Source organism: Trachurus trachurus (assembly GCF_905171665.1).
Source record: "Trachurus trachurus genome assembly, chromosome: 3".
Classification (NCBI taxonomy): Eukaryota; Metazoa; Chordata; class Actinopteri; order Carangiformes; family Carangidae; genus Trachurus; species Trachurus trachurus.
This window is the reverse complement of record NC_139893.1, coordinates 35775293-35899180: the sequence shown is the minus strand read 5'-3', so window position 1 is coordinate 35899180 and position 123888 is coordinate 35775293. Positions and strand designations below refer to the sequence as shown.

At 41.9% G+C, this 123888-nt stretch overlaps 5 protein-coding genes across 8 annotated transcripts; 2 read left to right on the top strand and 3 right to left on the bottom strand.

Annotated features, from left to right (window-relative positions):
* Nucleotides 1–16560: 16560 nt before the first annotated feature.
* ttc17 (tetratricopeptide repeat domain 17) lies at nt 16561–40678 on the bottom strand. 3 transcript variants are annotated; one of them, XM_083999148.1, is made up of 25 exons: nt 40493–40678; nt 39792–39881; nt 39478–39647; nt 39252–39363; nt 37694–37825; nt 36037–36146; nt 35746–35893; nt 35087–35226; nt 33469–33629; nt 32994–33106; nt 32322–32474; nt 31788–31903; nt 31424–31580; nt 31248–31319; nt 29868–30092; nt 29049–29268; nt 24605–24724; nt 23727–24022; nt 22872–23025; nt 22634–22754; nt 21521–21680; nt 20482–20565; nt 19313–19432; nt 19043–19186; nt 16561–18264 (listed from the first exon to the last, which is right to left on the bottom strand). In XM_083999148.1, the coding sequence occupies exons 1-25, from the start codon at nt 40661–40663 to the stop codon at nt 18133–18135; spliced, it is 3621 nt and encodes a 1206-aa protein (XP_083855274.1). In that variant the 5' UTR covers nt 40664–40678; the 3' UTR covers nt 16561–18132. The 3 variants fall into 3 exon arrangements, with proteins under 3 accessions (XP_083855274.1, XP_083855275.1, XP_083855276.1); XM_083999149.1 differs by lacking the exon at nt 40493–40678 and adding an exon at nt 39957–40131; XM_083999150.1 differs by lacking the exons at nt 39252–39363; nt 39478–39647; nt 39792–39881; nt 40493–40678 and adding an exon at nt 38565–38596.
* Nucleotides 40679–41867: 1189 nt separating this feature from the next.
* Nucleotides 41868–48721, top strand: traf6 (TNF receptor-associated factor 6). 2 transcript variants are annotated; one of them, XM_083999196.1, is made up of 8 exons: nt 41868–42014; nt 42737–43062; nt 43327–43477; nt 43925–44083; nt 44192–44263; nt 44552–44629; nt 45287–45610; nt 46383–48721. In XM_083999196.1, the coding sequence occupies exons 2-8, from the start codon at nt 42737–42739 to the stop codon at nt 46986–46988; spliced, it is 1716 nt and encodes a 571-aa protein (XP_083855322.1). In that variant the 5' UTR covers nt 41868–42014; the 3' UTR covers nt 46989–48721. The 2 variants fall into 2 exon arrangements, with proteins under 2 accessions (XP_083855322.1, XP_083855321.1); XM_083999195.1 differs by having other exon boundaries at nt 41890–42314.
* A 744-nt stretch (nt 48722–49465) lies between these two features.
* trpm5 (transient receptor potential cation channel, subfamily M, member 5) lies at nt 49466–73404 on the bottom strand (the record flags this gene model as incomplete). Its single annotated transcript, XM_083999173.1, has 26 exons — nt 49466–49637; nt 49749–49839; nt 49984–50056; nt 50260–50392; nt 50669–50847; nt 50969–51137; nt 51338–51512; nt 51599–51731; nt 51843–51961; nt 53838–54096; nt 55000–55101; nt 55209–55321; nt 56068–56213; nt 56409–56532; nt 59506–59649; nt 62962–63303; nt 64033–64151; nt 64386–64485; nt 64824–65009; nt 65431–65495; nt 67750–67927; nt 68578–68744; nt 69215–69395; nt 69516–69672; nt 71379–71446; nt 73378–73404. 26 exons carry the CDS (start codon nt 73402–73404, stop codon nt 49495–49497), a joined length of 3693 nt encoding a protein of 1230 aa, XP_083855299.1. The 3' UTR covers nt 49466–49494.
* Nucleotides 73405–75063: 1659 nt separating this feature from the next.
* cdkn1ca (cyclin dependent kinase inhibitor 1Ca) lies at nt 75064–75721 on the top strand (the record flags this gene model as incomplete). The annotated part of the gene is made up of 2 exons (XM_083992882.1): nt 75064–75487; nt 75621–75721. The coding sequence occupies 2 exons, from the start codon at nt 75064–75066 to the stop codon at nt 75719–75721; spliced, it is 525 nt and encodes a 174-aa protein (XP_083849008.1).
* Nucleotides 75722–79718: 3997 nt separating this feature from the next.
* On the bottom strand, nt 79719–123351 carry kcnq1.1 (potassium voltage-gated channel, KQT-like subfamily, member 1.1; the record flags this gene model as incomplete). The annotated part of the gene is made up of 18 exons (XM_083999184.1): nt 79719–80235; nt 81712–81773; nt 81888–81934; nt 82091–82185; nt 83644–83719; nt 87237–87360; nt 90235–90291; nt 91117–91143; nt 92136–92277; nt 94295–94411; nt 94574–94669; nt 95323–95433; nt 99390–99530; nt 105753–105849; nt 106969–107047; nt 107478–107604; nt 115343–115433; nt 122993–123351. The coding sequence occupies 18 exons, from the start codon at nt 123349–123351 to the stop codon at nt 79954–79956; spliced, it is 2130 nt and encodes a 709-aa protein (XP_083855310.1). The 3' UTR covers nt 79719–79953.
* Nucleotides 123352–123888: the final 537 nt, after the last annotated feature.

Here is a 123888-nt window from a genome sequence, read left to right as displayed (position 1 = left end):
AATTATAACGGTCTTTATTTCTAATAATTTCAAATATACTGAATACATATTTTGACAGATGTATAGAGCAACATTGTTGTATCATCACTGAGAAGAATAATTTTCCATTCTTAACTGCATTTGTGTGATTGTTGCCCAGTGTTACTTGGATTTTAATCTGTTCTTTCACCCAGGATTTGTGGCTGCATATATTTTTTGTGAATTGTTGTTTCACATTTCTTGCTGGCAGCCTGTGAGCACTCATCCCAACCATGAAACTGTAAAACTGCACCTATGAGCTGTACCTCTCTAACAGTAGGTTTGTTTGAGTGTCTTTAATTAAAAATAATTGTAGCCTATAGGCTACATAAAAAATAAAAATAAAAACTTCACAACAAAGAGCAAAATTGAAGCTGTGATATTTGGACCTGATGGTCCCTTATCTGGACCTGTTTGTAGAACATAAGATCTCCTTTACATGCTTACAATTTGTTCAGGTGCTGATGTTTGTCTTCTAATAGAAACACAATTTTTAGGATTAATTTGAAGATTTTATTGTTAACTCACAAACCATGAGATTATTTTTGCTACACCCGAACCTTCTCTGATCTGTGTGTAACCACACACTGACCAGGAGTCAGTCCCAGGATCAAGGCTGAGATGTAGCTGCTAGTTGAAGCTGGTGAACTCTGGATTAAGTTGCCTCTGCATGTTCAGCCAGCCCCTTTCACTACTACACTACATTTAAATCCCATTTTAAAAGACAAATCTTTTTTTTCCCTTGGCTTTAAAATTAGTATGAGAATTTATTCTATTTTTAATATTGTTTATACCCTATTGTTCTCATTGTTTTCTAGTCTTTTTAATTGCTCTTTGAGTTTTCATTGTGTTGTTTTATAGTTTTTGTCATTATGACTGTGTAGATCTTTGGTCAGCTGTTGTTTGCAAATCAGCTTAGGGAATTTACCTTGACTTTATATTATGTCAAACCTACACAGCACTACAATATAGAATATTGTTCATGTTTAATGCATGTGTAAAGTGAAGATTGTCTAAATAAATTAATATTATTTCACTAAATGTGTTGGTGTTTCCAAACTGTTGATTGATGGTTTATTATTTGGTGTGTATTATTGCATAGACTGCCTTATTGATAATAGTGATCTGATCAGATTCCAGACATCTTAAAAAATTATGAAAAAGCACCCTTGTTTGAAATACAGCAACAAATAATAAAGTAAAAAATAACTCATCACAGTTTTCTATATTTAAAATGTTTTCTTGGTGGCAAAAAGTCAGTTTTACATCCCTGGTGTATCCAGTGGACTCTGTATTTTATTTGTTTCAGCCTGTGTGATTGGCTTTCATGGATATACTGTTCAAACAGTGGATAGGACTTTCATATGGGAATGTTGTTATGTTTGAAGTTTCAAAATCTTAAAAAGATATTCATAAAATATATTTCTGATAGTGTTACAAATCCTTAAGCACACGTAACTCTTGATATTTACTCACATACCACCCCTGGGACATTATAAAGATTATTTAGGTCTCAATTGATGGTCTGAAGTAGTGTAACTGTCCGAAATACTGGATTTTTCTTGTATCACATTATTATCATCCGATATTTTGCTTTCTGTTGTAAAACATTTGTCTGATCTCAGAGTTTCCTTACCTTCATGTATGACAGGTGCTTGGACTATATATATGTATATATATATATATGTGTGTGTATATTATGTTTCCTTATAATTTAGTTGCAAGACATAATTGAATCCAAATTATTCTACACACACACACCAAGTACAAAATTCAGCCAAGTGGAGCAGACAGCAGTGGTCCATAATGTGAGAGTGAGCGTTACATAAGAGCATTGCATCTAAAAATAGAAATGCAGCAATGGTAAACACGAGTCTAAACTGTTGGCTGGAAGCTTTCAAAGGAACCTGAATGAAATTTAGATTAAAGTGCCATCTCGGACATAAAGGGTCCTGAGCCCGCAGGCAGCTACAGTAGGCCTGAAGTCCACGTGTGAGTGAGTGTGAATGAGAGTTAACACTGTTGCATTGATAAATACCTAAGGAATAAATAGACAAGACACTGAGAAAAAAAAAGGTTAATAAATAGTTAAAGTTAAAAATATATGAACAGACAACATGCGAGTGGAGACGGAGACGCTGCAACACAAACAGCTTCATATCACTCGTATTATTTCTGTCTCTTTCGGTTGTGTTTCAGAGGGAATCTTGTTGATCAAGAGAAAAAAGTTGGAGATATTTAAAACACAAAGAAATCTGTCATTCATTGGACAAAACGCACACAGAAAAATACCACATTCATTGAACAGCTGTTACAACTATTGTTGTTTACAGTACACAATAAGTTTTATTCTGTCAGATCCCACTCTCACACATGAAAAGACTGCACCATTGTGTTTTTAATGTTTATTTCCAAAAAAAAGAGAGAACATTAAATTCAAATTCAGCTTTATTCTTATTTCCACACATCTACAGGAGAAGAACATACGTAACTTTCCTCATTGACCTCTGGCCAAGACGGTAAAGACCTGTGTGAAGCAGTAATATGTTTAAAATAGCAAAATAACTAATGAGTGTACATAAGAAGCAGACAACCTGAGTTGGAAGAGTGAAAACAAAGATCTTCGAAGAACGGAGCTCCACAAAACTACACACACAGAGTCAATAAGGACACAAGACAGAAGATTTCACACTGCTTTTTATTATGAATCAGAGCTGCTGCTGTATACACAGTTAAAAACATCAGTAATACTGACATATACACACATATGCCCACACATACTAAACACACACAGTTAACATATACAGAATGTATATCCACTCTTACGTAATATGATTTTATAATTCACAGCAAATGAGAATTTTCTAATAATAGTCATTCTTGGGATTTTACATTTTATGATATTTTTGAATATACTTTATTTACATCACATCATTCATCATTTTGTCCACAGACATTATGACACGTTTGAACAGAAAAAAAGACAAAATAAACAGTGTGAAATACAATTTTAAACGAAGTTAAATAAATGTTACCAAATAAAGACAAGGAAACACGCAGAAAGAGGAGAGAAATGTGTAAAGTAAAAGCTAACACAAAGTAACACACTCACACACACGTAACAAAGACCATGACAAGAATCTAAAATGACTCTGTGCACACAACCTGCTCTCTGTGTCTCGTCTCTTTGTCATCTGTTGTTAAATTAAGAAAAACATCACAGATCAATTATTCAGTTTGGAACGGGGAGTTGAGCTTCATGGTTCAGTCCAGGTGCTTCACACTGTGAGAAATGAACATGTGGAGCCTGGAACAGTAAACACGTATCTGACTGCTTTTCTTTCTCTGGTTCAACATAGTTTACTATAACTATACGTTAATAGATAGAAGTGTGAGAGGAAATATTGCAGATTTAGGTTCAATCACAGTGTTTGGCTGTTGAGTTAACGCCTTCTACCTGTGAACTGTGAGACCAGCCGCTACATGTAATAAAAGACTAAAAGGTATACATAGTGTTTTAATATTTTTACATTTAACATTGTTTTTTTACAGATAAATATAAAGATTTTCTCCCCTTCTATTGCTTCTTTTCTCTCTCACTCTCTCTCTCTCTCTAACACGCACACACACACAAACTAAATGCCATAATGCACTTTATCTGCATACATAGAACTGCTGTGTCTTTGCCTTTCATAAAGAAAGAAAGAAAGAAAGAAAGACAGAAAGAAGAAAGAAAGAGAGAAAGAAAGAAGGAAGAAAGAAAGAAAAAAAGAAAAAAAGAAGAAAATGTGTCTCCTGTCAAAACTAAACAGTGACAGACAAATTGAAATAAAAGAAGATGATACGTTCAGATACATTTACAAACATTGTCTCATGTCACTGCGGTGAGCTCTATGTAAAGTGTGTGTCCACTTACAGAAAACAACAGCCTGCAGGGTTTTTTCTTAAAAGCTGCGAATGAAAAATGCAAAAACTGATTGTATTATCCTCTGATTTACAATATGAGGCCAAATATGTTCACAGTGACTCATGAAACGTGACCCAGAAGAAAGAAGAGCAGACGCATGACGTCTTCACTCCCAGTGAATAATCTTTAATATATTTATAATGGGAATTATTCTATGTTTTAGACCTGGCTGCCCCTCACTGTAGACATCACATAATTGTGGCGTTTGTTTATATTCCTGTTTTTTTCACCCTGTCGTGTTGCCGTCCTCCTCACACCCCACAGAACAAAGAGACCTACACAAACAGATAGACAGTCCTCTGACCAGTATGTGTGTGTGTGTGTGTGTGTGTGTTTTCTGACTTTTGTGTAATTACTATTAGCTCTCCTTTAAGCAGGTGAGCTGATTAAAAAGAAAGATGGCCTGGAGGGGAAACCACAGTGAGGAGGGCACTTACACACACTCTCACTCTCCCAGACCAGGAGCTGCCTATACTCTCCGAGGAAGGGAACTGAGCGAGAGGAGTAGGGGGGTGGGTGGGGTTTCACTTGCTCCTGGGCATGAGTGAGACCTCACGTCCCAGCAGCCTGGGATCCCTACACCACTGCCTCTGTAATATCACGATGCAGATTTAAGATTTAATGCAGGGGTCAGTCACAGATTTTTAAAAAGCATATTTGTAAAACTCAAAGAATGTGGTAACTGATCACTGTGATGAAGACGTCATGAGGAAGAGGCCACCTCAGATTCTCTGCAGGACGCTCAGGTCTATTAGAGTATAGGCAATAAGCTGAAGGCCCTGCAGCTCTGTGGAGGTTTGATCAAACAGCTGGTTTTCACAGGGCAGCGTGGGAGGATTAAAGTTACCGTGTGTGCTGCCAGTTCAAGTGTTTGCACACCAAAAAAGTTTGAGAGTCAACATGTTGTCGCGTTGTGTGACACTTGTGATTTAGGCTGAGCAACATAAGTGAAAGGGCATTTCCATTACAGGTAATATTGCAAAAAAAAAAAGCTCACAATCAGTCAAGAAAAGAAACGGAAGAAAATGACATGTAAAGTAAATGCAGCGTCAGGTTAAAAACAATTGTTTACTTCCCTTTTCCAGTTTCCTCTGTGCACAGTGTGGACTCCACCTGCTGATCCCGCTGTGGCAGGACTGGTCACTGCTGTGGTTCTCTGTCCCTCTGTGCGTGTGTGTGTTGTGGTGAGCCTGCAAGTTCAGAAAGGCATAAACAACAACAGGAAAAAGAGCAAATTTACCATTAGAAACCAAGAAAAATACACAAACAAATGCATTTGCGGTTTTTTTTCAGAGTAGGAAAAACTGCTTTAAAACAGGTGAGCATTGATATATAATGAATGTAATGGGGAAATTGTAGCAAATGTATATTGAATAAATGCAGAATGTTAAACTTCTACATGATGTAATGCCAACAGAATTGGAATTGCTTTTCATTGGCTGACTAAAAAAAAGTGACATTAAGTCCATGATTTCAATTTTCTTTTCTAAAAATCAAGTCATTTCAGATTTATAGAATCTGAGCATGTTATGTGTACATTAGTAAACCCCCACAGCTGATTCATCTCCATCTCCCTGACATCTGTCTGTAAACTATTCAGATTACATCCTGGATGTTCAGTCAGCAGAAAGAAAGGAATCAACACAACACCCAGAAAGAAAAAAAAAACTTCCTCTGAAGAACATGTCTGTGTTTTCATCTGCTCACTTAACCAATGGAAAAAACTGCTGCATTTTGAAGACCCTGTGAGAAATGCACGTCAGATAAGAGGGCGTCACATGTGGTGCAGAGAAGATGGGATGGTGATGTGATGTGGTTATGATGCACAATAATTCATCAATAAAATATATTGCTAGCCAATAACAATACACAAAAAATTATTTAAAATAATCTTTACATCTGTTCCTCTTTCAAATATCTTTATTTATAGCACAATGGAAAACAAATGCTGTGCGTAAGTGTGCACCTCATAAGTGTGACACCAAATAACCCAAAGACTGCTGGGTATATGTGCAGATGGTGAAGTGTGTTCAGACACAACACAACACTCCTCATTGAAGTGTATTTTTCCTTTGTGACCTGTGGCCTCACCCACTCCACAGTCAGTGTGTAACATCACGCTGTTACACCTGACTTGACTGAGCCCCCTGTCTGTCTGTCTGTTTGTCTGTCTGTCAGCTGTGATTGTGTGTTTGTATTGGAGGCGTGGGTCACACACTTGTGCACTTTCTCGTGAGTCCAGACCTCGTTTGTTCCAACAAACCCACTTAACCCGTCTTGACAGCAGCAGCAGCAGCAGCAGCAGCAGTGGGACTTTTCTCAGCCACAACAACGCGGGCGACGTTCAGGATCCTCCACGAATGCTTTTTGGGGTAAGGGCTTCCCAGAGTCATGTATGCACAGCAAGCCCAGACCGCAAAAAGATTCGTGACGGACAACTGCTGCTACACAGCTCCCAGCATCCAGCATCCACTCCAGTCCACGGCTCCTCCACGGCGGGCTCTTCATCCTGCTGAGTGTTTTTTTTTTTTTTTTTTTTTTACGCGAAAACACACCGCGCGCGAGGCTGTTTGCTTTGTCAACTATAAAGCACCGAGCAGACTCTGTGCTTTATAGTTGACCGTCTGTAATGTATAAGATGAGACCCACTATATAGGGTTGGCATTGCTTTTTGCAGCAACCCGCAGCCGTGTCATTAAAAAGAGCGGCGATGAGGAGGAGAGGCGGCATCTCATCGCCGTGATAGACTTTAACACGCAGCGGAGGGGATGGCCGCGATTTGATTGGACGGGGACGGCTCGTCGTCGACCAATAGCAGCGCGAAGGGAAAGAGCACCTAAGCAGGAGGCCAGAGCACCTGACAGTCTCATTCCTCCCCCCTTTTTCCATCCACTGTGGACACCACGACCACCAGTGCCACTTCAGACCAAACAACAGCCAACAGCTGAGTCCCACCGGTGGAGATAGCCTATTACCGGAGACAGCGGCGCACGCGTGGCCGTGGGTGGTGGATCTAAAGTCTAGTTTGAAAACGATCAGCAGCACCTCCGGTTTCATTATTGCAAAGTTTTCCCCCTCTCTCATTTGCAAAGGGTTAATTTGGCTCCAAAAACCTCCAGCTGCCAAAACCAGGGGGGCCCCACCCTCGCTGCGTTTTCATTGGGCCGTCCAGCCTTTCATTCGCGGACGCGTCTCCCAGCCGGTCACGATTCCCCCCATCTGTCTCGAGCGCACCGGAGCCAGACGCCACTGACGCAGCACGCGCCTTACTCACTTTTTTTTTTTTTTTTTTTTTTTAGCAGTCACGACTCGAGACTCGTCGTGCACAAAAGGAGAAGGGGAGAAAAAAAAAGAGAAGAAGCTGCAAACAAGCATCAAATGAAGTGAAGGTAGAGCTGTGGAGCTGCTCGGCTCCTGCAGGACAAAGGCGGAGGAGAAGGTGTGAGGAGCAGGCAGAGCTCCGCGCGCTTCACACGAGGAGAGGGAGGTTTTTTTTTTTTTTTTTTTTTTAGGTTGACATTTTTGGTGCATCAAACTTATCAGACATGCCCACGGTGGTGGAACAAAAGCAAGAAAAAAAAACAGTGTTAAAAGACTTCAGCACCACAACAGGAGGACAGCTCCCCACATCAGCACCCAACTCCACAGATCAGCCCCAGAACCTATTGATCTAATGACACAAGAAGCAGCAGCGATCATATCTGAGGAGACACATCCACCCATCTCTATAGTCACAAGTGAGGGGTGATCCCCGCATACTCCGCTTTGATTTCTCCTCTAACACGCTGCAAAAAAAGGCACAAATCCATTCTAAACACTCATGACACCGCGTTTCTCTCCGTCTCCATCAAACAATCACATTTGCACTAAATCAGAAAAAAAAGAAACATTACATTCATATCAAGTGAAGCCCTGAGAGCAGAGAGAGGAGAGAGAGAGGAGCAGCAGGAGAAAAGCTTGACACAACTCACCGTATAGGAGCAGCGGAGCCTCCGTTAAAAACACGGACCGTGGACACAGAATAAGGACAAAAAAAAAGACAAAAAGAAAAAAGCTGGTTTCTCCATAAAATAAGCCCTGGCTCTGCGCTTCTTCTAACTGTGCACACACTGTACTCTTGAATGGTGTGCCTTTTATAGGAGTGATGCCCCCTATCTATTTCTGGATCACGATCCAACCCCGTTTCTATTTTTAGCTCGCGCGTGATGAAAAAAGAAAAGCTCGCAGAGGTTCCTTGGAGGAATTTCGAGCGTGCAGCGTTTGAGAACTGGCGCGAGCTCCCGCCCTCCCCGCGCGCTAAACGCTCGCTCGCTCGCTCGCGGGCGCGCGCACGGTAGCATCTCCCTGATAATGATGCTCTGGAAATTTTTCAAACAAACGGAATCACGAGAGTGTGCAGAACTTCGCTCCCACACCCCCCCAATTAATTCATGATTTCACGATTCATAAAGGTGCCCCCCCCCCCACTTACCAACACCTATCCAACCTCCACCCACCCTGTGCACGCGCACAGACGTCCCCACCCTGTCAATTTATAGAAAATGTGTCTAAAATGGCACAAATTTACGAGCCAATAATCGCGCTACTCTCTGGCACAGGATGTTATTTTTACGTGGCCTGTTTTTTTTTTGTTTTTTTTAATATAATATTATGTTTAAGACCTTTAAAAAAAATGCAAATGAAATGAAACTGACTTCCTTCTCCTGGGGGCTGCGTCAGTCACTCGGCATTGACGTCAGGTGGAGAATCTCCCACTTTGAAGGTGGAAGCAGAAGCCTCCGTTAGCCATAGTGTGGCTTTAAAAAAAAAGAAAGAAAAAGCAGCCAGTGTCCACTAAATGATCGGGCTGAAGATGTAGAAGAGCTGGAGACAGGCTACTGGAGGAGCAGCCTCCTCCTCCTCCTCCTCCTCCTTCATCTAACCGGAGAGGCCATTGTTTGCTGGCTGTAGTGAAGCCTCTCTTTCATGTCATTGGGAGCAGATGAGCGGTCTACTACTACTACAGCTCCTCTGGTCATGTGACAAACCACCAGCACCAAACCACAGGGGGGGGAAAAAGCCACAAAAAAAAGAAAAGAAAGAAAAAAAGACAGACATTTATTTTCATAAACCTGCTCCTGTTTCAGAGCACAAACCGGCTGGGTGTCACCCTCCAGCAGACCTGGGAGAGAGAGGCCTTCAGCGGTGCATGCTGCGGAGCTCCACAACCACAGGAAGGTGGAGGGCTGATTACAGGCTGCCGCTCTCAGTCCTGCAGACCACCCCCCCCTCTTCTTCCTCCTCCTCCTCCTCCTCCTCCTCCTCCTCCTCCCCCCCTCCTGCACAGGGCAGAATGCTGAAACGCGTAGTAACGGAGCGGCGCTTGGCCGACCGATGATGCTATTTTTAACTCTCGTAGTCAACATGCCTGGCGCTGCGGGTTTCTCTGCTCAAGGTGGCCTACTACTGTACGAGAGGCAAAACAAAAACACAGCTCAGCTTCCAGGCTCGATCCGGCTTCTCGGGAATAACGGCAGAAAAAAATAATCCTCCTCAGATTAAGAGATGGTTTCATTTTTTTTTCTTTTATGAATGTGTCTCTTTAAGAATGAGACCCTGCCTCATTCATTAAAGCTGCAACCTGTAGGATTTACACGGCACTGCATTTACATGAGATGAAACCGAGTCCATTTTTTACTGAATGTTTTATTTTCTTGTAAGAACAATTGATGCATAATGATATGAATTATTACATATTTTGACTTATATTCATAACTCCCCATTCATATTTCATTTTTTATAAATGCAACTCACCTTAAAGATGAATAATCAGATCTGTGTATAACACATGGTCCACACAAGTGTTGTAATAAAAGGTATTAAATTGAGTGAGATTCTCCTATGGGACTAAAATAAAGGTCACAGCAGACAGAGTCAAGAACTCTACGGTTGCTTGTTTAGTAGAAAGTATAGCTGTGTCCTGGTTTTTGCTCTCTGGCACTCATGGATTGTCAGAGATGGATGTGGTCCAGTCTGAAGCTTGATTAAAGAAGCTGACTTTAAACTCAGTGTGGTCTTATTCCATTAGACAGAGGTGGAAATTGTTCACATTGTGTGTGCAGTTAAGGGACAGTTTTCTGCAGCTCCCACCTGTCCACCCGCCTGACTTCTGAGGACATTGCAGACAAGACACACCTTCTGACTTCTGTTTGCAAGCATGGACCTTCAACCTGCAGCTTTGGTGAGCTGATGTTTAGTTGGAATTGGTCATCTTGCAGCTCTAGCACACAACTGACGAGGGATTGTTTTCTTGAGATAGTTGCAAAACAAGGTTGGCTGGATAAGGAGACGATCTTTGGAACAGCGAATATTTTCACTACAAATCAAAGGTGTGGTCTGAAACTGGCCTGAAAGCTGCTCTGAGAGTGAAAGGATAGTTGAGGTGTGCACTTGATTCACAAGAATTAAAAGAGAAAAAGAAAAGAGACATTACTTTGACTTGATGCCCTCCCTTTTTAAATGATGAATCAGGTCTGTTCCTTTCACTTGACATACAACTTCAAAAACATCTTATTATACCATTATGGGTTAAAGGGATAGTTCAACAGTTTGGCTAATTGGCCCATAATCCCTAGCTAGGTTCGTTACCTTTAATTGTCGATGTAAGCTATTTTTAGAACAGCAGAGCAGAGCCGCGAGCTGCTCAGAGATATGCTACGGAGGCAAATTTCTTGGTTTCCCTCATCAAATACACAATCCAACATCTCCAAAACGCTCTCGTTCCATTATTATCTCATAGCGTGGTGAATGTGCAGGTCACAACTTGTCCACCAGAGCGTTTTAGAGTTGTTGGATTGTGTATTTGATGAGTTTGATGAGGGAAACCTAGAAATCCCATTCGATTCCATAGCGTAGCTCTGCAGCTCGCGGCTCTGCTCTGCTGTTCTAAAAATAGCTTGCACCGACAATTAAAGGTAACAAACCTACTGCTATGACTATAGGATTATGGCAATGGGCCAATTTGCCAAAATGTTGAACTATCCCTTTAAGGATGCAAGCATGCCTTTTTTTTAGAAAGCATTTGCATCACCTATATCAGGCTTTTTATTTTGTGAATGTAATACACTTTGTTTACAGACTGGTTTTGTTTGTATCATGTATTCACTTTCTGTGTCATGCGACTTTGTAGCAAATGTTCTGTGACAACGTTTTCCCCTGGTACAGTAACTGTAACCAGAGCCATGTTCATCCTGATTGGTCATATTACTGACAAAACTTGGGTTGAGTTTTGACCAAGTCCGATTTCCAAAAGGAAAAATTGACAAAAAGGTTAATATCACAATTTTAAAGCAGCTGAGACATCTGGTGTAAGGTATGTCAACCTGATGAGAGTGGTCTGTTCCAGGATACAGGACAACTCCCCACTCCCCAGGTTGCACAGTGGCTTTGAAGAGTATGAAAAAGTATTGTACTGGCTTCCCAAACCCCAGGTCAGCACAAAGGTTGATGGTCAAGGTAACAGTGACCTATTGAAACATGATTTTGGCCATAACGATTGCAATATCTCCTGAGTTTTCTCAGAAGCTGTATGTAGTACATGGGTTTCCTCAGAGCTGTCCATGGTGCTGAAGTGAAGCCATGCGAGAGGGGTTCACATCTCTAAAGTTCAGTTAGAGTTAAAATACAGACTACCATTACACAATCTGTGATGCATTTGCTCTAGTGCTGTAATGATTATTTAATCAAAAGGAAATGGATTGGCATCTTTATATGATAAGTGATTGTTGTGATTTATTTAAGCAAAATTGCCAGATGTGAGGATTGGCTGGTTTTGTGTTTGTCACTTGTGTCAGTATTGAACATCTTTGGGTTTGGACCACTGGCTGGAAAAAAAAAAAAACTAGTCGACTAGTTTCACAAGCAAGGTTTAAAGGGATAGTTCAACATTTTGGCAAATTGGCCCATTGCCATAATCCATAGTCTTAGGAGTTATGTTTGTCTTGTTGGTGCAAGCTGTTTTTAGAACGGCGGAGCAGAGCTGTGAACTGCTCAGAGCTATGCTAAGGAGGCTAATGGGATTTCTTGGTTTCCCTCATCAAACACATCAAATAACACAATCCAACAACTCCAAAACGCTCCCGTGGACAAGTTGTGACCTGCACATTCACCATGCTATGACAGAACTTTATGAGACAGAGGCAGATGCAGAGACTGCTTGCTGGAAAACTGCCCCGCACATCAGCGATTTTGCATGAATTTACCACTAAAACAACTCTGTCTTGTTACCTTTTGTACCACTAGGTTATATGGTTATTGGGATAATCTACTCTTTTAATATTCAAAGTTATTAAAATGTATGGATCAAATAAAATATCAAATAGCACATAATGTTTAAAGCAAAAGATAATCAACTACCAGGAAATATTCAGAGCACATTCAGACAAATAGAGGGGAAATATAACTTAAGGGGATTGTTTTATTTCAAGAATGCAAATATGAGAACTACCAGGAAAATGTTTTTGTGTCTGTATGTGTGTAGACTATGGAACATCTTGAAATTAAATGTTTTATTATAATGATTTATTTATTTATCTATGTTTATCTTTTTTTTTTTAATTTTATTTGACCCTCTTCTTTATATTTTTATTTTCTTCTATTGTAAACAATACAACGCAAGATGGAAGCTGGATAAACGGATACATGATTTAAACTTAAGCTTAAGATTTGCTTCTTCTCACTCCTTTTTGATTATGTATGTAAGAATACAATAATTATGCTCTTGTTTTCAATGCTTTTATTTTCATTTTTTGTTCAATAACTTGCTTATGCTATTACAAACAAACTTGTGCCTTATTTTTGCTTACATGTTCGAAATTAATAAAATTCAATTCAATTCAATGAAAATATGAATACAAGAAATATGAGATACTGATAATAATGAGGAAATCTCACCTAAAGTTGTTGTATCGTCCTAATGGTGACATGTTCACATGCATCATAATCACAGCAAATTGCAGTCCAACCATTTTTTGTGGTACAAATTTTAGAAGCTTTAGGTTTTTCATAGTCAATGAAGTTTTTCTACCAAAATCGTTTTGCCACTGCAATTCAACATTCACATAATTAATTGCATTTTCTATTTCATTCTGGGTTTTTATGACGACTAGGAGATAGACAGCAACCCAAGTGTTCTCATAGTCGTACTTCAGGACTGCATAGTCACATTCAAGCCACATTCATGAAAGCCACTTATATGTTGTATCTTAACTAGTCTGAATTAAGGACTACTCCAGTCTGCAACCAGACAGAAATGAGCTATTTTAAGATGTCACTCTGGGCTGAGGGAAAGTAAGCACAATCTTTAGACTAGACTAGATAATTGATTAATGGATAAAACCATAAAGTGGATAATGACATCATCACTGGTTGCAGCCCTACATTAGCTTGCCTGAGTAAAAAAAACTTGACTTGATCAACTACAGAACCAAATAAACAGACTAGATGTGTGCATGTGTGCTCTGTGAATGCTGACGTCAGTGTTCAGAATTCCAGCCAACACAGACAGAAAAAAGGGAGAAAATCTGTTTTCTCCTGCCACACCACTACTCCCATGAAATACACGGTTTTATTTTATCATCTTCTAAAATCTTGAATATTAATTGTATCTTTCATATCCTGTCCCAGATCAGATTCAGTGTTATGATAAAACATGACAAAACAACAGTACAATGCAAATGTTCATAAGTCTGCGCCGTAAACAAGCGACAGCCTCATCGTGCGTTGTGTTGTGCTGTGTGTGTGTTTTGATCCACTTGTACGTCACAGTGTCTTTAAAATAGCCGCCTCATGTCCATGTAGGAAATTCACTATCATTATATAATATCTTGCAACAGCATCTACTCAGTGTTGCTATATTCAGCAGTGCAGAGGCAAAGTTTGACTGACTGCTATGTAAACACATAGTTGCAGAAGGAATTGTCTCGAGCATATCGACAAAACTACATCAGAAATAAATTGCTGTTGAGAAAAAAAACTATCAGTGTTTAACAAACATACATGATTTAACAATTTACACATTGCATATTGCCAACAAACAACCGATTAATATCAACATTTACCCAAGAAGTGCCATGTAGTTCAAGTATCACAGTGAAGAACATAATAAAACTGTTCCTTTTATGGAATTCACATGTGTGTGTGTGAATCCTAATACAGTGCATTATTGAATGTATAAAAGCTGCATGCAACTTCATGTTTAGCTGGTGCAGTGACAAAATTAGCTGCCTCAGCTGCAGCAGACTTAACAAAGGACTCCCAGCGAGTATACTATCACTCTGAAAACACTCAATGGGTACAGAGCGTCACACACACCCATTCAATGCAGTGTCTCTGTGGTGTGCCAACTCACATGCCTATTACATAACAGGGCTCCTACTCCCAGGCCTCACGCCCCTGGCAAATCTATGCACGCTTTGCTACACATGAGCTATTTATACACTGCACCCAAGACAGGGTTGGTTCAAAAATACCTCTCCAGTCAATTATTCATTGAGAAACATTCCAAAACAGATCTGGGGAGTGGGTTCGGCTGCACAGGAATAGACCAAGGGGCTCACAATAAATAATGTCCATTAGCAATGCAGCAGCAGCAGCAGCAGCAGTGGCAGCGGCCCGTTTGTCCTCAGTGGTACCGAATCTGAGGGAGGGAGAGGGCGGCAGCGGCAAATTTGCCCTCTCATGTGTTGTGCTTGTATTTATAGGAGTCTGTGCATACACTTCAGCTCCTCTGCAACCATCTTGTTCCTTTACAGGATTCTAAAAATAGCAGGCTGCACTGTGCTTGTGCCATTTTTAGTTCCTGCAAACTTAAAGTGAGGGGGGGGGGTGAAAAAAAAAGGCAGCAGGAAAGAAAAAAAAGTGCTGCTTCACATACTATGTGGATGTTCTTCTTGTGTGTGTTAAGGGACATACTGTTCCAGCTCTGGATGGATGCTCAGTGCTGCATCGGCAGCGTCGTGTTCAAATAAACAGCGTTGCGCAGCCAGGTTTTAATCTTTGTTTCCCATGTTTTTGTTTAACACATTGATGACACTGGAAGCAAGGCATGTTATTTCAAGTTTAAGTACAAAACCTAATGAGTTTTCAGGCTTAGGGATGCCAAACTACAAAGCTTCTATAGTGTCTAATTATTATTAATTTGCTCCTGAAGACAACTAACAGATGAAGAGCTGTAGCCATAAACATGACTTCTCCACAGAAAGCGCAGCCACTACATACATGTCTTTATAGTATTTCCTGTCAGCGAAAAATGGGAGGTTAATTAAAACTGAAAGGTAGAAATAAAGTTTTATCTCGAGTGAGAAAACAAAAGCATAGAAAAAGTTGACAGTGTATCGCTGACTGGTTGCCACTTTAAAATCTCGTCACTGCAGCACAGCTAATTAAGCTGAAGAATTTCACAACAAGAAATTTATTTTTGAGCCTGTAAATGTTTAATTCAGACGCGATGCTTGGCAGAGCTACTAGAAAGCACATCTGCTCATCTGGTTAAGTTTCAAAGCGATCACACCTTCAAGTCAAACTCTTCAGGTTTCCTCGGTGCAGTTTAGATCAGGCCGGGCAGCAGCTGAGAAAAAAAAGTTATGCAGCACAGTTGTTGGATTGCTTCAGTAAATGTGTGCTCACAGCCAACCAGCAATCAGTTTTTAATCATTATTTATTGTACACTAATTGTTGTTGAACATCCATCACTTCCTGTGCAGTGTATAGGATCCAAAGTTTTTATGAACTGCTTTAAATTTGATTCACAGTCTAGTAGAAAATGGATTCACTTGAGAAACTAATTGACTTTGATGTCTCTATGTGTAGAGTATAAAATGCAAAACACTGATACCAGAAAAAAAAATGACAGTAAATTCCTCACTCAATGTTGAATATTATTCTGATGCCATGTGATCTGGAACAGAGATATCACATTGGGATATTGTGCAGCTTTTATGATGCTGAGTCATAATAGTGTCGTTTCATTACGCAGTTAGTAGAGGCTGCGATCATAGAGCCTTGTAATTAAGTTTTATGGTTGTCTTTGAAATGATCTGACTTGTAGATGTGAAATAATTATAACACCACAACTAAAAATATAAATCTGTGCCTTGGAATGATTATTTACCCTCTTCCTAAATATCAACTGGATACTCTCCCTTCTATTATGATCATATTTAAATGTTTGAGTGTGATCGTTAAGCTACAGCTGCAGTGTCTGAATTATGGCTCAGTCCTGACAGAGCAGCCTGTGAGGACTGATTTTTACTTTTGATCACAAATCTGACTTTTAGATGGATATGATACATTTTGGATCAGGGCACAGACATAGAAGAAGTGAAGAAGAAGTGCACCTTAAAGAGGTTGGACAGTGCCACCATTAGGTTGGTTTTAAAATCTTGGTTGTGTATGTATGTTCAGTTTTCAGTCAGGGATTCTTATAGGGCTGATGGAAGTGAAACAATGGACAATGGTCCAGTGTTGATTTAAGCTTCAAGGAGTCAAAACACAGAGACAAAGAACCGACGCAGAGAAATGAGCTGATGAAATCCACACATTGCCTTTAATACTGTACATTTAATACAGATCCCACTTTTAGAGTTTTTTTTTAATAGATGTTCAATGGCAAATCTTTTTTTTTTTCTGCCTGATGATTTCCATAAGTTAAGAAGCAAATGTTATAGCATATTTCATTTTCTCTCTTTTGTACTTAAATTAGCTTGGAGCAAAATCAAAGTCTGTAGGTCCCATATAAATAGGAATGATATAGAAAAAAGTGCAAAAACTGAGAATTCCCATCCGGTTTATGAGGCAGAAACAGTGAGGGCAGAATATTGTTCAAATTTACTCATTTAACCTCCGAGTTGAGAAGCATATTCTCTACCATCTCTGCAAAAGATTGAAGCGAATACTGCATGGCATCCTTTTCCAAAAAAAAATTAAAATTCCAATTAAAACATTAAATTAAAACATGGCACCATCTCTAGGCTGAAATATGTTTGTTCCTTGTGAACAATGAAACAATATACTTGTATTTCCTTTATTTTAGATGCCATCTCCTCAAACCAAAATGCTAAATGGTCTCCATAAATAACAGTGTGAGCTATCCCTCCAATTAGCACAGATAGAGATCGATACATTGCAGAGGAATTAAGTGGAACTTTAGTGCCTTATCCCCCTTTCATTTTTGCAAAACAAGCAAACCTAGAAAAAAAACAGAGCTTAACAGTCTTAACTTCTTGATTGTTAGATAACAAGAGGTCCTGCACTTAACAGATAAGTTGTGGGGCAAAGTATCTACAGTTGTGATGTTTCCTAATTCTTTGGGAATTTAGTTCTCAAAGAGAAGAAGCCGCATATTTCTGGATATGAATCTTGATACCTAACCTTTAACCACACTCAAGCTTCTTACACTTTTATTTTATGTAAGTTATCTGTGGTCTTTCAGATGAGGATGAGTGTGTGTATGTGTATGTGTGTGTATTAGGGCTGGGCAATTAATCAAAAAATCACAACATTTAGAGCCTCTAACGGCTGTAATCCTGCCCGTGTGGAGGGTTAGGGTTTCCCCTTTTAATTCTCTCCCTACTGATGCACCATCCTCTGAATACACACTGTTGTATAGTCATGTGACACGGCCCCATCCCGTCCGCTACATGGAAGTGACCTGGAGGAAAACTCAAACACATAAAGTAGTGGTGGCCCGCTGCTACCTGATTATTGCTGCAGCCGCCGCTGCTTCAGAATCGGGGCAGACGTAAACGAGCTAACGTTTCCTTTTTTGTTTAAAGAATGTCCTCTCCTCCATTGCTCATGATGGGCTGTTTCAATGAGCCAGGCAGGCATGATTGGCTGTTCACGTGTCACTCTCAGCACGCTCCATTGTCAAAGGATGTGACAGGTTATGTGCTTTCATGTCCTGCATTAAGTGCACAGATTTCAGATTTTTTTTTTTTAGGGGTGGGGGATACCGTAATCGTAATCAAGATAAAAAAGTTCCATTCATCATGATTTAGATTTGTGCCATAATGGCCCAGCTCTAGTGTGTATGTTGTTGTGTTGTGTATCTGCTGTGTGCATGGCTGCATGGCTGCATGGTGCGTGTGGGATCAAACTAGCAGAGTGGTTCAGGGCTGACGGCGTTCCCTCTTGGTGAGCAGGTAACACTGGATGGTTCTCAGTCGATCTTTGGCGGGGGCGAACTCCGGCTGCAGCTTCAGAGTGGACTCGTACCAGCGCATGGCTTTCTCAAACTCCTCCTGTTGTCACCAAACAAGAACAAACTGGTCACAATGAGGACACGAGACCTGGCAGCACTGGGTGGAATGTTAAAGGGATAGTTGGCAAATTGGCCCATTGACATAATCCCTATAGTTTTAGGAGTAGGTTCGTTACCTTTAATTGTCGGTGCAAGCTGTTTTTAGAACGGCGGAGCAGAGCCACGAGCTGCTCAGAGCTACGCTACAGAGGCTTCTTGGTTTCCCTCATCAAACTCATCAAATACACAATCCAACAACTCCAAAACGCTCTGGTGGACAAGTTGTGACCTGCACACCTGAACTTTACGAGACAGAGTTGTTTTCGAGGCAAATTCATGCGAAACCACTGGTGCACATTCCTGTCAGGGGCAGTTTTTCAGCAAGCAGTCTCTGCATTTGCCTCAAAAACAACTCTGTCTCGTAACGTTCCGTTATTATCTCATAGCGTGGTGAATGTGCAGGTCACAACTTGTCCACCAGAGCGTTCTGGAGTTGTTGGATTGTGTGTTTGATGAGTTTGATGAGGGAAACCAAGAAGCCTCTGTAGCGTAGCTCTGAGCAGCTCGTGGCTCTGCTCCGCCGTTCTAAAAATAGCTTGCACTAACAATTAAAGGTAACGAACCTACTGCTATGACTATAGGGATTATGGCAATGGGCCAATTTGCCAAAATGTTGAACTATCCCTTTAAGAGTGAGGAGAGACTGAGCGGTGGCTCTCGTCGCTACGGGCAAACACAACGACCAAAACAGCAACGGAGAGTTTAAGTGTAGACGTTACCATTGCTATGTAGACGTTGGCGAGGGTGAAGTGGTTCACGACAAAGTGCGGGGCAATTTCTACGGCCATACGGGCGACTGTGAGGGCGTCCTCCCACAGCCGAGCGTTCTGGAAGATGTTGGCCAGACTGATGAGGGGCACGTCCTGGTTCATGATTCAGGAAGAGACAGAAAGAAAAAAAAAGTTGATTATATTTATTTATTCACATTTGATACAGTCCTTTATTCAGAATAAGTACTGGGTAGGTTTATTCATTTTGATTCAACTTGCCTTCATGTGATGGGGAGCGTAGTTGAGTGCCTGTCGTAGGCAGTCGATGGCTCTCTTGCCTTGACCTTTGACCCTCCAGTACAGTGCAGCCATGCTGGATAAAACCCAGGATGTCTGATTCTGCAGGTGGAGAAGGGAAGACATGTGTAACTGAAACTTCATTGGTTGAGTTGTCATTAATGTTGCAGTTAGGGATGTCCCGATCACATTTTTTTGCCCCCGAGTCCGAGTCCGAGTCATTTGATTTTGAGTATCTGCCGATACCGAGTCCCGATCCGATACTTTGGCAATGCAGTAAAGTTTTTAATGTAGATCAACTGTATCATCCCACTATTTTTCTGTTCTTTGTGCTCTACTAGGGATGTAACAATATCAAAATCTCACAATAATACGCCCCCCCTTGCGGCCCGTCTTCGCTTTAGACAGATAGGAAAACCCTGACATGTAGATATGTAATATATCCGATTCCTGATCGGGATGTAACGTCCGATTCCGATCGAGTCTGAAACCACGTGATCGACCCCGATTTCCGATCACGTGATCGGATCGGGACATCCCTAGTTGCAGTTCAGTATTAAAACAGCTGGGTGTTACTAATAAATGAAACAGTGATGACACCTTCCTCAAATAATTATTTATTTCCCACAGACCTGTCAGATTTGTATCATTCCTTCCATTTACAACAAAGTAGCATAAAAGCTCCTATCTTGAGATGGCTCATGTTGTACACAGCCATGACACTGAGATTTTAGACTGTTATTGTGTGGTTTCCTGATGTGTGCATTTTACACATACATGCACCGTGCAATAATATCTAGTAGAGAATGATGCAATTACTAGGAGCAAAATATAACAATCTGTGCTGTGAACTAGTAGCGCTGTTTGTCTGTACGTGTTCCCTGTTTATTGTGTATGTGTGCGTGTATGCATTGAATATCGTTGACTGCAGCTGGGTGCAGCTCTGATTGTCCAAAACAAATTTCCCGCTTGGGACAATAAAGTGCATTTTGATTTTGATTTTGATATTTAAAGTGATGGAGAATTCCTTATGTAGCTCAGACGAGACAAATTGAACCTACCAAACCGAACAGGTTTAAGAATACAGTGCGGTTCTAACTGCAGATAATTACAATCTAATAGCCGTGACCTGGGAGCAGCGGAGGCCTCACCTTCTCCAGCACTTTAGCGATGCGTGTGCCGACCTGCTCGAAGGACTGAGGGGAGAACTTATCTTTGCCCAGATTCTGCAGGACCTGTGGGTGAGGACAAGAGGAGACACAAGAGACTATTAGCTGACAAGTGGAGCTGCTCGGATTATTTAACAATCGTCTGACTCTCTTTTGTGTCATTTCCTTTATTGTGTCTAACAAGGATTTTTAATACATAAGGACTGATCCTGATTTTTTTTATCCACACCTGTTGCATGGTCCAGAAATCATCCTGTGATTGTTTTGGCTGTTAAAGCTTAGCTGTGCAAGTTCTGACATCAGCTACAGGCTCTGTGCTACAATTTCCTCCTTTGGAGCTTAATTGTTCACATTAAGTTTGCACATTCACTAGGGCTGTATAAGTTAACACATTAACACATTAACTACGTGATTTATCTAGAAACACTAACGCACGATTAATTTCGTCACGCGACTCGTTGCCATTGGTGGTTTGATCAAGGACAAAATCTCTTGGTTTGACAATGATCAATCAGACTGTGTTGTAACCTGTGTCACGAGTGTTTCCTATGATGGACGGTGTCCTGTCAGACGTACCACAGCTTCAGGAGGACAAAGTTCTCCATTCACATCCAAGCCTGTGATGCGTTTTGTGTATTACAGTTGCAGTGTGCAAATCAAAATATAGTGATAATGTCACAGATGTGTTATTGTATTTTCACATCTGTAAAATGGCATCTTTAAATTCTAATGGATTAAATGTAGGTAAATAAATTGCACCAGCCAATATACAAGTAAATACAAGTAATATTAGTGTGTATAATATTCAGTATTTTAATCGTGATTAATCACAGAATGGTAATGTGATTAACTGAGTTAATTTTCTAATTGTTTGACAGCACTAATATTCACATGATACATGGTTATACAAGTACACATGAGAAGCTGAGGCTTAGTTGGATAGGAATGCATATTGACAAAGCTCATCCATATTGCCGTGTTCTAAAGACATGATAAAACAATGGCTGCTGCCTCTGCCTACCTCACGCAGTTGACTCTCTCCAGTGTAGTGGATGGCGGCGCGGTTGGCCACGCCCGCCAGGTGGTCCAGGGTGTGCATACTGGCAGCTAGGTTGGCGTTACATAAAGGTTCAGCAGCCGGCTCTTGGAGTGGAGTGGCAAAGTCTATGTGCTCAGTGATGCTGGAAAGAGACAGACAAGGACAAAATATATAATTAAAAACATGAAAGGCTAAATACTATATGTACTGAATTTTGGTCGGTGATATGCCTGTGATGTAAGAACGTCAACGAGGCAGCCGTCTTTTCTCCTTTGTTTTCTTGTTTTCTTGTCCTCAACGCTCAACTGTTGTTTAATAAAAACACTCGAGATATTTCTCTGGCATCTTCAAAGCTTTTCTGGATATTATTTTTCTAACTATATAACCAAAAGTCACTCACACAACTGACAGAGTGTACATGGTCAATGTTTCAGCACCAACTCAATTCATAGTAAATTAAAGGGATAGTTCAACATTTTGGCAAATTGGCCCATTGCCATAATCCCAATAGTCATAGCAGTAGGTTCGTTACCTTTAATTGTCGGTGCAAGCTATTTTTAGAATGGCGGAGCAGAGCCACGAGCTGCTCAGAGCTACACTACGGAGGCTAATGGGATTTCTTGGTTTCGGAACGTTACGAGACAGAGTTGTTTTCGAGGCAAATGCAGAGACTGCTCGCCGAAAAACTGCCCCCGACGGAAACGCACATCAGCGGTTTTGCATGAATTTACCCTGAAAACAACTCCGTCTCGTAACATCCCGTTATTATCTCATAACGTGGTGAATGTGCAGGTCACAACTTGTCCACCAGAGCGTTTTGGAGTTGTTGGATTGTGTATTTGATGAATTTGATGAGGGAAACCAAGAAATTCCATCAGCCTCCGTAGCGTAGCTCTGAGCAGCTGCTCTGCCGTTCTAAAAATAGCTTGCACCAACAATTAAAGGTAACAAACCTACTGCTATGACTAGAGGGATTATGGCAATGGGCCAATTTTCCAAAATGTTGAACTATCCCTTTAAGATGCATGAATCTTTTTTTGGGACAGACTTGAGGATGAAAATTAGATTATCATCAAGGGGCACCCATTGTCTTACTCGATGTTCTTGGCAGAGACAGCCAGCCAGGTGCTAGCGACAGTGGTGAGGTCTACTCTTCGTGTCCGCTGGCACTCCTCCGGCCCGGGCCAGCCAAGACTTGTGTAGTCCCTCCAGCGACCTGTCCAGACACACACACACACACACACACCACGAGGACATGCGTCTCAGTGAGGTGACAATCCAGCTTCTCACAGCCTGCTCTGTGTACAGTAAAACGTTGGGGCGCGTGTGGTACCTGAGGGTCCAGGTGATGGGATGGTCGGTCCACTGATCTCCAGGACAGAGTGAGCTCCAGGCAGTGACTCCCCGTTCTGGCCGTCGTCAGAGTTGGCAACACTTTCTACCCCGTCCACCTTGGCCTTCCTGACCCGCTTCACCTGGAAGGTGATCTGATGAGCACACAAACAAAAGGAACTCGCATTCAGATCGATTGGGGTTCCCACTCTGCTTGAAATCATTTCCCAGGACTTTTTCAGCTGCTACAGTCTGACAGACATGTTATTATTAGTAAATTGTTCTTTTCACAGTTGTATCTCACTTTGTACATGATCGTTTCTGTGTTTATTCCTCTCCGCTGATTTCAAGATGTGCAGTCTATGGCTCTGACTTATCTATGAAATAATCTCTTACATGCTTAGAAATTATAACAAATTTATCATAGAACAAATCAAAGTGTTGTTTTTAATTTTTATACCATGTCCACTGCAGCTTTCTGCTGCCCCTCTATCTGTCACTCAGCAGAGAAAACCCTCATGCTCATAGTCAAATACTGGAAACACTCATCAACTCAAAGTCGCTAAGTTTTCTCACTAGGAACTTGTTTGAAAAAGAAATCCTCGGTGAGGTCTGAAAATGTCAAATAGGTAGCTGATGTCAAGATGTGATAAATAGTTTTCCATGACCATAACTTGAGCTTTTCCAGGATATTCGAGTTATTTTTTTCTCATTTTCCATGTGTTTTCCATGACTGGAATTAGTCAACCGTATTCCAGGTTTTCCAGGACGCGTGGGAACCCTGCACTTCAGTCACCTCTCCCCCTTCGACCCGTACGTGCAGCAGTCTGGTGACGGCCGGTCAAACCTGACTCACCCACTCTGCTCCCTCGTCGTCCTCGCAGTTTCCGAAGCATGGCCCGCCGCCGGCACGGGCGCCCATGACGCGGTCGTTCTTCAGCACGCGGATACCTCGCAGGTCCCCTCGCTTGCCTCCGACGTCCAGCGCCCCCTCGAAAGCCCCCATCAGGTCCTCCTTCAGCTGCCACTCCTCCTCCCCCTCCGCTGCTCCACTCCCGAACGGGGTGGCCATTTTAGCAGTTCCTGAGGGAGAGGGAGAATCCCGGTGCTGTCCAGCTGCCTCACCTGACCCATTGCTGTCCAGGACAACCTCTGAGAGAGAGAGGGGAGGGGGGCAAAGAATCTAATTAGAGTGACCTGGAGAAACAGGAACACTCAACTCTTTGTCTCTCTCACATATGCAGGGCAGCAAATTAAGTTGTATGAGATCATGTGGTCTAATTCTCAGTGACATATTGTCAGGAAAATAAGGAAAATTCTATTTCATAAATCGTACTAAACCAGCAATACCCATACAACGTTAAATAGTGGTCGTGCTTGCAATCATTATAGAAATTGGTCTGGCATTACTGTAACTTGATTGTATTGTATTTGCTGCTGATTTTATTGTACTCTTTTAATTGTTATTGTTCTATTTGTTTATTATTGTTATAAATGTGAAGCACTTTGTAATTTTAATTTTAATTTTTTAATACAAATAACGTTATCATTACTATTATTATTATTATTAGTGGAGAATCTTTTTTGTTCAAATTGTATGGGGTGGAAACTTATGACACATGTAAAACTGTACTGAACGGGTATTTCCCAACAACTTCACTGGACCAAACACACTTTGCAACAAAGTTATGGGCAGATTTTCCTGAATGTTTCAAGTTCTCATCATATTCTTACTCTCAAAGAGCAAGGAGTCCTCCATAGCGGCGATGGCTGGAGCATCCTGCTTCTCTTCACTGGCCTCCCATTCCTCCAGCTGGATGCCCAGGTCCTCCTCAGCCATGCAAGCAGCTCCCTCTGGATCAACACAGATGGAGGAGGAATTATTACTCCATAGTCCATACCCTACCGCGATAATAGAGCTTGGGCACACAGTTACTGGGTGTGTTCATAGTGAATTAATTAATGATTGCTGGTCCAAAAAAAAAAAAAGATGTATAAGTTAACATTATGTTGAATGTATTCCCCAACACTGTTCCGTGAATTCATCGATCGTTGGTGATGTACATTAGTGTGTCGGTAAATCTGGAATAAATTGAATGGTTACCACCCCACCTGCCTCTTGTTACTCTGAATAAGTTACAAAGGCAGTTTGGATATTTAGTTTACCAAACAAAGCAGCTCTCCTCTCTGCTTCTCTGTTGAAATCACTCACCGTTTCTATTCACTCTGGAGAAGGGGGTTTCTAAGTGTTTCAATCTGCACTCTATTACTTGATGTCACAGTCTTACAGGAGCCATGGAGGATCTGTGTAAGGAGTTGTGTATGTGATGGGGAATACCATGGATTACTAAGTACGCAACTTTTTTTTTTCTTGTACTGCTCAAGGCTGAACACATATTTTGAGAGAGCAAGACAATGAGGCTGTTAAGACTAAAATGATAGTAACATGCTTTACCATTGATTATACCTCCTAACACTGCAGCACTACAACAATGCTATTATTGTGGCCCTTTGTTGCACTGGTAGGTATTTGCAGTTATTAGCTGCTTTACACTGATACCCATTATGCTGGGCTGTGGGGTTCTGATGTATTTACTACCTTCTATATGGCCTTCCCCAGAATGCACACCCCTCATGTTAAAGAGGGACTAAGCTATGCTACATTTTTACCTTAATTAAAAAGCTCTGGAATAATTGTGATGATGATTAACTACATGACTTGTGACTTGTTAGGAGTGAGAACGGAGGCTCTCTTTCTTCCACCTGGCATCTCACGGCTGAAAACCAACCTTGCAACATCAGTGTAGTACCTGGCTGCTGCCCTGGTGTCCCAGCTCTCATCTCTGCAGCACCGTGACACAAATGCGGTCCATAACCCATCATTGTTTGTTTGACAGTTAAGACTACACATATATGCACGTCATAACTGTAACTGTAAGTGTTATTTAACATTATCCTCCGCTCCATGTATTGTTTTTTTGTCGGCTTTGTTGTGAACAAATGCACAAGGCCAGGAGGAGGGTTAGCAAAACGGCGGAAAAGCGACTGAACTTGCATAGTTCCTCTTTAAGGTGTTAATCTGGGCATGAGGATCATATAGAAATTTTTCTGTTTGTTTTAATTGTCCTTGCTTCATCAAAAGAACTCACTGTTTTCAGGCCTTAAAGCAGAAGTAAGTGATATATTTGTGTTAATATAAGTCTTAAATAGTTATATCTTCCGACAGCAATCACTTACATAGAGTGTTTGGACCGAAACACGGGTCTGTCAGTCACTCTGCTCCGCTCTGAGCCGAGGAGAAAACATTTATCGTATCCTACAATTTTTATCCAATGAGGAGAGAGAACGGCATGCAGGGCTGTGTGTGCAGCCAAGGGACGCCGTGAATGTGGTGACGTAGGGACGAGGACTGTTATGGTGCGTTCAAGGAAACTCGTAACTCGTGTTTTTCCGACCTGTGAAGTCATACCAGTTCGATCTGGTGCGAGTTCACGGGTCGGAAGTTACGAGTGGCCGTTATAGTGACTTTCACCGGTAAAACAGGTCGGAAAAACACGAGTGGGTTGCCTGAAACGCTACAAAGTCGTAAGTTGTGACTTAAAGCTGTAATTTACGGTTTCAAAAGCCTACCTGGAACGCAGCATTAGCCAAAACGACCGGATCGCTTACTTCTGCTTTAACATGCTCGCATGCTTGCATGTAATATGGGCCTTATGTATGAGCACAGCAAAATCACTTAGCGCCACCTAGGGATATTCAGTGAGGTTTTTGTTGTCACCGTATCAAAGTTTGGAGCAAAGAGAAAGACGATCAACACCATTTCTCAGGTGTGTTTTCCTGCAACTTAGCAAGAAAGTGAACCTACGTATTCCATGTGTGGTGTTTTGATAATCCATGAGCATGAATAAAAAGGTGGGCAGCCCACATCATTTCCATCTGTTTGACTTTAGCAGCACTGCTAAAAGGATCAAACATGTAGGAGGAACTGCAGCCACCATAGATTTTAATAGGAGAAATGTTTGTATTTTTTTTTGTGTGGTGTATATTTAAACTTTTGCCCCAACTTAAGGTGGGTGTGTGTTTTATAAGTGCTTGTGTGCCCTCATGTACTCGGCGTGCTTTATGGGAGCAATACTTAGCTTTGGAGAATAAAATATAGACCCTTCTAAATTTGGCAACAGCTATTTTCTGCTGCTTAAATTATTGAGTGGCAAAATTTCTCCACTTCAAAGCACTTTTCTCTTCACTCCCACTGATATGAATAAAAAAGCAGGCCTCTGTTCACATCAGAAGCACAACATACTACTTGTTTTTCACAGCCACTCTTGCAGCTTCAAGGGACGACATGGGGGGTTTCTAGGTGCAAGGCCCGCAGAGTGTACATTATGTACATTATGAGCCCATGGCTAATTCTCAGGTCAATATAGCCAACGGGCAAAGATGGTCAACACAAAAAGGTATTAATCTGTAAACTTAAAAACTTAACAAAATCACCTTTTCAAAATCTGACACCTTATTTAGACTCATTACTTTAATAAAAGGTATAAGTGGTAGAAACACTGATGCTCATTTTGTAAACATGGTAAGATTGGCCAACACCGATGCTTAGTTTTAAGAAACACACATCTTTTTTTCTTTTTCTTTGGGAAATATGGGGAGGGCTTAGGGCTGGGCGATAAAACGATAACGATATACAGTATATCGCGATATAACTTTACTCAATAGCAATATGAAACGTGGTCGATAGAAAGTCGATAGGTTTCATTCATTCATGATTTGAAACAGCCAATGAAAACGAGAGTTGCGCCGCGCTGAACCAATGGCTGAGCCAGCCAGGTTAGATTGACACAGCACAGGAAGACAGTTACACAGCACAACAACACCATCGCCAGTAAAAAAGAGAGAGAGAATGAGTGTTGCCTGGAAAGAAAAAATGGAGGAGAACTAGGACGAGTGACCGCGAAAAGACGCGTGGTAGCCTACGTCATGTTTACATTAACCCCGAGATACAGTACTGTAACAACGCTAAACTTTAACAGCGGAGACAGCAGGCAGTCGGAGCGGGTCGAGCTCCGGCCGCCGTCACACATCAAAGGGAACGCAGTCACGGCGTGGCCGCTCTGCTGCTGCTGCTGCTGCTGCTCCTCACACTGGAGCGACACACAGACGCACCGCAACTGTTGTGCCGACCTAAACACTGGCCACTGGCGAAGCAAGCGCTAACCGCGGCGATTTCTCTTCCTTTTTCTTTTTCAGTCGGGTTTAGGCTGAGAATGACGGACGGACCACGTCGGGTCCGGGTTTTAATTTGCAGGTCCGTCTATAACTGTAACAGCAGCAGAGAGATGGAGCAGCTCCTGTATGGGGAGCGTGGCTCTGATTTAACTCCTGTCTGATGTAATGTTAAAGAACGCCTGAACAGTGGAGTGATAATGTCTGTAAAAGTCCCAGTGCTGTTGTAGCTACTGTATATCAGCACTCATGTATGTCTCTTGTCCAATCAAATTATTTGGTTGGAACTAACTGTATAAATATAATACCAGTTTTATTTATCTGAAACTGTTATTACTCATTGCTTTTATATGTTCATCATCATTACATCTGAAATGTTCAATTTTTGACGGAAAATAAATATTTAAATCAGAAATAACTTTCTGATATCTTCAAATCTCACTTGTGAGTATGATGGAACATTTAAGCTTGACAAAAACAGTGACTTGAGTCCTATCGTGATATATATCGATATCGACTGATATGAAAAAAATTATCGTGATAGGATTTTTTCTCATATCGCCCAGCCCTAGGAGGGCTTAAAAAAATCTTTACAGTGTACCTGCCACTGATACTGTATCAGGATCGATATTCTTTGTCTTTTGTGCTGAATTAGTGTGAAATAAAAAATATATAGAATATATATATATTTTTTATATAGAATATATATAAACATTTTTGATGAGACAAAAAAATACAAAATTAAGCTTTTTTTCATTCAGGAAAGAACAAAACAAATCTCTCTAATGCTTCTGTAGCTGTAAACTTTCTCTGGGGTCATTGCTACTGCACTGCAACTCTGAGCTTTGTTGAACTCTAACAAAAATCAGGGAATATGTAAATCCTAGGACACGTTTTACATTACAGACACATCATTAAGAGAAGTTGGTGTGTAAGAGTTACTCACGTGAGCAGGGCTGTCGGTGTGAAAGGTTGTAAAGGAAGGGGTAGAACTGCAGACAGCGCAGCAGAGGTAGGCTGGTACGACACTGTTCACAGCCAGCAAAGGATGAGAAGGAAGAGGAGGAGGAAAGGGCCATGACCAGAATGTGGCGGAACAAGGCCAGAGCACCTGTCACATTGCCCTGGGCCAACTGCACGCTCACCAGGCTGAGCAGAGTGTGTGGCTGACCAAAACAAACAAACAAAAAAACAATACAAAACAAAGGTACATCAGATGATGGGTAACATAAAAACTGACACTCAGCTTTAGCAGATCTTTAAATCCTACAGAGAAAGAGGGGTCAAACAACCTTTTTTTTAATTCAACAACACTTTGTAGCAATTTATGGCATCTGGTTCTGGGACTGGATCATCAACATGCACTGTATGCATTATGTTGGGTACACTCCTTTTACCCCTTCAAGTCCCTTAACAAGACTCTGGCAGCATTCCCTATTGATTTGAGTCCATGCTGACTCGATAGCATCTTGCAAATAGTGCACAGTTTTCAGACACACACTTGTGCTTTAACATTCAAGTCTCTTTTAATCCCTTCCACAGGGAACCACTTTAATATGGTGCAATGGTGTGTGTGGTCGAATGGTAGAGTTGGTAGTGTTTTTTGGTGAATAACAATCTTTTTTTAATACAAACACATAGAACAAGAGCAGTGTGATGACTGCTATGATTGTGTTAGGCATTTATTGACACTGTTACACAGCATAATGCAAACCAACTCCTGGATGGTTAAAACCCAGCTGGTTATTTACCGATCTGCCTTTACCTCTGATGCATTGAGTGCCAATGCTTGCTCCAGCAGTGTGTGTGCGTGGGTGGTCAAGCCGTGGTGCAGCAGCAGGTTAGCAGCGTTTGTGAGGGGCACATGGCGGTGGGAAGGCGGAGCTGAGCTCAACACTTGGCGCAGGCACTGTAGGGCACGGCTGCCATTGCCTTTGGCCCGCCAGAAGAGCGCTGCCTCATTGTAGACCTGCCAGCGGGGTATTGTGGCCTATATATACAGACAAACTTCTGTTAGCCCTGCAAGTGACTGAAGATGGGTTGAAATGAGAGCACAAGCTAGAGTGATTCATGATCAACTTTCTAAATGAGAGGTATGAGACTTTTTAATCTGATCAGTTTTAATGAATGTGACCTTTGCTGCTATGAAACAAATTCCCACTCAGCGATTAAAGACACAAAACATGTAGGGTCTAGTGCAACTGTGTAAGGCTTTAAACTGTTTTTTTCTCTCTTTTTCTCTCTCTTTTCTTTTCTTGTTATGATCACTACTTTTGTTTTTGTTCTGTTTTACTGTACTTGCGTATGTATGTTCTTCATTAAGTCAGTATTCTGTCCCTCTTAGTGTAATTCCTGGTATTGGTCTGCTATGGTTCTTCTATGTATTTCTCTTGTGTCTTTTTTACTATTACAACAACCTGCCTGGGGACTACAGACGGAAATTAGCCATGGCTATAATCTGGCATATTTACATGCGTACATTAAAAGGGATACTTCATCCAAAATTGATAATTCACCAATTTTCTACTCACCGTCATGCCAAGGAAGGGTTTGGAGAACTTTCTGAATCAAAACGCTTTTGGAGTTCCAGGGGGGGTCCGTCTGGCAACGGATTTTCATATAATGGCGGCGGATAGAGCTCACTTTCGAATTGTCCAAAATACACTATGAAACATCCAAATACCTTCCAAATCCAATCCCAATCAAAATACCTGGGAGCTACTACTATGACAAGGCTAAAAGCAGGGATCAAATATTTTTTTTCCTAACAACTTCATGTGGCTTCAGGACACTTGGGTCAGTACGGACAAGCGGTATGGAGACATTTGGATGTTTCATAGCGTGTATTTTGGACGATTCAAAAGTGAACTCTATCCATTGCCATTATATGAAAAACCGTTGCCAGCCGGACCCCCCCTGGAACTCCAAAAGCGTTTTGATAACTCCAAAAGTTCTCTGAACCCTTCCTTGGCATGACGGTGAGTAGAAAATTGGTGAATTTTTGATTTTGGGTGAAGTATCCCTTTATTATGTGCTGTCCCCAATCTTAATAAATAAATAAAATTAAAAATGTCTTCAAGCACGTTGCAGCAGGTAGTGACATACTGTATATAACTGTGGTACGAGGAGTGAGGAACTCTTTTACCTGTTGCATAGCTTGAGCCACTCTGGAGCCAATCTGCTCCAGGGTCCATCCTCCACTGCGCACCTGCAGTATCTGTAATCACATAGTTCAAACAACAAACTGTAAATGTCTTAATCCACTCTCTGTTCAAAACGCACACACAGAAATATGTACAGAAAGAAAAGACAGATAGATACCTGGGAGGCAAAGGGATCTGGCTGCTCCTTTTCTTCCAGCGGCCAGTCGAGTGACGCTGGCAGGAGGGCCGGGTACGGTTGGGGAGCAGGGCCGCAGTCTGGTAAAGATACTGTCTGAGGAGGACTGCTCTTCCCGTAGAGGAGAGTGGCCACTGGACTGAATATACACAATAACACAATATTAGATTATTGCTAATTATTTTCCTGTGAATCGTGTGCAGCCGACTCCTTCCTAACCTTACATAAAAACGCTACGCTTGTTTTAACTGTGTGGTGAAGTTATGAACATCATTCTGAGGAACTTTACTAGCAGCTATGGAATGAAATACCAACAAAATACCCTCATTCAATACTTTGTACTGACCTGAGGGCCTGTGTTTCAGGTGGAAGGTAGTAGGTAGGGAGCAGGTGAGCAGGGGGAACACTGGGGTACTCATGGGCACAGTCGGCCTTCTGAGGCCACAAGATCCTCTGTATGTCCTAAAGGAAAACATACTTTCAGCAACTCTTGCTCTCCACTGTCTAGTCACACGTAAACAGGTGCACAGGTACATTTCACATGTATTTGTCTCTAGGAATCCAAAATCACAATTTCAAGCAATCTAATGCTTTTATGGCTCCTGAAATGTGACCTTCAGAGATGGATTTGACTCTCTTTATGTTTATATCTGAGACCAATTGCGATCCAGCAAGTTCTCTCTCTTTTTTTTTCTTCTTTTTGTGTGTTTTTATTGTTCTATGGACCGCCTCTGTGTCTGAAATAAAATGTTGAATTGAACTGAATTGAATCTACATTGGTGGACAGGTTTGATATGGTCTGTGGCATGGGTCGAGTGTGGGATAGGACTGCGGAGGTTTGACTGGTCCTTTTGTTTTGCATGCAGTTCTTTTATCTTGCCTGTGTGTAATCCTGACGACTTCCCCAGAGGGCAGCAGCAGGGTCTTGGTCTCCAGACACAGATGGATGGAGCTGGGGGCTGGCTGCGGTCTGGTTGGAGTTGCGCTCCGACACAAGCGCCACGCTGGATGCTACTGACACCTCCTCCCCAAACTAAGGACAAAGAGAAACCAAAAGAAGAGTGAAACAGAAACTGTTGGAATATTTTCCCCCAGTGATGATTAGAAATTAATGATGAAGGGTAGGCAAAATAAGCTGATGCTTCAGCCTACACCTTTTCGGTCAAAGTAAATTGATTTGCTTGTTGTGTTTTTGTTCTGATTTGTTTTGTATTTATACCTTTATATTTGTCTATTGTATTTGTTTTTATGAGACCGAAATAAACATACTAAACTAAAAACTAAAACAAAAAAAAAGGTTTTCTTTTCTTTTTATTTGAATCAAATAATAAAATATCCACTAAATCTTTACCACACAACATCTCCTTAACGTTACACTGTTACACTGCATTTTTCAAATGTTTTTGTTATTGTCTGATGTTTGTTTGGTGTTGTGTTATATTTTGTAATGCTTTTTGTTATGAGAAACAAGTGTCTGGGATGCAAGAAACATTTCAGAAGAGATTCTGACAAATAAAGTTCTCAACTCAACTGTTATATCTAAAGAACTCACTTGGACATAGTGGACGTGTTCAAACAGATCGCCGCGGTGATAACGCACAGGCAGGTCAAAGGGGCAGAGGAGGCTGCGCTGCTGCTGACCCAGCAGACACATCTGATGGTTCCCTGCAGCACAAAAATAGTCAGGTGATGATGATTCAGGAGCAACGGATGTGCGTGTTCCAATATGCGTGAAGATTGAAGCTGAAATGACGACACATCTAAAGCAACTCTCATTGTTGACTTGCTAACTCATGCCTCTCAGGACTTCCATACAGTCACAGAAGTGATACTGTTTCTCTAGAACACAAAAAAACTTCACTTTTTTCTCAGTCAGCCATAGCTATTAGCTTTTCCTCAATTAAAAAGAGGAGACACTGAATTCACGCTCCAAAAAACTGAACTGTGAGATAACTCTACATTACAAACTCTCACTTCTATTATGCCCTCCTGGTCTAGTTGTCTAGTTGCCATGCGCGGCGTCCTACCGAGTTGTGCTTCCTTAGCCATCTGGGTCTCATGGATGATGTTGCGTAGAATCTGCTCTTCCTGCAGCAGCTTGTGTTTGTCCAGTGCCTCCTGCTGGCGAAGGTAGTGATCATGCTGCTTCTGGTACTCCTTCAGCTCGTTCAGCGTGCGCTGCAGGGATCTACAAAACACAGGGAAAAGAGGATGGGAAGCAAAGGACAGTTGGTAGAGAAGTACAGCGTGATATCTACAAAAAGATCCACTGCATTCATGGACAAAACAATGACTCTCTGCCATTTCTGGGTATAGTTCTTTTAGTTACACACACACACAAACACTGACTGTTCGGGCTGGTGTTGAGGTCAGATAAGTTTTGGGGAATAAGCTATTGTGGAATTATCACTAATGCAATACAGAATAACGATGTAGCCTTAAACAACTGCATAATAAGGTTACAGTAAAGTATTATAAATTATACGGTGCACCGTGGTGTGTCTCCTCCGTGTCTCTCATTTGGATCTCATCTGAACAGATAAATACAGTAAATGGGTCGGGCTCTGATAGAATGTGCACGGGCACGGGTCCAGCTGGATTTTTTTTGGGCCGGGTTTTCCCTTGGAACTGGCAGCAGCTAATCAGCTGGACATTAAAGCTTCTGCAGTAGCTCCTCCTCTCTCCCTCCTGATGCCCTGAGACTGTCAGAGAAACACTGATTTTTAACGTGAAATACAGTCATTGTGTTTTTATCATTTTAATCCGACCTGAGGATCTCTACTGGGCACTTAGGGATACTTCACCCAAAATCGATAATTCACCACTTTTCTACTCACCATCATGCCAAGAACAGTTCAGAGAACTTTCGGAGTCATCAAAACACTTTTAGAGTTCCAGGGGGGGTAAGGCCAGCAACGGATTTTCATATAATGGCGGCGGATAGAGTTCACTTTTTAATCGTCCAAAACACACACTATGAAACATCCAAATCCAATCCCAATCAAAATACCTGGGAGCTACTACTACAACAAGGCTAAAAACAGAGATCAAATAATTTTTTTCCAAACAACTTCATGTGGCGGCTTCAGGACACTTGGGTCAGTCCAGATGAGCAGTATGGAGGTATTTAGATGTTTCATAGTGTGTGTTTTGGACGATTGTACCGCCATTATATGAAAATCTGTTGCCAGCCAGACCCCCCCCCCGGAACTCCAAAAGCGTTTTGACAACTCCGAAAGTTCTCCAAACCCTTCCTTGGCATGACAGTGAGTAGAAAATTGGTGAATTAAAGATTTTGGGTGAAGTATCCCTTTAACACACAGACACACGCTTAGGGCATCAAGGCAGAGCAGTAAAGTCAAACAAAGTTCATAAACTACGGGGGGTGTTTTTTTTTTTTTATGTTTCTGTTCTGTAATCATTATGTTTGTAATGTAAAAATACAATATGTGGGATAAAATCCTCACAAGTAAAAAGCCAAAAATACACCTGTTCAACCTGCAGAACCATAAGTTGTAGTATGAGGTATTTTAATCTTTTATTGTCAGCATTTGTCCTCTAATTGTTATCATGGTACTACAGCCAAGTTTATTTGTAAAGAACAAATAACATTTCCTTTGTGTATGTGTATCAGTGTTTGACTACCTGTGCTGGGCTTCCAGACGCTGCTCCAGCTTCTGCTGACAGAGCACAGCATGCTTCCTCCTCAGGGCCTGCTCAAAGCCTGGCTGGGCCTGCAGCGCCTGCTCGTAACACAGCACTGAGTGGTTGTATTCCCCAAGCATCTGGTCAGAGAGTGATAGAAGAGATGTACACAACATGTATGTGACAGGGGTCAAACACTGATTTGTTTTATGCAGAAATAGTACCAGGACAAAAATAAAACCACTAAACCAAGTTACTGAGCGGTGCTTTATGGATAATATAAAGCTTACATATGATTTTATATCCCGACCAGTAGGAAAAGACATTTCTGACAGCTGAATTACATCTGTTTGTGTTTTGCGGAACCCTGAAAGCAGATGGTGAGATAGCAAAATCCATAATCAATAAATCTGCCACCACGTAGTATGGGGAAATAGAAAATAAATCCTACTTTTATATAACTGGCTAAAAGACATTTAATTCTCCTTTCAACACCTTCAAAACAGAAACCACTTCTAACTTTGCATAATGCAAATTGCTCCACCAACGCAATCGTAAATCATTCAACTCATTGGATAATTTTGCTTTCGATTTGTTTTCCATAGAAGACCACAACACATAAGAAACTTCTGCAGTTGAATGGTTCCTTTGTGACTTACAGCATAAATGTTGCCTAAGGTGTAGTGGCTGGTGAACAGATCTGAGGTCAGGTCCAGGGCGGCGTGGGCGAGAATAGCAGCATCTGCTGAGAAATGGGCACGGTGCAGGATGTTGGCCATGTTGACCAGGGCTACGTCCTTGTGCTGCCTGCAAGTACAACAAACACACACACACACACACACACACACACACACACACACACAGAGCATGACAAAGTGGACACTTCTGAGTAGTGATGTAATGCAGTACAGTACAGTAGTGCAGCCGATTTCTGACCAGCCTGACAGTACCTTGGGGAGAAATGCAGAGCACGCACCACACAGTCCACTGCTTTCTGAGGCTCGTTCTTCATGCGCCAGTAAAATGATGCCATGTTGTACAGCACCCAGGAAGATGAATTCTAGAAAACACAACCATAGAGGCACATACAGAGACACACTTAAAAAATGTATTTTTAAAACCCCAGTATGTAATTTATTTGGCTTTTTATTAGCAAAAATCAAATATTGCTTTCATAAATACGTATTTCACTGAAGTCGAATCACACCCGCATACAAATGAAAGCTTTCTCGTAGCTTAGAATGAGTTGTTACAAGTCGTCATATTGTCACGCCTATATTGTTTTGCCTCGTGCTGGCGGACCACTTGTTTACATAGACGCTTGTTTATCCTGTTACATGCAGCGTCTGTTGTCTGTCTGACGTCTGCCCGATCAAGAATACGTTCCGATATGCAACCGCATCACTAGATGGGGGTAATTCCTACATATTATACCTTTAAAAAAAAGGACAGAGTGCTGACTGTCAGGCCTCTGTGGAATCTCTGTGGGTCTAATTGACCCTTCGCGTAAGCCCCGTCCTCTTGGTTACTGTTGCTACGCCGGGCAAGCTTTCACTCCCAGCCATGCTCCTGGCAATATTTGGTATCGATTTCAAAGGAAATATCAGCAAATTTCTGGATAAACTGTTCTGAGATAATAGAGAGAGGAAGTCACAAAGATCATTCAGAGTTTTCAGTGACGTGACTCGCGCAGGAGGATAAAACATCTGTTCAACGACACGACTGGACAATGTACAGAGCAGCAGTAAGGACTGGTAATTTTACCGTCCATCAACCCACGAAGACTTAGGTCATCTCACTGGTCATGAAACGTTGTCAAACTGCAAGTTTTTGGGCGATTGTGAACCACATAGAGCTTTCGCTGCTGTTTTTTTTCTCCCACCGCTGTATCAGTCAGTGAAAGCAGTCCCTGCCTGGAGGATCCCTCGCCTAAAAGCCCAGGTAAAAGCCCTAAAAGTACAGCTGTCATTTCGGAGGTGAACATATGGTTATCCCCATATTTACACTTGCTCAAGTCGAAAAAAAGTCAGCTCGTATCTGAACATCTCTATATTGCTGCTGCCGCCGCCGCCGTAGTAGCAGCGGCAGCAGCAGCAGCAGCAACATCCTTCTCTACAAACAAATGTTTTTCGTCCTAGTCTCAAAATGTGTCCACAAAAGCAAACGTAATGACTCAACTGCCGAAAGCTTGCCAGGCCTATAGTTACGGTTGCTAACGTAGGATTGGACAATAGCCGTTTGTGGGAGGAGTTGGCGAAGGGTCAATTCCCACTAACTTAATTTTTCTGTGGACAATGGATCTTAGTCTCATCTGGAATTGTACTGACAGTGATTTTTGGTTTTCTTTTTGGTGTTATCAACCCATCTTCAAAGCCACATTGATTTTCTGATAGTGACTAGAGGGAAGATAGATGTCCACACACAATCAAACACACAGATAGTTTGTACTTCCCCTGCCTTGTCATTTGTTTAAAAAAAAAAAAAAAAAAGTACCTTCTGAAACTAATATGTTATGTCCCCTTTTTTCTACACACAACCTCTGCTTTTGTCCGGTAGCTACAAAGGGGAGGTCACCTAATGAGGTGGAGTTGTACCGGCAGACCTTACCCTCAGTAAACCTTGATGGATGCGGTGGCCCACCTCATCAACACTGCGGCCCAGTTTATGAGACAGTGAGCTAAAAATGGGATCCTCCTTAGAAAGGAGCGGGGAGGTCAAGTTTGCCCTCTCCTGCACACCCTGGAACAGACAGAACGGGAAGAGTCAGGTGGAATTTGGTTGGGGAGTAATCAAACACAACGACTGCACACTGCAGTGTAAATAATGAGCAGTGCAAATATAATCTCACCTGGCAGCAAGATTAACTGCAACAGTCATTTACAACCTGATAAACAATGACAACTTCCAAAGCACGCCAGTTTGAAATATTCATTCATACGTCATATACAAATATGATGTGCTGGTAGAATAGTAGAATAGCTTATAGACAATAAATATTTTACTTACTCAAATGTGGTCAAGTTATCAAAAAATAGCAAAATATCAACTTCATTCAGTCATACTCCACATAATAACACTGTTGTATCAATCCTAACCCAAGGGCCTCACTTCTAAAATCGCAGTTGGACTTGTGTACAACCTTAAGATAAAATCACATTGTCAGATTTACAGTGACTTGCAAATATCTCCAGAGAGGCGTTTCATTCTACAATGGTCAGAGAATATAAGTGTGTTGACATTTGGCACAAGGGGCATTTCGGTTTCTACACATCATACAAACACTGTCGTTGATATTCTACACCCAATGCATGTACAGTCTCTTTGTACAGAAACAAAAAAAAAAAAACAGAGAGTTTCTCCCCTTATTTATGGATTACTGAGACGCAATTTATTGACATGCAGCTCCCTTTACTATTGGCATTTAGATTACATTTCACATTCTAAGGGGTCAATACTGAGGATAATTACAAACACTCACCGGAGCATTTTATATGATAAGCTTGGCTGGACTTTCCCTGACTGAGAAACTTAACAACCTTTGGCATTCAGATACAGTGGAGTCCAAAAGTCTGCTCTTGGACTTCAGCATTTAAAAGCACAATGACCTCCATAATTTATGTGAAACAACCATTTCTCATCATGAGAGGAGTTCAGGTCCATGCCTGCTAGCTGATGCTTCGGTAAACCTGTGCCAGAACTGACTGTATTTACGACTGCTGTTGTTGTCAGTGCAGAGATACATAAGAAAACAATGAATACTATAAATGATCCCATATCTGCTTTAACTGTGAGCCCAAATTCTGGTTGTACTTTGTTATATTCTGTATGCGTCTGCTTTTACATCGCTTGAAACATTCCCATAATTGCCATGCCATAAAACTGCACATCAGCACTGGCAAACTGAATGAATTCCCCACAGGGTGAGTACATTTGATTGATTAAAATGTTGAGATGATATTAAAACAATAATTGCCATGTGAAGCATCTGTGACTGTAACGACTAAAATTAACATATTTGAGAGGACTGTATTTTTACAAATAGTGTTACATCACTATTGCACGGCCCTTTCTTTCTTTTTATTTTACCTTTGTATTTAACCCCCTGCCAGCAGTGAACACACATGTATCGAATTTTGAACAGTATTGAAGTATTGGCTTTACTCACCCTGAGATGTTGGAAAGCATGGATACTATAAGGTAGTTCAAACACTTTAGCACAGTCAGGCTTTTCTAGATCTGGGGGCAGAGCTGACCGGGAATCCACATAGTCTTCAGGACTACAGGGAGGAGAGGTGGGGGGAAAAAAGGTTCACTTTATGATTGTAGACACAAACATTGTAGAGATAAGATTAAGAGTGTGGCATTGGTGCGTTCTCTTTAGGGGAGCTTACGTGATCTCTTTGCCTTCCAGTGAGATATAAGTGCCGTCATACAGGTCCAGGTCCCCAAGGGGGACCTTAGCCATGATGCAGTCTGCATCCTCTTTGTAGTGCCTCTGCTCTAGCCCTGTGTCCCTGTCCTCATTCTCCTCGATGTGAATTTTCTGTGCCACCAGCTGCTTCTGCTCAACAGCAGCCAAGGACAATCAATCACCGAGGACGAGAATGTAAGACATGGACAGTTAGCATAATGTGTAATACTCAAGCTTTATGGCTGATTGAAACATAATTACACATGACAGCTATAAAATGAAACACATACACACCTCCAGCTTTTTGAGGTAGTTAACACGAGTTTCTTGTCTCATGAAAATCACAACGTCATGTGGATGCTTCAGATTCAAAGGTGAGTCAACCTGAAATAAACACAATGATGTAAGGACTGGCATAGTACACTATGTTCAATTGCCTTGAGTAGAAACAGCTCTAACCTTCGGGCTTAACAGAATGACATGACACTTTATAGAAATAAATACTGACGAGGCATGTGAGAAATAGCATATCCAACTTAAAATTGTAGATGTGCAAACTCGTGTCCGCCTGTCACCTAGATGTCAACATAACGTAGTCTTTCTCTCAAAATCTAGGTGGCACCAACTGACGTGATTGTAAACCGCGGCATGCTGTGTGCGATATCAGTCGCAAACATTCTCATTGGACAGAAATATTTTGGTCATCTTGACCTCAAACACCAAACACCGATAACGTCAGTTTTAGGGTAGCTGGTTTGGGCTAGCTGACTCAGCCCAACAAAACTACTTTTACTGCTTCTGTACCGTAGCAGACAATGTTACCGAGGGCGGCACTAGCATTTCTGTCTGAGTCCAAATAAACTGTTATGGCAGAAAAATAAAACCACCGTGGAATAAAGCGGTGTTATTAATGCTAACCAAAATAGTTAGCTACACAAGCTAGCAACCGAGCGTAAGCGTTAGCAGGGCATCGAGCCTGCTGCTCAGTGACATACTTGTTGTTGAATCTTTCCATCCTCCGTGACGACCCAGTGAGTCGTGGCTCCCGCGGAGTCCACGATAAGTAAGCAGAGAAGGATGAAAAGCTTCCCCTGTAGCGACGTTTTCCGCAAACAGCTGACACGACAGGGCAAAGACTCAGGACAGATTTTCCTGAGGTCCGCCATTTTTCTTGTCTTCTTTTGCTCTGTGGCAGGGACGACAGCGCAGCCGGCCTCCGGTCGGCAGGGGGCGCTGCCCACCGCTGCACCGGGCAAACGAGAGAAAAAAAAACCGTCATCAAGAACGCTGCTGCCCGCCGCCATCTTGCGTCGGTCCTCTCCCACCTGTGGCGTTGTACTATAATAAACAGAACTTGCTCAGTTTTTGACCGATGCATTTATGGTGTTCATAACAAACCAGTTATGAATGCCACAAATACAGTTATGATAATAGGCTACTTAAAATCCCGAATATTTTTTATCATGCACTTTTATACGAAAGTAGCTACACTAAAGCAGAGATGTGAATTGTGGAGTCATCAAGTCATCCCATGACATTGATTTGGTCTTCTCTGTCACTAAACCAGGTGCATTCACTAATTAGCTTACCTTCCTGGCTGAAGAGTGCTGATTGGACTCAGCTGGTTTAGTGCATGAGCAGAACAAATACATGGCATGGAGATGACTTGATAACTCCACAATTACCATCTCTGCACACTGTTACCAGAGAAGGACTTTGCTGTTACTTAACATTATGCAAATCTACCAGGTATGGGCAAACTACAGCCCTAGGGCTTTTTAATCTGGCCCATCAAATATTGGTACAAAATTGTCTAAATGAAAGCAAAGACTGCAAACTTTGATGTAGGCTACTGGCAACAACTCTGCTCCCACTGAAACTAAATGCAAGTTTACTTTTATTTTTAGGTAGGCTAGGCTTTGACATGTAATTTCAGTTCACACAAACATCTCCATCCATCCGAGAGGCTACTGGCCCGGCCTGTCCGTCAAATTTTAAATCTCATTGTGGCCCATGAGCCAAAAAAGTTTGCTCACCCAGTCAAAATTTCATTTTTTTTTTTGTTTGTTTGTTTTGTCATTAATCAGACTCTTTTTATTTTATTTTTTTTAACTTTTGTAATTTGTTTATTGTTGAGCATAAATAACGTTTTAAAACAAACAAACAAACAAACAAACAAACAAACAAACAAAAAGATTTTAAAAAATCACACAAACACAGTTTCGAGTGTTTCTTTATTAAGATGACTGGATCCATCTACCAGCAGCCAGTCAGAGCGAGCGGCCCGACGCAAGATGGCCGCCTGCGAGTTACGTCTACGCGTAGTCCGATCCACCTCCTTGGTTTATGACGTATCGAAAAAAAAAACAGGAAATTCTGTAGAAACGAAAAGTCATTTTCACGTCAAACGATTAGTTTATTAGGAGAGTATATTGCTTTCACGAGCAAAGTCGTTGCCTTAATGCTGTCTTTGCTGCGTTGCTGAGGAAGACGCCTGTTTTCCTGTCTGCTTTTTTGGTCAGTATCTCACTTTTTAATCTCTTCTCAACACAGTCTGACTCGAAGTTGCAGTTCCGCATCCAGGGGCATGACTGGTCCATCAAGTGACAACATTGTCAGCGCTGTTTTAGGTGGAGTTGTCAATAGGCTACTTATGCGCTACAGTTTCGACACCTCCACTATGGATGTTACAGTATTAGGCCACTGGCTGTAATTACGTGCAGTAGGCTATGTGGTTCACAGCCACAGCTGATTAGTCACCAGCTCTGTAGCTGTGGTGAAACTCGAGGCTCAAGAAAGTCTGCCAATCAAGAAAAGGTAGCACAACGTATTATTTGTATTCACAAAGGTCTGTTTTACCTAGCCTATATATTGTTTTCATTTTCATTAAGTCTAATGCTATTTGTAGGTAATAGTTTTGTTTGTGACATTCAAAGCAGGCTGGTAAATCTTCAGTTATTTTTTGTCCATGTGTAAAATCATTACAAGGATCTGAATGATGTTGTGTAAGATTGCCTTTTCCCTTTGACCGATTCAGTTGCACTGCCTAATTTTAACCAGTTTTTAATCATGTGGTTTATATTGTTTATTTTGCACTTCCTTTTATTCATAAGGTGTCCTTGAGTGACAGAAAGGCACCTATGAAAAAAAATGTGATAGGTATTATAGCCTATCCATTTGCTGTCATTCAGTTGTTGTTGTTGCGTTAACTGACCTATTTTTTGTCTCCTTCTCCACAGATGTCTTGTTTTGAGAGCAATAAGGGGAGTTTGGAGGAAGACAGCTATGAAGGAGCTGTTGGTGGAGAGCTGTCCAGCTGTGGCTTGGCAATGCTGGAGAAGGAGCGGGAGTCCCTTCTCAGCCCGTCGGAGAGCCACGGCACCTTCATCAGCAGCACCTCCAGTAGCCTTCAAGCCGCTACGCCCATGCAGGGCTACGACGTGGAGTTTGTCCCTCCCCTAGAGAGTAAATACGAGTGCCCCATCTGCCTCATGGCGTTGAGGAATGCTGTTCAAACCCCATGCGGCCACCGCTTCTGCAAGAACTGCATTGAGAAGTCCATTCGGTATGCTATTGTGCAACACCGTAAACTGCCTTAGGTTTATTGCACATTTGTTAACACCAGCTTCATGGCACATTCTTGACGAGCTGTTACTTTCTTTATTAGCAACAGAACAGCAGGTCTGTCAAAATGCCCTGTAGTTGTATGTTGAAATGATATAGTATTTTCCCTGCCACTAGGCTTTTCAGCTCAAATTGAAAGCACTGTGCAGAAACTGACAGTCTCAGTGCCTGGCCTAAATGATCACTGTTCTTTCTTGCAAAACAGTGATACAGGACAGAGATGCCCCGTGGACAATGAAATGCTGTCAGAAGATCAGCTGTTTCCTGATAACTTTGCCAAACGAGAGATTCTGTCACTCACAGTTCGCTGCCCAAACTCTGGCTGTGATGAGAAAATGGAGCTACGACATCTAGAGGTAAGAATCTTTTTTTAAAACAGTGGCAGTTCAAACAACTAATATGGAAACAGAAAACTTAAAATAAAAGGTCATAATTGTAAAATCCCCTCACAACAAGATTTGTAAATGTTATCTAGACCGATGTGATTTGTTTATAGACCATAAATAGTCACAATAATTAGAATCATTTCTGCCATTGGCATTTTGAAATTAGGAAGGAATTAGGAAGTCCTCATCTGCTTGTATACACATTGAAATTCCCGATCACTGATATCTCCAGGAGACCTAAAGTCTTACTGCTGTACGCTAAGGAGTAATGAGTGATTTGGGATGTCTTCTTGTTTTAGCTTGTAATAAACGGATTACATAAATTGATGTCAAGTAAAGAGAAGTTGTGATATACAGGCCACTGTCCTAGAGTCCTACAATAAACATCATTGTTTCAACTTATTGTTTTTCTTCCAGAATCACCTGACCCGGTGTCAGTTTGCCACCGTGCCTTGCTCCCAGTGCCAGCAATCTGTGAGAAAGAGCCACCTAGAGGAGCATACAACTGTTGAGTGCCAAAGGAGACCCATGTCATGTCCGGATTGCGTGGCATCCTTTGTTTACGAGGAGAAAGAGGTACCGTCGACACACATACCCAGAACAGTTCTCACAGCACAATGACTTGGCTGCATTGAGGATCGGTGGGAAGGTGTATGTCCTCCTTACGATATGGTTTTCCCTCAGCTTCACGAGCAGCAGTGTCCCCTTGCCAACGTGAGGTGCCAGTACTGTGAGTTGGATCTCATCAGGGACCAGGTGAGTGACACAGTGCCTGCCATGACAAAGGCTTTCAGGCAGTCCGAAATGTTTTTTGTGAAAAGTAGGGTCCTGTTTTAAGTTAACATCTGTTTACAAGAACTTCTCTTTTACTCTAACAACAGGGAACCAGTTCACACCCAGTCACAGTTCATTTCGTAGTTGATACTTCTGCAATACCAAGTGCAAACAGAGGTGTTTAAATGCTTTCTGGATGTAGGTTATTAGTTATTTACGAGATGTTACTTCATCACAGCTAAACAGTGATAACTGAAATGTTTGTTTCAGATGGAATCTCACTGTGACACAGATTGCCCAAAAGCACCCATTGCCTGTAACTTCAGCATCTTTGGATGTAAAGAGAGGGTAAGTGATCCTATTCGAGGCCTTTAAAGCAGATATCAGTGGAATGTTTTTGTTAATATAAGTCCTAAATAGTCCTATTTTCCGTCAGCAATCACTTACATGAAGTATTTCAGCCTAAACACGAGTCTCTCCGTCACTCTGCTCTGCTGTAACCCGAGGAGAAAATTTTCCTTGTGGGATACAAGTGTTATCCAATGAGGAGAGAGAACGGCATGAAGGGCTGTGTGTGCAGCCAAGGGATGCGCGTGAATGTGGTGACGTAGCACGAGGACCAATTGATGCCTGACAAGGGCGGGGGCTGCTAACTCATGGTGCGTTCAAAGAAACTCGTACTTTGTGTTTTTCCTTCCTGTGAAGTCATACCAGTTCGATCTGGTACGAGTTCACGGGTCGGAAGTTACGAGTGGCCGTTATAGGGAACTTTCACAGACAACAGGATGGTAAAAACACGAGCTACGGGTTACCTGGAACGCTACCAAGTCGTAGTTGTGACTTGAAGCTGTAACTTACGGTTTCAAAAGCCTGCCTTGAACGCAGCATTAGCCGAAACGGCCGTGAAGCTGATATCTGCTTTAATGTTACAAATCTTTTACACACACATAGAACAGTCCTTGAGGACAGTTTTGTCACCAAGAAAAAATTGTTTTGCTTCTGCAGATGCCACGTCACAACCTGGCCCAGCACATGCAGGAGTTCACACAGATGCACATGCGCTTCATGGCCGAGTTCCTGCGTGGCCTCAGCCTCAATGGCACCACACCCAAATCTCTGTGGCCACTAGGACCTTCTGTTTCTTCTGAGGATCATGGAGCTGCAGCATCAGTACCGGTCTCTAGTGGGCCCAGAGGACCTGTAAGCTGCAGCAGCACCTGCGCTCCATCTCAACCTAATGAAGTGATGCAGAGGATCAGAGACATGGATGGACGGCTGGTGAAGCAGGATCACCAGATAATTGAGCTCATCATAACTAAAGAAACACAGGTATGGGATGTTAGAGTGCATCTGAGTTTAAACAAAGGTAAAAGGATAGTTCAACATATAACACGGCAAATTCACCTATTGCCATAATCCCTATAGTGATAGGAATAGGTTCATTACCTTTAATTATCGGTGCATGTTGTTATGAGATCTGCGGGGCAGAGACGTGAGCTGCTCAGCGAATACAATGGAGGTGAACGGTACAGGTCCCCTGTCCCTCATCAAATTCATCAAATACACAATCCAACAACTCCAAAACACTCTGGTGGACAAGTTGTGACCTGCACATTCACCACGCTATGAAATAATCATGTAACATTACGAGACAGGGTTGTTTTCGAGGCAGATGCATAGCTGGAACTATATTCCAGACATGGCTGCTGGGCGGAGTGATTTCAAAAGAGCAAAAGGTTGTTGGATTGTGTATTTGATGAGTTTGATGACCTTCACCTCCATTGTGTTCACTGACCTGCTCACGTCTCTGCCCCGCAGATCTCCAAATAACATGCACCCGTAATTAAAGGTAAATTAACCTACTCCTATTGACTATAGGGATTATGGCAAGAGGTGAATTTGCCAAAATGTTGAACTATCCCTTTAAAATGATGAAGCTCAATTCATTAATGCAATTTAGGTTTTTCTAGAAAGCCTATTTCTTTCTATGCCTGGTTTTGATGGCAGCATGTTGTCTCCAGCTGTTAAAGACTTTTCAGACCTTATCATGATGGCCTTTAAGCCTCCGTCCTGTAAAACTATTCTTGTATCTCTATCGCAGGCGGGCCAGATCGCAGAGCTCAGGCGTAGGGTGATTACACTTGAGGACACAGTGAAGGAGCTGGAGGCGCAGCAGTGCCGCGGAATCTTCATCTGGCGCCTCAGAGGTTTCTCTGCCCACCTGCGGAACCAAGAAGCGGGCCTTCCGGTGGTGGAGCACAGCCCCGGCTTCTACACAGGCTGCCCGGGCTACAAGCTGTGCCTGCGTTTGCACCTGCAGACCCCCAACGCCCTGCGCTGCTCCAACTACATCTCCCTCTTTGTGCACACCATGCAAGGAGCTCATGACGCGCACCTGACCTGGCCGTTACAAGGCACCATCCGGCTCGCCATCCTAGACCAGAGCCCGGAGGGTCAGCATCACATGGAGGTGATGGAAACGAAGCCAGACCTGCAAGCCTTTCAGAAGCCCACCAACCAGCGCAACCCCAAAGGGTTCGGCTATGTCACCTTCATGCACCTGAGTCAGTTGAGCCAGAGGGCCTTTGTCAAAGACGACACCCTGCTCATCCGCTGTGAGGTGACACCGCGATTTGACAATATGCCTCAACGGGAGGGGCCGGCAGTGCAGCCCAGAGGTCCAGAGGCATCAGTTTCAAGGGACTAAAGTCAAACTCATATCTATGGGGTCATTGTAACACTGAGACAACAGTACGATACGTCTGACCCAAGCTTTCAGAACTTCTCAGTTCATTTTATTGGTACACACAAGCAGGTGGAAGATTAAAGTTGACAGCCATTTAAAACTTGGAAAGAGCAGGTATGCTAGTATTTATTTGTTTACCAACTTTTAAATGTCCGTATAGTTTTTGTTATAATAGAAGCAGTACAGTTCTTTTTTAACCATTTTTAAATGTATTTTACATATCCGTATGGCACCAGCATACCAATCAATAAGCCTCATGTTCAAATTATGTTAAATAGTTGATGTTTAATCAGGTCATCATGACCAGTTCAAGAGATGTTCTCACTGCTTGTAGACTGAACACAACGATAGACCTTTGTATCTTCTTGTGGCTGTCTGACATGTCTTGTACCCTGTGGAGTTTTTGACCCGTGGTGGCACAATGGAGGGGTGTTTTGACAAGTAGAGCCCCATCTTCATGTTTTTTTTACCTCAACCGCTACGTGCAGTAGTGAGTGAGCGGGAGAGTGAAAATTAGTTGTGTTGGAAAGACAAACAGGTGAAGCTAAGCCTAAGTGGTAGAGGCCACCACTGAACTTGTGAGTAATGTGACGTGACCGTGCTCAGATCACGTACAGGAAATGAAAAACAAAGATGTGCTGCAAACACACTGAAATCACTCACCGCTTAACACTCACAACATGAGAAAAATGAATAAATGGAATAGCTCGAACAATTACTTTCATGCCACAAACAAGGAAGCATGAGGAAGGTTCCATGTATGTGTCAGGTCAGTAAGTTTCAGTAAATTCAATAGGTGCTATCCATTTCTGAATTACGGATGAATTAAGTCGCTGAGGAGCATCATGTTAGCCACGGAAGTTATGAGAAAGGGTGAGGAAGAAGAGGAAGATGAGTATTTGATGAATTCATAGATATCTGGAATGCAAGTTGCAATGCAAGTTTCGAAACATGTAGAAGTATGGTTTGCAGATATTTTGTCAGGAAGTGAATGCAATCAATATATTAGGTGACCCTCAAAGATATATTGTATGTTGATGGGAAACACTGACTGTAAACAAAAACTCCACAGGTGTTTTTTTTTTTCCTTTTAAAGACTACGGTCACTTTGAGGATGAGGATTATCGAGTCAAACTCATGCAGCATTTTATTCTTCACAGTTTTCTTTTTGACTGACATTGACAACACCTGCATTTCTCTGTTTACTCCCTCTCATCACCACTGTATATTTCTGACGAATACATTTACAGCAAAGCACATTAAGTCACCGAGTCGCTCATGTCGCCTCTTGACAGCCACAAGCTCCTGCTCAGTGTGACTTGTGCTTAATATGCCTGATGTGCCCTGTGCCTATACAGTGCGTGATTAATGTGACCTATAAAAACATTTCAAGAGTAGACACAAATCCACCGTCATGGATCGGCGTCTTTACTTAAAAAGCCTGTAAAGCCTTTAAGGCTGTTAAGCTTTGTCCATAGATTGTGTTTTTGCTTTTTCAGTGTGTTGGTAAGTCGCCATTCAGTGATTTTGCCTGTGTTATCAATGATTACTCTTAATGTAAACTATTGAATGGGTTGTTGTCATGGATCTTATAGCCTCATCGAAAGCCTTAAATTAAAGTTAAACTTACTGTCTTCTACTGTCTTAGACCATTCATCAATAATTTATGATAATGAAAGAAAGATTTATTCCTTTCATGTAACCAGAAAAAACAAAAAAAAGTTGTACAAGTATTAAAGGGATAGTTCAACATTTTGGCAAATTGGCCCATTGCCCTAATCCCTACAGTTTTAGGAGTAGGTTTGTTACCTTTAATTGTCAGTGCAAGCTATTTTTAGAATGGCGGAGCAGAGCCGCGAGCTGCTCAGAGCTTGTTTTCGAGGCGAATGCAGAGACTGCTTACCGAAAAACTGCCTTCGACAGGAACGTGCATCAGCCATTTTGCATGAATTTACCTCTAAAACAGCTCTGTCTTGTAACATTCCGTTATCATCTGATAGCGTCATGAATGTGCAGGTCACAACTTGTCCACGAGAGTGTTTTGGAGTTGTTGGATTGTGTATTTGATGAGTTTGATGAGGGAAACCAAGAAAGTCCGTAGCATAGCTCTTTGCAGCTTGCGGCTCTGCTCCGCCGTTCAAAAAATAGCTTGCTCCGACAATTAAAGGTAACAAACCTACTGCTGTGACTAAGGGATTATGGCAATGGGCCAGTTTGCAAAAATAATGAACTATCCTTTTAATAATGTGTCACAAAATACATTCACATCCTCAGTAATAACAACAAAAAGAAAATAGGGAGATCCAATCATTTTATCGATTTCAATGAAGGTCCAAACTGAATCAATGTCCCCGTTTCCCCAACAACAACATGATCATACCTTTAAACATTCTTAAAATCGTACGTATACTATCATAGATCAGAATGATCTGTCTGAGTGCTACCAGCTATGTTATTATTCTCAATCTCATTCATCAATGTAGGGGAATTTTTTGTTAGCTCCATATCCTGGGTGACCTGCTCTGGCTTCACTGTCCTTTTTGGCTTCTTTCTCCGGTTCACTGTGAGCTGCGTCCTTAGAACCACTCGCCTTGGGTCCTGCTAGAGAAGCTGAAATTGGATTCCACATTAGTATATACTGTAAATGACAAAGTTCATACAGTAGTGCAAGAATCACTCAAGTTATGAGTCAGTCTTCCCTTTGTCTGACTTTTGACTCACTTGGAGCTCTGGGAGCTTCTTTCCCACACTTGAGTGTGCTCTTAGCAAAGCACTCTGCCATCCAGGACAACACCTCTCCGCAATATCTGACCTAGAGACAGGTGAGCCAGAAACCACTGAGTGATGTCAGACGCCATGACATTGGTAGATTTTCATGTGAAACGTGCGTTAGAGGAAGTGCAACCAGACAGTGTGAAAAGGAGCTGTAGAGGTGACTCTTCCAGGTTTACTGTACCTGAGCCTCCATGGATGTCAGTCGTTTCTCTTGGTCCTTAAACCCACCGACAATCCTGAGCAGGCTCTGAACCCTTGGACACAAATAAAGCTCAGTTAAAAGCAGATTCAGTGTTGCAATAACGCCATTATACCACCAGGGGGCAGAAAAGCTTTAACATAAGGGAAGTGTAGCGTATAGTGAGTTTACCAGTGCTGGTTTAATATAAAAATAATAAATAAGATTATAATTATAATCAGGGTATTGTCAGTTCAAAAGTGCATGATAGACATTTACTTGGAGGAGGTGCTCTTGAGTCTCTCCTCGCTACTTTCCCAATGCTGACGCTCCAGTTTGGCCAGGTAGTTCTCTTTCTGCACCGTCTCCCATGTTATCAGCCTCTGGTCTAGCCCTGCCGGCAGCTCTCTCTCTGGCACGCACACACACGCACGCACACACACACACACACACACACACACACACACTATAAGGCAGCCCAATAACCAATTAACTGACAGGCAATTTCTGAGGCTAGAGCAGGTGAAGGGCAGAGATAAACACACAGTGTGTATTTCATTTAGCCTAATTTTAATTTAGCGAAGATAAGCAACAAAAAGCTATTTCATCTCTCTGAAATAAGGTAGAAGTTCTTAATAGTCTTCAGTGGAAATATGCTGAAATGTGCATAGCTATAGGCCTCTCATACCAAGGTGCTCCTGCTTGGACTCAGGCTGTTTGACCAGGCTGAGGAGGATCTGAGAGAGGTGGCTAATGATGATGAAGGGTGGGGCCAGTGCTGGACGGCTGTGGTATTCCACAATCAGGTTGTATCTCTGGAACTTCCAGAAGATGTCCGTGTTGCCCTGCACCACCTGGAATGTGTAGCTGTAAAAGGATAAAAAGAAAGAAAGAAAAACCCATGTTAGCATGTACATGTAGGAAGAAGCCACAGGCACAACCCCTTTTGTCAGACAAACAAATATACAGGCGTTTTATGGATTCCCACCTGAACATGGCAATAAGCAGATTGAGCAGCAGGACATTGGTGACAAGAAGGAAGATAACCAGCAACAGAATGACCAGCCAGTTGGCATAGACGTTGGGACATGGCGGCCGTAGGCCCATGATAATCTCCTCTGAGTCATCGGTGCAGTTAATTTCAGGCATGCGAGCAGCTGTCCTCCGTTTATGAAAGAACAAGAAAATTAGATTAGCATTCAGCAGCATTCAGGGCCAACAGAGAGTCATCCCGCACTGCATGAATGAGCAAAATGTAACATGACAATAAACTGTCCCACTGCACAGCGCATATTTAAAAGTTGCATTTTTTTTTCAAAATACAAATAGAAAAATTTGGCATTTTCTGTGATTTTACCATCGATTTCCTCCAAGGGGATCTGGCCAAAGATGTGCAGGTAGGGCCGGTACAAGGCTCTGCGAAACACCCAGTCGATCCTGGGATCGTTGGGGTGCAGAAGAGCCTGGGTGGCGACGCCGTACGCAATGAGCCACACGCTCAGGAAGAAGAGGAAGAAGAAAACATCCTTCATCTGTAAAGCGGAAAAAAGTTGTGTTTTCATCAGCGGCAGAGAGCGGGACAGTCGTGTAGTAGATGGTGGTGTTTCGCTGTGCTCACCATCCTCTCCACGATGATGATCTTGGGGCCGAGCTGCTTGTGGATGGCAAAGATGTGGATCAGACGCAGAGTGAACACCATGAAGTCTATGGCCAGGACCGTCCTCCCCGCCTCATAGGTGTGAGTAACCATCCTGCAAAAATCATATTTAAACTGACATTTACATTCTGACCTCTTCTTCACACTGGATAATTAGCTCATTCATTCACTCCTTTAGCTTCCTTCTCTTATTTTCTTCCATTACCTGCATGAGACCCCAACAACGAAGAGTGAGATGGCGACCATGTCACACTTGTTCCAGTTGTCCTCGACATAGAGTTTGAACTTCTTCAAGATGCTTATCTCTTCATCCGTGAAAAAGCTCTGAGTCATAAAGGAGAGTTGAATTTCTACTGTAAGATATAGTTGGTTGTAAATAGTAAATCATATTCAGTTATTTTTATTGTTGCAGTAAAACGTGTGATGAGACATTTATCTTCAGTAGAAAATTGTTCAAGCATATTAGTGTCATCTGAAAATGATGTGTACAGTAATTGCTGTTTTCTTATGACAGAAATTAGAGCCATGAGTCTCAAAGAATGAAAGAAAGACAGATGTTAGAGCTAATTTACATTTTAAACATAGCACATCAGCAATAAATTCCAAAAACATATAAATTAGGAAAAAAAAAGGTAAAGTTTCCATTTTATATATAGCCTACAGTATATGCGTTTATACTGTGAATAAGTGCAGAGGTAGAATAAACCTTTTAAACATCTGCCGTGATTCTCTATTAGAGCTGAGTAATATCTCTCTCATATTAAGACGCCCTTTGCCAGGTCACACTGGAGCCCTGTTCAGACACACCTGCAGGGCCAAATGGGAGTTGGCAGCCACACAACCCCACTGCTTTAAAAAGCACCTGCAGTGTCCCACTTTCCCACTCCCGTGAAATGTGTCTTACACCTGAAGTGTGAGGTGGAGTGTCTCTCGAGGCTCGATCGGGGCACCTGTAAGTGCAGGTGGAGGCAGCGCTGGGTCTCTGGATTGCACAACTGTCTGACTAGCTGAGAGAGGAATGCTGCTGTTATAGACTAAGGAAGGAAGGAAAAGAAGACAATGTGTGTGTGTGTGTGTGTGTGTGGCCCTGACTGCCTTCACGACTTTGCTATAAATGCCACTAATGAGAGAATATATGTGAACTTTATGACATCAGCTGCTTTTCTACATTGATTGGGCAAAGAATGTGATCTGATCTTCATCCAAATCTCAGGAATAGACAAAACACAACATGCCTAAGCTAATGACACAATTACAAATTTTCACATCTGTATGTAACAAGCCCATCAAACATTCACAGTACTGCTGGATGGAAATACTGGCCAAACCTGCTTTGGCAGCATCAAATGCCAAAGCATTATATATAATATATAGTATATATAATATTTATATACTATATATACACTATATATATACACACATACAGAGAGAGAGAGAGAGAGAGAGAGAGAGAGAGAGAGAGAGAGACATCTCCATTGGTTGCCACAGCTTTGTGAGAGTGAGAGGTCTTGCATCAGCCCATCTATTAGAATTAAAAAGCTGACAAACCTCCAGTCTCTAACCTTGTTCTATGACAATTATGATAAGAACACTGGCCCCATTGGCATTGTGTTCCTTTAGGGAGTAGCATGGACCCCAGAGCCATCCCTTTGATGCCACAGGAGCCCCGCTGGGCTTGGTAGTGTGCCAGGGCCGCCTGTGGCTGTATGGTTCTTTTTTTGGAAACTTGCACCACGGTTCTGTTCAAGCTCAGGGACTTTCTGAGATGCACGTTGGAAAAAAAAAAAAAGTGTGAGCCAAGGGAACGGAAGGTGAAGCCCTGTCTCATCTGGGGCTTTTGTGCCCATGGGAGCAAGTCTGAATGGGATCAGTGAAATAAGGGCTCATGCTCGTCTGACCTGGCTCACTGGGAGGGAGTCAGGCTGAGAGGTGAAAGGCTCATGAATCCTTAAAGCCCCAGAGAGAATGAGCTCATTGCTGCAATTCACATCAGCTCCCACTCAGATGTGTCTGACCTGCCAGGCATGGACTCTGTCATGCAAGCACATCTAACAAAAAGGCAGAGCTTCAAATTAGGTGTCACACTCTATAGACTGATAGATGTGGACACCTGGAAAAAAAAACCTATTACGATATAATGACCTGAGAGTTTTAAAAATTGATTGAAAAAGCCAGTGTGATGCGGTGCTTTGATGGTCACCTGTCGAAGCTCCTCCAGCACCAGGGTGAAGACCCAGAAGTAGAGCATGATCTCCGGGGCTCCGGGGCCAGAGGGCGGCGGCGGGCGGAAGTCTAGCAGCAGCACATAGGTGAAGAGGCAGAGGAAGGCGAAGTACATGATGACATTACCGAGGAACACGGTGACAGGAGCGCTCCAGAAGCGTCGCCAGCGGCGGATTAAGAAACGCCACCAGACAGAGGCACAGCTCTGAGCCGCCGGATCTCCAGGTGGAGCGTCACTGGATATCAAAGAGCAGAAAAGAGACACTCAGGTGCTTTTTATTATACGTACAAAACACGAGTACATAATGATCCAAACGCTGGTTACTATCCTGGCCTCGTGGGTAGATTACTGATGCTGTTCAAACGTTTGATGGTCGGCTTTATTGATGTAGGCTGGATGCACTCAGGCTTTTATGTTATGCTGTCACTGATGTACAGTGTTTTATGTGAGCTTCTGTATGTGTTGTTTCAATAATATTTTCTATCATGATTTATGCATTTTATGATGTTCATGATGCATTTGAGTGCAAGACAAGTGAAATTCCACCTGGGAAAATAAGTGAAATGGTGCAGTGCATCAGATTTCTATACTTGATGCTTACACCTGAAGTGTGTTAATGCAGGGTAATGGGATATGACACATGTTTAGACATATATACACTGCAAAAACTTTCCAAGAATATTTGTCTTATTTCTTGTCAAAATGTCTCATTTCTAGTCAAAACTAATCTCTTTCCATTTAGAATAAGACTCATCGTTCATCGTTCATCATTAACTTGTTTTTAGATCATTTTAACTTGAAATAAGTAGAAAAATCTTTCAGTGAAAGCAAGTGTTTTTGTGTGCTTGTAATAAGAAAGAAAAACTTGCCCCACTATCAGATGATTTCAAGTGCTTGAAAGAAGTAAAACGTGTCAAAAACAAGCTACTTTTTTATGTGATGAGTCTTATTTTAAGTACTGTATAATGAGATTTGTTTTGACTAGAAATTACATTTTGACTAGAAATAAGACAAATATTCTTGGTAAGATTTTGAGTTTTTGTAGTGAGTATATGAGAACTCTAACCCATCTCTAGCTACAGAATATAATTTTCATTATTATTTAAGATCTTTTAGTATTTTATGACTGCAAACTCACAGAGGGTCGTCGTCATCAGTTAACAGTAAGGCCTTCTCCGTATCCAGACTGTCCAGCTCTGCAAACTGCTCGCGGCCATTCCGATTGTCGTGTTCCTCATCACTGAGAAACACACAAGTGTGTCAGTGCCCACAACAACAACAACAACAACAACAACAAGCACACACACAGATGCATCCCTGTGACTGAGGCGACGTGAGGCTGATCACCTGAACTTTATGAGGTTGGTCCAGATGAGCGCGGGACAGAAGAAAGACACCACTAGTTTGGAGATGGCCGTGTCCGTCGTCATGGCGCCCCACCAGATCTTAGTGAGCAGAGCCTGCAGCGAAATGTTTAGATTTGTATCATTTTGGGTAAAAGTAAAAAAAAAAAGTTGGGAAAAACTAACTTTTACAGGTGAATGACGTCAACCACAAGAGGGCACCACAGGCCTTGGAGTTATTACAGCCTTTATAGTCTTGTCACTGTATCCATGGAAGCATCATTCAGGGAGTTGCCCCACTTGGTTCACAGGAAGAAAAAAAAAATGCTAATTTTCCCTCCTCATCAAACCATTTCACATGGTGTGTGAACCATTTCCTTCCCCTCAACTGTCAAGTTGCATCTTGGGATGAGGTCACGTGAAAGCACATGCCATACTGTCAGAACCGACCAATAAAATCTGCATCCTTGTGAAATATTACACATTTACCAAAATATAATGAACAACGCACTACATCAATCCAACTGTGTGATTTAAATACATAGTTATTCCAGTTTTGCTCTGCTTATTAACTGTCCCTGCTGACATTGAATTACGAGTTTACTCCCCGTGATGACTTTCTAATGACACGGATGTCAGCTGGAGAGATATTTAGATGAGACTGTGCAGTGAATGGAGGTCAATGAGCAGCTAAACAACATGGATTGCAGCGCCCAGGGAAAATGCAGTGTTTCAATACCGAGGGCAGCAATATAAATCACCTGTCTCTCCTTATCGAATTTACAACAATTTAAAACTGTTGGATGAAAGAATCGGTTCACTTGGAAGCGTGCGTGGAGCATGTGGATGCAGCTGCTTGTTACCTGAACTCCATCGTGAGCAAAGAAGGATTTGGCATCAGCCTCTGTTGCCAAGTTAAGGACTGTAGATTTGCTCCAGCAGTGTGTTCTCCTCACTAACAAAGCATAAGCTCTGTCTTCGCTGTTGGAATAACACTCTCCAAAGACATCTGCCACAGTAACAGGCACACAGTGTCAAACACAGAATTGGCACATTCAGGTACATACTTTATTCCCTTTCCAATTGGGCTCTGTTTGTACACTGTCATGAGGTCATTAAAAACTACCACTCGCTATGTTTAACCTTTACTTTTCCCCGATCACGCTCTGACCTGATGTCATCATCGTGTGGTTTATGTACTCACCGAGCGCAAACTGCTCATACTTGGCCTCCTTCATGCTTCGCGCAGACTCAGCCTCTGATTCCAGTCGAGCCATCTCCTTGAGAATCTTACAACCCGCCAGCGCCGCCGCAACCGCCTCGGGGCCCTGAGGGATTAAAAGAAAGCTGAATCCAAGAAATGGGTTTGAGAGAGGGATCTGAGAAATCTAGTTTAGACTTTTAGTGAGCTGCGTTGTTGGCATCTAAATGCATGTGAGCATCCAGCTGCAATAGATACACTCCTACTCCTAAGTCCACCCACCCCCCTGTTTTTCTGAAGGTCCACTATGTGAGTTGGCCAATAAATTACAGCGTACAAAAGGACCGTGTGCACGATATGAACAAAGATTTGACGGCAATTAGATGATATAAATATCTCAGATGTTCACTAAAATGCCTGTCAGTTTGAGTCATGGAGGAGTTAGCGAATGGGCCTCAGGGGCCACAGGCCCCGCAGGCCACACTGGAGGTCAGGGGCCAAGTGGTCCACAGCCTCTGTTGGAACTGAATCTCGATTTAAGACAGGTAAAAAAAACTCTACTCATAACTTTCACCTTTGTTGCGTTTTTGTTGTTGTTGTTAATGTTGCTGTTGCTGTTTTTGTATTTGAATTTTGTATGTATACCATGACATATTTATTTGTTTGTATGATTTTGATTTTTGTGAAATAAAATATTAAAAGAAAGAGGTAAAATCACCACTAGAGATGCAAAAGAAGCCAAAAGACAAAAACCCAAACACTCGTAGTAGTAGTAGTGGTTGTTTTGTGTCTCTTTCAGCCTGGAGTGGCGGTGGGAGGGGCTTTTACCTGTCTGTGCCCGCTAACTTTTAATTAATAAGTCCATGGTTTGGTTGTGATATCAGGCACCAAGCCCATGTTTTAAATTTTAGCAGTTCATGCCCTTGGACTCAAATATCAAATCTCACCTTGGATGTGGCCAAAGTGGTGACGTCTACTGAGATAGAGAAATCTAACCACAGCCTTGAAGGCCTCCACCATGCCTTGCATGTGTTTGCTTAGTTTATTACAGTTTATGATCAAATCACTTTGTCTTACTGCCCAGAGAATTTACTTATGCACACGCTTTGGTTTTTTTAAAAGTACATTAAAAAAGAGAAAATCAAACTTGAACCTTTCATAATGAATTCAGCATACTCGACATTAAGTCTTAATAAACTTTTATAAGCCGGGCTGTGGTTGCATCCTGATGAGCTTGAAAGCACAAATCGACATCATCATCTCTAAAAGAGATAAATGGAAACAAGTGGTTGTATGAATGTGGAACGTTTGCAAATGTTTGGAAGTTATGCAAAGTAGCCTGTGTATGATTTTAATAAAGAGGGTAGGGCATGAAAAAAAAAGAAAACACTGATACGTGATGCTTGAATACTTAGAAAGTATTTCAGCATTGTGGGAAATAGTTAAGCACAGAGACTGAGGCAGGGTTCAGCAGCTGGCCTGGCTCTGTTTGAAGCAGCCCCCCAACAAAAAAGAGTTTGCTGCTGGCTAAGAAATAGCCCAGCACACAAAAACCCTGTAAAGGCACAGCTTGTTGTTTTTATGCTTTTTTTTTTTTTTTTTTTAAAGATGACTCATACAGCTACCGCTATCTAGTAAACTGTCCTCGAGGTCAAGCTTCTTATCAAATGGTCAGATAAGATAGTGATGTCAATCTTCGTGTCTATCTGTGAACAAATTGGATCAAATAGCGTCAAACTGTTTCTTTAAACCAGAATTTTAACATTAGATTTTTTTGTCCATCATACACACACACACACACATATACACACATGAGGATAAAATGAATGTTATTTTTTATAGGTAGACAGACAGCGACTGATAACCACTGTACTCCTCCTCGCAAAGAAAACCATTACTTGGTCTTTCCTAAACACAGAGTGCTGTCATCTGTTACAGCATTAGAGTCCATGATGCTTCTGGTTTTATAATGCCATCATCTATAATCAACAGGTAATAAGAACCTTCTCTTTGCAGAAGAAACATGGACCAACAGGACCTATGTGTCTAATGTGTAAATGAAGAGCAACACTGGGCTCTGTGTTTGAAGTTACAGCTGGTGGTGTGGACCTCATACCTCTCTTTATCAGTGTTTTTTATATATATATTACGCTGTATAATGTCATTTCAAGCCTCATATGTATGTGCATATTAATTTTCAGATATTGTTCTTGCATAAGCCAGCCTGCGAGCGTAATTGTGATGAGGCCTTCTACATGAGAGATACTTCAAACAATGAAATTATGAATGCAGATATCCCGGCCGGAGTCTGAGTGGTAAAACGATTTTGCAGTTAGGAAGGGGTTGGGAAGGTGGTGGTGGTGGTGGTGGGGGGGGGGGGGGGGGGGGGGGGGGGGTATACACACAATGAACGCAATTACCATAATTTCAGATAATGTTTGAAATAAGACGCAGGAAAGGAGCACATCGCGGTGACCGTTTGTGAGATTACAGTAATTGGTTCCCTTGGATCAGGGAAGGGCAATAAAGAAATGAAAGGTGCCTTGAAAATATGTTGAAAACAAAGAGCAATTACCATTGACTGGTGCCATTTAAACTGTTCACAGAGCATCAATTACATGTCAGGATATATTTCTCATTAACTTCCTAAGGACTTCAGACACGCCTGCACTACCTCACCAGTGGCGTGCCGCTGCTGCTTGAATATACTGCCTCTGTGAGCGCCATGACCTTCATTTGAATAATGTTCTTGGAGATAAGATAGCTTTTTAGTTCACCTCAGCTCTTGGTAAATATGCCGTTTGCTGCGCCTTTTTATCTAGAGTGACATTTTCATATGGCAGGGCTGACCCGCACCTGCACTGCGCTGGCCCACATTACTCATGTTGACGCCGAATACAGAATACAAACTAGCAGGGTATAATTCATCTCACTTAAGTTTGGTTTGAGCACGTTCTCGCTCTCCTTTTTTTTTTTTTTTTTTGCCAACGCTCAGCACAATTAGACTTTCATTGATTGAAGCTCGCATGCACTGTGGGCTGGACCGAGCGTGAGCTGCTGCCTGGAACCGATCTGACTAAAGAAGCTGACAAGAACTGACCATGGCCCAAAAGTAGTTAGCCATCTGCTGTCGGTTCTGAAGGACGGCCCAGAGGAACAGATCCCTCCAAGGATGTTCAGAGCGCTCCTCTAACTCCGCCAGGTTCTTCTGGCTGTGGAACAGTCGACCCTTCGCCGGCTTCTCCTGCAGCACACAGACACACAGACAGACAGCACACTCCATGTAGTAAATCTACTCACTTTACAGGACGCGCAGCTATTACATAAGTCATACAATCAATGGCAGCCATTATTGAAAAACCAATTATTCACTCTAGGGAAGGAAAACTAGGCTCTGTCTCCCTGTCATATTTAAAAAATGATTCCTATGAAACATGATGAACAGACAGAGATTTTCTTCATGGTTTGATGTGTAATTTCCTCCCTGAAATTATCACCTTTTTTTTTTTTTTTCTCCAATGCTGTGCGCTATGGTACAAACACCATGTATGACACAACATAGAGAGTGGTAATTAATTTGCAAATCCAGAGGATATATTTAGACAAGGTTTCTCAGGATGTGACTGCAGATCTGGTTTTGTGATGATGATCCATCGCTCCCGCTCCCTTGAGTCATGGTGTAAAATGAAGAGGTGCTGTCGACCTCTGCGGAGGAGCGGTGTGTTGATACGCAGCATGGAAAACAGGTGACCTATTACAGTTCCGCTACACAAATCACAGCCAATATTCCATGACTTCAATAACATGATGTAATTCCTGTTTGGATAAAACATAAGGCTGTAAATCCCTCTATAGCTTCCATAATACAACAACGGAGAGAAGGCTGCCTTTTTTTTTTTTTAAAGGTATTTTTTGGTTATGCCTCGATTTGATAGAAACAGAGAGAGGAAGAGGAAGAGGAGGAAGCACATGCAGCAAAACGAATGGTTTGTCGAACTGGGGACTTGTTACTCAGGGGATTTGAGTCCGTGGGGTAGACTATGCACCCCAGCCACTCAGCTATCAGGTCACTGTGAAGGGCTGACATGACAGAGGAGACAGAGAGACAGGATTAACTAACAGTTGTGGTGAGGTTGTGGGTCTGAGTCGGTGTTTCACTTCTGCAGGTGCAGTGTGAGGTCTGCGATGGCCGCTGAAGGAAACAGATGCGAGTACAAAAACAGGCCGCAAATTCATGTTTCGTGCAGACATAAGGCTGTAGGTGTGGGGTGTGTGTATGTGTGTGTATGTAGGGGGCAGAGATGTTCACAAGTCTTTTTTTGCAAGTCCAAGTCAAGTCTCAAGTCTTTGGTCACGAGTCCAAGTCAAGTCTCAAGTCTCTAAAAAATAAAAGTCTCCTGTCTCTTCTGGTTGTAATGACCCTTCTATCATCTGCTGCTATCCGGTCTACTAAAGATACTGCACAGCTATATCTAAGAGATTCAAAGCATTTACTGTATTATTATCACTCCTTTATCTATACAGTATTGATTAGTTGTTTATTATATGATCACTTTAAACAGGATATTGCAATGCAATATGAAGAAAACACACAATGAAAGCTTTCCTTTAAAGGAAACTGTATTCTGAGTCAAGAAATAATCAAGGCTGCTCTGTCCCTCTGCACTGGCCTTTTCTCTCTTTTTTTGCTTTGTTGAATTCAGAAAACCCAGATGAACAACATGGAAAATGATTTAGGCTGTTAATTATAGGTCATTAGATCTGGGTGGTATAGTCACATCTTTATGTGCAGCAAAACCTTTCTGGATCCGCATCGTTGTTATTATTTTTTTAATTAGCTCCGTCAACTCATGGGGGCGTGTCGACACGTACAGACTTCCATACGAGCCTTCAGTCATATTTCGCAGCAAAAACATAAATAAACAGGAGGATTTAGCCTGCAATAGCCTGATATGTGCCCGTCATGCAGCAGCTAGTCCCCGTGAAGGAAAGTTTCACAACAAACGGGCGTTGTGCATGTAGGCTACGGACGGTGCCGCTATTAAAAAGAAAAAAAAAGCCAGTTCACAGTCGCCTGTCACTCACCCACAGCTGACTGCGCTGTCAGAGGAGCTCTGCTGCTCCTCTCTCTTTAGACACTGGTGTTTGGCTGCACTCTGTAGGAGTTCAATATGAAGATCTAACCTCCATCTGAGTAACGTTACCGGCCATGTGGCGCTGCTCCGCTAGTGGGGTGTTAACGGCAAAACAAAAAAAAGAAAAAGAAAAAAAAAAGATTGTCGGTCGTCCTGTCAGGAGGGAGGCACGAGCCAAAAAAAATAAAGATTGTTCACGAGTCTCAAAACACGAGTCCGAGTCGAGTCTGAAGTCTTTAGGGCACGAGTCCAAGTCAAGTCTGAAGTCTCTGTGGGTGCGACTTAAGTGCGACTCGAGTTCGAGTCGCAAACTCGAGTCCCCATCTCTGGTAGGGGGTTAACCAAACCACAGCAGCCCACAGGGTTAAAGGGATAGTTCAACATTTTGGCAAATTGGACCATTGCCATAACCCCTATAGTTTTAGGAGTAGGTTCGTTACCTTTATTTGTCGGTGCAAACTATTTTTAGAACGGCGGAGCAGAGCCGTGAGCTGCTCAGAGCTACGCTACGGAGGCTAATGGGATTTCTTGGTTTCCCTCGTCAAACTCATCAAATACACAATCCAACAACTCCACAACGCTCTCGTGGAAAAGTTGTGACCTGCACATTCACCACGCTATGAGATAATAACGGAACGTTACAAGACGGAGTTGTTTTCGAGGTAAATGCAGAGACTGCTTGCCGGAAAACTGCCCCTGAAGGGAACTGCCCCTGTTTTGCATGAATTTACCTCTAAAACGACTCTGTCTCGCAACGTTCCATTATTATCTCATAGCGTGGTGAATGTACAGGTCTTGTGGACAACTTGTCCACAAGAGCGTTTTTCCACCGCTCTAAAAAAGCTTGCACCGACAATTAAAGGTAATGAACCTACTGCTATGACTACAGTATAGAGATTATGGCAATGGGCCAATTTGCCAAAATGTTGAACTATCCCATATATATAGTATATAGACATATTCCTCTCTCTCTCTCTTTATGGGAATGAAAGCAAAAAACCTGTGATGATCCTGGCAATGATGTTTTCAGAATTTGCAATGTGTTTATGTGTATTTGCATGTGCTCTCTTGAGCAGCGCCGCATTGATCCCTCTGGGCCACCATAGAGATCACAGTTACAGAGTCACTGTTCTCCAGGAGGCGTCTTTACCGTGAAGTCTGTAGATTACCTTTTTTTATTGCCTCCTCGCAGCCTTTAACAATTGGAAATAAGGGGAAAATCACTTTCTGCTCATAACTCACAGACAAAATGCAAACTGTGTCAAGGGGTCACAAACAGACGCAGACAAGCTGGAGAGAGAGAGAGAGATGAGAGCTGCTCGCAACACAAGGTGGAGCCTAATTCATCAGCGGACAGGTTTCTTATTCAGTGCAGTGTGAACAGGTCAGTGGCCCTGAACTGTGACGCAGCGTATACTCACCGTGGGGATCTTTTGGTAGAAGCCTTTGCAGGAGTCGTGGAGAAAGTCTTTCAGCACTTTAGCGACCTCGTACAGGGTGAAGCGAGGTTTCCCCTGCTCGGGCGGATGGTGTCCGGGCGGGCCGGGCGTCCTGGCGGCTCCCAGCAGGATCTGCTTCTCCTCGTACTTTTTGAGGAGCAGGTTGTGCAGCAGGCTCTTCTCTGACACGGACCAGTAGAGCTCCTGCAGGCGACCGTAGGTCAGGAACTCGCCCAGATTCACCCCGTTGTCCACGAAAAGGCGCACAAAGTCCGGTTTATCATTGATCAGCGCGTCCATCATCACCTCTTCAAGGTCGCACGCCTGCAAAGAGCACAAATCTGTGTTACAGTGAAAAGCTTTTTGTGATGTGCTGGGTTACTGAGATGTGCACTCTTTCTGTGCTGATTAGTTCATTTTCATGTTGATTGAATACAAACAATGACAAATAGAATTCAAAATAAACTGGTGCAAAAGAGCTACAGGTAGCCGCATGAGTCAAAGAGGTAGCAGAGATTCAATTTATGGTTACACATCATCTGGACAGTCTGCCTTCTCAATAAAAGGGGTTAACCTGAAATTGGAGACTGATACACACTCCTTTAACAGGGGACTAAAAGCACGGTTTAAAGCAAAACAACAATGCTCACATTGTCATCATGTATAAATATTAACTTTCTCATTGTTACTAATATTACTGTTTTCTGTTTGCTTCATCTCCACTCGCTGATCTTGTGCTCTGTGTTTTTAGATTAGCATATTACTGTAATGATCATGAACTTTGTTTTACTTCCTTTTGCTGATCATATGCTCTGTATTTCCAGAATATTACTGCACTTTGTTTTATCTCATACTGTTGATAATATGCTCTGTGTTTTTTAGAATAGCCGCCCATGGACTGGTGTTGAAAATTAGGACGTGTGCTAACACACCCAAGCAAAGCATCTGGTCTGTCCACTGGAACAGTCTCAATGATGTCCATATCAAATAAAATAAACTTAAACACAAACTTTCTGGTATTAAACACAATAAAGGATAAAGGACAAATCTCACCTTCCACTCCACATCCCCGTTAAAGATGTCACTCTTGGCGATGTCCACCCGGTTCCAGGCCACAGCCAGCTTCAGCTCATCCAGGAAGTCCTGAGCCTCCTGACTCTGGCTCTTACAAGCTGATACACACACAAACAAAACAAAACAAAACAAAACAAAACAAAACAAAACAAAACAAAACAAAACAAAACAAAACAAAACAAAACAAAACAAAACAAAACAAAACAAAACAAAACAAAACAAAACAAAACAAAACAAAACAAAAAACTGGATGTCAGCAAATGAAAATGTGAAATCCTCAAAATATCAAACCTCTCCTTCTCTTGCTTTCTCACAAAACCTCAGTACTTTACCCTTGACGAGAGCTTTGAGTATGACTGTATCCAGCTCCGAGCTCTCCTGCTCCGGGTCGTGGACAGTCAGGAGATGCCCGTGATCAAGTATCTTCTGGATCTGATTGGTGGGAGAAATAATGATCAATATCTCACTTCAGTGAGGTACAGTAGTGTGTTTTTTTATTAGTAGTAGTATTATTACTGATGATATTTATTCTAAAATTACAACCACTTTATGTCAGCTTGAAAAAAATATATCTTGAATTATTGGTATCTTTCCCTCCTCCTTCATATTCCTAATTGGGTCATCACATATAAATTCTGAAGATAAGGCTGAAAATCCTACATTAGCTTCTCTCACAATCTTTCTCACTGTGCCCCATTTTTCTGGCAGCGTTGGAGATGTGTGCATATCCGTGTATGTGCCTGCCTCCATGCTGTGCACATCGCTCTCACCAGCTTGACCCAGTTACTGATGTCTGTGCTGTGGTGGGCATTTGGAAAGGTGTCCAGCATCAGCTCATGAACGCTGTCCGTATCCCAGCATCCCCTATTCATCAGTGTGACGAGGATGTCGGCCACGCCTCCCGAGCCTGCCAGGATTAGCCACGGTGTTGAATTGCCAATGCCTTTATACATCCTCTGCAAAAAAAAAAAAGGACACGGTGTTCAGACGCCTGGACGAACTCATAAATGTCATGTTTTTTTTTAACTTAATAACTCGGCATCGACAGAGTCGTATTGATCGGTGTAAGCCGTCTTTAATCTCCTCAGTTAGAATTCTCTTTATGCAAATAAACAGGCAGGCTTTTTAAGTTGAAGAGATTGGTTTTTTCGTGTAAGCGGAGATAATTTGTCTCGCAGTCTGGCTCTGGCCCGCTACTTCAGGAGGCGGCCCAGACAGAATTTGATTCACAGCCTAATTCTCAGGCCACTGTTCAAAGTCAGATTATGCACATTCACGTGACACATCAGATATCTGGGTTTTATAATAAAGTCTCACGTGTTTTTTTATTTCAGTTGTTGAGTTTAAAAAAATAAAAAAATAAAACAAAAAACTCACCCTTAGGATCTTGGGCTCCCCGTGGACCAGGAGACACAAAACAGGGATCTCAAAACTGCCTGCACCTGAAATCACCAAAAATCTATATTCAGAATAAAAATCATTTGCATGTCAGAGTGGTTTAAAAAGCATTACCACTCTGGTATTATCTCCCAGTGCTGTGTGAACTGCGCATCAGTTTGTTTCTCTTCTGTCAACTGCAAAAACAACCAGTCTGACTGAAGTGTTTTTCATACATATAGTATTTTTCACAAGTTCCCGTTGTTGTCCCTTTGCACCGCATCATCCATCATCCTCTTTCTCTCTCTCTCTGACTTCCCTGTCTCTCTCTCTCACCCTCGCTATCAGGATTAAGACAAAAGGAGAAAAAACAAGAAGAAACAGATGAACCCAGACTGGGTCAACCTTGTTATTCAATGCTTTTAACCTCAAAAGTCACAACTGGGCCTTGGACAAGGCTTAGCTGGGGCTTTTTACTGTCCTCTGGAAATACTGCAGCAGAAATGGATGAAGAGGTTTTCTGAATTTGCGTGAGTGTTTGTGTTAAGGTGCAGTTTTTGGAGCTCTCAGGGACACCGTACCGGAGTCCAACAGCAGAGCTGGCCCAAGGCATAAGCGAACTAAGCACCTGCTTGGGGCCCCGTGACTATTGGGGGGCCCCCAAAAGGCAAGTAACTTTTTAAAATTGTAGTGCGTAACTTTTGTCGATCCATATAGAAACACTGTGTAATTACAAAAAACTTTGATTATTGTTGCATTTCAAATTGTTATTGCACTTTTCTGTAAAATTTTTTAAAAAGCAGATGATGTGTTTACAGTAAATGCATTGTCTGTTGGTTTATTTTGTTACTTTTAGTTGACCGAGGTGACATTCAGTATCCAAGTACTATATCAATTTGAAGAAATGTAAATCAACCCCAGGCTGCACTTTTAGTTAAATTTGGTGCCATTTCAGAATAAAAACCATAGATGGGTAAAAACCTGCCAGGATATGATGATTTGTAATGACAGAGTAAAAAATTAAATAGTATTATTGGCAGTAATAAAGGGCACCAAAATAAAGATTTTGCTTAGGGCCCCAAGGAGGCTTGGGCCGGCCCTGTCCAACAGTTAAACAAAAGTGGAAAAAGTCAAGTCAAGACTTTTTTTTTCTCTCTCTCTCTGCTTATTTATGTTTTGCCTCCTTGGTAAGCCATGACCTCTTGGTTGGAAATCGATATTTCAATACGTCTATATGTGCTAGTGTCCCCTGGAAAAATGAAATATTATATAATCTTCCACAACAGAGGCAGTGAAAGGCATTGAGAGGAAACTGCAAAGCAATTCTGAACGGAATGTTTTTTTTTTTTTTACTACAGGTGTAAGAATAGAGAATGAGTCCCCGCTTTGTTGGCTGTGCGCTCATGAGTGTGTGTGAGTCACATGCTCTGTCTCCCTGATGCTGGTTTGAAATGACTCCGCTGGCTGTCATTTGCTGGCAGCAACATACAGACAAGAGCGGTGACATCCCTGCAAAAGGCAAGAAGAGGGAAAGACTGCGAGCAAGCAGCAAACATGGCTGATCGAACAGCACTAAACACATTTGTGGGGAGAGTGTAGACATAAACTCTGTGTAAACATAATCTCTTGTTTGTTTACAAGAGAAACTCCGGAGTACCTTTGATTACTGGGGGTTTTGTGAGGCAGCAGCAGTTATCCATCTTAGCAAGTCTGTGGTATAAAATCAAATACTAAAGGGACCGTAGAGAGACAGAGAGAGAGCGTCTGACGCCGGCGAGCCTCCTCACTTGCTATTCTCCGGGAGACTTTCTGTTTTTCACTTTTTAAAATATATATTTTTTATTTCCCATGGGCCATGAGGAGTCTATAGCAGAGTTTTACTCTGCTGTGCTGAACAAACAGAGCTCTGAGGAGACTACTACATTTGTGTACAATTTTGAGGCACATGATTCTACAACCAGTCATATTAAAAGGTCATAAAATATGAAAGCACTAGGGCTTTTTTAAGGTATCGGTATATGAAGTAGCTACCTGTACTTTGAGCATCACCACGGTGAATAATGCTTAATGCATTATGAATAATATATTATATAGTATATAATTTAATACCTAGGACCGGCTGTTTGAATGAGCACCTCTGCTTTTAATATTTCAGTACATTTTACAGTGTATATTTCTCTAAATTTTACATTATGTAAACGTAAATGCGTGATTTAACATTTCATGGGGTCATTCTGAGCTCTGATATCGTTGTTGATGCCTCGGAAAAAGATTCTCAGTCCATTACTGGTTCCCAGCAGTGACCTAAAGGGGATTTACCTCCGTAACCAGTGCGCTGGAGGGAGATGTGCTTGAGCAGCTTCACCCTCATCTCGCTGGTGGCTCCGGGCCTGTTGGGATCCTCCTCCACCAGCACGAAGTGAGAGTGATGGCTGTCCAGGGAGTAGACCGAGCCATGAGGCAGGTCCTGCGGCTGGTACACGGCCGGCTCGTCCACCTTGAGAGGGTGATGGAGGATGCAGGTGAGCAGAGAGACAGAGGACAGCATTAAAGGGATAGTTCACCCAAAATTCAAATTTCACTCATTATCTACTCACCCTCATGTCAACTAAGAGCTGTGAGAATTTTCAGAGTCTTCTTTTGATAGTTCTATCAGAGTTACGGGGGGGTCCGCGCAGCAGTATTTGTCCATATAATGGTTGTCAATGGATACCAACTTTCTCCGTCCAAAAAGACACACCAAAAAACATCCAAATACCTCCATACTGCTCGTCTGTAATGTCCCTCTTGTATTGAAGCCCCGACATGAGAAATTGTTCTGAAAAAAATAAAATAAGTCTATATTTTAAGCTTGTTTGTAGCGGAAGCTCCCAGTGTCTCGGTTCACTGCTCTTCCTGTGACGAAGAAAGTTGGTATCCATTGACAACCATTATATGGACAAATACTGCTACGCGGACCCCCCCCCCCCCCCCCCCCCCCCCCGTAACTCAGAGAAGGCACGGAGGACTCTGAAAATTCTCACAGCTCTTAGTCGACATGAGGGGGAGTAGATAATGAGTGAAATTTGAATTTTGGGTGAACAATCCCTTTAATAATGCCTTTTTTTATTTAATCAGCGCTCGATTGTCTCATGTGTGTCCTGAAACCTTGGCAGTGAGGAGAGCTTCTCGGTTGTGGATCATGTTCCAGGGTGCGATGCCAATGGCCACCACTCGAACTTTAGAGGAGGTGCTCGCCAAGGAGTGATCTCTCACTGCCTGGCCCAAGTGCTTGGTGATGCCAAAGCGAAGGCCATTAGTTAAAATCCACGCCCCTGGAGAACAAGCAGTGGCATACAGTCAGTATAATGTGTGCAATGTGCATGGGGGTATGGACAGCGGCTGTGCTCACAGATCTTTATCGTGTGTTTGTACCAAACTAGTTCACTTGTGTCCTGGATTCTATACAAGCTGCTGGTCTATTGATGACGCTAATTAGATTATTGCCTTGTATGGTTCTAAAGCCTTCAGTCTTAGCTAGGCCTCCTTACATACATTAAAATTCATGAAAAATATTTTACCAATCACGCAGTTTAAAAAAAGAAGCTATAAATAATGTATGACTCTTATTTTAGATCTCACACATCTAAATAAAAGACTGGTTTTTCATCTCCTGTGATGTGTCTGCTGTAGTTCTGCTGGCAGGCGACAGAGGGCAACAGAGAGCTCGCTTTCTGAGTGATGATTTAAGAAGCCGGAGCCTGTGTGGGCCGCCCCCCCCCCCCCCCCCCCTTTTGATTCTAACCTGTGCTCTGTGCAGCCTTCACAAGTCCTTTTCTCAGAGTGTCCCTGAGCCAGGGCTTCATCTGAGACACCTCGTCTCCTCCCACCAGAGCCACCACCAGGTGAGGAGGAGCCAGGCCCCACTCCTCTGTCAGCATCTGGTAGATCAACACAGGGTCTGTGTTGCTGGACACCCTCATAAACTGGATATATATAAAAAAAAGAAGCACAAGTTCATATGTCAGGATTCTCCTCAAAAACATTTACTCTACAAACTTTTACTTTTGTGTTACATAAGCCTCAGTCGTGTAGTCGGCTTTCACCTTTCCTCTCATCTTTGTGGAGCCAATGAAGTCGATGTCGCCCACTCGTCCAGCTGCCCAGTGACTCCTCTCCCTTTTCATCCTGCTGGCCAGGCCTCTGGCTACATTCTCCAGCGTCTCATCCACCGTGGAGCAGCAGGAGCAGCCCAGCAGGACACTGAGACAAACACACATTAAATGGATATGTGCAGCGTATCATCAGTCCTCACCGACACAACACAATAGAAAAATAGAGCTCCACGGACTCTTCTGTCTTCCTGCTCCCCTGCAGTGCAGCAGGCACCTGGACAGGACTGTGGAGTCTCATGGCTCACTTCTGTCCTAAAAACATCAGGCCGGTGATCAAGTTCTCTTTCTCTTTTGGAGTCTCTGGTTATTGCTTTTCTTTTCTTTCCTTTCCTTTTAAATAACAAGTACACAAAAACACATCCACCCCTTTGTGCTGCAAGTAAGATAAGTAAATATAACAATATATAAATAGAGCTATTGAGCAAACAAACAGGATATCATTTTACCATATAATTAAAATAAACAACTAGAAAAAGGAGAAAAAAACTGAGAACGAGAAAATAAATAGATGAATGAAGTAAAATAATTAAAAACAAATTAGGAAAACAAGTTCAAGAGAGACTATTCTAGTTCTCAGGGTGCATCAGAGTGGGACATTGGGTATTTAAACAGTAACATTATAATTACAGTACATCTGCACTAAGGGCTCTCAGGGAACTCCAGCTCCTCTGCTACATATCTAAAAAAAAATCTACAGAATGAAACTCACTCTATGTGGCTAATTTTTTCCCAGCCTCGTATAATATAGGATCTTTTTGATCCATTATGTATGAACAGATAGTAACTATAGTAATTCCAGGGATGCCTGAGAGTGTCACAGACATCTAGTAAAATGTTAACTTGGGGCAGCTCCAACAAGTGATGCCAGTGTTTAAATTAACCTAAAGAGCAATGACTTGTCACTCTGTCTGCAGGGCGGGTTATTGTGTTGTTGTGTCTGGGTGTTATTTATCAGGTCTAGTCCTAATGCTAATGCAAAAACATGTGCAGTCAAGTCATGTAACAGGAACAAAAAAAAAAAGAAAAAAAAAAGATTAATGCCACCATGTCAGTCCTGAACAGTCGGGCACAGAACAACTCCATGGGAACTATCTTCCATTTTTAGACATCCCTTTTTTTTCTCCTTTTGTTTGACATATAATTGGACATAACTCATTACTTTCCACTTTCCTTTAACCCTCACTTTCATCCTTAATTGGGCAGAGCCTTCATCATTTCCAGACTGGGTCATGATGCATATTATGTATCAGCAGCAGATCCAGATGCAGAGGTGGACTAGGCACCTACCCACGTGTTCCATCATCAAAAACAACTCATTTGGATGATTTTTGCCCTGTTGGATGTTTGCGCTGTGCTTTATACTGTTAGTTTGGCTGCTTTGTCCTTAATCTGCTCCATCAGACATGGAGCACTTTGGCTTTTCTCAGTATTTAACGCTGGACTAAAGCGCTCCATTCTACAGCTAGGAAATAATGACCGACTCTCATGAATAATTTAAATAGAAAACTGTACTTGGAATTAGTTAAGGGCTTGTTAGTCCAGTACAAATGTTTGCCTCCTGTAGCACCTCTTTCCACTCTCGCTCTGCTAATCACTGGACTGATCTGGGTGCTTGCAAATGTCTCGTCTCTGATGATGTGACGGTGATGTCTTCATAGTGAATACTGAACAGTGCTGTCATTTGTTTCTGATAAGAGCCTCTGCCAGCTGTCTGCATGCACTGTATTAGATATATGACTCCATGTGGAGGGAATAGGCTTATCATTGACCTCTGACACACGCATACACACACACCTGTGCTCCTCTGACCACTCCAGCGTATCCCCACATCTCAGGCATCGTGTCTGCGGCTGCAACGTCCCCTGTAAACAAATGAATGCACAGATATTATGCCCAATTTTTCCCTCTAAATGCATCACCCCTTGCCAACAGAGGGATTCTTAGAGGCACTTGCGGCCAATGCAAAGTTTGCTGAATTTTCATCCTCGCCTCCTATGCAAAGAGCTTCCTGCCTGATGCTTGAACTCCAAATACTCCAAAATGCCGTCACTCATACAAAGTGCATGAAGCGGCACCATGGCCTGTAAATCCCTTGTTGCGATACAAGTGTGTGTGCGATGTTGCTTTTGACACCGTGAGAACGTAGTTTATTGTTTCATGCTGGAAACAGCCACAGTCTGTCCATCTGAGTGATTCTTTTCATAAGAATAAATGACACAGAGTTCAGTCGGTAAACTGGTTCATTATTGATAAGATTATCCATTTGCCTGAATAAACACAGGCTTTTATCAGCCGGCCTTATTTGCATGGGCACTTGAGCTGCCGGTGAGATATGATTAAAACAGAAAAGCAACATAAGTGGCTATTTCACAGACAAAAAGCAATGGTTTTACCAGTGCATCTTAAATTAAAGAAGGCATTAGAGAATTGTGGCTCTATGGTTAACACCAATCAGAGTTTAGCCATCTGTTTTAATGTGAGTGTGGGAGCCTTTATTTGACTACAGGTCTGAGTCTGGGAGGGAAAAGACTCCTGGGTATGAAAAACAGGACCATTTGCATGCAAAGGTAGAGGAGAGGAGGCCCAGCTGTGTGCACACACTACACACACTTTACATCTTGCTTGAAGTCAAGCACGATGAAGTGAAGAGACGGTGATCTGGGATCTGTCTGAGTCAATGTGTGCACCGTAGCAGAAAGCCAGCACAGCTGCAGAGTGTGGGGAAGACGTATTGACCCAACAATCAGCTTTTAGACACATGTTCCGGTTTAAATTTAAAGGATGTAAAGTAATCCCAAAAGCCTCAGTTTCACTGACTACAGTGACACATCCATATATCTTATAGAGTTATAACCTCGGGCTTGCTATGAAAGGACATAACTCAGAACAAATATTGCATGAATTGTGGTTTGAGATTTAAAAAAAAAAACAGGAAAAGAAGAACAAATGCAACTGAAAAACGTTTGTTCCACCACCATAAACCATGAGAGTTAAGACATTTGCATAGAATGCAATGTTCAAAGGAACTATTGATTCAGGACCAACTGTTGATTAGAAAAAAAGACATGAAATATCTCTCTGATATTAGTACTGGCACATTAGCGCACCTCTTTAGATAAATGACTAAACCCTGAACTCCTGCTTTACCTTCACGTAAAACTCGTCAACTGTGTAATTACGGCCTTCAAATTTAAATTCATTTACATTTTTACTTTACACATTACATAAATCTCAGGATGAATTTATATTGTGCTTTAGCTCTTGACTTACAATACACAGTGCAGTGTGAATGGAGGCGGAGGTGTAAATGTACTCATCATCATACACAATATTCACAAAGTAAGGAACTGAAAAGTTGTACAAGTATATCTCAGTTCAAGAAAATGTTTAAAAAAGAAAGTGCCAAAAAAAACGAGAAAGAGAAAAAGAAGGGAAAAAAAGAAAAGATAGATAGACAAGCTGTGTCCACTGCTATTTGCTTTGTTTACTTGTTATTATTATATGTTTCATATATGTGTATAATATTGGTGTTGATAGTAAGCCAATGCAATAGACAAACTATAGAAAGGGGCAGGTACTATATGTTTTTCTTCATCCTGCTCCTTTTCATTCATGGTGATTATACATTATGTAAATATGTGCAACCGTGTTAAGTATGTAAACCATGAATGGAATAAATCAAAATGAAATGAAATATATATAACTGTGTGTTCCCAGGCAGCATTCTTTCACACTGACCTGTTTAAAACTTGGCAAACACAAAAAACAACAGTCACCCGAGTGTGCAACTCACCAGAGGTGTGTCTTGTCTCTGCTGCATGGCTGAAGAGAACGCTCCTCCGCTCCTCCTGCCACAACACACCTGTGAGGCGCCGAGAGAGAGTTTTCATCCCCATCCGTCAGCTCCGCCACCTGGGCCGTCAGGAAGTGGGGCAAAGGTGGGGCTCTGCCTCCGGCCAATCCCGACACGACGTCCCTCCCGTACTTTGCATGTTGGTCAGCAGCTGAACTTTGCTCTCATCAGCACCAAAAACACTCCTGCTGACTGGTAGACACACTTTTAATTTACAAGAGATGCTCTGCAATTGAGTGTGTTTGGCACATTCACACACAACTGAACAAATAATTGTCCAAAAATTAAAAATGCAAATTGCAAAATCAGCAGAATGGAAAATAGATAAATACAAAAACTGTAATATTTCCCATTAGTGTCTGCACCAGCCACCAGTGTCAATGTCACAACTTTGCCATATTCAATTAGTTAGATGGGGACGATGCAAAGAATGATTCCCTGATTAATTTTTATAGCTTATTAGTATTTTGTGCACCATTGTAACATAAGTGGATCCACAAACTGCAGGAGTTATACTCTCTCTGCTCCACCATCACCACCCTCAGCACAGATATTACACAAGATCCGCCAGAGGTGGAATGAAAGCTTTGTGAAGGGGTCTTCAAGGTCACCAGACTGATCCGCAAATTGCAGCAGCAGACAGCGAGCGGTCTCTCCCGCACTGTGCCAGACCCATAATCCCCAATTTTTCCAGTGGAGCTGCCCAGTGACGAGCAAATCATACTGGGATTTAACTGGCAGCCATGACGGTTGAATAATGTGTGTGAGAGAGAGAGAGAGAGAGAGAGAACGGGGGCCTTCTTCAAGTTTCCCAGCCAGTGTTTAAAATTGAATCAGTTTAACCAAGTAGAAATAATACGATCAGGATTGACTGGAGTTGAGTTTCTAACACAAATACAAGAAGCGAGAATCTTTTTACGTCTCAAACCAGGGCACAACTGGGGACAAGAAGCAATTAAAGCGATGACTTTTTAATTACCGTAGTCTTAACCTATATGTAACTGAAGCTAAATCCCTTCTCCTGACTTGAACTACTTCTCAATTTAGACCACACTTACTTTGAGTCTCATTTTGGCAGCAGGACTCTGGCAGGCAGACACACCGTGGTGGCCACTCATCACTGTTCCCTGGAGTGCTGAGCTGCACTGCTGCCTTCTGGTGCCATCTCATTCACACAGTATATATATATACAGTATGTGTGTTTACTGCGCTCACTGCACTGGCACTTTGCAGTCGTGCAAATGAAGAAAGCAGGAAGAGGAGATCTGTGTGGAAGAATGTGACTCAGAACTGATGGTTAATAGTGGTCAAGCAGGGTAGGGGTTGTAGAGGGTTTGATTGATGGTGTCAGTGGTCCTTCATCACACAAAGAAGGAAACCCCCCCCCCCCCCCCTTTCCCTCCCCTTCACCCACCAATGCAGACAGCTGCAGCCAATCAACATCCTCTGCTCATTGTGTACAAACAGAGCATCGTGCGCCCTGCAGCTTTTAAATAGACCCTGCATCCATGTGATGAGCAGAGCAGGCCACAGGCAACACACCAGCCACATCCCTCCCCACCCCCTCCATTTAACTACACTCAAGTCTTTCACCACAGTAACTAGACCGGAACCACCGGAGGGAGGATGGATTTCATCAGGCGCAGAGAGTCGGTCTGCAGGAGTCTGTTTGGCCCGGTGGACCACGACCAGCTGCGTCGGGACTTGAAGCTGAAGCTGAGGGAGATCGCCGAGCAGGACAGCCGCCGTTGGAACTTTAACTTCCAGACTGACATGCCGCTTCCTGGCAGGTTCGAGTGGGAGGAAACGCCCGCAGACTGCGCTGCCGCTTTCTATCAGGAGTCCGCACGGCTGAGGGACGCTGTCAGCTCCTCCGACGCTGAGGATGACGACAGGCTGAGCGACCGTGAAGGCAGCGCAGGCACCGACCAGGAGAACTGCTCCAGCATCTCCAACACGCCCAAGTGTCCCGCCGAAGTGACGCCCGGCCGGAGGAAGAGGACGCTGCCCAGGGCGGCAGCCAAGCCCGGCCACAACGCCAGAATTACAGGTGAGAAACCAATCTTACACTAGAGTTTGTTTTTTTCTTTTTCTCTCTGTTTCATCATGTTTTTATACGCCTCTTCAGTTCTAATGACAGGATGTGAAGTGACCAAACATCTCTCTTTTTGTTTTCTTCGCAGACTTCTTCGCAAAGAGGAGGAGGACGACAGAGACCAAGAGCATCCTGAGTCCTTTCCACCCAACTTCCAGTGAAGCAGCCTCATGCAAAACAATAAGATGAACAAGCTGCTGAAAATTGGACTCTTTTTGTAGTTCTACACATTATATTCATGAACTGGACCAATGCCTATTCACTGCACCAAAGATTTGATTGTATTATTTTATTTTATTTTTATTTTATTGTCAGTTTTCTATCATCAAATTAATTTTGTCATATTTATTTTATTTATGTAACTTTTATTTAATTTATATGTTCAGTTGGTCACCTGTGACATCATAAATTAGTTTGTTAATTTATCCAGCTGTGTTTTTCCCCCATCATTATTATTGTTAGCATTATTGCTTTGTGAAAGAACATTTTTGTGTGTTTCATCTCTTTGTCAACTTTATTTGTGAATGAATGTTTTGTGCTGAACTGCTCCTGTTAACTATATAGTACATAAAAAAGCACTGTGTGTTGTCCTGAAGGAACTGAGATACAGATGACAGAGATTGTAAATGCAGATATCGTCATTTAAATAAAGTATTTTTTCAGTGATACTGACTGTATTTCTCATTTTATTGCATTTTCTGCATCTTCTCAATTGAATTATAGTTCATATACAAACAAACAGTTTTATCATATAGAGAGCATTCTTCCACACATCTTCAATTAATGCTTTGTGAAATGTTTTGTCACATTTTATTCAGTTACTTCTCCAGTTATTGGCCTACAAATCTATAACATAGCCTTCCAACATGTAATTCAGAAAATAATACATGTTTATGTGCAAGCTGTCTGTTTTTTGTGACAGTTTTCAGATTCCTAATCCAACTGTGTCCATCTTTGCTTTTTTATGTTAAATGCTGCAACAGTTTTTAACAACAAACTCATTAGTGTGACTACTACTTTATCCAAAGCTACCAAATACCATTTGCAATTATACCCCCTGGATTTTTAAATGATCGCTCTTTTCAACATGGCTGCCGTCCTATGAGAGAGCACTTTTAGGTTTGGCAGCAGCCACACATGAGCACGTTTACAATAAATGTCCCACTAAAGTCGTAGAAAAATCTATTCAGATTGCAAGTTTGGCAAATGAAAGAAGAAGAAAAAAAGGTTTTAGAGTAATTGCATTTTCCAGGATGTATTATGAAATGATTCATAATCACAGTCATAAGCACTGTGCTGTCAAGCTTAAAATTATATCCGTTAATATGAGCTGTAACTGCCAAATTAGCCCATTAGTGAGACCAAATCCCACAGAAGCGTTTGCACTCCCACAGTGTAGCAGGGTTTTCGACTCTAAAGCATTTTAAGAGGCCATCTGGCCGGAGAGCAGGACAATGGCCACAAAGCAGAGTGTGCCATCTATTTCACCTGCAAATCAGCCCTTGGAGCTCCTCGACCCCCTAGGTCTTTGCTCAACTTTTCCCTTTGTCCCTTTTCATAGTCAAACAGCCATTATAACTGACATGTGCCCAGTTTTATTCTCGCTTAAGCTCATGTTTGTTTGCTTGCGTGCCACCGTTGCAAGATAGACTGTGGTCATATTTACACATGAGATTGAAAGAAAGTGCAAACATCACATTTGCATCTTTAAACGACGCTGTGGTAAACCACAAGTCTGTTATTCCTCAATTAAGATCAGTTGATCTTACATTATACCGTGGACTTGTTTCTGCATTACTAGTCAATCAAATAATCAATAATCAAGGGTCCCAAAAGGTCCCATGGGTTCTCCACCCATTACCCAGTTCAGTTCTTAATGATGTACACTACAAGCTGCTCTGTATATTGTAGGTAATTGAAGCTTTTATCAACACTGGAGTGAGTTAATATGACAGAAATGTTCCTGTTGAATGTATTCGAAATACTCAAATCAAACCTCTTCCATGCTTTTACTCTAGAATGGAAACTGAATTAATTTGCATGAGTTTTAGTGAAATTGTCTAAATTAGAATAAGCTGAATAAAGAAAGCAGGAAGTCTGTAACTGAGCTCAATTTCCTTCATCTTGATAAAGGAAATATGGTAAATTCAGGCATGTATGGGTTTAAATGATTAAACAGAGATCTATCAAAACACATTATGATTTTATGTACATCTTTAGTGTGACGCTTGAGAAAGTAGCATTTTATTAAATTGTAATATATATTTTTCTTCACTGTAATGTTGAACCAAAGCAGTTACTCGTGTTATTTAGTTTAGCTGTTTTTGTTTTTCTGCTCATTGTTTGAATGTTTATGACTGTTATGCTAATTACTGATTTCCTCTCTCTGCACCCGAAATAGCACTAATTACCAGGTTAGTGGGCGGGAGACTCTCTAACCCCCTCCCTATAATCAAACTCTCCCCTCACCCAACTCACGGTCGGCACAAAGGTCCGACCGCCCTCAGCACACTTAAGGAGGGTGCGGCTCATTGTTGTGGACACCAGAGGCAGATGGTCATTTGGGCCTTTTCTCCACAGGGTCTCTTGTGTGAAGGAATGCCTGGACACCCCATGGATGGCCAGTGGGGGGAAAAGGTCACCATCTGCTGCCCAAAGGTTACATGTGTATAGAACATGGTGTTAGCCATGCTTTTGGCCATTTCCATAAGTCAGTGGGGGACACCACTGCCCCACCCCCACCCAACAACAAAGAAGGAAATTCTGCCGCCAACAGGTTTGATAACACGATTAATAAGAAACTTGCATGGTGTTTTAAAAATGAAGCATCTATTAAACTGAAAGAAAAATTACTTTAAATATTTAAAAAAAAATGTACCTTTTGTTTTCTGTCGAGCCGCCTCTGGCAAAAAGGAATAAACCTCACTGAAAGCTGATTATATTCAATATTTTCCAAATTTGCTTTAGTCAGAGATTTCCCAATTGGTGTCAGACACATTACATAAATGCTTATTAACACAATAATTAACAATCGTTTATTGCTGCAGAAGAATATTTCTGAACATTTACAAAAAAAAGAAGGTGAAATAAAATCAAAACAGTGGGAACAGCATTGGTATTGAAATATATAGCCTTTCCCCACAGATACATTTCATTGAATTAAAATTTAATTTAATTTAATAACATTAGTCATCTCAAAAGAATAGAGGATTTTTGAATCACAGTACATGATGCAGTAGGAGCAGTGTCTTTGGCATTGAGCTGAATAAAGTGCAGCGGGGATGACCAACCTGGAGGTTAGCATCACCACATTTCCCTCAACACAAAAAGCCAGTGGGGGGTTTCACATTGGCATTTGGATCCTGCAGAAAATAATCTCATGATGATGCTTACACAGTTTGTTCAGCAGGATCATCCTCTCAAGTGACCACCCCTTTTATGATGAACCCTAAATACAATCGCCAGCAGTAAAAATCTAATGTCAGACTCCTGACCTATACACTGCAGTCACGCAACACCTGAGCTTCCTCTTCTACAAAGCCTGTCATCTTATTTCATTTGGTTAGTGATTGTTTGTAAAAGCATTACTGAACACACAAGGCTGTAAAGCCAGACTATAGTGAGTATAAACCAAAGACCCACAGTCAGTCATCTAACCAACAACCCATGGAACCAGAGATGCTGAAATGCTAACTAATCTCCAGGTATTAGGACCCATCCCTGTAGCACATTCAAGTACATCTCAAGTATAATATTAAAAACAGTTGACCTCAGGTTAACTCACTCAGTAACCACTTTTAAATCTCTCTTCACAACTCATTCTTATAAAAGGGGTGTTAATGTCATAAGGCAGCAGTGTGGTGCACTTGTATTTAGGGTTTAATTTAGGGTTTTCTCCATCAGTGTTGAGTATATGCATTGCTAAATGTTTTTAACATTGTCTTTTATATTTTATTTTATTTTAATGTATTGTACTTGTGCAAGCAGCTTGTACATTTATTTTGAAAACGTGCTACATAAATAAAGTTGATTGTTATTTATAATAACTGTATAATATTAAAACTATACAATAATCCAACAGGGGAAACCGTTTCTGCACTATTGGATTGTTGTTTTTCTTTTACACTTTTCCCATACCTAACATGCTCTGATGAGATAATTCACATAAATATCATGATGGCAACATTCAGCATAACAGCAGCTGCCAGACGTACCAATCCATATTTGTTGCATTGATCAGACAGATAGATGGATTGGTAATGTACAGTATCTACGGTAACAAACTAGTTAGATACATTTATCAGCCATATCTGTATTCATTGCTTTTGATTAGAATAGATAAGTTAGCTAGTCAATACTTAGATACTTTAGGTGACAGACATACAGACAGATAGAAGGCCGGCCAGACATGGCCTCAGGTTTCAGCAGCTCTCGTCCTGACTGGCTGTGGTGGTGCTTGGGGGTTGGTTGGGGCCGGCCGCTGCGCTGGCGGTGTTGGAGGAGAAGGACGAAGGTGATGAAGACAGCTGGTCGTAGCTTGGCAGACTGTCCTGGCTGGGGAGGACATGACAGGTCCGTCCCAGCCGTGGCCTCAGCCTGCCTCCACCTTCGCCCTCAACTTCGCCCCCACCGACGTCCCTCTGGTCCAGCAGGAAGGCCAGGGACTCGGAGATGCGGTTCAGCGTCTGGTCCATGTGTGTTATCTGTTACAGTAGATGTGATAAATCATCAGGCTGGATACACCACTGATTCAGATGAAGATATGTTCATTTGCAGGTTCAGACGGAGGTGAATATAATTGAATTACCCTGCGTGTGACAACATGAGCAACAGTATTGATCTTTAACCTGTGCCACATTATTTTACATTGTCATTTTGCATTGTGTATGGTCTATTAGTCTGTTATGATTACATCAAACAAATTCCATTTCAAAAGAGCTTTTCTGTGACAGGCCTACTTAATGACCATTTAAGTTTTTGTTTTCATTTGATAAGAAATGAAACAGAAAATCACTTTGTTTCTTCAGAAAATGTCTTTTTAGACAAGAAATTAATTTTGATTGATAATTTTATTCATGGATTTGTGGCAAGAATGCACTTGGCTTTGATTTCCGATTTTCTGTTGTTTGGACACATCTTAAATAGAACTGAAAGAAAAACAACCTCAAGGTTTCTCTTTTTGCTCGGGAGAACTGACACAAGCTTTAGAAGTGAATCAGCAATAACAAGGGCCAAGGCCAGACCCCGACGACGACGACTTCACTCATCATGCGACAGAAGACGAGATCGTTTGTTGCGTTGTACAAAACAATTCTTAAATTCAGTTTCCTTTCAGATGTGAAACCGACACTAATGTCAACATCATCTTGAAAAAGTTATTTACACAGAGAACATTTAAAACAATAAAGACAAGCAAAAAATAGAAATTGTGGAGTCTTACAAATATCTTGGTGTCCATTTGGACAATAAGCTTAACTGGAAGGAAAACACTGGGGTCTTATTGAGGAAGGCTCAGTCTAGGCTTTTCTTTCTGAGGAAACTTAGATCCTTTGACATCAAAGCTGCTAGGCATCTTCTACCAGGGCATCCTGGCTAGTGTCTTATTTTATGCTGTTGAGGCAGTATATCTATTGACCACAAGAACAGGATTAATAAGATGATAAAGAGGGCTGGCTCAGTGATTGGTTTTAACCCAGACAAGCTTGAGGTAATCGTGGAGAGGAGAACAAGGACCAAGTTGAAAACAGTCATTTTCTACGAAAACCACCCACTCCACAATACATTTAAAGAGCTCAAAAGCTCCTTCAGTGAGCGGTTAGTGATGCCTCTGTGTTCTACTGAACGACTCAGACGCTCCTTTGTTCCTGTAGCAGTCAGATTTTCTTTTTTTACCACAATCACTAACTGTATTGCTGTATCAATTTAATTCACTTGTTTTGAGTACTCTGTCGTATGAAGTATCCAATCATGTCAATACAGCTGTTTTTGTGCAATGGTATGGAACTGTTTGTATTGTTTGTTAAGTGGATGTGTGTGTTTTTATTTTGTGGCAAAGCAGTTTCCCCTTGGGGATCAATAACGTTTTCTATCCTATCCTATCATTGTGTACCTTTTGGTCGCTGCTTCACAAATAAATGAATGTGAATATTAGTTTCATGTTGTCATGGAACAAATCCCACCTTGTCCTCCATCCTGTTGAGTCTGGATCCAATAGAGTTGTTGCCTTTGTCTCTGGCTCTGTCTACAGAGGGACACAAGAGTCGAGCAAATAATAATACATGAGGATTAGGGCTGTGGTTTGTTGCGTAGTTACTGTAATATATTTCGATGAGAGTGCAGTGGAGTGATTCATTACCTGAGCCTGTCTGGAACAAAGTTATCTTCCCTAAAGACTGGTCCAGCCTGAGAGGATCAATCAGAGGAACGCACACTTACACACACGTGCACTGTTTATTGTTTATTTTTTGTCATATTCACAATAACATCATACACCATATGTCTCATGCATTACTCAGGGGATCCTGTTCTCATCAAGCTTGTCCTAGTTAAACAGTTTACCTCCTCTGCAGCTCCTTGATTCGCACCATGAGGTTGAGGTGACCCTGGGAGTATTGTTCAATCACATCTCGCACATCATATGGTTTACGAGCTTGCTGCAACAGAATAGAAAAAAATAAAAGTTTGGAGGAGTTACATAATAAATATTAAATTCCTCTTTTACGCCTTAGGAATATAATGTCATGAAAGGACAATTAAGATCTTCCCACACCAAGAATGACCACAATAAAGAAGTAAGCATCCACACAGACGATGTAAACCATCAGTTGCCTTGTAGGAAAAGAGGTAGCAGAGATGCTGATTTAGCTTTCATTCATCAGTATTCCTAATTATAAGAATATAAATAACCTTACTTCAGTGCTGATAGAGCATGTTACCTTCATATTCCTTAGTGCTACAGTTCAACTGGTAAATTATTCTATTTCCCAACTTGAGGTCTTCACTGTGTATGACCCCATTATCTTTTTTAATTGGCTGTCGGTGTTTCTATTCATCAAATCATTCTGAAAGGTGAGGCCAGCAGTAGTTACGGTTGTAGCCGTCATACTTATCTTCATGGTTGTCCTTCTTGGTGTGGGTAGCAGAGCATTTATGTACATTGGTTGTGGTCTTGTCACTCCTCAGTCTTTGGTGTTAAAGGACACATATTATGCCCCTTTTCCACAAATTGAAATAGTACCCAGGAGTCTTAAAGACGTATCTGTGACATGCTTTGGTCAAAATACCCCAAGGATCCAACATCACAGCTCTTTTCATCCTCTCAAAACAGCCCTCTTCAGAACGGCTGGTTTCAGTGCCTGTCCCTTTAAATGCAAATGAGCCACTTCTTGCCCCGCCCCTTCTACCGGTCCCAGGTAGGCCTGGTATTATGCAAATTTGAAAGCTAGTTACATCACTGGAAGACATCTGAATTCTCGCATTTTGGGGGCCGGAAGGCAAGACAAACACCCAAATATATGTTAAAGAACCTTCAAAAAGTGATCTTTCCATAATATGTCCCCTTTAAGTTTGGTGTATGTAAAATTGTGTAAGGGGAGAGGTTGTACAATATTACTGCTTTAAATCTTAGATTTTAGTTGATTGATATTGGACATCAACTGTAAGTAGACTACACGCTGAAACAAAAAACAAAAACTTTTATTTAAGATATCAAAGCTCTATAATGACTCAAACAATTGCTGTTACCCAGTTGCCAAAAGCCCAGCCTCTGTCTACCTTCAGTTTGTCTGAGGACAACTGAGGAAAAGTTTCTCAACTTTCCAAACTCTGCGGCAGAGCTCGATTTCTGCTTTTAGTTGTCGTTAAGTCAGTGTGGGTGTAGAAACCCAATAATGGCTGTCCACACTGTACTCTCGATTTACTGTATAATAAATCAAGGCCAGGTTAATTGGATGACCAAAATGTCAACACTGAAAATCATGGAAGTGAATAAAACTAAATTGTCTTCAGTCTGTACAATCTGTACTTAATTGTAAGTGATGTTTTTCTAAATGTATCTTTTTTCCAATATAGTGAATGAAATGTTATTCGCAATAAACCAGTGGCATACTTACCTGGAAATTTCTCTTAGCCACAAAATAGCGCATTCTCTGGATCACTCTGATGGCTCTTCGATGTGACTCCGTCAATCTGCGGAAGAGAGTTTCATAGGAATTTGCTCGTGTTACTTCTCCTGGAGGAAATGTAATATACCTGAGATTGTGGTGAGAAGTATTACAGGAATTGATTTTCTTTTTGTCAAACATAAATGTCAGAGAAACCTTTATTTTCCTTGTGTGAAACAGGTGTCACAGTGAATAGATGAAAAGATGGTTGACACTGCTTTCACACCCAGACTCTATCAATTTAGGGGAAATATTCACTGCAGCTTTTCTTTTATATACAACCTAAAAGTGCAGCACAGTTTCATTATTACTTTTCCCTCTACATGAAAAGCCTCTCTCTTATGACATGTCTTTTTTTTAATGTGACAAAGCCGAGTTACAGTATAAGAAGGAAGAATGGGGTGGTTGTTGGGGTCAGTGCGTTCCGCTGAAAATCATTAAGAAAAAGCTCAGAGTGAGTGCGGTGTGTTCACACTCTGTTATGAACTGGAATTATGAGGGATCTATTTCTCATCAGGCGTCACTTCTCTGGAGAGGCAGCGGCTGAGTGTGTGAGTTGGAGAGAAGTGAGCTCTTTGTCTGATCTAGTTGGGTAAAAACCATGTATGAGGAACAAGGTCTCTGCGTTTCATAATGGACTTTTCACAGAGAAACACAAAAGGCTGACTCTCAAATGCAGCTTTTATAACTTTCTGCCAAATTAGCACTTTATCAGGAAATGTCATAATGTGCTTTGTGGGCTGTTGTAAAAATCACACAAATGGATTATGCGGTGGTGGTATTACTAGAATTACACCATATGGCAAACAGTGGAACATAGTTTCTGGAAACTGAAACACAAAGTTTCGGTAGTCAAAGTGCTGCTGCTCTGGCCTCTAAAGCCCATGTGGTACACGAACACGACCCAACTCGTCTGACAGGAAAATTGTAACCTAAATAATAAAAAATAAAAAGATTCCTATAAGATTCAGAGTCACTGTGTTATTTCCCTTGACACTGGCTGTTGTTAAGTCAAGTGCAGTCTGTGTCCTGAGCCTCGACAACTGGGATGTGCGATACAAAAGACTGAATATGATTGATAGATGAGATCACACACTATTATTATGGTTTGATGATAAACTATATTTTCAACTATATTTGGCTCTCTCAGCTCTAAACTGAGGGGCAGAGAGAGCGCCATCAAACTGCAGATGAATCGGCTGATGTTGATTCAAGTTTTCCTCCAGTGTTGGTCACAGTTCCATTTGGCCTGAGGTGTTCAACCAGATGAAACGTGTCTCTTCTGTTTACATGGACTTTGGCCAATTCAGATTTTCAAAATTTTTTGTAACTTTTCTTCTCTAACGTATGTTCATAAAACATTCACTACAAACTGTTCTCTCTCTATAAGTCTCTCATCCCCTCCCTTTCTTCTCTTCTTCCAAGGCAGAGCAGAAACGCTGGTGGTGTGGGCGCACATATACAACACCCCAGTTTATTAAAGGGATAGTTCAACATTTTGGCAAATTGACCCATTGCCATAGTTCCTATAGTCATAGCAGTAGGTTCGTTACCTTTAATTGTCGGTGCAAGCTTTTTTAGAACGGTGGAGCAGAGCCGTGAGCTGCACATGAGATAATAATGGAACGTTGCAAGATGGAGTCGTTTTCGAGGCAAATGCAGAGACTGCTTGATGAAAAACTGCCCCTGACAGGAACGCACATCAGCGGTTTTGCATGAATTTACCTTGAAAACAACTCTGTCTCGTAACATTCCGTTATTATATATTATCTCATAGTGTGGTGAATGTGCAGGTCACAACTTGACCACGAGACCGTTTTGGAGTTGTTGGATTGTGTATTTGATGACTTTGATGAGGGAAACCAAGAAATCCCAATAGCCTCCGTAGCGTAGCTCTGAGTAGCTTGCCGTTCTGCTCCACCATTCTAAAAAAGCTTGCACCTACAATTAAAGGTAGCGAACCTCCTGCTATGACTATAGGGACTATGGCAATGGGCCAATTTGCCAAAATGTTGACCCTTCACCCTTTAAGTGAAGTAGTTGTCATCCATAGGGGAGGTGAGATGTGTAGCAAATACCCATAATGCCTATGTACATGAGCGTGAACACCACAGATAAACAAATAGATACTGTGTATGTGAGACAGAACAAACGGCCACTGTCGGACAATTTCAAACACTTGCCAACTTATCAGGGCATCTTTTGTGAAGAAATAAAGTGTTGTTTAATATAGTTGCACAAGGTCAAAGGTCACGAATAAGTGCACTGTGGTCTGGATCCATACCGTTCTACCTGATAACATATAACCTACTCGTCTTGGGTTCCATGGTAACCTGCGTATCACGTGTTTGACACCCTATTGATAGTAGAACTGACCCATGGATGTATAGCTGCATGGACTGTGTTGACCCTGTCAGCACACTGACGTTTGCAGGGCTATATAAGATGAATAGATTAAGAATTCTTACATCTTGATGGAGCCTTTCTAGTTTATGGAACTGTTAGCACCATTTAATTTGTTTAAATTAAGGACATTTAAGCACTAGATGCACATTTTTTTGTTTTGTATCTATTACAGTTCCCTGCTGCAAATGGCATTCCTAATGTTTCAACAACTGTGCCTTAATATTTCAATTTAGATGTTGCCTTGGCTTGTTGCCCCCTATGTTCATAAATGCAACAGTTAATGTGTGTTTTCTCCTGCTTATGGCCCAGACGCTTTATGAGGTACTTCATTAACAAAACAATAGAAAGTGAGAAATCACAAATCTCTTTGCTTGACTTCGCTTCAGAAGCCATGCCTGCTGTGTTACTTTAAGTGCAATTAAATGTGTTTGTGACAAAATGTGCCGGCTTTGTCAAACCTGTCAGTGCCTCAGTTTGGCGTGAACTATTCATCACCACAACATTGTGTAGACAAAGTGGACAAGTCGTAATTCAATCTCTAATTCACTTTAAGATCCAGGGGTTTCTGCAGTAATTTGACAAATTCGGTTTAAGAGCAGCACAGATTCCAAGCTTTTTATTCTCTTTTTTTTCTCTCTCCATGGACAAAACGACCAGTAGCGTCTCATAATGCCTCAATTTGGCAACGGGATTTCATGTGGCATTGCTCTATGAAAACAGCTGGTTACGTGTTTTGGAGTCAGCAGAGCACAGAGCGATCTTTGCCAACAACATTGCTGCATGAAATTCCCCACTCTGCATCATTACCCCACTGTTACTGAAAGTAAGTCCCACGGGTCAAAACTGTCGCTCCATTTGTTTCACTTACTGCGCACTTACATTACACTGCAGTTACTTAACGCTCATTTTCTCATATTACTCTCAGTCTCTCACTGGGCAAGAGGCTCAGCAAGCACAAGTGCTTTTCCTGACTAGAGAATCATTACCCAGCAGACAGGAGCGCTCTAGGGTTTGCCACATAGCAAAGGTTAATTACAAATAACTTAAAAAATAAAATAAAAAATAAAAAAAACACACCAAGTAGCTTAACACACACAAATAGCGTCGGTGCAATGGCAGAGAAGCTGTGAACTCACTGTGACACTGAGGTGGCAGGAGCTAGTTCACTGTCTCGCTCTGCCTCCAGCTCCAGGTCGTCTGCAAAGCTGCAGTTTCTCTGGAGGGGGCCGGAGGAGTGGACATCCAAGAGGTTTCTTTTCACTGCATGTTTACACAAAGACACACACACACACACACACACACACATGCATTAGGGTTATCAATGTATCTGTGCATCCACACTACTCTTGTTCTAAACTTCACTCTTTCTACCCATCCCCAATCTGCTCAAAATGCAGATCAGCCCTGGGCCTATTTTGGTTTTGTTCCAAATTAAATCAGTTTTGGTCTGATATTTTCAAATGCTTTTCCGAGGTAAATAACTGTAATATTTCTCCAGATCCACTCACCGCAATTCTATGTGGCTCTCGACAACTTTTTATGCTCACCAATTTGCACCGTAACACTATACAATATGAAATGGTCATTGCAGAAAGGAACATCTTCACTCATTGGAAAAGTGATGAGGTGCCTTCCTTTAAGGCCTGGCTTTCAGAAATCATCAGTCTGCTACATATGGAAAGGATCCGACACAATGTCTCTCTCAGCTCTGCAACCTTTGATAGGGTGTGGCAACCATGTCTTCTTTATCTGTCAAGAATGACCTAAAAGTAATACTTCACGTCTCTGTCAACGTAACTTCATGTTTTTGATTTTGATGTATTACCTGCTACGTTCTGTATGTCAATGTATATACTGTTTCTGGGCAGGACCTTTTTTTCTTTTTTTTTCTTCTCTTCTGTCCACTTGTCAATGTGTATTTGTTCTTTAACAAGTGCTGTGCCTTTTATTTATTTATTATGTTGTCCCTCTTAATTAATATATTTAAAATTAATTTAAAAAACAAATGTTTCTGTGCATCCATAGCTGACTCTGTTTGTTGTATATGACCCTGGATTTGCGGTGTAATTTATGTAATTGGCCTCTCTCTCTCCCTCTGTACCCACTCTATCTATCCCACAATGCCCAATGGGAACAGAGAAAGAACGTGCATGCTGCATTAGCTTACTGACCTAACAGTCGCAGACACAGTAAATGGCTGAAATAAATAAAACGAAAATGCTGAAGTAGCTCCCTTCAAATCCCTGCTGACTTGGGGAAGGCCTCCTCATTGTGGGAACACTATGACCTTGCGAACAGTGACCCTGTCTATACATAGCTCTGTTTTGGATTATGACACAACTGTCAGTTTCAGATGGGGAAAAAAGATATCAAGAGTTTACAGACCAGGCCAATACCGAGAGAGGGAGGGCGAATCACAGCCTCATTTTGACAAACAGGTAGAAAACATGATTTATATTATTATGGGTGTGACACATCAAAGGAAGAGGGTTCGAACCTAGGGTCTGGGGCCTTTCTGTGTAGAGCAGTGGTTCCCAACCTTTTTTGGCTTGTGACCCCATTTTGACATCACAAATTTCTGGCAACCCTGCAATCACATGCAGTCATGTGATCGCGGGGTCGCCATAAATTTGTGACGTCAATCAAGATGCGCCAGCTGAGATATTTTTATTTCAAATTGTTTTTTATTGAGTTTTCAAAAAAAAGCTGTAGTGAGAAAAAACAAAACAACTGAAACTGCCAAAGAGCTAATAGATACAATTGCATGAATGCCATGCATGGCTCCAATCTCCTGTGTGCGTCGGATATAATATCAGATATTTGTATATGCTGCATTTTATTTGAACTTGATTTATATTTGAGAAAGGGAAAGTATAGAATACAGTTGTTTAAGATTGGGTGTGATGTTTTTAATCACAATTTTAAAAAGAATAGTAATTGGTTAAAAAATATATTTTTATCAGTAATTTCTATCAATTACTCAAGATTTCAGGCGACCCCATTTGAATTCCAGGCGACCCCACATGGGGTCCCGACCCCAAGGTTGAAAAACACTGGTGTAGAGTGTGCATGTTCTCCCTGTGCCTGCATGAGTTTCCTACAGTACATAGCCTCCTCCCACAGTCCATAGGCATGTACATTAGGATGATTGACGACTCTGAACTGCTCAGAGGTGTGAATGTGTGTGTGTGTGTGTGCATCTCTGTCAGTGCTGTGATAGACCGGTGACCTGTCCAAGGTGTACCCTGCACTCACCAGCCAAGATTGCTGGCACTCACACACAGACACACACAGACACACACAGACACACACACACACACACACACACACACACACACACACACGCACACGCACACGCACACACACACACACACACACACACACAGCTGACCTGACCTTACAAGGTTAGGCAGTATAACTGATGGATGATTGGTTTCTAATACTGTGGTTGTAATTTGCTATGAAACACATGATCAAAGAGGAAAGGTTGTGTTGTCCCAAGCCTGAACAGTAACATTAGAAGCCTAAAATAAATAAATATATAAACCTGTATTAGGCGTGAAGGTCGGTTTCATATCCAAAGATGTGTTTACAAAAAGGCTATTTTCAGTCTAGGAGACAGAGAGTCAGGACGTCTCCAGTCATCCGAAATCCATAATTGCAACTGTGCATATTGTCACCGTCTCCAGCAGCGAGAGATCTACAGCAAAGATCTACGGCCGAGTTGCTGTGGAAACCTATTAATTGTTTGTGAACCGCCGAACGCAGTGTCTGCAAACCGCAGCAGCCCGAGGAGTGTGACAACAACGCCGCTCTCGTGCATGATTATGATGTGAGAGGCTGAAAACATGGTGTTAAAATACATCTGATTTGCTTTGAATGGAATAATTGCTTCTGCCAACCAGGGCTGACGTCAGGTGTCATGACGGGTCCTGACAGTGTCGGCTGATGTTCCTCCATAGAGGAGCTGCTTGAACCACTTAGAGAGTCTGTGTGATACTTTGCACATTATCATACATCAACAGTTGACAAAAGCAAATTAAAAAAAATGGTTGTCTCACACATAATTTTCCTGATAGCAAAGTAACAGGTCGGCAAATTAGTAAACACACATACATGAACAGGTGGCGTTACCTGGAGGGGGGGAGCTGAACTGCAGGGAGGACAGAGACGTCCAGGACTGCTGGCGATCTGGAGCACAGACGAAGAGAAACACAGATTAATGATGCCATCGTTGACACGGGGGGCATTAATTACAACAACAATGGTGATAGTCAAACACTATGGTGCTGAGAATGCACTTTCAATTTCATTAAACAAACAGAAAACAAAAACAACACCTCACAACATGATCACGCCCTAATACAGTGGTTCCCAACCTTTTTTGGCTCGTGACCCCATATTAACACCACAACTTCCTGGCAACCCCACGATCACGTGATATTGATGCTGCATTTTATTTGAACTCGATTCATATTCGAGAAAGTGAAAGTATAGAACACAGTTGTTTAAAGGGATAGTTCAACATTTTGTCAAATTTTGGCGCTACTGAGGCTAATGGGATTTCTTGGTTTCCTTCATTAAACTCATCAAATACACAATCCAAAACGCTCTTATGAAGTTGTGACCTGCACATTCACCACACTATGAGATAACCTACTGCTATGACTATAGGGATTGTGGCAATGGGCCAATTTGTCAAAATGTTGAACTATCCCTTTAAGATTGTGTGTGGTGTTTTTAATCATAGTTTTAAAAAGAATAATAATTAGTTATTAAATATTTTCATCAGTAATTTTTTTAATCAATTACTAGACATTTCAGGAGACCCCATTTGAATTGCAGGTCTCGACCCCAAGGTTGAAAAACACTGTCCTAATATATAGAGGAAACATGCCGTTTCAGTAAAAACACCCTGAGTCTACAGGAGACAGTTAAAACACAGAGTGAGAGAGGGGACAGTGAGTGTGCAGTACTGAGGACATGTGCAGGACATGGACACTAACAGCAGCTCACCACATCCTCCCAGAGTGTGGGATCCAGCTAGACCCGGTCCACAGACCCAACAACCAGAGAGGAAGAAAAGACACAGGCCAGGAAACAGGCAGTTAAGTTGATTGAAAGAAGCAGATTAAGAGAGACAGATTAAAGAAAAGGAGTAGAAAGCCGAGAGACGTCCAAGAGAGAGTTTGTCAAATCTCCAAATCCTCAAAAGCAGGAGACTTAACCATTTGCATACTACAAGTATTCTCCTTATAAAACCTAATAAACCGGGGTGTAAGCAGCGGTAGTGTTTAGCTGATTACCACCACAAAGCATGTGACTGGCTATTTTTCTGGATCTGTATTATGTATCCATCCGTAGCCGCTGAATGCTGGCATCATTCATCATCTGTGTGTGAAGCACCTCATCAGAGCAGTGTGAGATATACGGGATGCATGTGAAAAGAGGAACAACAATGAACAGGCTGTCCATCCTCGCAGCCACGCTGCTAATGTGGGAGATTATGAAGCCCCGAATATGTTCCCTGGCTGTTATCACCGAGTTCCAGTCTGTTTCACAGTCACAGTAACGCGCTGCGCCGACGGCAGAGACATTGACAGAAAGAAAGTTGGAAGGATACGGACACGGATCGTTCTCGGCTTTCCGTTATTGAGGCAGAAATGCTGCATGTTGTGTTGGAGTTGTGTAAAAGAAAAAAAGAAAAATCAGCAGTGCACCGCTGGAGTTCTCATACTCATCAATACATCCTCACATTTTACTGCTGCAATGTGCTCATCCATCTTTGATGTCTGCATCTGTGCATGTGCATTCTGCATGACGTCTTAATGAAACCAACCTCAGAAATTCATTAGCCGGTTTAACAGACATTTTGGCAAAATGGTCTGTTTGGCCCTGTTTAGTGTAACAGCCGTGCAGGAGCAAAGATGTTTTCTGAAGTAAACAGAGTTCTTCCCACTGATTAAAGCGAACTGAAAGCCAACTTACTGCATCAGAGATAAGACTACTGTACAGCTTGTCCCATTTTTCAGTACCTGCTGTGCCCACAGTGCTGTAAACATCTGAACTCAGCTCCTTCCCACTGTCAAACACTGAGTCGAAGGTGATGCTGGGAATTGTGGGAGAAGTCAGACCGTTGTCCTTGTCAGCGCTCTTCAACTTCCTCCTTATCTTCACCTGCCAAGGAAACACAAACATCTTAGCTCAGCAAAGCGTTCGTGTGGAGAGACATGGGCATTTGTTTGACATTTGAGTGACGCAACAGCCGCTTTGCAAAGCAGTCAAACTGTGCAAAGTAGGAGCGATATTTTTCATATAGTTAACAAAATAGAAGTGTGAATATTCTGTTTCCAATGAGACATTATGCACATGAATGTGTTTTTCCCCCTCTTGCAGTATCATACTAATCAAACATGAAAAATGTTTCAATAGGCTCTATGCCGAGGGTCACATGACCAAACCGGAAAATGGGTAACTCCACTTCCGCTTAGATTCTGACAAGCACGACGCGCGGTAAAAACAAATCAAACAGACCACAGCCAGCTACTTCTACGCGTTCTTTTGCTACAGGTAGTTATAACGTTATAGTCTCTTTTATGTTGTATGTAATGTATAATGTTTTTTATCGCTTTTATGTTTTATGTTTGAAAAATGTCGAGTAAAGACAGGGAAAAGAAGGTGAAGTGCCAGCCAAGGCAAAGTGCAAGCAACCACAGCTTTTGCTGTGTTCCTGAATGCCCTATGTCAGGGAGATTCAACAGCTCTGTCAGTTTCCATTCGTTCCCCAAGGATGTGGACCAAAGAAAGAAGTGGATTCACAATATTAAAAGAAAAAACTTAATAATAAAAAAGAGCACCACCGTCTGCAGCCGGCACTTCCTTCAGACCGACGTCATACAAGGAGGTTACAAGTTGTATATTAAATGTATTTTTTTTGTTAACAATGGACATTGTTGAATAAACTTCATATTTCATTCCTTTGTGTAATCTTTTTTTCAAACTGGTAATTGCAAAGTATACAGAAATATAGAGAAGGCATTTTTTAGAGCTTTTAACCTTTTTACCATGTCCACAAGATGTTTTTTTACATTATAGGCTACATTACATATGAGGAAAATAAGCAGTGGAAGTCTTAAATGTTTATTTCCATGTTGGAATAGCAGTGAACCGATGACAGGCTCATAAAAACAGATTAACTCAGCCAGTAATCAATCCTGAGAATTTGCAGGGAACAAGTAGTCTATAACCTGGCAGTAAGTTACAGACAGCGAGTGTTAGCATTAGCACAACAGCCCTTGTCCATTTTCGTGGTAGGAGCTTTAGATATGATTCGATGGACGTCGGACATGCTCAGATTGGGTAATTCCTGCAGGCATCGTGAATAAAAAAGTTGTTGTGCCATCCTGGGAAGAGCAACAACAAAATCGTGGAAAAATGAAGTGGGTTTGATTCGTTTTTACCGCGCGTTGTGCTTGTCAGAATCTAAGCGGAAGTGGAGTTACCCGGTTTCCGGTTTGGTCATGTGACCCTCGGCATAGAGCCTATTACTCCTTTCTAAAATCACAGTTTCAAACTGTGCATTCAAAACTCCTTAACTCTGTTGAATATACAGTAGACCAGATAATGAAAATAAAGGCTTCCTAATTCTAATGTCTAATCTACTTTCCATTTCCATTATTCACTCGTGTGTTTTGTTGATGATGACAGCAGGAACAGAGTGATGTTTTGAAGAGCAATGACAGGTAAAAAAAAAAACTATTTTACCTGAAATATTTGCACATTTGAACAGAACAGTTCTGACATGTTAACAACATTTTACAATTCATGCACTGGGCCTGCTCTTTTACCCAAGTTCCAGTAATATTGAATAATCAGTATGAATACTATGAATACTTTTTCCCCTATCCCACCTAAATTTCTGTTTTTATTCTTCCCACACAGTTTTCATACCACCACTGACAACTATCACAGACACTACAAACTACAGCCTTTAAAAACACCATAAGGTTGAATCAACACCTCTCTAAAACAGTTTTCACAAAAAAAAGACAGAGCACAATCGTCATGACAGCAGGATTTACAGTATTGCAGGTCTCTTGCTTCAGACCGCATTCGTTTTGCCATGGTGTGTTTAATAACCTGGAAACTGAGTGTGAGAAGCAGCTACAGTAAAATCTATAGGATGATTACTAACCGATTTCTTGGGCTTGGGGGTGGTCAAAGACGAGGCGGGGATGCTGGATCGCTTCTTCAAAAACATCTTGAATGTGGCCGAATCAAAGTTCTCAACTGCAAAACATCTCCATGAAGTCTGGAGGGGCCACGAAAACAGCAAGAAATTGGTTGGACAGGACGCAAGAAAGAAAGCAAAGGCTACATGAAAGGATGGTCTCAGTAATGAGCCTGGGGCTTTGAGACAATCCAGTACCTCTGCTATACTGTGGTTTTGTTTCAGCATTTCTTGGTCAAATACCTGAATGAGGCAGGCAGCTGCAGGGATCTGTCTGTTGAAGTGTTTCTGTCTTTGCTTCTGCTGCACCTTCAGGGCGAAGCCGGAGCCTAAGATTCCCTGTGAACAACAGCAGAGCAGAGTTATTGCTTATTAATCCACTTCTATCAACACACTCACAGGCGGCAGCGTGATCCAAGGAGAAAGAAATACACACAAAGTTAATCCAGAATTAGAAGAATAACGTGCCGATAAGTGCTGAAATTTCCAAGTCTATTATTCACTTTGTTCAGTCACAGAAATCAATAGTTTAAAATGTTAATCACTTAAGTCTTTACTCAACTAAAGATATATTTGTGGGTTAAAGTTTCTGCAATGCGTGGGCTTCTCTAAATTTCACGTCGCTGCAAACTGAAAACGGTCTGAACTCAAACAAATTCATTATTTTATACACTACACTATGAATACTGAACCAAATAATGATTTATAAAGCAGCCGAGCTTTACACGTTTGATCCAAACTCTTCTCCACGCACCACCTGACTGTAACCGTGTTTAAATGCAAAGTTATTGTAGTAGTTAATCTTAACTGCATTTCTCGACTTTGAGAGTCTCGCGTAGGATCTGAGTTGTTGCACAGGTACGGCCCTCGCTATACAGGAAACATTAGAGAGGGGATCAATATTTTGAACACAACACACAACAACTGTGAACAGATCTGAGCCACCTCAGCCTGAAATATGCTGTGGTTCAGCAGTTTCTCTTTCCACTTACTGCAGGCAGGGCGAAGAAGGAAATGGCAAAGACTGAGAAACAGGATGCGATGGTCTTTCCAATCCAGGTTTGTGGCACTTTGTCTCCATAGCCAATGGTAGTCACGGTTACCTTTGAAAACACACATAGGAATTAGTACAAGATGCTTCAACACTATCTGCAGAGCTGTAGACATGAGACGTACATGCTAACATGCTGAGGAAGCCCAAAAGTGTTTACCTCCTTAGTTCAGTGTGTTATGAAGCTAATGTAATATTTGCTAATTAGGCAACAACTTACTAAGGCTGATGGGAATTCCCTTTGCTCTGCAGATATTTGGTCATAAACCTGAACAATGGACAAATTGAAGATTCAAGAGATTCAAGATTCAAGAAATCTCCATTGTCCCCGGGGGGCAATTTGCAGTGCAGCTAGCAGTAAAACAACAGTAAAATACACAACAGTGACAAACGATGACATGGGACAATAACACGGGACAACAATTGACAATCATCAAAGTGCAACAATGCAACAATGGATAAAAGCAGACAGATTTAAAGGGACCAAAGTGCCACAGTATATTGGTTTGTTCTCAACATTGGAAGGGACACAACAACTTTTTTTTGCCTACAGTGACTTGATGTGCTTATGAATGTGCTCCTTCTTTTATATATAGTCTATGGTACGCCACAACCCGCTGAGTTCGGGAATCAATAAAGAACTGGATCCATAAGCAGAAATGATAACAGAATAAACAACAATAAAATCCAATCAATTCCCATCCCTATCATTCAGTCATCAGCACCAAACATGCTGAGTACCCCTAATAAATTGTTATTGTAATTTCTCAAAGTGCACCACCAATGTGCACAAGATTGATGCATTTAAATTTACAATGCTCACCCAGCAAGAGGTGCAGCCTCTGAGGGCTGAGCCCCCCCAAAGGTCTGATCCTAGAACCGCCCCTGCTGTGATGCATGTGAAGGTGTATCGCTGCACCTGTATAGAGCTGAGTGATCTGTGCTGTTTTTTCTTTCAAAGTGTGTGTGTGCGTATCCTTGCACCAAATAAAACACTGCACGTCCTAGAGTCCACTACACCTGCCAAGTGTTCCATACATCAGATGACGTACAGTTGGTTCAAATATTGGTAGGGACAAATCTGCTCTTTAAAAATATTTGTATGGACATGTCCATAACATCCATACGCAAACCTACGCCCAAGCATTTGAATAAATGACAAATAATGAAAATGTTACATCAATATCCCCTGCAGGATTAGCAGCTGGTTGACAGGGATAGCTAGAATTGACTGATAGATCAACAGTCTGCACACACAACATGCACCCTGCACACAACATTTTGACTACAAGTAACACCACTACTAGAAGCTTCATGAGAAAATCTTACAATTCTGGTCAGCGTGCTTGGCCTGGACTTGACCCCGGGCCGTGACAACAGCTGTGGTAACTGGTTGCAACTCATCTGCTTTGAGTCTTTACTGTAGTGCATGAGGCCAGAGTGTTTTCTCCTGACCTCCCAGCTCCAACTCTGACCTTTTTCACTGCTCCCACTCTCATTTACATCTTTATGCACTCAGAGTGCCTAATGCAGACAGTAAGTGTGTGTGTGCTGGACTCAATCCTGATGAAACTCCAGTGTGTAAGTCGCCTGCAGTAAATAAAGTTGTTAGGATTTTGCCGTGTATGTGTGTGTATGTTTTTTTTTTTTTTTTTCATATATCAGGATCCCTGAAGTTTCAGAGTGGGTGGTGACTTATTGTCTGAAAATAAAAATTTCCCCTTGTTTTCTCTACACTATTTGTTTTGCTGCTTGTATTAACAGCCCACTTGATGTGCCCTAGGGGTTTGACACAACTCCTACTGTAACAACAGTAGTACACATAAAACACTGTCTATATTTGACCTTTCACTTGCCAAAATACTGTTTACAACAAGTGAGTGTTTTCTGTACTATCACGCTCTTAGCAAGATGGCAATAAAAAAGAAGACAGTCGAAACATAATGCATTCGATGTTAATGTTACGATAGATGGAATTAGTTTGGTGATTTAACGACATATCAGAGCCAATTCTTCTTACTAGCAGTTATTTAAAGTAATAATGAATGATCTTTACTTATTCATTAGACTAAAGTGTAAGACTTAATTAATTATTAATTCATGGAATAATTTGACATTTTGTCAAATATGCTTCCTCGCCTTCTTGCTGAGGGTTAAATATAATGATTGTTACCACTCTCACGTCTGTCTGTTCACTCTGAAGCTATTAGCTGGCAGCAGTGCCACCGTCTATGTAAAGAAATAAGAGACCCCCCTCCTCCCTTAGGCTGATGCAAAAATGAAAATGCCACTGCACACTCTTTTATGTGTCTATTACTCAAAATAGCCCAGATATCAAGGGTAGCAAAAATGTAGCATAGTGCTGATTTATAATGGGTATTACAGAGAACAGTCATGGAGAGAGAAAAAGAGAGAGAAAGACAGAGAGAGAGAGAGGTGAACCGATGCAGCAAAGAGCCATGGGTTGGATTTGAACCCGGGGTCCTGCAGTTTGGACTCAGCCTTTATAGTCTGTGCTCCACCAGGTGGGGTTATGTCTGTCTATAGCTATAAAAAGCAACCTATGTGTCTGCGTGTTTTCTCTCAGTGGACCGAGTACAGGATCTGTCAGTCTGTTCACCATCTACTGTTCAACGATAAAACTTCTCCAATCCTCTTGGGGATTATAAAAGGTTTGGTTTCATTTGACAGCACTTTGGGGATATTGTTTATGAAATGATGTGGATAAAAAGGACAAGAATGTTATATTCAAGTACATGATAGACAGGTTATTATACTGTATAGGATAAGTAAGCCAAGTATTTATCTTAGCTTAGCATAAAGAGTGAAACCACAGGAAACACTGACTGCATTTACATGGACTTAAGTATTGATCAGGGTTTTTAAGTGTCCCGTTTTTGTGTTTGAGCACAACGCACCAACGATTAAAATCAGGATACTGAAGTCCATGTAAACGCAGTCACTGTTGTTTCACAGTTGAAAGAAAAAAGAATATATATATAATTTTGTTAACATGTTCCAGTACCAGTAGCAGAGCTGCTCACAGGTTTTATGTTAAAGCAGATTAACATTAACATTAACATTCAGTGGAATGTTTTTGTTAATATAAGTCCTAAATAGTCCTATTTTCCGTCAGCAATCACTTACATGAAGTATTTCAGCCTAAACACGAGTCTCTCCGTCACTCTGCTCTGCTGTAACCCGAGGAGAAAATTTTCCTTGTGGGATACAAGTGTTATCCAATGAGGAGAGAGAACGGCATGAAGGGCTGTGTGTGCAGCCAAGGGATGCGCGTGAATGTGGTGACGTAGCACGAGGACCAATTGATGCCTGACAAGGGCGGGGGCTGCTAACTCATGGTGCGTTCAAAGAAACTCGTACTTTGTGTTTTTCCTTCCTGTGAAGTCATACCAGTTCGATCTGGTACGAGTTCACGGGTCGGAAGTTACGAGTGGCCGTTATAGGGAACTTTCACAGACAACAGGATGGTAAAAACACGAGCTACGGGTTACCTGGAACGCTACTAGTCGTAGTTGTGACTTGAAGCTGTAACTTACGGTTTCAAAAGCCTGCCTTGAACGCAGCATTAGCCGAAACGGCCGTGAAGCTGATATCTGCTTTAAGCTAAGCTAGAAGTCACATGTCCATGGCTTGATATTTACCAGACATTAGAGTGAAATCAATAGATAGATCGATACTGTATTGATCCCACAGGAAATTCAGACACCCAGCAGCAAGTTAGAAGACAAACTGTACAAAACTTTAAAAAGTAGATTAAAGTATATTAATATATATATATGAAAAGAAAACTCTTCTGGCCAGGAGCAATAATGACAGGAACAACAGTTACTGGAACAAGTTTGACACACACACACACACACACACACACACACACACACACACACACACACACACACACACACACACACACACACACACACACGCACACGCATACTGTACACACACACACACACACACACACACACACACACACACACACCGACTTACCACCCCCCACCACAGAGCATCGGCGTAGTTTCCAAACTCGACGGAGCCGCTGCTGTTGACTGCATCTTTCTCTGCCAGGTAGACAAAGTACGAGGAGAAGATCAGGCTCAGGAAGCCGATGTATAACGTAGTGATGAGCTCCTGAAATTCACATGAATAAATGCATCACATACAGTATTTAACTCAGTAAACAACAACAGGGTCATTGGGTCACTTCAAAGAGCATAATAATATTGAATAGTACGTCTGCGTGGCCGTGTCTTGTCTAGTGTGGCTGCGTCTGCTGATGGCATGACATATGGATGTGAATATTCATGCACATGTGCGCTGGGTATGATGATTAAAATCTTCTTCTTTGACTATTGCTGCTGTCTCTGCTGTCTCCTATGTCATTCAACTACAGCTCTGTAACTTTAAACTCAGTATAGCTACTCATCATTTTGCTACGAAGATGTTAGACTTTAAGGATAAGGCTGAAATTATTCTCAGCTCACAATTCTTCAGTTTATTTTTTCTTTCCGACTTCCTCGCCCTGTCTGTGGCTCTCTGCCCCCAAGCTCATTTGATCCTACTGAAGACATAAATCTTTCAAAATGCATCACAAATATAGAGGTTCATTTTTTTTATTTTTAAAGGCTCAGAAATCAACAGCTGGACACAATGGGAACAGCTGATTATAGCTGTTGTCTGGCTTTTTAATTGGACGTTTATTACATAGACTGTATGTTTCATCCAGCCGTGGGCCTCGTTCTGTGAATTGTGTTTGTTCAAAACGAATATGCAAATCAGAGCATGTTTCATGTCTGAAATAAACAACATCAGAGCTCACATCCTTTCTGAGAAACTGAATTCTTCATCATACAACCTGTCATTTTGTGGCTAATTTTCACTAACTATTCTTTTAGAATGAATTCAAACGGATGACTCAGATTTTGATGACGAAAATGTCAAATGTCATTGTTAGTTAAAATGAGACAAAGGAAGAAAAAAAAATCACGGTTTTCCAAGGCTAAGATGAAAGCAAAATGACAAGAGATTTAGTGGAATAAAATCTGACTAAAAATAATGAGGATGAAATTGACTTTTAATCTCAGGACTAAGACTGCTTCTAAAACCAGCCGAGAAAATAACCACTCCATTATTTATACAGAGTGTGTGTTCCTTCTCTTACAACTGATGTGAAAGTGTGATTTAAAAAAAAAGAAAAAAATACTTCTCCACTTTTATGCCTTTTTTTTAATGTAGCTGCAAAGGAACCATACACGAGTTTAAACTGAAGCTAATGTTTATAATAATCACTAATCACTGCAGTGGTTTTTGACGGAATTCAGACAGGCATTAAATCATAAATTAATTTGAATCCCAGACCGTGAGTCTCTCTCCCCTTATATTCAAAATAACTATGAAGCATGTTATTGCAGACTCAATAAGGAGCCGTCTCTGATTTTCTCAGGAGGTCTAATTGGGCTTAGCTCTTATCCTGTCTGACTGTAATTGGACTACTGATTTGTGAAAGAGCTCTTTAAGTGAATGTTCTCTTCGCACTCACCTACTACGTGATTTAAGCTGTGTTTAACCACTCAGGCTGCAGGAGCACACAAATTGGCGTGGATTCCTTAAGAGCAAAATTCTTATTTGCTCCTCGGCCCAAAACTCTCCAAGCGCCGCGGAGGAGCAGCAGATTACCACAGCTATGATGTGGGAAAGAGCCGTATTTGCCTCCCTTGAAATAACATAATCTTGTCCTTATATTACCTCCACACACAGAAAGCACCTGTGGCCCATCACTCCCCCCAGCATCTGTTTGCATTTCTCCTTCACAACTTTGCACAAAAGTTTGGCATCATCATCTTTGGCAGTGAATGCGACAGCCTCTAAGACCTTCAACAGACATCACTGCTTGCAAACTATAGTTGTGTGATTCTCGGAAAATAACAGCTTTTTTGCCTTCAGGTACGCCTGTCCTTGATTCACTACCAGAGGTTTAGCACATGTGTTGCCGCTGCTGTGACCCTGCAAACACATTGAGGAGACGTGTGGCTCCCCATCTGCCAGCGAGTAGCAAGTGTGCAAATTGTGTTTACAAGCCACGAGCATAAGAATGCTACTCAGTGTGTGTATTTAAATGTTGTTACAGCACAAAGACCGGATTCCTGATTAGAGTTGGTGAAACTCTGTGGACTTTAAAAACTCCAGCTGTTGACACAGAATGGCTGCAGTTCCACGTGTCTGTGTGGGAGAGTGGATGAACCGTAACAGACCGTCACCAAGGAGCAAAACACTGGAGGCACAGTTCACCTGAGTCTGGATGCTTGTTGGCGCTCCGGCTGTAAACTGTACTGACTGTCCTATGAGCACACACTGTACTTCCCCTCAGGCCTGCTGGGACTGTACGGGGCCTTAATGGCTGTATGCTCTACAGCCAAAAGGAAAATGGAAGAGAGAACAACATGAACACGGGGTGTGCCACATTCAGGTCCGACTTCAACCCAACTAGTGTGGGATAGAAGTGGACGTTTTGAAGCCTCAAATAGACTGCACCCATGCTGACTTGTCATTCTCTATCTATCTTACTTGGTAGAAATATTATTCTAGTCGTGGTGGATACAGACTAAACAAGATAATTAAGGCAAGTGTGTTGAATAGACAAATTATGTATTTTTTTTATTTTTTATTTCTTTTTCTGACCTGTCCTTGTTTCCTCTGAAATTGAGGATAGTTTTGTCTCTTTATTGTTAGAATCATGCTGCCTTGCGCATGATTTTATTCATTTTGCAAGTCAGCCTGGAAACCATGGACCCAATCTTTCCCTCAACAAGGGAGCCAATCACAGAGGGGGCAGCAAGACGATGACGACACACTGAAGCGTTTTTTTTTTACTCATCGGATTTCCGTCGCTCTACATACATCATCGGGTATGATTGATAGGCCTACGATTGGCTATAAGCTATGTACAGACGCACTTGATAGACATACGTAGCGCCCAATAAACACATCTGGGCTTTCGCAAACCACGCCTCAAATACGAAAAAATGAACCGGTGGTTTCCAGACAGAATCTCAATCTACATTGAAATGAGGTCTGGTGATAGCCTGCAGGCTAGTTACCTCGCAAGTCAGAGGTCGGAGCTGGGAATTACGTCACACCCAAACTGACGGTATTCCAGTAAACAAGTCGGAAAACATGGACGCCTCCTGTTGTCAGGGTTCCTACACATTTGAAATTTCCAAATTCCATACTTTTTCCAGACCCTAATTTCCAGACTTCTCGTTAAAATATTCATATTATTTGTGATATTTGAGTAAATAGATGTGCATAATATAAAAAAAGCATGCAATTTATCATTTGTTTTCATTATTCTGAATGTGTATGCCATTATGCAACCAAATTTCCTGGAGATTGTAGCTAGGTACAATAGCGCATAGAAAATAATTAACCCAAATAACTTCAGATGAAACCAAACCCAGAGAAGTATTAAGAAAAATATATTTCCATATAATAGTTTCCATTTTCCATACTTTTCCAGACCTGGAAATGTATAAAATCAAATTCCATACTTTTCCATACTTTCCATATAGGAACCCTGTGTTGTTGTTGTTAGCCGTTATTAGCAATACCAGTTGAAAACAACGCATAGAACAGTATTTAAACCATGTCCACATAGACGTTGGACAGTACTACTGTACATGTACCACTTATTTAATTTCACAAAAACAAAACAGACGTGATAGTAAATAATACATTACGAGAGCTTTCACTACTGTTGATGTACGGCGCAGCCATTCTGGATGACATTTTTATGACGTTGTGGTCAAGTCGGGGTTGGTGAGGTTCGTCTCACTTTCCGAGTCGGATCTCAGACATCATCAGGGCGCGTTCCAGGTGAAATTTCCGAGTGGGAACTTGGAAAATCTGACTTCCCAGTACAACTGGAAGGCACCATAAGAATCATCTGTTTTTTCTTTGTTTCCCTGTTGTTTTCCCTGTCTGTCTTGTGTGTGTGTGTATGTGTATGTGCAGGCTAGATGTGCTGTGCGCTGGTCCTGGCTGTTCTCAATCAGACACATCTGTCTCACATCTTCCTCACCGACAGCCACCAAGCCAGCCACAATCTCTGCTTCCAGTCTCTGCCTGTTTGTTGCTCAGCCCGGTGTGGTGAAGCGTGTGGGCTCACCGTTTCTAGTGCTTTATTTGATCTGCTGGTGCCTTGTTTTTTGACCCGTCTCTCCGCCGCCCTCACTCTGCCGCCGTCCTCAGTTCAAGCCTCCAGCCTACCTCCACCGTTGTTTCAGTCACCTGTCTGGATAACTCACCGTCAGCCTGCCATGAACTGCCGCTCTATTCCAGCCCTACCCCCTTCGCCTTTTAGCCTCTGTGCCTTCAACCCTCTCTGGACTTCACCCTCATCCTGCCCTGCATGCTAGCCCATTACCTGCTCTGTCTTGCTTCATCCCTGGTATTAGTGTTTGTCTATAAAAGAGCAACTTTGAACTGATTTCCTCTGGTCAGAGTCTGCATTCTTGAGTTCTGATTCACATTTATAGCCCCTAAAAATACATCAAAAGATGAAATTCAAGAAGGAAAAACCACTGTAGTGTTTTGTTGGGAAGGGTTGCTAGCTTTTGAGGACCACTGGCCCAAACCTTTGCTACACTTCCCCTACCCTGCCTTCAAATGGTTCAATATCACAAAACGTGGAATTAAATTGCTCTGAAATTAAAAGTAAACAAGATTGTCTCTAGCTTAATGCATTTAACAGGTCTCACACCCGTATGCACATTCCACTCAATTAATAAAGACTGCATCATCTACTTTATTGCACGTGGTGATTGCTCAAGGGATGTGATGCTCTTACATGGGAAACAGCTATCATCATCAATCAGTATCTATGGTGACAGATGTTTTGCGGTCATGGATGCAAATGGTAAGTGCATCCGAAAATTTTTTAATGTGACCTGCCAAGGGAGATGCAAATTAGCTTAAAGCTATAATCTGGTACAGTGCATCAAATGGCAACATTTATGTTTGAACTGTACACTGTCCCTTTTAAATACATTAAAATTGAATTGAATTGAATTGAAATCCCAAAGTGCTTCAGCCACAAATGTTAAGGTGAATGGGAAGAACAGGAAAGATGTTCTCTATCCCGACTACAGAGGTGGTTAGTGCTGGCACTAACAATGTCATCACACCTGAGAGGCAGCCTAAATAAGCTTGTTTTCTTAAGTATTTATAGCAGTCACTTCATTACCAGGGCAAACCAGAAACAGAAACAGAATGACTGCTTAACTCATCCAAATGAACTATATCAATACTGAGTTTTATTCTGATGTTAACAGCTTTTCATTATTGGGCCATTACCGTGTGTGTCAGAGATACCTGATATTCTACTGCAAAATCACAGGTGGGCATAAAGATACATAAACTGTAAAATATGATGAGTCTCCGTTATCCCAGTTTCTGAAGAGCGGTTTTGAAACCCAGAGCGAGCTGTTCTGATGTCATCATCTTGACTTTGACTGAACTCCCTGCTATTTAAAAAGAAAAGAAAAGTAGAGCCGAGACTTCCTCCACCTGTTATTCAAATAGGCCTCACCATTAATTATGGATTACTTTAAGCCTTAATAGAATTCAGAGTTCACCCTCATGCAGGAGGAAACAGAAGTGTTTGACTTTTGGAGCCAGCCTCGTGTGGCCAAAAAAAGGAACTGCAGCGTTTGGTTTCATTTTCCGATCCGAGCATTATTTCATGCAGCTTACACCTCACAACGAATGGCTACTTACTTGGAAGGAATGGTTTTGGGAAAATGCGCCAGTGCCTCCCCTGCACTGACACTCGCTTTCTTTACAGCTGAGGTCAATGACTGTTGATGACGAGCAGCAGCCAGCAGTAATATAGTCATCAGCCAAGGCCAGTACAAGGAAGCACAGTGGGTGTTGCTGGATGAGCAACATCCCTGATGCTCTGCTCACCTTCATCACTCTCTCTTTTTACACAGACATTGCAGACAGCTCCTACGGCCTTGTGGGAATAATCACAGCCACCTCTGTGTCTCAGCTGAATGAGACCCCGGAGGAAGACACAGCCCTTTCTCGCTGAGTCCATAACCCTAAAAACCTAACCCATTACACAGTAGCGCTTTTCTCGTGGCTCTCTGCTGACTATTCTTTTATCCGTGTGATGTATTTCCATTTGAAGACACTCTCCCTCTGTACTGCATAGTAATGAAAAATAATGGCCTGCGCGATGAGGAGAGGCTGAAAATCCCCGGAGAGGGAGCTTCCAGCTTACTAATAATAATCAGAAGACCATATGGTCCTGGACCTGACATATAATGTGTGTTTAATGCTGTGTTTGTGTACCTGCCGATGGATGAAGACAACAGAGCCCAGGAGACGCCAGGTTCCTCCCTGCCGGTCAACGTGAAGCATACGCAGAATCTGCAGGAAACGAATCCCTCTGGAAAATAACAAACATGTGCTGGATGTTTCAGAGCAAATGGATGTTGACGAAAATGTACAACACTATAAAGAAGAAGAAAAAAAGAAAAAAAAATATATATATATACCAAAATGTCACAGCCATATGGGATTGTTTAAGATCTCATTCCAAAACCATTTACTGCTACAACTACCCGCTCCTCTGGGAGAGCTTTCCCCAAGATTCAGGGCCAGGCTGCACAGTTTGCTCCCATTCAGCCATTAGAGCATTTGTGAAGTCGGCCACTAATGTTGGACAATACAGCTTGGCCAGTTCATCTCAGTCATTAGATAGGATTTAGGTTAGCTCTGTGCGGGTCAGTGTTCATTGTTTTCCTCCAAATGGATCTGTCTTTATTCAGGAGGGTGTTGTCTTGTTGAAATGAGAGAGAGTCTTCAACAAACTGATGCTATAAATTTAGAGGCACTAAAAACCACTCACAATCTAACACAGTGGATCCCAACCTGTGGTACTGATTTGCAGTACCATAGAGGTACTGCAAATGGATTGATAAATGCTGCACAAAACAGTATAATATTGGTGAAAATATGTAATCATGAAAAAAATACTATTAATATATATGAAATGTTTAAAAATGAAATAATATTCAAACACATTTGAAAAAAGCAACATGATGATAATCCAATGGCAAGAATGTTTATGATGTCACTGGCTGGGCTGTTTTACCACCAACCTTGTTTACTTGTTAGCTTTCTCAGTGTCATTATAAGATTATGACCGTGGCAATAAGGGGAGTATCAAAATGAATTGTTGGTTAGCAACAGGAAGAATTCAAAGGAAAGGGAGTCACGAACCAGATGGTGAATCAACAATTCATCTCACAGTCAAACAGAAAAGAAAAATTGAGCTTCTCCTACTTCAGGGCCCGAATGTTCAATCATCATCATTAAAATAAAAAGTGCTTGGATGTGAGCTGCCAATTAGGCCATGAGCTGGAAAAGGGTGGGGACCACTGCTCTAGTGTTACAGTCACACTTAATTGGAACTATATGGGCCCCAAACACAAACCACGATCCCACAGGAACAAAGTGCACCGCCATCAAGAAGCTGGACACCTGCAGAAACACACATGCTTACCTTACTGCAGAGGTGGCAAACACTTGGCCTTTGGATCCCACTGACAGCACAACTATTGAGGCAACAACTACAATCAGGTCTGCAGAGATGGAGAAAATGGGGCTTCAAGTATGACTGTGGGATAAGCTTGCAGATGTTCAGTATATAGAGGTGTGGCAACTAGAGAGTGGAGATATAAAGTGGAAGGAAAGTGTTCTATTAAGAAATTATCACTGGTTTCATAAATTATTCTATAAATTAATTGGGGTGAGAAGGGCTGCAAATAATTCTAACACCAATATCCGTTTCAGAAAGTCCCAATTTTTGGAATAAAAACCAACCTGAAGGTAGAGGAAATATTGCAGTGACAGTTTTAATTTCATGCTGAATTTTCCTGAGCTATCTCGTTTTGGGTTGAGGCCCAGGATATTTTACAGATATTGTTTAAATAGTGTGTGTGGGCAGGCAGTGATAGGTCTCTTTGTGTGCATGTGTATGGATATGTGTGCATATAGGTGTTGTGCTCCCACCTATAATAGATATTGGCTTCCTGGCGAAGCGCAGTCGGCCCCAGATGCCAACATATTTACTGCGGCAGCCTGCTGACCAGAGGCGGACGAAATATTCCACGCCGAAGAACACCACAAGGAAGATTTCCTGTCAGAGGAGCAGAAGAACAAACGGAACAGACGAATGAAGGAGAACGACAGGTGGGGGAAACAGAAAGAAAAAAAACACAAACAAACATCAGGTGGTGTTGCAGGTTATTGGGTGCAACAACTCCTGAACATCTGCTCAGACTTCAGCAAAGTGCACATGCAAGCAGATATGGCTGAATTATAGATGCAACTGTTGCACGGCTGTTCTGCAGCTTCTCTCACACACCTGATCATGTCACTGCAACTTATTAGCAATTATTGATTTTCCTTCCACAGACACGCCATTTGTCACTGTTTAATTTGTACCACACCATTGATTAATTCCTTAATTCAGCTGCTAAATGCACACAATGACCTGGCTGACAGTTGAAGAATAGTGACTATGCCCCCTCACAAATCATTTTATATTATTTCTTTGGTGTTTGGTTTAAGTGGCACTTCACTGTTTTAACACATCAGAATATGAAACCTTTTGTGACTCTAATATATTGCCTCAAGATGTCCAACCCCTGCAGTCTGAGTGCTTCTGAGTGAGTGCCTAACATAAAAATTGTTATGTATCATAATTAGGGTGGACAAAGTGCACAGCTCCACTACCTGAGACAAATTAAATGTACTGATGATCAAATATTATTACAATATCAGTTAGAATACTGGAGTACTTGCACTACAGTTTTCAAAGTTAATTTTTTGTCAACACATTCTTTTATTTGTATGATATATTTAATGAACCCAAGATTTCTGAAACAACACACTGAATGCTAACACAAAGCTCATAAAATATGGTACAAAGCTGATAGAAATGTCCATACGCTTAAAAGTATATTTGCAACTACAAAAAATGTAACTTTGTCTCTAAAATTGGATAGAACATTTTTGTAGGCATAAGTTTGGTCGTGTGGTGAACACAGCAGGGAAGAAATCTTTAGCTATGGTTGAAATCCACCTAGTTACATAGTGCATGCTTAGAATATAAACTGCATAGGGCCTGAACAAATTGGTATGCCATTACTAAGTTGACTGTTTACACTGAATCATACAGCCAGTACTGCATTTTGTGACTCCCCAGTGACTGTGGTGGGGATATCAGGAGCCTCAGCCTCATAACCCGCCATCGTATTTTTAAAGAACCACAATGCAACATCAGGCAGTTCATTATGTCCACTATACTCACAGTGCATTCTCAGAAATTCTTGCTAATCTAGTCTACATTCAGGTATTTTATGTACACAAAATCCACATACTATGCATACCACCGACATACAATCTTTTGTTAATTTTAAACAAAAACTAGAGTGTAAAACTAACGCAAAGCCAGGCTAGCTATTTCCCCCACATATGCAGTCTTTGTGCTAAGCTAACTGGCTAGTGACAGTAGTGTCATATTTACCATATGACATCTGAATTAGTTTCCTAATCTTCTTCTCGTCTTCCTATTCTCTCCATAATTATTTCCAATTCATGTACCAATGAGTGACACAAGCCACAACAGCGTGTGTCCAATGCTACAACATGGAGCTCATACAATTACAGCTTCTCAATTAAAGCGTCTTTATTTCAATTCCATGCAAGTTTCCTCCAGTTCTCCTCGAGGACAAATGGATTTAAAAAATCAATTACAGCACACAATTACACCAACGTGTGGAAATTAATGAACTTGTGTGAATGAGAACGCAATTACCTCCACATGATTCTTGATAATTGACAAGCGCTTGCAAATGAAGGTGTCTGAAGGCAAATGAGTAGCCTTTCTTAGATTTTAAATAGTGACATGATCCGTCTGTAGTGAATGATGAGAGAAACAAACCCGAGGATTCAGGCTGAGAATGTAAAAGCAAGAGACGTGTTTCAGCTGGAAAATACTGGAGGTGTTGTTCGTCATTAGAGCCAAAGATTAAAACGTCAGTGAATAATAAAATAGCACATCTTATAAACTGAAAATTGGATTAATAATATGTTAAATTGTGCTCTTGGAAGCTAATATGTAAAATGTTGTTAATTGATGCACAGAGGATCGCTGCTTCAAGGCTGCAAATGGTCTACTTGAAAAAACAAAACATTAACAAACAGGAAGCGAAATCCAAACAGCTGTTTTTAATTATAGCTTCACATTTCATCCTTGACTCGGCAACAGCTTTTGACTGCATCAAATGATCTTCAACAGGAGATGGCATTTCCCCAGCCGTCATCAAGCACTTGTTGACTTAGACATTGGCTGGACCAATTTATACCACCAGACCACATTGTGTACGTCTTACGTCAGTGTGTTCTACACCTCGGAGGCACAAGAATGTGTCTATCTCCAAAAATGACCTTCCACGATCAAGCGTGATCTTTCACTGTGAAGGTTTAAAATCCCATCAGTGCTCCTCCAGATGTCTTTATAGGTTCACTTGATGTTGAGGAAATGACTCAGTCTGATTGGGTCAGAGAGGCCCTAAAAGAAGGGGGGTACAACTAATAGCAATGTAATCAAAATTGCGTTATGGCCAAGTATTTATGTTGGGTTACAAGACCAAACAAAAATCACTAATTTCAAATCTATAAATTGACAATGAGCATTCCAAATGAAATCACATATTAAAATATCTGCCCATATAATTGTAATCGGATGTTTGTTGCATATGATGCAGCCCTTCCTAGAACAATCTGAGCCAATCATACTGTAAAGTATAATCACTGCACTGGAAATCAACAGCTAATTGTTTTTAATCAAATTATTATGCTTTTTAGAACTTGACTCATATTTCTTATCTGTCTGTTATCGAATTGCCAACAACATCTTGTATTGTAGAGATAAAAATATAACTTATTCATTTCTGTAAATGAGACTTTGAAGCATCAACACAATGGGCCCTAGTTTCTTGGCGCAGCGCAGGTAGCGCAAGGTAGCGCAGCCGGTCTAATGCAAGTTTCGACCAGCGCAGCCTAGCGCAAAGTCAGATTGGAAGATTGGCAGATCGCGCTGCGCTGAGATAGGCGTGGCCGCGCAGCAGGGGGAGGCGTCACAGATTCAGCTTGGTGCAGTGGAAGTTTTGTGCGAAAATGTCCCGCCGAGGTTGCGCTGAAAGCTCGCCACCTCCAACCAGGTCTATTCTCAGCGCAGGGCGGAGCGCAGCAGGTGCAGTGGAAGTTTGGCTGACTGACCTGCAGTGCACACACGTCACCAAGACCTCACAGGCAGATTTACACAGTTCCAGACACATTTCAATGCAATAAATATCCACAATAACCACTATTTAATGCAACTAACGGAATCAACACGTGGATTTATATCTATATAGATTGTCCCGTCACATCTGACGTCAGATCAAAGCAGAGATCAAAGGCTGTCGGCACGCGTAATGGAAACTCCACCTGAATTAACACAGCAGGGACGAACTGGCACTGAAAAGCAGCTGTGGATGTCCCAAAAGCAGGACTGAGGGTGGATGACTGCATGTCGCTGCCGTGTTGAGATACGCACGTCGATACGCGTGTCGTTGTGATGATCGCTTTATTTATTTATTTACCGCATCACGCAGCCGTATTGAAAAACAAAACACAAATCATCATCTCTCTTAGTCCACCACAACAGCCTCGCTATCAGATAGTCAGTATATAGCCTATACTCAGCATCTCTATCACAGAAAAAAAGAGAAAAAAAGAGACGGACAGAGAGAGAGAGAGGAGGACAGAGAGAGAGAGAGAGAGAGAGAGAGAGAGAGAGAGAGAGAGAGAGAGAGAGAGAGAGAGAGAGAGAGAGAGAGAGCGTCCTTTACGCTGATTTCATCCCGCATGTTTGTTTATGTTGTGATTAGTGTACACCTCTCATCTGTCTTACACAGGGAATAATAAATTGAAATGAATAAATGTGAGTTTCTTCATTAGTTTATTAGTTGTTGTTTCTTAGGCTACACTGAGCACCGGTTCTCAGTGTATCAGATCAAACCTGGTTAAGGATGTTAGTAAACTCATTATTCGGCCACTCTGAGCTCGGACCTCCGGGGAAACAGCTGTTTCCTCCGGGGAGAGGTTCGGCCTCTGGCGTCGCTGTCTCCTCCGTCCATGTCAAAGTATAAAATGACAAACTTGCAGCGCGCATCGCCCGCCGCGCAGTTAAAGGTGAGGAGAGGAGCTCCTTTGATTGGTGAAGATCCGAATCGGCTGTGTTAATCCCACTTCTCCTCCTCCTGTCTCCCTCCCGCCCTCTCTCCTCCCCCTTTGCCGTTTGCGCCGGTGGGAGGGACGAGGGGCGGGCTTGCGCTGGTCTAAGTCGGACTGCGCTGTCCAGCAAACTTGCGAAATGGACCTGGACACGCCTAGTTGGCGTGGCGAAGCTGCGCTGAACTTAGACTTCACCTGGTCTAAGAAACTAGGGCCCAATGACTTCATCTGTAAACTGTGCTTGAGCTGCTGTGGCTGTTTGTTACAATACCTGGTACGTGTTCTCTCTCTGTTATGAAGAATGGGCACTGCAGATCGACTTGTATGTTCCAATACAAATAAGCATTAAAATATAACAATGTGAGTCTCCTCGTTTTGGAATTGAGGCTCCAATACCTTGTGATAGAGAAGGAAACTCCTAAAGAAATGAGCAGGTGGATGTTGTGTTGAATAATTTACAGCTTTGTTTTTTAAGGATTTGGTTCGAAATGATAGATTAATTAGACAACAATGCAAGTTATAATTTGAAGTATGAGATAAATATTATCCAGCTTTGTGTACCTAACCCCCTTTGTCTTCCTTATCTCCAGTTTCCCCACCTCCCATCCCTCCAGTTCCCCTCCTTCTCTGCTTCCTGTCCTCCTTTTCCCTCATTATGGGAACCACAGGGGGGACAATAAAACTAGGATACCTCATCTCGTCATTGCCCACCTCCACTGAGTCTCACTCCCCAAGTTCCTCTTGGCAACATCTTTCCATCTAAAAGCCATCATTGATCCCCTTTCAACCCTCTCTTCATCCCCTTGTACTTAACCCTCACTTCATCCCACCATCCAATCTTAAACGCTGTCTTCAACCCTCATCCATCCTCTCTTTCCAATAATGTGATTTGCATTGGTTAATGACTCAGTGGTATCTGTTGAAAATTCAAGTTTAAAAAAAAAAGTCATGCAGAATTAAAAACAAAATGTACAAGTACTTTTAATAGTTCACAGTCAATTTGACCCGTGAAGCAAACAAATACATTTGAGAATGTGAATCCTTTGGGCGAGCTGCCAAGCATCTGGCCGTAGACACTACTACAAACACTGTGAGCCAGTGCTGCAGCTTCACATAGGGAGCACAGTGGTCTTGTTAACCTTGAGTGTGCAGGAAGAAAGAACGAAGACAAAGGAGATACTACTGTGTTTGGGGGAGGCGAGAGAATGAAAGAGTGGCAGGGTCAGAGCAAATCTCTAAACTGGAGAGCACAAAGTACAAAACAGTCCCCAAGGGACGGAGGACGGGAAGGATGAATGTTTGAGATTTTGGTTGGTTTAGTAGCATGGCAGTTATTAATTATTCATTATCTGTGTAGAAGAGAAGAATAAGAAGATTAAATATCTCCAGAGAGTGAATTTAAGGCAGAAAAAACATCTTGCCATGAAATATAGGTTCCATCGGTGCAGTGGGTTTGATACCGAAATTCAGATTTTTCTTTTCAATTGATCCGCCTCACACACAGGAGCCACTCCGTTTCGTAAAAACGCGGCAATAAACCGAAAGGATTTGAGATTCCGACGTGCCAGCTCGTGCAACGCCGTGACCCTTTCATCCCATTATCCTCACGCCAAGGTGAACATGTCACATGTGGCATGCTCCAGTCCTCCTCCAAGAAAATCCTTGAGTCCTTTTTTGTCCTTTCTTGAGGGGTTTTCTTTTATCTGAGCTTGAGTGACTCGCCCATCGCCTTAACAGTTCCTGCGTTCAGCAGCTGGTGTCTTGGGGTTAAGTTTATCCATTTACTATTGATTTTAGACGAGCCGCCTTCGCCCTCTCAGGCCAGCGGGAAACCCTGAAATTGTTTGCAGGGGGAAAGAAACGCCTATGTACTTCCAAACAAACTGTCTTTAAATTGTTTCTTGTGAGGCAGCGGTGAGGTCAATCAAAGCATGAAATTGCTTTTGAAACAAGAGAACTGAAGTTTGATATTAGTCGTTTTAAGCAACGTCTTCGTCTTGGAGCTGATTGCTGCAGCAGCACCTTGAAGAAGATAGTCAAACTGTGATGGAAATTACTGTAATTACACATCCGTAATTACTTGCAAATGAATGATTTGACCTTCATCGTCAATGTCTATTAATTGCATTGTTTTATGAGCATTGTTAGCGTTTGATTAATCAAATGAGTTGTTTGACATGGAAAGGGAGCAAAATCCTTCTGTAACTACTGAAAACATTGCAAATTGAGAAAGTGGAAGGAAGGATCAGATGAGGAGACAGCCGAGGGAGAGAGGGCTACAGGCTGCATCTTCAGTGTCAACAGTGCCGCTGTGATAGGAAACTCCTGAGATTAAGATTCTCTCAAACCTTAATCACTCTGCTTGTGTCTTTTGGAGCCCTGAGGTTCATGGACCACTGGTCAGGATCATTAAGGGTACACTCTGGAGCTCTCTTGTTTACATTCAGTGGTTGTTGCCCAAACACATTTATGCACCCTGATAGGCAAACAAATACATGGAATGCATCCTGCTTTATAAAATATCTATTAAGCTGTTGGTTTGATTTTTTTCATTTTTTATTATTCTGAAAGCTGCCTTATTTACTCTGGCTTATTTATTTTCTTCTTATTCTGCTGCACTGCCACCCCTGAACTGCATGAAAGTGTTGTCATTGCTTTCATTCAGAAGAGCAGAGCTGGACAGTTATGCATCAAAAACACGAGGCAGGAACACAAGATATTCCATGTGAGCACAACACTAATTCATATAATCTTTAAAAGAGCATATGATGGGTCTTGGAGCTGGCATTAAAGCTGTTTGTCTCTTTTCTTTAAACTCTCTCCCTATCTGTTGCCAGGATCACTTTCAGAGTCCTTCAGTCTGCCTTCAGCCTTACTGGCATATGGTCACACCTGCATTTGAAGCAGATCCACTTTCAGAGGCTAAATAAATCCACACTGGTGAATATTAACTTGAGAATTCACATCAAAGACCGAACTGTCTTGGTGGTGCAGATCTTTTATGGAACAGAGACCCAGAGACCAAAAAAAGGGAAAAAGCTATGATATTATAATCCCAGTCTTCTGCAGTATAAACTGCTTCACAATAGAAATGCAGCTGGAAATGTCAGCAGGCATGCAGCTAACCATTAAATGCTGATATCTGGTTTAACATACAGTATGTAGGTACACTGCATCAACGTCCAATACCAACATCAGTTTGATGTAAAATACTGACGACAGCTGACATTAATATTTTGTTAGTATTCGTAGGGGGGGGTTAAGTAACCACCACATTAGTCACTGATGCTTTTATCCAAAGCGACACATGAGTGAAGGACACCTCAGCGCAATGCCAGACCTTGAGTAAGAACTAAGTAGTACATCCATTCAACAAGTGAAAGGATGTAGTGTAAAGAGAAATGAGTGAGTCTTATTATTGAAGACAGAGACTGACTTCCCTGTTCTGTTTGCGATTCACAATCTCCAAACCCTGCTCTCATCTCTAATGGGTCAGCTACAGCTTTATTAGAGGTATAGGTCCAAAGTGGCAACACAATTAGTGTATTATGATTCATTCCAGGTTAGAGTTTGGTTAAATAAACACTCACCACCCAGAAAAGTGTTGTGTGAGCCAGGTCCTGGTACTGCTGAATGGTAGAGAGGACACTCAGGATCAGACAGGCCAGAACTATGAGAAACCTGTTGGAGGAAAAAAAAACAGCAGGTCTACCTTAGTCTTGATTAAGATGTGTGTTTATTTCATTTATTCTCATTTTGTCCAGTTAAATAATAATGTCCAACTAGCTCTGGTTATGTCACCGACAAACATCAAATCTTGGAAATCAAAGCTTTTGCACATTCTGTCATCAGTCAAGTCACGTAAACTCAGATCTCCCTTCTGCACTTTTTAGCGTTGCACTTCATATTTATGTCAACACTTTACACTCTGATTTATACAGAAATACATCAACTTTGGTGTCTGGTTTTGGAGTCTTAAGCCTCTGAACAACTTCGGGGGGGGAAAAAAAGAAGTTTCAAGCCAGCATAACATTACTTTATATTTTTGTCATGAAAAGTATCTGAGTGAATTTAAGCAAACATTCAAGGACAGCCCTCAGGAGGAAATGCTGTGAACCTTTTGAACTCCAGCATATGAATGCAAAGTGCATGATAAACTTGTCAAATAACGAGCTTGCAGGTTCACACACACACACACACACACACACACACACACACACACACACACACACACACACAACAAACATGAAATTGCTCTTTAACATTCTCCTTATTCCTCCCTCAAGGTCACAAGTGTTTCCGCTGCAGCAACAATCAGACGTTTGTAACTCTTCGACCTACTTTGGAAAAATATATTTAATTTCTTTGAGATCTGGGTTCAAGCTGTGACGACGTTCCAAGAACATAAATCACACACTCTCATGTGACCTTGATTTTTCTTTTTCTATTGAATGTTTTAAACAGAATTACAATACATTTAGCAACCAGCAGGATTTGATGAATCTTTGTATGACCCTGCTTTTGTTATCTGGTTCAGAACAGTAATTTGGACCAAATGCCAAGTGGTGACAACCAATATGTCTTTGTGACCAATTTTCACAGCTGTTCATAAAAGTCAGAGAAGCCTTTAATTTGAAGGCAGTGGAGGAAGATGGGAGAGCAGAGCTGACTGCAGTGAGTCACTCTCAAAAACTCGTAACCTTGTTCACATCTACTTCCAAGCCAGGAACAGCCTCAGTTCCTGTTTTTATTTTTGTTACAGCAGCGCTGCCTCTGCTGTAAGCAAGTCGATGCTGGAGTCACTGCATGCTTTCGCACTGTTCTGACTGTCTGCCTGTTAGAGGGACATCTTAGACAATTAGGAAGAAATGCACATGAATATGTTGCCGCTGGGGTGCAGACAAACAAGAGGGAAGAGATATGGTGGTGAAGGGCACAGCCTCTGAATGGATCCACGTGACGCCGGCAGAACAAACGTACATGGGGGGCACAGGAAAGGTTGTTTCCTGTTTAGATACACTTTAACCCTGCTGCCGGTGCTCATTTCAAAGCCCAGTAAAGGGAGAGAGGAGCACCACTATCACATGTGATACTGTATGAATCTGACATGTTTGGATATTTTGCACCTGGGGAAAGTTGGTATGGAAATGTAAGTTCTATACTTTGCAAAAGAAAACTCTAAGATCTTAAAATGCTTGTTCTTTAGTCAAAATAAAATATATCCGATTGGCATAAAAGTGGGTTATAAGTTGTGCTTTTGAATCGACTATGTAGGACTAGAGGGAAAATAGAGATACAGCATGACAAGCTAACAGCATGTAGACCCAAATCACAGTTGGTTTACATCTTTAAGCCAGAGGCCATTAGGCTGCTTTAAATGTGGAGACTGACTCTTCAGCCACTCGCAGCTCTGTGAGGCTATAGCCTTAGTGCTGCTTTGGGGTAAATGCTAAAGTCAGCGTGCTATGGTGCTCGCGGCAGCAGTGCCGACATGCTGACGTGCTTGTTTACCAAGTTCATGTTTCGGAAACTAGCCTGTTAACATTTGCTAATTAGCATTAAACACAAGGTACAGCTGAGGGTGATGGGAAATGTCTCGGTCAAAGGGATCACCAGAGTTATTAAAATAAATCCTAGAAGAGTATCTGAAGAAGATTTCATACACTCATGTGTAAAGGCATCTGTTAGCATCCCTCAGGGTGATGCTAAAGCAGAGGTCAGGGGATCACTTAGTTAAAGTTACCCCGAGAAGTTTGCTTTTGGTTATAAAAGAATCTCATATTAATGTGGATGAAGAATCTACATTACCCACACTTGTCCATTTTTGATAAATATATTGTTTTGTCCTATAGTTATTTTGATATTACTATTTACTCGCCCAGCATTTCCTAGTTTTGGTTTCCTGGATGCTGCCCAGCGGGTCATGGGAATAACGCCGCCGGATCGCTAGTTGGCATCGCTTATGGTCGGAATTACAATGGTATCTGATCGTCTTTGAACCCCCGACTTTCATTCTTGATGAATGAAAACATTCTTGGCAAATGCCTTCGCTTTGGCTCATGGGAAATGTAGTGTGAAAACACTTCACTTTCCGAAACTCCTCGTAGTCCCTTTAATAGGATCCATGCATGTTGGTACAAAATACAGAATTGAGAATATTGACTTGCTAGTACTTCCTGAAAATTCAGGGGGGCATCAAAGTTATTACCTCTACTGTCATCATTAAAGAAAAAAACAACAACAAAGCAGCTGTAATGAATCACTGTCTTGTTCCTATACGAGCAGACTTGATGGAAACTATGTGCAGGAGGGGGGAGTTATAGTTTCCAATCTGTGTTTGCACCATGGAGGCCCTTATCACTACACGCTACAGCCTGAGTTTATTGAACACCGGCCAGGAATCCAAAACACCCCACCCCCCTCCCATGCCATCACCACCCCCGGCTTTGAACCAACACATACAAAGACACACGGACGCGAATGTGCACGGCACACATACTACACGTAGATAAAAGACACAGGGGAGACCTGCTTGGGGAAGATGGGCCCGGTTGTGCAAAGCAGCTAACAAAGCAGCTGGTCCTGTCTGAAAGAACAGAACAAGCAGACAATAGAACACATAATGACTGTGAAGTGCGGTACCTGTGCCTTCTGCAGAACGACATCAAAACGAATACGGTCTGCTGCCTCGTGCAAATAGGCGCAAATTTGTCTGGTAACAAGAGCAGGGCAAGAGGAAAAATGCTGGCGGGCTAGGACGCGGCGTAATTGATAAAAAATCTTGTGTTCAAATATGACAGAGGCAGTTTAAAAGAGGATCAAAAGAAACACAAATGAACAGCAAACTTTCCAAACCAAACACTCCGGTATGCTAATGGGTGTAATTTGTCAGTGGAGCTCTGCTTAAATTATTTCAGGGCTTTTGAAATGCCAGTAAACATCACACAATCGCTATGCTGAGCGCAGACTTCTCCCTCACTTTTAATCCATCTGAGACCGAACCGAGCCGTCAGTCCCTCACTGCTAACTGCACCTTCGCATTTCACTTGCTTTACTTCCAGGCCTATAGATAATACGGGCTCCGTATCACTGTCTGGCTCTCGTGGGCTTGGTGTAGCAACAGACAAAATAATAAATTGGCTCAGCTACATAGGCACCACTGAACTCTAAACAAAAGCTCAAAGCATCGCTCCTATCTATTATTGATGGACAAACTCGGTTGCAGTCTGTTGTGCACTGAGTGTGGAGACAAAGTAGAGTTTTAGTGGTGACGCTGCTGACCGAACATCCAGCTTGGAACAACAGTCATATTTTTTCATTCTCCCTGTTAGAGTGGCCTAAACAATGTTAAAACAGAATAAAACACCAAAGGCAATGCAGCAAAAAAACTAAAAACTAAAAAAGGTTAGGGTGAGCACGATGTAACTCATTATAGGAGCCTTTGTCAGGACCTGAGCCAAAACCTTGGCTTGTAATGGCTCAGAGATAAAAACCTGGTAAATAATCAGTGACCTTGCCTCTGTGCTTCCATTAAGAATCTGAGCTCCTGTGTTTTGTAAAATAAAGTCAAAAGAAAGACTTTGAGTGAGTGAGGCCCCCACATAGAGAACTGAAGGCAGAAAAGATGAAAGCGACGATTTCTTATAAAGGCTCAAAAAACAAACGGCTCAAGTAAAATAAATCTCTCTAAAATTGAAAAGGATACTAACACATGAACCTTCAGCCTGTGTGCTGTATCATTAAAAATGGTGTCTGCATTGACTTCCTCCAGCTGGATACTGTTTGACAGAATAAACTAGTGTGAAAAACACTTTTGTGATTTTCTCCCAACTCTCCGGGGTCGACAGATCTGAAACCAGCATATGAGACGGATCTGCGCTGCCCCAGACTAAAATATAACATCCATTGTTAAAAGTATGATGCATTGTAGACAAAAAACAAGTAAGTGTTGTCTTCAACCAGCAGAAAATAATAAAAACAACATGGATAAATGTTCTCTTTTTCAGAAAGTGTGGGCTTCAAAACTACATAAAGCCATTATGTCTACCATGTTGTTTTTCACTGAGATACCCTATCTCTTCTTTACCATAACAATAGGCTACTCTGCCTACAGTGTCTGTAAGCATACTGATACTGTACCACCACACACACACAGTGACATACATATGCATGTGCAAATACACACACACAAGTGCACCTCTGATAAAGCCCCAGACCGCTCTGACGTACGAGTTCTGGGTCAGTGATAAGGCAGTGCTTGTTCGTAACTGCTTTTCTCCCACTTAAACATTTGCAAAACAAGCTACTGAGCTGACCCCACAAACCTGGTGGATGTTTAGACATCCCAGTAACGTGCTTTTACAGCAAACACCTGTGGGTGTCATTGGCCTCAGAGAATATGCTGCCAGACACGATGCAAACAGAACTACTAACTTTGGATGTATAGCTTAACGCCGCGGGGCAGGTTTCATAAATATGCTGTTGGTTTCTGGATTTGCATTGTTTGTCAAATAAAGCTATGATCATCATACATGTACGCTTCAGCCCGGCAAATACTGGCTCTGCCTCTAGCTCATGTCAGTCAGAGCCTACTGAACAGACAAATTCAATACTGCACTGCCTTACCAGGTACCAGCTCCTGGCCGCCCCCAGCAAGCACACTTGAAGATCACCTTTGTTCACTTTATGCTGTGTATAATATGTGTGTGTGTGTGTGTGTGTGTGTGTGTGTGTGTGTGTGTGTGTGTGTGTGTGTGTGTGTGTGTGTGTGCTCAGTCAGCCATTAGCTGACTTTCACACTGATGGGAAAAGTATAAGTTATATTTCTAAAGGGTTTGCAGTGCCATTGTCACAGACAGTCAGGGGCGGGTCTTCCATGGTGGCACAGGGGGGCACCTGCACCCCCTGCAATCTGATTGGCCACCCTGTGTGCCCCCCCCCCCCCCAATGGTCATTGACTTGTGGCAATGTCAATCACTGTGTAAAGCTCTTTACCACTGCTATGTTCACTGTAAAGAGTCATAAGCACAAACTTCTGACTAAGGCTCAACTCTGTACAGCGAACATTCTGTGTAGGAAATAAAGAAAATTGTGTAAGATTGTTATTGTTCTCAATTTCACCAACTGCTTGTTCTGGTTATTCTGTATACACTGACTCTTACACAAAACACTGAGATGTTTATTGTACAGAGCTGAGCTTGATTATTGATTGGTTATCATTTTAATACTGACAAGTGGAAAATGGAAAGGTCATAGCCATCTTCCTTACAAGGTGAAAGATTCAATGTGGCCAAAAGCAAGATGAAGACATACTGTAAACAGTGTGTAACTGTACAATATAAATATTCAAGAGAGCGGCCAATGGCAGCCTTCATTCCCCCCCCCCCCCCCCCCCCCCCAGATTCACTATTGTTACCCCTTGTGCCCCCCACCAGAAAATACTCTGGACCCGCCCCTGCAGACAGTTTTAGAGTTTGTGGTCACTGTGTTGAGTATTGATTACCAATGGAGGAGCTGCTAACATCGCGTCCTGCTCAGGGCGGCTGGACGCGGGGCAGCTCCTGTCATGGCAGACTAATGCTAACCGTAACCAGAAGTTTAAAATCTGGGGCAAACAGGGCTATAGCGTCTGTCTGGAGCTGAGCAAATAAACAAACATCAGAGCTGAGTGTGACAGGCTGAAAACCTTGTCAGTCGAGGCAAAGACAACCTCAAAACACATGTTGTTTCATCCAAAACAACATAGGGAAATTTCCAAATTATCACACACCACACAGATTAAGGCTGTGGTTTACACACACACACACGAAAAAGAAAACATTGATTTAGTATTTTAAGAAACACTTTGTGGTGTTTCCTGCCATTTCAGGAACTCTGAGGTTTCTTGGATCCAGCATGTAATGGCTATTACAGTAAAATCAAAGCATCTCAGCTTACTGGATTTCCCCTGCTGTGCAGTCAAATAATATAATATTCAAACATTTTTTACCCCCCCTGTAATGATAACAGCCACCGGCTCCCCTATTAATATGTATTGTGCCGTTATTCTTGGTGATGTTCTAATGTGTTTAAGCTGCACTCTGTTGGCCCGAGCTCCCTTTGAGTCACTGAGACTCTAACCTGCCCCGACAGCCTGCCTGTCCCCTCCGACACTGCAGGGTCACAGGGTGGCAGAGCCGCAGAGGACTGCTACCTCCTCCATAGCACACACACACACACACACACACACACACACACACACACACACACACACACACACACACACACACACACACACACACACACACACACACATACTGCCAAGTTTAGCTGCCTGCTATCAGTGCCAGCAAAGTGGGGACAGACAGCACACATGGGGGTGAGCTGGAGGATCACATCCCACATTCCTCAACCTCTGTGTGAACAGTCCAGTCTGGATCTATTGAACTGTCAGTTTCCTGGATATGAGTTATACTTAGAGGGGTACAAAAAAAAAACAGGTCACAGCCACACTGTATCTGTTGGCATTACATCAGTGGGGTGTTGAGACGTAGATCATAGGTAACAACATTTCATTCTAAGAAAGTTCAGATTTTCAAACCACCTAACAAAACTGTCACATCAGTTTTGGATGGTGAATCACAATCTGACATTTTCATTTAGCCGACTTAATGCCCCACGCACACACACAGGTTGTGTGTTCATTACTTGCTATATTATTTGTATTTCATTTTCCTGCAGTCAGGTAGACATACCTGTCACACTGTCAGCAGGGAAAACACACTGAAACATTTCTTGTCAGGTCGAATTAGCCTAAATGTTCTGTTGTTTTAGACTTGTGAATACAGAGCAGAAACCTCTGCATGTGCTTCTGCATTCATACTGTTATGCAAAATGAAATGCTAAATGGTGCAAAAGGAAATTGTCTCTGAGATGATATATGTGTATTATATTCATATAGTGCTCCTTTGAGTACTTATTTTGTCTGAAATTCTGCTGTCTATGATGAATTGTATGGTATTCTTTAATCTGCTGTGGCTGGACTAAAATATCCTTATAATATTCCTACAGGGACCTCCAGTTGAGCAGTGATATCTGCGCAGCATCTTTCTAAAATTCACAGGATTAACAGTTCTTTGTAGCGAGGGCTTCCGTGGCTCTACATGCGCAATTAGCTCCCTGTTTAATTAGGATCTTAGAGTTGCAATTATGCCCTTGAATACCCCGTGGATCTGGGTGATTATGAAAATAAAAACACTCACACTGTGAAGTGATACACGAAGCATTTCCAGCCAGACGGCCTTTCCAGAAAGTTATACACGCGTCCTTGGATGTAGGCGCGGGTGAGGACTGGTCGGACCCCGGTGCTGTACACCGACATCCGCATAGACATCCGTGGGTGAGATAAATACGGGTGGAGTTGAACAGGGGGGACCTCGGTGCGGGTGTTACCGTCCGTTGGCATTTTGTCGTTTTCGGAAAAAGTGTCGTTGCCCACTTGTGTCCCCGGTTCAGGCGCGCTGAACGTGGTTTCCGACAGCTCCAAATCCGGTGGTCTCTTTCCACGTGCCACACCAGAAGACCTCCGTGTGTTCCCCTGACAGGGCGCGAGGTTAGACATTACAGCTTCCCCCCGTCACTCCTCCAACTTTTTTCACAGTTTGTTATTCGGTGACTCTCTCAAACGGACAAATGTTCGCTCATGTGCGCTCACCTCCTGGTGCGCGCCTGCTCGCGCCAGGGCGCATAAACTCTGTTATTAATGTCCTAGATCACCAGGATGGTGTTTCTTTAATTTAACTTTACAGCTCTCTGGGCTGTTGAGGTTATGGCGAGTCTCAGCCCTGAATGAGTATCCCCTGCCTCTCTCAGAGCACTTATCAGACTGGAGAGCTGCGGGCGCCAGGCGGTGCGCTGTCAGTCGCCAGCTGTTCAGACGTTTTACTGTTTTACAAAACTGCTTGAAAGCGATCAAACCATTAATATTCACACAAAATCCAAATTTGGAACATTTTTGCAAATGACGTGCAAACACAAATGTCATGAAGCTGTCAGTGAGTGAGCAATGTTTTATTTTTTCCCCACAGCTTTGGCGTTATATTTAGTGAAGTTGTGGTTCTGTCACTGTCAGAAATTGATACACACGTGAAAGCTGGGA

What these genes read in the sequence shown, in the direction of transcription:
- ttc17 (XM_083999148.1), bottom strand. Translation starts at nt 40,663, where the DNA reads ATGGCGGACCTCAGGAAAATCTGTCCTGAGTCTTTGCCCTGTCGTGTC. An exon ending in ATGCTTTCCAACATCTCAGG is followed by an intron (nt 37,826 to 39,251) that starts GTGAGTAAAGCC and finishes TGTCTGTTCCAG; the next exon opens with GGTGTGCAGGAGAGGGCAAA. An exon ending in ACGCTCCCCATCACATGAAG is followed by an intron (nt 19,187 to 19,312) that starts GCAAGTTGAATC and finishes ATCATGAACCAG; the next exon opens with GACGTGCCCCTCATCAGTCT.
- traf6 (XM_083999196.1), top strand. Translation starts at nt 42,737, where the DNA reads ATGTCTTGTTTTGAGAGCAATAAGGGGAGTTTGGAGGAAGACAGCTAT. An exon ending in TGCATTGAGAAGTCCATTCG is followed by an intron (nt 43,063 to 43,326) that starts GTATGCTATTGT and finishes CTTGCAAAACAG; the next exon opens with TGATACAGGACAGAGATGCC. An exon ending in TGGATCTCATCAGGGACCAG is followed by an intron (nt 44,264 to 44,551) that starts GTGAGTGACACA and finishes TGTTTGTTTCAG; the next exon opens with ATGGAATCTCACTGTGACAC.